The sequence below is a fragment of the Lonchura striata genome, chromosome 9 (assembly GCF_050655825.1).
Source record: "Lonchura striata isolate lonStrDom1 chromosome 9, ASM5065582v1, whole genome shotgun sequence".
In the NCBI taxonomy this organism is placed as follows: Eukaryota; Metazoa; Chordata; class Aves; order Passeriformes; family Estrildidae; genus Lonchura; species Lonchura striata.
In genome coordinates, this window is record NC_140711.1 from 14,619,998 (window position 1) to 14,759,266 (window position 139,269).

A 139,269-nucleotide genomic window follows, 5' to 3' on the forward strand; every position below is an offset into this window, starting at 1 on the left:
ATTTTCCCTGGGAAAGAAAACTCAGCAGTCCAGGTTCCTGATGTCAGTTTGTAGGGCTCCCATGGGTGTATCAGGGCAGCACAAGTTTGAGGTGGGGACAACTTCAGTGTGGGGTCCATCCTTCGATATAAGGATTTTTTGCAGTCAGGGCCAGGGACCCCTGGGCACATCCTTTTTCCATTTTCCCTGGGAAAGAAAACTCAGCAGTCCAGGTTCCTGATGTCACTTTGTAGGGCTCCCTTGGGTCTATCAGGGTAGCACAAGTTTGAGGTTGCAACAACTTCGGTGTGGGGTCCATCCTTCGATATAAGGATTTTTTGTAGTGAGGGCCCTGTCCAGGGCCAGGGGCCCCTGGGCACAACCTTTTTCCATTTTCCCTGGGAAAGAAAACGCAGCAGTCCAGGTTCCTGATGTCAGTTTGTAGGGCTCCCTTGGGTGTATCAGGGCAGCACAAGTTTGAGGTGGGGACAACTTCGGTGTGGGGTGCATCCTTCGATATAAAGATTTTTTGCAGTCAGGGCCAGGGGCCCCTGGGCACATCCTTTTTCCATTTTCCCTGGGAAAGAAAACTCAGCAGTCCAGGTTCCTGATGTCAGTTTGTAGGGCTCCCTTGGGTCTATCAGGGCAGCACAAGATTGAGGTAGGGACAACTTCGGTGTGGGGTCCATCCTTCGATATAAGGATTCTTTGCAGTCAGGCCCCAGCTCCGGGCCAGGGGCCCCTGAGCACATCCTTTTTCCATTTCCCCTGGGAAAGAAAACTCAGCAGTCCAGGTTCCTGATGTCAGTTTGTAGGGCCCCCTTGGGTCTATCAGGGCAGCACAAGTTTGAGGTGGGGACAACTTCGGTGTGGGGTCCATCCTTCGATATAAGGATTCTTTGCAGTCACGGCCAGGGGCGCCTGGGCACATCCTTTTTCCATTTTCCCTGGGAAAGAAAACTCAGCAGTCCAGGTTCCTGATGTCAGTTTGTAGGGCTCCCTTGGGTCTATCAGGGCAGCACAAGTTTGAGGTGGGGACACCTTCAATGTGGGGTCCGTCCTTCGATATAAGGATTCTTTGCAGTCAGGGCCAGGGACCCCCGGGCACACCCTTTGGCCATTTTCCCTGGGAAAGAAAACTCAGCAGTCCAGGTTCCTGATGTCAGTTTGTAGGGCTCCCTTGGGTCTATCAGGGCAGCACAAGTTTGAGATGGGGACAACTTCGGTGTGGGGTCCATCCTTCGATATAAGGATTCTTTGCAGTGAGGTCCCTGTCCAGGGCCAGGGGCCCCTGAGCACATCCTTTTTCCATTTTCCCTGGGAAAGAAAACTCAGCAGTCCAGGTTCCTGATGTCAGTTTGTAGGGCTCCCTTGGGTGTATCAGGGCAGCACAAGTTTGAGGTGGGGACAACTTCGGTGTGGGGTCCATCCTTCGATATAAGGATTTTTTGCAGTCAGGGCCAGCGGCCCCTGGGCACATCCTTTTTCCATTTTCCCTGGGAAAGAAAACTCAGCAGTCCAGGTTCCTGATGTCACTTTGTAGGGCTCCCTTGGGTCTATCAGGGTAGCACAAGTTTGAGGTTGCAACAACTTCGGTGTGGGGTCCATCCTTCGATATGAGGATTTTTTGTAGTGAGGCCACAGTCCAGGGCCAGGGGGCCTGGGCACATCCTTTTTCCATTTTCCCAGGGAAAGAAAACTCAGCAGTCCAGGTCCCTGATGTCAGTTTGTAGGGCTCCCTTGGGTCTATCAGGGTAGCACAAGTTTGAGGTGAGGACAATTTCGGTGTGGGGTCCATCCTTCAATATAAGGATTTCTTGTAGTGAGGCCCCTGCCCAGGGCCACGGGCCCCTGGGCACATCCTTTTTCCATTTTCCCTGGGAAAGAAAACTCAGCAGTCCAGGTTCCTGATGTCAGTTTGTAGGGCTCCCTTGGGTCTATCAGGGCAGCACAAGTTTGAGGTGGGGACAACTTCGGTGTGGGGTCCATCCTTCGATATAAGGATTTTTTGTAGTGAGGTCCCTGTCCAGCCCCAGGGGCCCCTGTGCACATCCTTTTTCCATTTTCCCTGGGAAAGAAAACTCAGCAGTCCAGGTTCCTGATGTCAGTTTGTAGGGCTCCCTTGGGTCTATCAGGGCAGCACAAGTTTGAGATGGGGACAACTTCGGTGTGGGGTCCATCCTTCGATATAAGGATTTTTTGCAGTGAGGTCCCTGTCCAGGGCCAGGGGCCCCTGAGCACATCCTTTTTCCATTTTCCCTGGGAAAGAAAACTCAGCAGTCCAGGTTCCTGATGTCAGTTTGTAGGGCTCCCTTGGGTCTATCAGGGCAGCACAAGTTAGAGGTGGAGACAACTTCGGTGTGGGGTCCATCCTTCGATATAAGGATTCTTTGCAGTCAGGGCCAGGGGCCCCTGAGCACATCCTTTTTCCATTTTCCCTGGGAAAGAAAACTCAGCAGTCCAGGTTCCTGATGTCAGTTTGTAGGGCTCCCTTGGGTCTATCAGGGCAGCACAAGTTTGAGGTGGGGACAACTTCGGTGTGGGGTCCATCCTTCGATATAAGGATTTTTTGTAGTGAGGTCCCTGTCCAGGGCTTGGGGCCCCTGGGCACATCCTTTTTCCATTTTCCCTGGGAAAGAAAACTCAGCAGTCCAGGTTCCTGATGTCAGTTTGTAGGGCTCCCTTGGGTCTATCAGGGTAGCACAAGTTTGAGGTGGGGACAACTTCGGTGTGGGGTCCATCCTTTGATATAAGGATTTTTTGCAGTCAGGGCCAGGGGCCCAGGGCCAGGGGCCCCTGGGCACATCCTTTTTCCATTTTCCCTGGGAAAGAAAACTCAGCAGTCCAGGTTCCTGATGTCAGTTTGTAGGGCTCCCTTGGGTCTATCAGGGCAGCACAAGTTTGAAGAGGGGACAGCTTCGGTGTGGGGTCCATCCTTCAATACAGGTAATTTTTGCAGTCAGGGCCAGGGGCCCCTGGGCACATCCTTTTTCCATTTTCCCTGGGAAAGAAAACTCAGCAGTCCAGGTTCCTGATGTCAGTTTGTAGGGCTCCCTTGGGTCTATCAGGGCAGCACAAGTTTGAGGTGGGGGAAAACTTTGGTGTGGGGTCCGTCCTTCGATATAAGGATTCTTTGCAGTGAGGGCCAGGGGCCCCCGGGCACATCCTTTTTCCATTTTCCCTGGGAAAGAAAACTCAGCAGTCCAGGTTCCTGATGTCAGTTTGTAGGGCTCCCTTGGGTCTATCAGGGCAGCACAAGTTTGAGGTGGGGACAACTTCGGTGTGGGATCCATCCTTCGATATAAGGATTTCTTGTAGTGAGGTTTTTGCCCAAGGCCACGGGACCCTGGGCACATCCTTTTTCCATTTTCCCTGGGAAAGAAAACTCAGCAGTCCAGGTTCCTGATGTCAGTTTGTAGGGCTCCCTTGGGTCTATCAGGGCAGCACAAGTTTGAGGTGGGGACAACTTCGGTGTGGGGTACATCCTTCGATATAAGGATTTTTTGCAGTCAGGGCCAGGGGCCCTTGGGCACATCCTTTTTCCATTTTCCCTGGGAAAGAAAACTCAGCAGTCCAGGTTCCTGATGTCAGTTTGTAGGGCTCCCTTGGTTCTATCAGGGCAGCACAAGTTTGAGGTGGGGACAACTTCGGTGTGGGGTCCATCCTTCGATATAAGGATTCTTTGCAGTCAGGCCCCAGCCCAGGGCCAGGGGTCCCTGTGCACATCCTTTTTCCATTTTCCCTGGGAAAGAAAACTCAGCAGTCCAGGTTCCTGATGTCAGTTTGTAGGGCTCCCTTGGGTCTATCAGGGTAGCACAAGTTTGAGGTGGGGACAACTTCGGTGTGGGGTCCATCCTTCGATATAAGGATTTTTTGCAGTCAGGGCCAGGGGCCCAGGGCCAGGGGCCCCTGGGCACATCCTTTTTCCATTTTCCCTGGGAAAGAAAACTCAGCAGTCCAGGTTCCTGATGTCAGTTTGTAGGGCTCCCTTGGGTCTATCAGGGCAGCACAAGTTTGAAGTGGGGACAGCTTCGGTGTGGGGTCCATCCTTCAATACAAGGAATTTTTGCAGTCAGGGCCAGGGGCCCCTGGGCACATCCTTTTTCCATTTTTCCTGGGAAAGAAAACTCAGCAGTCCCGGTTCCTGATGTCAGTTTGTAGGGCTCCCTTGGGTCTATCAGGGCAGCACAAGTTTGAGGTGGGGACAACTTCGGTGTGGGGTCCATCCTTCGATATAAGGATTCTTTGCAGTCAGGCCCCAGCCCAGGGCCAGTGGCCCCTGTGCACATCCTTTTTCCATTTTCCCTGGGAAAGAAAACTCAGCAGTCCAGGTTCCTGATGTCAGTTTGTAGGGCTCCCTTGGGTCTATCAGGGCAGCACAAGTTTGAGGTGGGGGAAAACTTTGGTGTGGGGTCCGTCCTTCGATATAAGGATTCTTTGCAGTGAGGGCCAGGGGCCCCCGGGCACATCCTTTTTCCATTTTCCCTGGGAAAGAAAACTCAGCAGTCCAGGTTCCTGATGTCAGTTTGTAGGGCTCCCTTGGGTCTATCAGGGCAGCACAAGTTTGAGGTGGGGACAACTTCGGTGTGGGATCCATCCTTTGATATAAGGATTTCTTGTAGTGAGGTTTTTGCCCAAGGCCACGGGACCCTGGGCACATCCTTTTTCCATTTTCCCTGGGAAAGAAAACTCAGCAGTCCAGGTTCCTGATGTCAGTTTGTAGGGCTCCCTTGGGTCTATCAGGGCAGCACAAGTTTGAGGTGGGGACAACTTCGGTGTGGGGTACATCCTTCGATATAAAGATTTTTTGCAGTCAGGGCCAGGGGCCCCTGGGCACATCCTTTTTCCATTTTCCCTGGGAAAGAAAACTCAGCAGTCCAGGTTCCTGATGTCAGTTTGTAGGGCTCCCTTGGTTCTATCAGGGCAGCACAAGTTTGAGGTGGGGACAACTTCGGTGTGGGGTCCATCCTTCGATATAAGGATTCTTTGCAGTCAGGCCCCAGCCCAGGGCCAGGGGTCCCTGTGCACATACTTTTTCCATTTTCCCTGGGAAAGAAAACTCAGCAGTCCAGGTTCCTGATGTCAGTTTGTAGGGCCCCCTTGGGTGTATCAGGGCAGCACAAGTTTGAGGTGGGGACAGCTTCGGTCTGGGGTCCATCCTTCGATATAAGGATTCTTTGCAGTGAGGTCCCTGTACAGGGCCAGGGGCCCCTGAGCGCATCCTTTTTCCATTTTCCCTGGGAAAGAAAACTCAGCAGTCCAGGTTCCTGATGTCAGTTTGTAGGGCTCCCTTGGGTCTATCAGGGCAGTACAAGTTTGAGGTGGGGAAAACTTCGGTGTGGGGTGCGTCCTTCGATATAAAGATTTTTTGCAATCAGGGCCAGGGGCCCCTGGGCACATCCTTTTTCCATTTTCCCTGGGAAAGAAAACTCAGCAGTCCCGGTTCCTGATGTCAGTTTGTAGGGCTCCCTTGGGTCTATCAGGGCAGCACAAGTTTGAGGTGGGGACAACTTCGGTGTGGGGTCCATCCTTCGATATAAGGATTCTTTGCAGTCAGGCCCCAGCCCAGGGCCAGTGGCCTCTGGGCACATCCTTTTTCCATTTTCCCTGGGAAAGAAAACTCAGCAGTCCAGGTTCCTGATGTCAGTTTGTAGGGCTCCCTTGGGTCTATCAGGGCAGCACAAGTTTGAGGTGGGGGAAAACTTTGGTGTGGGGTCCGTCCTTCGATATAAGGATTCTTTGCAGTGAGGGCAAGGGGCCCCCGGGCACATCCTTTTTCCATTTTCCCTGGGAAAGAAAACTCAGCAGTCCAGGTTCCTGATGTCAGTTTGTAGGGCTCCCTTGGGTCTATCAGGGCAGCACAAGTTTGAGGTGGGGACAACTTCGGTGTGGGGTACATCCTTCGATATAAATATTTTTTGCAGTCAGGGCCAGGGGCCCCTGGGCACATCCTTTTCCATTTTCCCTGGGAAAGAAAACTCAGCAGTCCAGGTTCCTGATGTCAGTTTGTAGGGCTCCCTTGGGTCTATCAGGGCAGCACAAGTTTGAGGTGGGGACAACTTCGGTGTGGGGTCCATCCTTCGATATAAGGATTCTTTGCAGTCAGGCCCCAGCCCAGGGCCAGGGGTCCCTGTGCACATCCTTTTTCCATTTTCCCTGGGAAAGAAAACTCAGCAGTCCAGGTTCCTGATGTCAGTTTGTAGGGCTCCCTTGGGTCTATCAGGGCAGCACAAGTTTGAGGTGGGGACAACTTCGGTGTGGGGTCCATCCTTCGATATAAGGATTTTTTGTAGTGAGGTCCCGGTCCAGCGCCAGGGGCCCCTGTGCACATCCTTTTTCCATTTTCCCTGGGAAAGAAAACTCAGCAGTCCAGGTTCCTGATGTCAGTTTGTAGGGCTCCCTTGGGTCTATCAGGGCAGCACAAGTTTGAGGTGGGGACAACTTCGGTGTGGGGTCCATCCTTCGATATAAGGATTTTTTGCAGTCAGGGCCAGGGGCCCCTGGGCACATCCTTTTTCCATTTTCCCTGGGAAAGAAAACTCAGCAGTCCAGGTTCCTGATGTCAGTTTGTAGGACTCCCTTGGGTCTATCAGGGCAGCACAAGTTTGAGGTGGGGACAACTTCGGTGTGGGGTCCATCCTTCGATATAAGGATTTTTTGCAGTGAGGCCACAGTCCAGGGCCAGGGGCCCCTGGGCACATCCTTTTTCCATTTTCCCTGGGAAAGAAAACTCAGCAGTCCAGGTTCCTGATGTCAGTTTGTAGGGCTCCCTTGGGTCTATCAGGGCAGCACAAGTTTGAGGTGGGGACAACTTCGGTGTGGGGTCCATCCTTCGATATAAGGATTTCTTGTAGTGAGGTCCCTGCCAAGGGCCAGGGGCCCCTGGGCACATCCTTTTTTCATTTTCCCTGGGAAAGAAAACTCAGCAGTCCAGGTTCCTGATGTCAGTTTTTAGGGCTCCCTTGGGTGTATCAGGGTAGCACAAGTTTGAGGTGGGGACAACTTCGGTGTGGGGTCCATCCTTCGATATAAGGATTTTTTGTAGTGAGGTCCCTGTCCAGGGCCAGGGGCCCCTGAGCACATCCTTTTTCCATTTCCCCTGGGAAAGAAAACTCAGCAGTCCAGGTTCCTGATGTCAGTTTGTAGGGCTCCCTTGGGTCTATCAGGGCAGCACAAGTTTGAGATGGGGACAATTTCGGTGTGAGGTCCATCCTTCGATATAAGGATTTTTTGCAGTCAGGGCCAGGGGCCCCTGGGCACATCCTTTTTCCATTTTCCCTGGGAAAGAAAACTCAGCAGTCCAGGTCCCTGATGTCAGTTTGTAGGGCTCCCTTGGGTCTATCAGGGCAGCACAAGTTTGAGGTGGGGACAATTTCGGTGTGGGGTCCATCCTTTGATATAAGGATTTTTTGCAGTGAGGTCCCTGCCCAGGGCCAGGGGCCCCTGGCACATCCTTTTTCCATTTTCCCTGGGAAAGAAAACTCAGCAGTCCAGCTTCCTGATGTCAGTTTGTAGGGCTCCCTTGGGTCTATCAGGGCAGCACAAGTTTGAGGTGGGGACAGCTTCGGTGTGGGGTCCATCCTTCGATATAAAGATTTTTTGCAGTCAGGAGAAGGGGCCCCTGGGCACATCCTTTTTCCATTTTCCCTGGGAAAGAAAACTCAGCAGTCCAGGTTCCTGATGTCAGTTTGTAGGGCTCCCTTGGGTCTATCAGGGCAGCACAAGTTTGAGGTGGGGACAACTTCGGTGTGGGGTCCATCCTTCGATATAAGGATTCTTTGCAGTCAGGGCCAGGGGCCCCTGGGCACATCCTTTTTCCATTTTCCCTGGGAAAGAAAACTCAGCAGTCCAGGTTCCTGATGTCAGTTTGTAGGGCTCCCTTGGGTCTATCAGGGTAGCACAAGTTTGAGGTGGGGACAACTTCGGTGTGGGGTCCATCCTTCGATATAAGGATTCTTTGCAGTCAGGGCCAGGGGCCCCTGGGCACACCCTTTTTCCATTTTCCCTGGGAAAGAAAACTCAGCAGTCCAGGTTCCTGATGTCAGTTTGTAGGGCTCCCATGGGTGTATCAGGGCAGCACAAGTTTGAGGTGGGGACAACTTCGGTGTGGGGTCCATCCTTCGATATAAGGATTTTTTGCAGTCAGGGCCAGGGACCCCTGGGCACATCCTTTTTCCATTTTCCCTGGGAAAGAAAACTCAGCAGTCCAGGTTCCTGATGTCACTTTGTAGGGCTCCCTTGGGTCTATCAGGGTAGCACAAGTTTGAGGTTGCAACAACTTCGGTGTGGGGTCCATCCTTCGATATAAGGATTTTTTGTAGTGAGGGCTCTGTCCAGGGCCAGGGGCCCCTGGGCACAACCTTTTTCCATTTTCCCTGGGAAAGAAAACGCAGCAGTCCAGGTTCCTGATGTCAGTTTGTAGGGCTCCCTTGGGTGTATCAGGGCAGCACAAGTTTGAGGTGGGGACAACTTCGGTGTGGGGTGCATCCTTCGATATAAAGATTTTTTGCAGTCAGGGCCAGGGGCCCCTGGGCACATCCTTTTTCCATTTTCCCTGGGAAAGAAAACTCAGCAGTCCAGGTTCCTGATGTCAGTTTGTAGGGCTCCCTTGGGTCTATCAGGGCAGCAGAAGATTGAGGTAGGGACAACTTCGGTGTGGGGTCCATCCTTCGATATAAGGATTCTTTGCAGTCAGGCCCCAGCTCCGGGCCAGGGGCCCCTGTGCACATCCTTTTTCCATTTCCCCTGGGAAAGAAAACTCAGCAGTCCAGGTTCCTGATGTCAGTTTGTAGGGCCCCCTTGGGTCTATCAGGGCAGCACAAGTTTGAGGTGGGGACAACTTCGGTGTGGGGTCCATCCTTCGATATAATGATTCTTTGCAGTCAGGGCCAGGGGCGCCTGGGCACATCCTTTTTCCATTTTCCCTGGGAAAGAAAACTCAGCAGTCCAGGTTCCTGATGTCAGTTTGTAGGGCCCCCTTGGGTCTATCAGGGCAGCACAAGTTTGAGATGGGGACAACTTCGGTGTGGGGTCCATCCTTCGATATAAGGATTCTTTGCAGTGAGGTCCCTGTCCAGGGCCAGGGGCCCCTGAGCACATCCTTTTTCCATTTTCCCTGGGAAAGAAAACTCAGCAGTCCAGGTTCCTGATGTCAGTTTGTAGGGCTCCCTTGGGTGTATCAGGGCAGCCCAAGTTTGAGGTTGCAACAGCTTTGGTGTGGGGTCCATCCTTCGATATAAGGAATCTTTGCAGTCAGGGCCAGCGGCCCCTGGGCACATCCTTTTTCCATTTTCCCTGGGAAAGAAAACTCAGCAGTCCAGGTTCCTGATGTCACTTTGTAGGGCTCCCTTGGGTCTATCAGGGTAGCACAAGTTTGAGGTTGCAACAACTTCGGTGTGGGGTCCATCCTTCGATATAAGGATTTTTTGTAGTGAGGCCACAGTCCAGGGCCAGGGGGCCTGGGCACATCCTTTTTCCATTTTCCCAGGGAAAGAAAACTCAGCAGTCCAGGTCCCTGATGTCAGTTTGTAGGGCTCCCTTGGGTCTATCAGGGCAGCACAAGTTTGAGGTGAGGACAATTTCGGTGTGGGGTCCATCCTTCAATATAAGGATTTCTTGTAGTGAGGCCCCTGCCCAGGGCCACGGGCCCCTGGGCACATCCTTTTTCCATTTTCCCTGGGAAAGAAAACTCAGCAGTCCAGGTTCCTGATGTCAGTTTGTAGGGCTCCCTTGGTTCTATCAGGGCAGCACAAGTTTGAGGTGGGGACAACTTCGGTGTGGGGTCCATCCTTCGATATAAGGATTCTTTGCAGTCAGGCCCCAGCCCAGGGCCAGGGGTCCCTGTGCACATACTTTTTCCATTTTCCCTGGGAAAGAAAACTCAGCAGTCCAGGTTCCTGATGTCAGTTTGTAGGGCCCCCTTGGGTGTATCAGGGCAGCACAAGTTTGAGGTGGGGACAGCTTCGGTCTGGGGTCCATCCTTCGATATAAGGATTCTTTGCAGTGAGGTCCCTGTACAGGGCCAGGGGCCCCTGAGCGCATCCTTTTTCCATTTTCCCTGGGAAAGAAAACTCAGCAGTCCAGGTTCCTGATGTCAGTTTGTAGGGCTCCCTTGGGTCTATCAGGGCAGTACAAGTTTGAGGTGGGGAAAACTTCGGTGTGGGGTGCGTCCTTCGATATAAAGATTTTTTGCAATCAGGGCCAGGGGCCCCTGGGCACATCCTTTTTCCATTTTCCCTGGGAAAGAAAACTCAGCAGTCCCGGTTCCTGATGTCAGTTTGTAGGGCTCCCTTGGGTCTATCAGGGCAGCACAAGTTTGAGGTGGGGACAACTTCGGTGTGGGGTCCATCCTTCGATATAAGGATTCTTTGCAGTCAGGCCCCAGCCCAGGGCCAGTGGCCTCTGGGCACATCCTTTTTCCATTTTCCCTGGGAAAGAAAACTCAGCAGTCCAGGTTCCTGATGTCAGTTTGTAGGGCTCCCTTGGGTCTATCAGGGCAGCACAAGTTTGAGGTGGGGGAAAACTTTGGTGTGGGGTCCGTCCTTCGATATAAGGATTCTTTGCAGTGAGGGCAAGGGGCCCCCGGGCACATCCTTTTTCCATTTTCCCTGGGAAAGAAAACTCAGCAGTCCAGGTTCCTGATGTCAGTTTGTAGGGCTCCCTTGGGTCTATCAGGGCAGCACAAGTTTGAGGTGGGGACAACTTCGGTGTGGGGTACATCCTTCGATATAAATATTTTTTGCAGTCAGGGCCAGGGGCCCCTGGGCACATCCTTTTCCATTTTCCCTGGGAAAGAAAACTCAGCAGTCCAGGTTCCTGATGTCAGTTTGTAGGGCTCCCTTGGGTCTATCAGGGCAGCACAAGTTTGAGGTGGGGACAACTTCGGTGTGGGGTCCATCCTTCGATATAAGGATTCTTTGCAGTCAGGCCCCAGCCCAGGGCCAGGGGTCCCTGTGCACATCCTTTTTCCATTTTCCCTGGGAAAGAAAACTCAGCAGTCCAGGTTCCTGATGTCAGTTTGTAGGGCTCCCTTGGGTCTATCAGGGCAGCACAAGTTTGAGGTGGGGACAACTTCGGTGTGGGGTCCATCCTTCGATATAAGGATTTTTTGTAGTGAGGTCCCGGTCCAGCGCCAGGGGCCCCTGTGCACATCCTTTTTCCATTTTCCCTGGGAAAGAAAACTCAGCAGTCCAGGTTCCTGATGTCAGTTTGTAGGGCTCCCTTGGGTCTATCAGGGCAGCACAAGTTTGAGGTGGGGACAACTTCGGTGTGGGGTCCATCCTTCGATATAAGGATTTTTTGCAGTCAGGGCCAGGGGCCCCTGGGCACATCCTTTTTCCATTTTCCCTGGGAAAGAAAACTCAGCAGTCCAGGTTCCTGATGTCAGTTTGTAGGGCTCCCATGGGTGTATCAGGGCAGCACAAGTTTGAGGTGGGGACAACTTCGGTGTGGGGTCCATCCTTCGATATAAGGATTTTTTGCAGTCAGGGCCAGGGACCCCTGGGCACATCCTTTTTCCATTTTCCCTGGGAAAGAAAACTCAGCAGTCCAGGTTCCTGATGTCACTTTGTAGGGCTCCCTTGGGTCTATCAGGGTAGCACAAGTTTGAGGTTGCAACAACTTCGGTGTGGGGTCCATCCTTCGATATAAGGATTTTTTGTAGTGAGGGCTCTGTCCAGGGCCAGGGGCCCCTGGGCACAACCTTTTTCCATTTTCCCTGGGAAAGAAAACGCAGCAGTCCAGGTTCCTGATGTCAGTTTGTAGGGCTCCCTTGGGTGTATCAGGGCAGCACAAGTTTGAGGTGGGGACAACTTCGGTGTGGGGTGCATCCTTCGATATAAAGATTTTTTGCAGTCAGGGCCAGGGGCCCCTGGGCACATCCTTTTTCCATTTTCCCTGGGAAAGAAAACTCAGCAGTCCAGGTTCCTGATGTCAGTTTGTAGGGCTCCCTTGGGTCTATCAGGGCAGCAGAAGATTGAGGTAGGGACAACTTCGGTGTGGGGTCCATCCTTCGATATAAGGATTCTTTGCAGTCAGGCCCCAGCTCCGGGCCAGGGGCCCCTGTGCACATCCTTTTTCCATTTCCCCTGGGAAAGAAAACTCAGCAGTCCAGGTTCCTGATGTCAGTTTGTAGGGCCCCCTTGGGTCTATCAGGGCAGCACAAGTTTGAGGTGGGGACAACTTCGGTGTGGGGTCCATCCTTCGATATAATGATTCTTTGCAGTCAGGGCCAGGGGCGCCTGGGCACATCCTTTTTCCATTTTCCCTGGGAAAGAAAACTCAGCAGTCCAGGTTCCTGATGTCAGTTTGTAGGGCCCCCTTGGGTCTATCAGGGCAGCACAAGTTTGAGATGGGGACAACTTCGGTGTGGGGTCCATCCTTCGATATAAGGATTCTTTGCAGTGAGGTCCCTGTCCAGGGCCAGGGGCCCCTGAGCACATCCTTTTTCCATTTTCCCTGGGAAAGAAAACTCAGCAGTCCAGGTTCCTGATGTCAGTTTGTAGGGCTCCCTTGGGTGTATCAGGGCAGCCCAAGTTTGAGGTTGCAACAGCTTTGGTGTGGGGTCCATCCTTCGATATAAGGAATCTTTGCAGTCAGGGCCAGCGGCCCCTGGGCACATCCTTTTTCCATTTTCCCTGGGAAAGAAAACTCAGCAGTCCAGGTTCCTGATGTCACTTTGTAGGGCTCCCTTGGGTCTATCAGGGTAGCACAAGTTTGAGGTTGCAACAACTTCGGTGTGGGGTCCATCCTTCGATATAAGGATTTTTTGTAGTGAGGCCACAGTCCAGGGCCAGGGGGCCTGGGCACATCCTTTTTCCATTTTCCCAGGGAAAGAAAACTCAGCAGTCCAGGTCCCTGATGTCAGTTTGTAGGGCTCCCTTGGGTCTATCAGGGCAGCACAAGTTTGAGGTGAGGACAATTTCGGTGTGGGGTCCATCCTTCAATATAAGGATTTCTTGTAGTGAGGCCCCTGCCCAGGGCCACGGGCCCCTGGGCACATCCTTTTTCCATTTTCCCTGGGAAAGAAAACTCAGCAGTCCAGGTTCCTGATGTCAGTTTGTAGGGCTCCCTTGGTTCTATCAGGGCAGCACAAGTTTGAGGTGGGGACAACTTCGGTGTGGGGTCCATCCTTCGATATAAGGATTCTTTGCAGTCAGGCCCCAGCCCAGGGCCAGGGGTCCCTGTGCACATACTTTTTCCATTTTCCCTGGGAAAGAAAACTCAGCAGTCCAGGTTCCTGATGTCAGTTTGTAGGGCCCCCTTGGGTGTATCAGGGCAGCACAAGTTTGAGGTGGGGACAGCTTCGGTCTGGGGTCCATCCTTCGATATAAGGATTCTTTGCAGTGAGGTCCCTGTACAGGGCCAGGGGCCCCTGAGCGCATCCTTTTTCCATTTTCCCTGGGAAAGAAAACTCAGCAGTCCAGGTTCCTGATGTCAGTTTGTAGGGCTCCCTTGGGTCTATCAGGGCAGTACAAGTTTGAGGTGGGGAAAACTTCGGTGTGGGGTGCGTCCTTCGATATAAAGATTTTTTGCAATCAGGGCCAGGGGCCCCTGGGCACATCCTTTTTCCATTTTCCCTGGGAAAGAAAACTCAGCAGTCCCGGTTCCTGATGTCAGTTTGTAGGGCTCCCTTGGGTCTATCAGGGCAGCACAAGTTTGAGGTGGGGACAACTTCGGTGTGGGGTCCATCCTTCGATATAAGGATTCTTTGCAGTCAGGCCCCAGCCCAGGGCCAGTGGCCTCTGGGCACATCCTTTTTCCATTTTCCCTGGGAAAGAAAACTCAGCAGTCCAGGTTCCTGATGTCAGTTTGTAGGGCTCCCTTGGGTCTATCAGGGCAGCACAAGTTTGAGGTGGGGGAAAACTTTGGTGTGGGGTCCGTCCTTCGATATAAGGATTCTTTGCAGTGAGGGCAAGGGGCCCCCGGGCACATCCTTTTTCCATTTTCCCTGGGAAAGAAAACTCAGCAGTCCAGGTTCCTGATGTCAGTTTGTAGGGCTCCCTTGGGTCTATCAGGGCAGCACAAGTTTGAGGTGGGGACAACTTCGGTGTGGGGTACATCCTTCGATATAAATATTTTTTGCAGTCAGGGCCAGGGGCCCCTGGGCACATCCTTTTCCATTTTCCCTGGGAAAGAAAACTCAGCAGTCCAGGTTCCTGATGTCAGTTTGTAGGGCTCCCTTGGGTCTATCAGGGCAGCACAAGTTTGAGGTGGGGACAACTTCGGTGTGGGGTCCATCCTTCGATATAAGGATTCTTTGCAGTCAGGCCCCAGCCCAGGGCCAGGGGTCCCTGTGCACATCCTTTTTCCATTTTCCCTGGGAAAGAAAACTCAGCAGTCCAGGTTCCTGATGTCAGTTTGTAGGGCTCCCTTGGGTCTATCAGGGCAGCACAAGTTTGAGGTGGGGACAACTTCGGTGTGGGGTCCATCCTTCGATATAAGGATTTTTTGTAGTGAGGTCCCGGTCCAGCGCCAGGGGCCCCTGTGCACATCCTTTTTCCATTTTCCCTGGGAAAGAAAACTCAGCAGTCCAGGTTCCTGATGTCAGTTTGTAGGGCTCCCTTGGGTCTATCAGGGCAGCACAAGTTTGAGGTGGGGACAACTTCGGTGTGGGGTCCATCCTTCGATATAAGGATTTTTTGCAGTCAGGGCCAGGGGCCCCTGGGCACATCCTTTTTCCATTTTCCCTGGGAAAGAAAACTCAGCAGTCCAGGTTCCTGATGTCAGTTTGTAGGACTCCCTTGGGTCTATCAGGGCAGCACAAGTTTGAGGTGGGGACAACTTCGGTGTGGGGTCCATCCTTCGATATAAGGATTTTTTGCAGTGAGGCCACAGTCCAGGGCCAGGGGCCCCTGGGCACATCCTTTTTCCATTTTCCCTGGGAAAGAAAACTCAGCAGTCCAGGTTCCTGATGTCAGTTTGTAGGGCTCCCTTGGGTCTATCAGGGCAGCACAAGTTTGAGGTGGGGACAACTTCGGTGTGGGGTCCATCCTTCGATATAAGGATTTCTTGTAGTGAGGTCCCTGCCAAGGGCCAGGGGCCCCTGGGCACATCCTTTTTTCATTTTCCCTGGGAAAGAAAACTCAGCAGTCCAGGTTCCTGATGTCAGTTTTTAGGGCTCCCTTGGGTGTATCAGGGTAGCACAAGTTTGAGGTGGGGACAACTTCGGTGTGGGGTCCATCCTTCGATATAAGGATTTTTTGTAGTGAGGTCCCTGTCCAGGGCCAGGGGCCCCTGAGCACATCCTTTTTCCATTTCCCCTGGGAAAGAAAACTCAGCAGTCCAGGTTCCTGATGTCAGTTTGTAGGGCTCCCTTGGGTCTATCAGGGCAGTACAAGTTTGAGGTGGGGAAAACTTCGGTGTGGGGTGCGTCCTTCGATATAAAGATTTTTTGCAATCAGGGCCAGGGGCCCCTGGGCACATCCTTTTTCCATTTTCCCTGGGAAAGAAAACTCAGCAGTCCCGGTTCCTGATGTCAGTTTGTAGGGCTCCCTTGGGTCTATCAGGGCAGCACAAGTTTGAGGTGGGGACAACTTCGGTGTGGGGTCCATCCTTCGATATAAGGATTCTTTGCAGTCAGGCCCCAGCCCAGGGCCAGTGGCCTCTGGGCACATCCTTTTTCCATTTTCCCTGGGAAAGAAAACTCAGCAGTCCAGGTTCCTGATGTCAGTTTGTAGGGCTCCCTTGGGTCTATCAGGGCAGCACAAGTTTGAGGTGGGGGAAAACTTTGGTGTGGGGTCCGTCCTTCGATATAAGGATTCTTTGCAGTGAGGGCAAGGGGCCCCCGGGCACATCCTTTTTCCATTTTCCCTGGGAAAGAAAACTCAGCAGTCCAGGTTCCTGATGTCAGTTTGTAGGGCTCCCTTGGGTCTATCAGGGCAGCACAAGTTTGAGGTGGGGACAACTTCGGTGTGGGGTACATCCTTCGATATAAATATTTTTTGCAGTCAGGGCCAGGGGCCCCTGGGCACATCCTTTTCCATTTTCCCTGGGAAAGAAAACTCAGCAGTCCAGGTTCCTGATGTCAGTTTGTAGGGCTCCCTTGGGTCTATCAGGGCAGCACAAGTTTGAGGTGGGGACAACTTCGGTGTGGGGTCCATCCTTCGATATAAGGATTCTTTGCAGTCAGGCCCCAGCCCAGGGCCAGGGGTCCCTGTGCACATCCTTTTTCCATTTTCCCTGGGAAAGAAAACTCAGCAGTCCAGGTTCCTGATGTCAGTTTGTAGGGCTCCCTTGGGTCTATCAGGGCAGCACAAGTTTGAGGTGGGGACAACTTCGGTGTGGGGTCCATCCTTCGATATAAGGATTTTTTGTAGTGAGGTCCCGGTCCAGCGCCAGGGGCCCCTGTGCACATCCTTTTTCCATTTTCCCTGGGAAAGAAAACTCAGCAGTCCAGGTTCCTGATGTCAGTTTGTAGGGCTCCCTTGGGTCTATCAGGGCAGCACAAGTTTGAGGTGGGGACAACTTCGGTGTGGGGTCCATCCTTCGATATAAGGATTTTTTGCAGTCAGGGCCAGGGGCCCCTGGGCACATCCTTTTTCCATTTTCCCTGGGAAAGAAAACTCAGCAGTCCAGGTTCCTGATGTCAGTTTGTAGGACTCCCTTGGGTCTATCAGGGCAGCACAAGTTTGAGGTGGGGACAACTTCGGTGTGGGGTCCATCCTTCGATATAAGGATTTTTTGCAGTGAGGCCACAGTCCAGGGCCAGGGGCCCCTGGGCACATCCTTTTTCCATTTTCCCTGGGAAAGAAAACTCAGCAGTCCAGGTTCCTGATGTCAGTTTGTAGGGCTCCCTTGGGTCTATCAGGGCAGCACAAGTTTGAGGTGGGGACAACTTCGGTGTGGGGTCCATCCTTCGATATAAGGATTTCTTGTAGTGAGGTCCCTGCCAAGGGCCAGGGGCCCCTGGGCACATCCTTTTTTCATTTTCCCTGGGAAAGAAAACTCAGCAGTCCAGGTTCCTGATGTCAGTTTTTAGGGCTCCCTTGGGTGTATCAGGGTAGCACAAGTTTGAGGTGGGGACAACTTCGGTGTGGGGTCCATCCTTCGATATAAGGATTTTTTGTAGTGAGGTCCCTGTCCAGGGCCAGGGGCCCCTGAGCACATCCTTTTTCCATTTCCCCTGGGAAAGAAAACTCAGCAGTCCAGGTTCCTGATGTCAGTTTGTAGGGCTCCCTTGGGTCTATCAGGGCAGCACAAGTTTGAGATGGGGACAATTTCGGTGTGAGGTCCATCCTTCGATATAAGGATTTTTTGCAGTCAGGGCCAGGGGCCCCTGGGCACATCCTTTTTCCATTTTCCCTGGGAAAGAAAACTCAGCAGTCCAGGTCCCTGATGTCAGTTTGTAGGGCTCCCTTGGGTCTATCAGGGCAGCACAAGTTTGAGGTGGGGACAATTTCGGTGTGGGGTCCATCCTTTGATATAAGGATTTTTTGCAGTGAGGTCCCTGCCCAGGGCCAGGGGCCCCTGGCACATCCTTTTTCCATTTTCCCTGGGAAAGAAAACTCAGCAGTCCAGCTTCCTGATGTCAGTTTGTAGGGCTCCCTTGGGTCTATCAGGGCAGCACAAGTTTGAGGTGGGGACAGCTTCGGTGTGGGGTCCATCCTTCGATATAAAGATTTTTTGCAGTCAGGAGAAGGGGCCCCTGGGCACATCCTTTTTCCATTTTCCCTGGGAAAGAAAACTCAGCAGTCCAGGTTCCTGATGTCAGTTTGTAGGGCTCCCTTGGGTCTATCAGGGCAGCACAAGTTTGAGGTGGGGACAACTTCGGTGTGGGGTCCATCCTTCGATATAAGGATTCTTTGCAGTCAGGGCCAGGGGCCCCTGGGCACATCCTTTTTCCATTTTCCCTGGGAAAGAAAACTCAGCAGTCCAGGTTCCTGATGTCAGTTTGTAGGGCTCCCTTGGGTCTATCAGGGTAGCACAAGTTTGAGGTGGGGACAACTTCGGTGTGGGGTCCATCCTTCGATATAAGGATTCTTTGCAGTCAGGGCCAGGGGCCCCTGGGCACACCCTTTTTCCATTTTCCCTGGGAAAGAAAACTCAGCAGTCCAGGTTCCTGATGTCAGTTTGTAGGGCTCCCATGGGTGTATCAGGGCAGCACAAGTTTGAGGTGGGGACAACTTCGGTGTGGGGTCCATCCTTCGATATAAGGATTTTTTGCAGTCAGGGCCAGGGACCCCTGGGCACATCCTTTTTCCATTTTCCCTGGGAAAGAAAACTCAGCAGTCCAGGTTCCTGATGTCACTTTGTAGGGCTCCCTTGGGTCTATCAGGGTAGCACAAGTTTGAGGTTGCAACAACTTCGGTGTGGGGTCCATCCTTCGATATAAGGATTTTTTGTAGTGAGGGCTCTGTCCAGGGCCAGGGGCCCCTGGGCACAACCTTTTTCCATTTTCCCTGGGAAAGAAAACGCAGCAGTCCAGGTTCCTGATGTCAGTTTGTAGGGCTCCCTTGGGTGTATCAGGGCAGCACAAGTTTGAGGTGGGGACAACTTCGGTGTGGGGTGCATCCTTCGATATAAAGATTTTTTGCAGTCAGGGCCAGGGGCCCCTGGGCACATCCTTTTTCCATTTTCCCTGGGAAAGAAAACTCAGCAGTCCAGGTTCCTGATGTCAGTTTGTAGGGCTCCCTTGGGTCTATCAGGGCAGCAGAAGATTGAGGTAGGGACAACTTCGGTGTGGGGTCCATCCTTCGATATAAGGATTCTTTGCAGTCAGGCCCCAGCTCCGGGCCAGGGGCCCCTGTGCACATCCTTTTTCCATTTCCCCTGGGAAAGAAAACTCAGCAGTCCAGGTTCCTGATGTCAGTTTGTAGGGCCCCCTTGGGTCTATCAGGGCAGCACAAGTTTGAGGTGGGGACAACTTCGGTGTGGGGTCCATCCTTCGATATAATGATTCTTTGCAGTCAGGGCCAGGGGCGCCTGGGCACATCCTTTTTCCATTTTCCCTGGGAAAGAAAACTCAGCAGTCCAGGTTCCTGATGTCAGTTTGTAGGGCCCCCTTGGGTCTATCAGGGCAGCACAAGTTTGAGATGGGGACAACTTCGGTGTGGGGTCCATCCTTCGATATAAGGATTCTTTGCAGTGAGGTCCCTGTCCAGGGCCAGGGGCCCCTGAGCACATCCTTTTTCCATTTTCCCTGGGAAAGAAAACTCAGCAGTCCAGGTTCCTGATGTCAGTTTGTAGGGCTCCCTTGGGTGTATCAGGGCAGCCCAAGTTTGAGGTTGCAACAGCTTTGGTGTGGGGTCCATCCTTCGATATAAGGAATCTTTGCAGTCAGGGCCAGCGGCCCCTGGGCACATCCTTTTTCCATTTTCCCTGGGAAAGAAAACTCAGCAGTCCAGGTTCCTGATGTCACTTTGTAGGGCTCCCTTGGGTCTATCAGGGTAGCACAAGTTTGAGGTTGCAACAACTTCGGTGTGGGGTCCATCCTTCGATATAAGGATTTTTTGTAGTGAGGCCACAGTCCAGGGCCAGGGGGCCTGGGCACATCCTTTTTCCATTTTCCCAGGGAAAGAAAACTCAGCAGTCCAGGTCCCTGATGTCAGTTTGTAGGGCTCCCTTGGGTCTATCAGGGCAGCACAAGTTTGAGGTGAGGACAATTTCGGTGTGGGGTCCATCCTTCAATATAAGGATTTCTTGTAGTGAGGCCCCTGCCCAGGGCCACGGGCCCCTGGGCACATCCTTTTTCCATTTTCCCTGGGAAAGAAAACTCAGCAGTCCAGGTTCCTGATGTCAGTTTGTAGGGCTCCCTTGGTTCTATCAGGGCAGCACAAGTTTGAGGTGGGGACAACTTCGGTGTGGGGTCCATCCTTCGATATAAGGATTCTTTGCAGTCAGGCCCCAGCCCAGGGCCAGGGGTCCCTGTGCACATACTTTTTCCATTTTCCCTGGGAAAGAAAACTCAGCAGTCCAGGTTCCTGATGTCAGTTTGTAGGGCCCCCTTGGGTGTATCAGGGCAGCACAAGTTTGAGGTGGGGACAGCTTCGGTCTGGGGTCCATCCTTCGATATAAGGATTCTTTGCAGTGAGGTCCCTGTACAGGGCCAGGGGCCCCTGAGCGCATCCTTTTTCCATTTTCCCTGGGAAAGAAAACTCAGCAGTCCAGGTTCCTGATGTCAGTTTGTAGGGCTCCCTTGGGTCTATCAGGGCAGTACAAGTTTGAGGTGGGGAAAACTTCGGTGTGGGGTGCGTCCTTCGATATAAAGATTTTTTGCAATCAGGGCCAGGGGCCCCTGGGCACATCCTTTTTCCATTTTCCCTGGGAAAGAAAACTCAGCAGTCCCGGTTCCTGATGTCAGTTTGTAGGGCTCCCTTGGGTCTATCAGGGCAGCACAAGTTTGAGGTGGGGACAACTTCGGTGTGGGGTCCATCCTTCGATATAAGGATTCTTTGCAGTCAGGCCCCAGCCCAGGGCCAGTGGCCTCTGGGCACATCCTTTTTCCATTTTCCCTGGGAAAGAAAACTCAGCAGTCCAGGTTCCTGATGTCAGTTTGTAGGGCTCCCTTGGGTCTATCAGGGCAGCACAAGTTTGAGGTGGGGGAAAACTTTGGTGTGGGGTCCGTCCTTCGATATAAGGATTCTTTGCAGTGAGGGCAAGGGGCCCCCGGGCACATCCTTTTTCCATTTTCCCTGGGAAAGAAAACTCAGCAGTCCAGGTTCCTGATGTCAGTTTGTAGGGCTCCCTTGGGTCTATCAGGGCAGCACAAGTTTGAGGTGGGGACAACTTCGGTGTGGGGTACATCCTTCGATATAAATATTTTTTGCAGTCAGGGCCAGGGGCCCCTGGGCACATCCTTTTCCATTTTCCCTGGGAAAGAAAACTCAGCAGTCCAGGTTCCTGATGTCAGTTTGTAGGGCTCCCTTGGGTCTATCAGGGCAGCACAAGTTTGAGGTGGGGACAACTTCGGTGTGGGGTCCATCCTTCGATATAAGGATTCTTTGCAGTCAGGCCCCAGCCCAGGGCCAGGGGTCCCTGTGCACATCCTTTTTCCATTTTCCCTGGGAAAGAAAACTCAGCAGTCCAGGTTCCTGATGTCAGTTTGTAGGGCTCCCTTGGGTCTATCAGGGCAGCACAAGTTTGAGGTGGGGACAACTTCGGTGTGGGGTCCATCCTTCGATATAAGGATTTTTTGTAGTGAGGTCCCGGTCCAGCGCCAGGGGCCCCTGTGCACATCCTTTTTCCATTTTCCCTGGGAAAGAAAACTCAGCAGTCCAGGTTCCTGATGTCAGTTTGTAGGGCTCCCTTGGGTCTATCAGGGCAGCACAAGTTTGAGGTGGGGACAACTTCGGTGTGGGGTCCATCCTTCGATATAAGGATTTTTTGCAGTCAGGGCCAGGGGCCCCTGGGCACATCCTTTTTCCATTTTCCCTGGGAAAGAAAACTCAGCAGTCCAGGTTCCTGATGTCAGTTTGTAGGGCTCCCATGGGTGTATCAGGGCAGCACAAGTTTGAGGTGGGGACAACTTCGGTGTGGGGTCCATCCTTCGATATAAGGATTTTTTGCAGTCAGGGCCAGGGACCCCTGGGCACATCCTTTTTCCATTTTCCCTGGGAAAGAAAACTCAGCAGTCCAGGTTCCTGATGTCACTTTGTAGGGCTCCCTTGGGTCTATCAGGGTAGCACAAGTTTGAGGTTGCAACAACTTCGGTGTGGGGTCCATCCTTCGATATAAGGATTTTTTGTAGTGAGGGCTCTGTCCAGGGCCAGGGGCCCCTGGGCACAACCTTTTTCCATTTTCCCTGGGAAAGAAAACGCAGCAGTCCAGGTTCCTGATGTCAGTTTGTAGGGCTCCCTTGGGTGTATCAGGGCAGCACAAGTTTGAGGTGGGGACAACTTCGGTGTGGGGTGCATCCTTCGATATAAAGATTTTTTGCAGTCAGGGCCAGGGGCCCCTGGGCACATCCTTTTTCCATTTTCCCTGGGAAAGAAAACTCAGCAGTCCAGGTTCCTGATGTCAGTTTGTAGGGCTCCCTTGGGTCTATCAGGGCAGCAGAAGATTGAGGTAGGGACAACTTCGGTGTGGGGTCCATCCTTCGATATAAGGATTCTTTGCAGTCAGGCCCCAGCTCCGGGCCAGGGGCCCCTGTGCACATCCTTTTTCCATTTCCCCTGGGAAAGAAAACTCAGCAGTCCAGGTTCCTGATGTCAGTTTGTAGGGCCCCCTTGGGTCTATCAGGGCAGCACAAGTTTGAGGTGGGGACAACTTCGGTGTGGGGTCCATCCTTCGATATAATGATTCTTTGCAGTCAGGGCCAGGGGCGCCTGGGCACATCCTTTTTCCATTTTCCCTGGGAAAGAAAACTCAGCAGTCCAGGTTCCTGATGTCAGTTTGTAGGGCCCCCTTGGGTCTATCAGGGCAGCACAAGTTTGAGATGGGGACAACTTCGGTGTGGGGTCCATCCTTCGATATAAGGATTCTTTGCAGTGAGGTCCCTGTCCAGGGCCAGGGGCCCCTGAGCACATCCTTTTTCCATTTTCCCTGGGAAAGAAAACTCAGCAGTCCAGGTTCCTGATGTCAGTTTGTAGGGCTCCCTTGGGTGTATCAGGGCAGCCCAAGTTTGAGGTTGCAACAGCTTTGGTGTGGGGTCCATCCTTCGATATAAGGAATCTTTGCAGTCAGGGCCAGCGGCCCCTGGGCACATCCTTTTTCCATTTTCCCTGGGAAAGAAAACTCAGCAGTCCAGGTTCCTGATGTCACTTTGTAGGGCTCCCTTGGGTCTATCAGGGTAGCACAAGTTTGAGGTTGCAACAACTTCGGTGTGGGGTCCATCCTTCGATATAAGGATTTTTTGTAGTGAGGCCACAGTCCAGGGCCAGGGGGCCTGGGCACATCCTTTTTCCATTTTCCCAGGGAAAGAAAACTCAGCAGTCCAGGTCCCTGATGTCAGTTTGTAGGGCTCCCTTGGGTCTATCAGGGCAGCACAAGTTTGAGGTGAGGACAATTTCGGTGTGGGGTCCATCCTTCAATATAAGGATTTCTTGTAGTGAGGCCCCTGCCCAGGGCCACGGGCCCCTGGGCACATCCTTTTTCCATTTTCCCTGGGAAAGAAAACTCAGCAGTCCAGGTTCCTGATGTCAGTTTGTAGGGCTCCCTTGGTTCTATCAGGGCAGCACAAGTTTGAGGTGGGGACAACTTCGGTGTGGGGTCCATCCTTCGATATAAGGATTCTTTGCAGTCAGGCCCCAGCCCAGGGCCAGGGGTCCCTGTGCACATACTTTTTCCATTTTCCCTGGGAAAGAAAACTCAGCAGTCCAGGTTCCTGATGTCAGTTTGTAGGGCCCCCTTGGGTGTATCAGGGCAGCACAAGTTTGAGGTGGGGACAGCTTCGGTCTGGGGTCCATCCTTCGATATAAGGATTCTTTGCAGTGAGGTCCCTGTACAGGGCCAGGGGCCCCTGAGCGCATCCTTTTTCCATTTTCCCTGGGAAAGAAAACTCAGCAGTCCAGGTTCCTGATGTCAGTTTGTAGGGCTCCCTTGGGTCTATCAGGGCAGTACAAGTTTGAGGTGGGGAAAACTTCGGTGTGGGGTGCGTCCTTCGATATAAAGATTTTTTGCAATCAGGGCCAGGGGCCCCTGGGCACATCCTTTTTCCATTTTCCCTGGGAAAGAAAACTCAGCAGTCCCGGTTCCTGATGTCAGTTTGTAGGGCTCCCTTGGGTCTATCAGGGCAGCACAAGTTTGAGGTGGGGACAACTTCGGTGTGGGGTCCATCCTTCGATATAAGGATTCTTTGCAGTCAGGCCCCAGCCCAGGGCCAGTGGCCTCTGGGCACATCCTTTTTCCATTTTCCCTGGGAAAGAAAACTCAGCAGTCCAGGTTCCTGATGTCAGTTTGTAGGGCTCCCTTGGGTCTATCAGGGCAGCACAAGTTTGAGGTGGGGGAAAACTTTGGTGTGGGGTCCGTCCTTCGATATAAGGATTCTTTGCAGTGAGGGCAAGGGGCCCCCGGGCACATCCTTTTTCCATTTTCCCTGGGAAAGAAAACTCAGCAGTCCAGGTTCCTGATGTCAGTTTGTAGGGCTCCCTTGGGTCTATCAGGGCAGCACAAGTTTGAGGTGGGGACAACTTCGGTGTGGGGTACATCCTTCGATATAAATATTTTTTGCAGTCAGGGCCAGGGGCCCCTGGGCACATCCTTTTCCATTTTCCCTGGGAAAGAAAACTCAGCAGTCCAGGTTCCTGATGTCAGTTTGTAGGGCTCCCTTGGGTCTATCAGGGCAGCACAAGTTTGAGGTGGGGACAACTTCGGTGTGGGGTCCATCCTTCGATATAAGGATTCTTTGCAGTCAGGCCCCAGCCCAGGGCCAGGGGTCCCTGTGCACATCCTTTTTCCATTTTCCCTGGGAAAGAAAACTCAGCAGTCCAGGTTCCTGATGTCAGTTTGTAGGGCTCCCTTGGGTCTATCAGGGCAGCACAAGTTTGAGGTGGGGACAACTTCGGTGTGGGGTCCATCCTTCGATATAAGGATTTTTTGTAGTGAGGTCCCGGTCCAGCGCCAGGGGCCCCTGTGCACATCCTTTTTCCATTTTCCCTGGGAAAGAAAACTCAGCAGTCCAGGTTCCTGATGTCAGTTTGTAGGGCTCCCTTGGGTCTATCAGGGCAGCACAAGTTTGAGGTGGGGACAACTTCGGTGTGGGGTCCATCCTTCGATATAAGGATTTTTTGCAGTCAGGGCCAGGGGCCCCTGGGCACATCCTTTTTCCATTTTCCCTGGGAAAGAAAACTCAGCAGTCCAGGTTCCTGATGTCAGTTTGTAGGACTCCCTTGGGTCTATCAGGGCAGCACAAGTTTGAGGTGGGGACAACTTCGGTGTGGGGTCCATCCTTCGATATAAGGATTTTTTGCAGTGAGGCCACAGTCCAGGGCCAGGGGCCCCTGGGCACATCCTTTTTCCATTTTCCCTGGGAAAGAAAACTCAGCAGTCCAGGTTCCTGATGTCAGTTTGTAGGGCTCCCTTGGGTCTATCAGGGCAGCACAAGTTTGAGGTGGGGACAACTTCGGTGTGGGGTCCATCCTTCGATATAAGGATTTCTTGTAGTGAGGTCCCTGCCAAGGGCCAGGGGCCCCTGGGCACATCCTTTTTTCATTTTCCCTGGGAAAGAAAACTCAGCAGTCCAGGTTCCTGATGTCAGTTTTTAGGGCTCCCTTGGGTCTATCAGGGTAGCACAAGTTTGAGGTGGGGACAACTTCGGTGTGGGGTCCATCCTTCGATATAAGGATTTTTTGTAGTGAGGTCCCTGTCCAGGGCCAGGGGCCCCTGAGCACATCCTTTTTCCATTTCCCCTGGGAAAGAAAACTCAGCAGTCCAGGTTCCTGATGTCAGTTTGTAGGGCTCCCTTGGGTCTATCAGGGCAGCACAAGTTTGAGATGGGGACAATTTCGGTGTGAGGTCCATCCTTCGATATAAGGATTTTTTGCAGTCAGGGCCAGGGGCCCCTGGGCACATCCTTTTTCCATTTTCCCTGGGAAAGAAAACTCAGCAGTCCAGGTCCCTGATGTCAGTTTGTAGGGCTCCCTTGGGTCTATCAGGGCAGCACAAGTTTGAGGTGGGGACAATTTCGGTGTGGGGTCCATCCTTTGATATAAGGATTTTTTGCAGTGAGGTCCCTGCCCAGGGCCAGGGGCCCCTGGCACATCCTTTTTCCATTTTCCCTGGGAAAGAAAACTCAGCAGTCCAGCTTCCTGATGTCAGTTTGTAGGGCTCCCTTGGGTCTATCAGGGCAGCACAAGTTTGAGGTGGGGACAGCTTCGGTGTGGGGTCCATCCTTCGATATAAAGATTTTTTGCAGTCAGGAGAAGGGGCCCCTGGGCACATCCTTTTTCCATTTTCCCTGGGAAAGAAAACTCAGCAGTCCAGGTTCCTGATGTCAGTTTGTAGGGCTCCCTTGGGTCTATCAGGGCAGCACAAGTTTGAGGTGGGGACAACTTCGGTGTGGGGTCCATCCTTCGATATAAGGATTCTTTGCAGTCAGGGCCAGGGGCCCCTGGGCACATCCTTTTTCCATTTTCCCTGGGAAAGAAAACTCAGCAGTCCAGGTTCCTGATGTCAGTTTGTAGGGCTCCCTTGGGTCTATCAGGGTAGCACAAGTTTGAGGTGGGGACAACTTCGGTGTGGGGTCCATCCTTCGATATAAGGATTCTTTGCAGTCAGGGCCAGGGGCCCCTGGGCACACCCTTTTTCCATTTTCCCTGGGAAAGAAAACTCAGCAGTCCAGGTTCCTGATGTCAGTTTGTAGGGCTCCCATGGGTGTATCAGGGCAGCACAAGTTTGAGGTGGGGACAACTTCGGTGTGGGGTCCATCCTTCGATATAAGGATTTTTTGCAGTCAGGGCCAGGGACCCCTGGGCACATCCTTTTTCCATTTTCCCTGGGAAAGAAAACTCAGCAGTCCAGGTTCCTGATGTCACTTTGTAGGGCTCCCTTGGGTCTATCAGGGTAGCACAAGTTTGAGGTTGCAACAACTTCGGTGTGGGGTCCATCCTTCGATATAAGGATTTTTTGTAGTGAGGGCTCTGTCCAGGGCCAGGGGCCCCTGGGCACAACCTTTTTCCATTTTCCCTGGGAAAGAAAACGCAGCAGTCCAGGTTCCTGATGTCAGTTTGTAGGGCTCCCTTGGGTGTATCAGGGCAGCACAAGTTTGAGGTGGGGACAACTTCGGTGTGGGGTGCATCCTTCGATATAAAGATTTTTTGCAGTCAGGGCCAGGGGCCCCTGGGCACATCCTTTTTCCATTTTCCCTGGGAAAGAAAACTCAGCAGTCCAGGTTCCTGATGTCAGTTTGTAGGGCTCCCTTGGGTCTATCAGGGCAGCAGAAGATTGAGGTAGGGACAACTTCGGTGTGGGGTCCATCCTTCGATATAAGGATTCTTTGCAGTCAGGCCCCAGCTCCGGGCCAGGGGCCCCTGTGCACATCCTTTTTCCATTTCCCCTGGGAAAGAAAACTCAGCAGTCCAGGTTCCTGATGTCAGTTTGTAGGGCCCCCTTGGGTCTATCAGGGCAGCACAAGTTTGAGGTGGGGACAACTTCGGTGTGGGGTCCATCCTTCGATATAATGATTCTTTGCAGTCAGGGCCAGGGGCGCCTGGGCACATCCTTTTTCCATTTTCCCTGGGAAAGAAAACTCAGCAGTCCAGGTTCCTGATGTCAGTTTGTAGGGCCCCCTTGGGTCTATCAGGGCAGCACAAGTTTGAGATGGGGACAACTTCGGTGTGGGGTCCATCCTTCGATATAAGGATTCTTTGCAGTGAGGTCCCTGTCCAGGGCCAGGGGCCCCTGAGCACATCCTTTTTCCATTTTCCCTGGGAAAGAAAACTCAGCAGTCCAGGTTCCTGATGTCAGTTTGTAGGGCTCCCTTGGGTGTATCAGGGCAGCCCAAGTTTGAGGTTGCAACAGCTTTGGTGTGGGGTCCATCCTTCGATATAAGGAATCTTTGCAGTCAGGGCCAGCGGCCCCTGGGCACATCCTTTTTCCATTTTCCCTGGGAAAGAAAACTCAGCAGTCCAGGTTCCTGATGTCACTTTGTAGGGCTCCCTTGGGTCTATCAGGGTAGCACAAGTTTGAGGTTGCAACAACTTCGGTGTGGGGTCCATCCTTCGATATAAGGATTTTTTGTAGTGAGGCCACAGTCCAGGGCCAGGGGGCCTGGGCACATCCTTTTTCCATTTTCCCAGGGAAAGAAAACTCAGCAGTCCAGGTCCCTGATGTCAGTTTGTAGGGCTCCCTTGGGTCTATCAGGGCAGCACAAGTTTGAGGTGAGGACAATTTCGGTGTGGGGTCCATCCTTCAATATAAGGATTTCTTGTAGTGAGGCCCCTGCCCAGGGCCACGGGCCCCTGGGCACATCCTTTTTCCATTTTCCCTGGGAAAGAAAACTCAGCAGTCCAGGTTCCTGATGTCAGTTTGTAGGGCTCCCTTGGGTCTATCAGGGCAGCACAAGTTTGAGGTGGGGACAACTTCGGTGTGGGGTCCATCCTTCGATATAAGGATTTTTTGTAGTGAGGTCCCTGTCCAGGGCTTGGGGCCCCTGGGCACATCCTTTTTCCATTTTCCCTGGGAAAGAAAACTCAGCAGTCCAGGTTCCTGATGTCAGTTTGTAGGGCTCCCTTGGGTCTATCAGGGCAGCACAAGTTTGAGGTGGGGACAACTTCGGTCTGGGGTCCATCCTTCGATATAAGGATTTTTTGTAGTGAGGTCCCTGTCCAGGGCTTGGGGCCCCTGGGCACATCCTTTTTCCATTTTCCCTGGGAAAGAAAACTCAGCAGTCCAGGTTCCTGATGTCAGTTTGTAGGGCTCCCTTGGGTCTATCAGGGTAGCACAAGTTTGAGGTGGGGACAACTTCGGTGTGGGGTCCATCCTTCGATATAAGGATTTTTTGCAGTCAGGGCCAGGGGCCCAGGGCCAGGGGCCCCTGGGCACATCCTTTTTCCATTTTCCCTGGGAAAGAAAACTCAGCAGTCCAGGTTCCTGATGTCAGTTTGTAGGGTTCCCTTGGGTCTATCAGGGCAGCACAAGTTTGAGGTGGGGACGACTTCGGTGTGGGGTCCATCCTTCGATATAAAGATTTTTTGCAGTCAGGAGAAGGGGCCCCTGGGCACATCCTTTTTCCATTTTCCCTGGGAAAGAAAACTCAGCAGTCCAGGTTCCTGATGTCACTTTGTAGGGCTCCCTTGGGTCTATCAGGGTAGCACAAGTTTGAGGTTGCAACAACTTCGGTGTGGGGTCCATCCTTCGATATAAGGATTTTTTGTAGTGAGGCCACAGTCCAGGGCCAGGGGGCCTGGGCACATCCTTTTTCCATTTTCCCAGGGAAAGAAAACTCAGCAGTCCAGGTCCCTGATGTCAGTTTGTAGGGCTCCCTTGGGTCTATCAGGGCAGCACAAGTTTGAGGTGAGGACAATTTCGGTGTGGGGTCCATCCTTCAATATAAGGATTTCTTGTAGTGAGGCCCCTGCCCAGGGCCACGGGCCCCTGGGCACATCCTTTTTCCATTTTCCCTGGGAAAGAAAACTCAGCAGTCCAGGTTCCTGATGTCAGTTTGTAGGGCTCCCTTGGGTCTATCAGGGCAGCACAAGTTTGAGGTGGGGACAACTTCGGTGTGGGGTCCATCCTTCGATATAAGGATTTTTTGTAGTGAGGTCCCTGTCCAGCCCCAGGGGCCCCTGTGCACATCCTTTTTCCATTTTCCCTGGGAAAGAAAACTCAGCAGTCCAGGTTCCTGATGTCAGTTTGTAGGGCTCCCTTGGGTCTATCAGGGCAGCACAAGTTTGAGGTGGGGACAACTTCGGTGTGGGGTCCATCCTTCGATATAAGGATTTTTTGTAGTGAGGTCCCTGTCCAGGGCTTGGGGCCCCTGGGCACATCCTTTTTCCATTTTCCCTGGGAAAGAAAACTCAGCAGTCCAGGTTCCTGATGTCAGTTTGTAGGGCTCCCTTGGGTCTATCAGGGTAGCACAAGTTTGAGGTGGGGACAACTTCGGTGTGGGGTCCATCCTTCGATATAAGGATTTTTTGCAGTCAGGGCCAGGGGCCCAGGGCCAGGGGCCCCTGGGCACATCCTTTTTCCATTTTCCCTGGGAAAGAAAACTCAGCAGTCCAGGTTCCTGATGTCAGTTTGTAGGGTTCCCTTGGGTCTATCAGGGCAGCACAAGTTTGAGGTGGGGACGACTTCGGTGTGGGGTCCATCCTTCGATATAAAGATTTTTTGCAGTCAGGAGAAGGGGCCCCTGGGCACATCCTTTTTCCATTTTCCCTGGGAAAGAAAACTCAGCAGTCCAGGTTCCTGATGTCAGTTTGTAGGGCTCCCTTGGGTCTATCAGGGCAGCACAAGTTTGAGATGGGGACAACTTCGGTGTGGGGTCCATCCTTCGATATAGGGATTCTTTGCAGTCAGGGCCAGGGGCCCCTGGGCACATCCTTTTTCCATTTTCCCTGGGAAAGAAAACTCAGCAGTCCAGGTTCCTGATGTCAGTTTGTAGGGCTCCCTTGGGTCTATCAGGGTAGCACAAGTTTGAGGTGGGGACAACTTCGGTGTGGGGTCCATCCTTCGATATAAGGATTCTTTGCAGTCAGGGCCAGGGGCCCCTGGGCACATCCTTTTTCCATTTTCCCTGGGAAAGAAAACTCAGCAGTCCAGGTTCCTGATGTCAGTTTGTAGGGCTCCCATGGGTGTATCAGGGCAGCACAAGTTTGAGGTGGGGACAACTTCGGTGTGGGGTCCATCCTTCGATATAAGGATTTTTTGCAGTCAGGGCCAGGGACCCCTGGGCACATCCTTTTTCCATTTTCCCTGGGAAAGAAAACTCAGCAGTCCAGGTTCCTGATGTCACTTTGTAGGGCTCCCTTGGGTCTATCAGGGTAGCACAAGTTTGAGGTTGCAACAACTTCGGTGTGGGGTCCATCCTTCGATATAAGGATTTTTTGTAGTGAGGCCACAGTCCAGGGCCAGGGGGCCTGGGCACATCCTTTTTCCATTTTCCCAGGGAAAGAAAACTCAGCAGTCCAGGTCCCTGATGTCAGTTTGTAGGGCTCCCTTGGGTCTATCAGGGCAGCACAAGTTTGAGGTGAGGACAATTTCGGTGTGGGGTCCATCCTTCAATATAAGGATTTCTTGTAGTGAGGCCCCTGCCCAGGGCCACGGGCCCCTGGGCACATCCTTTTTCCATTTTCCCTGGGAAAGAAAACTCAGCAGTCCAGGTTCCTGATGTCAGTTTGTAGGGCTCCCTTGGGTCTATCAGGGCAGCACAAGTTTGAGGTGGGGACAACTTCGGTGTGGGGTCCATCCTTCGATATAAGGATTTTTTGTAGTGAGGTCCCTGTCCAGCCCCAGGGGCCCCTGTGCACATCCTTTTTCCATTTTCCCTGGGAAAGAAAACTCAGCAGTCCAGGTTCCTGATGTCAGTTTGTAGGGCTCCCTTGGGTCTATCAGGGCAGCACAAGTTTGAGATGGGGACAACTTCGGTGTGGGGTCCATCCTTCGATATAAGGATTTTTTGCAGTGAGGTCCCTGTCCAGGGCCAGGGGCCCCGGAGCACATCCTTTTTCCATTTTCCCTGGGAAAGAAAACTCAGCAGTCCAGGTTCCTGATGTCAGTTTGTAGGGCTCCCTTGGGTCTATCAGGGCAGCACAAGTTAGAGGTGGAGACAACTTCGGTGTGGGGTCCATCCTTCGATATAAGGATTCTTTGCAGTCAGGGCCAGGGTCCCCTGAGCACATCCTTTTTCCATTTTCCCTGGGAAAGAAAACTCAGCAGTCCAGGTTCCTGATGTCAGTTTGTAGGGCTCCCTTGGGTCTATCAGGGCAGCACAAGTTTGAGGTGGGGACAACTTCGGTGTGGGGTCCATCCTTCGATATAAGGATTTTTTGTAGTGAGGTCCCTGTCCAGGGCTTGGGGCCCCTGGGCACATCCTTTTTCCATTTTCCCTGGGAAAGAAAACTCAGCAGTCCCGGTTCCTGATGTCAGTTTGTAGGGCTCCCTTGGGTCTATCAGGGCAGCACAAGTTTGAGGTGGGGGAAAACTTTGGTGTGGGGTCCGTCCTTCGATATAAGGATTCTTTGCAGTGAGGGCCAGGGGCCCCCGGGCACATCCTTTTTCCATTTTCCCTGGGAAAGAAAACTCAGCAGTCCAGGTTCCTGATGTCAGTTTGTAGGGCTCCCTTGGGTCTATCAGGGCAGCACAAGTTTGAGGTGGGGACAGCTTCGGTGTGGGGTCCATCCTTCGATATAAAGATTTTTTGCAGTCAGGAGAAGGGGCCCCTGGGCACATCCTTTTTCCATTTTCCCTGGGAAAGAAAACTCAGCAGTCCAGGTTCCTGATGTCAGTTTGTAGGGCTCCCTTGGGTCTATCAGGGCAGCACAAGTTTGAGGTGGGGACAACTTCGGTGTGGGGTCCATCCTTCGATATAAGGATTCTTTGCAGTCAGGGCCAGGGGCCCCTGGGCACATCCTTTTTCCATTTTCCCTGGGAAAGAAAACTCAGCAGTCCAGGTTCCTGATGTCAGTTTGTAGGGCTCCCTTGGGTCTATCAGGGTAGCACAAGTTTGAGGTGGGGACAACTTCGGTGTGGGGTCCATCCTTCGATATAAGGATTCTTTGCAGTCAGGGCCAGGGGCCCCTGGGCACATCCTTTTTCCATTTTCCCTGGGAAAGAAAACTCAGCAGTCCAGGTTCCTGATGTCAGTTTGTAGGGCTCCCATGGGTGTATCAGGGCAGCACAAGTTTGAGGTGGGGACAACTTCGGTGTGGGGTCCATCCTTCGATATAAGGATTTTTTGCAGTCAGGGCCAGGGACCCCTGGGCACATCCTTTTTCCATTTTCCCTGGGAAAGAAAACTCAGCAGTCCAGGTTCCTGATGTCACTTTGTAGGGCTCCCTTGGGTCTATCAGGGTAGCACAAGTTTGAGGTTGCAACAACTTCGGTGTGGGGTCCATCCTTCGATATAAGGATTTCTTGTAGTGAGGGCCCTGTCCAGGGCCAGGGGCCCCTGGGCACAACCTTTTTCCATTTTCCCTGGGAAAGAAAACGCAGCAGTCCAGGTTCCTGATGTCAGTTTGTAGGGCTCCCTTGGGTGTATCAGGGCAGCACAAGTTTGAGGTGGGGACAACTTCGGTGAGGGGTGCATCCTTCGATATAAAGATTTTTTGCAGTCAGGGCCAGGGGCCCCTGGGCACATCCTTTTTCCATTTTCCCTGGGAAAGAAAACTCAGCAGTCCAGGTTCCTGATGTCAGTTTGTAGGGCTCCCTTGGGTCTATCAGGGCAGCACAAGATTGAGGTAGGGACAACTTCGGTGTGGGGTCCATCCTTCGATATAAGGATTCTTTGCAGTCAGGCCCCAGCTCCGGGCCAGGGGCCCCTGTGCACATCCGTTTTCCATTTCCCCTGGGAAAGAAAACTGAGCAGTCCAGGTTCCTGATGTCAGTTTGTAGGGCCCCCTTGGGTCTATCAGGGCAGCACAAGTTTGAGGTGGGGACAACTTCGGTGTGGGGTCCATCCTTCGATATAAGGATTCTTTGCAGTCAGGGCCAGGGGCGCCTGGGCACATCCTTTTTCCATTTTCCCTGGGAAAGAAAACTCAGCAGTCCAGGTTCATGATGTCAGTTTGTAGGGCTCCCTTGGGTGTATCAGGGCAGCACAAGTTTGAGGTGGGGACACCTTCAATGTGGGGTCCGTCCTTCGATATAAGGATTCTTTGCAGTCAGGGCCCGGGACCCCCGGGCACACCCTTTGGCCATTTTCCCTGGGAAAGAAAACTCAGCAGTCCAGGTTCCTGATGTCAGTTTGTAGGGCTCCCTTGGGTCTATCAGGGCAGCACAAGTTTGAGATGGGGACAACTTCGGTGTGGGGTCCATCCTTCGATATAAGGATTCTTTGCAGTGAGGTCCCTGTCCAGGGCCAGGGGCCCCTGAGCACATCCTTTTTCCATTTTCCCTGGGAAAGAAAACTCAGCAGTCCAGGTTCCTGATGTCAGTTTGTAGGGCTCCCTTGGGTGTATCAGGGCAGCACAAGTTTGAGGTTGCAACAGCTTTGGTGTGGGGTCCATCCTTCGATATAAGGAATCTTTGCATTCAGGGCCAAAGGCCCCTGGGCACATCCTTTTTCCATTTTCCCTGGGAAAGAAAACTCAGCAGTCCAGGTTCCTGATGTCAGTTTGTAGGGCTCCCTTGGGTCTATCAGGGCAGCACAAGTTTGAGGTGGGGACAACTTCGGTGTGGGGTCCATCCTTCGATATAAGGATTTTTTGCAGTCAGGGCCAGCGGCCCCTGGGCACATCCTTTTTCCATTTTCCCTGGGAAAGAAAACTCAGCAGTCCAGGTTCCTGATGTCACTTTGTAGGGCTCCCTTGTGTCTATCAGGGTAGCACAAGTTTGAGGTGGGGACAACTTCGGTGTGGGGTCCATCCTTCGATATAAGGATTTTTTGTAGTGAGGCCACAGTCCAGGGCCAGGGGGCCTGGGCACATCCTTTTTCCATTTTCCCAGGGGAAGAAAACTCAGCAGTCCAGGTCCCTGATGTCAGTTTGTAGGGCTCCCTTGGGTCTATCAGGGCAGCACAAGTTTGAGGTGAGGACAATTTCGGTGTGGGGTCCATCCTTCAATATAAGGATTTCTTGTAGTGAGGCCCCTGCCCAGGGCCACGGGCCCCTGGGCACATCCTTTTTCCATTTTCCCTGGGAAAGAAAACTCAGCAGTCCAGGTTCCTGATGTCAGTTTGTAGGGCTCCCTTGGGTCTATCAGGGCAGCACAAGTTTGAGGTGGGGACAACTTCGGTGTGGGGTCCATCCTTCGATATAAGGATTTTTTGTAGTGAGGTCCCTGTCCAGCCCCAGGGGCCCCTGTGCACATCCTTTTTCCATTTTCCCTGGGAAAGAAAACTCAGCAGTCCAGGTTCCTGATGTCAGTTTGTAGGGCTCCCTTGGGTCTATCAGGGCAGCACAAGTTTGAGATGGGGACAACTTCGGTGTGGGGTCCATCCTTCGATATAAGGATTTTTTGCAGTGAGGTCCCTGTCCAGGGCCAGGGGCCCCTGAGCACATCCTTTTTCCATTTTCCCTGGGAAAGAAAACTCAGCAGTCCAGGTTCCTGATGTCAGTTTGTAGGGCTCCCTTGGGTCTATCAGGGCAGCACAAGTTAGAGGTGGAGACAACTTCGGTGTGGGGTCCATCCTTCGATATAAGGATTCTTTGCAGTCAGGGCCAGGGGCCCCTGAGCACATCCTTTTTCCATTTTCCCTGGGAAAGAAAACTCAGCAGTCCAGGTTCCTGATGTCAGTTTGTAGGGCTCCCTTGGGTCTATCAGGGCAGCACAAGTTTGAGGTGGGGACAACTTCGGTGTGGGGTCCATCCTTCGATATAAGGATTTTTTGTAGTGAGGTCCCTGTCCAGGGCTTGGGGCCCCTGGGCACATCCTTTTTCCATTTTCCCTGGGAAAGAAAACTCAGCAGTCCAGGTACCTGATGTCAGTTTGTAGGGCTCCCTTGGGTCTATCAGGGTAGCACAAGTTTGAGGTGGGGACAACTTCGGTGTGGGGTCCATCCTTCGATATAAGGATTTTTTGCAGTCAGGGCCAGGGGCCCAGGGCCACGGGCCCCTGGGCACATCCTTTTTCCATTTTCCCTGGGAAAGAAAACTCAGCAGTCCAGGTTCCTGATGTCAGTTTGTAGGGCTCCCTTGGGTCTATCAGGGCAGCACAAGTTTGAGGTGGGGACAGCTTCGGTGTGGGGTCCATCCTTCAATAGAAGGAATTTTTGCAGTCAGGGCCAGGGGCCCCTGGGCACATCCTTTTTCCATTTTCCCTGGGAAAGAAAACTCAGCAGTCCCGGTTCCTGATGTCAGTTTGTAGGGCTCCCTTGGGTCTATCAGGGCAGCACAAGTTTGAGGTGGGGACAACTTCGGTGTGGGGTGCATCCTTCGATATAAAGATTTTTTGCAGTCAGGGCCAGGGGCCCCTGGGCACATCCTTTTTCCATTTTCCCTGGGAAAGAAAACTCAGCAGTCCAGGTTCCTGATGTCAGTTTGTAGGGCTCCCTTGGGTCTATCAGGGCAGCACAAGACTGAGGTAGGGACAACTTCGGTGTGGGGTCCATCCTTCGATATAAGGATTCTTTGCAGTCAGGCCCCAGCTCCGGGCCAGGGGCCCCTGTGCACATCCTTTTTCCATTTCCCCTGGGAAAGAAAACTCAGCAGTCCAGGTTCCTGATGTCAGTTTGTAGGGCCCCCTTGGGTCTATCAGGGCAGCACAAGTTTGAGGTGGGGACAACTTCGGTGTGGGGTCCATCCTTCGATATAAGGATTTTTTGCAGTCAGGGCCAGGGGCGCCTGGGCACATCCTTTTTCCATTTTCCCTGGGAAAGAAAACTCAGCAGTCCAGGTTCCTGATGTCAGTTTGTAGGGCTCCCTTGGGTCTATCAGGGCAGCACAAGTTTGAGGTGGGGACACCTTCAATGTGGGGTCCGTCCTTCGATATAAGGATTCTTTGCAGTCAGGGCCAGGGACCCCCGGGCACACCCTTTGGCCATTTTCCCTGGGAAAGAAAACTCAGCAGTCCAGGTTCCTGATGTCAGTTTGTAGGGCTCCCTTGGGTCTATCAGGGCAGCACAAGTTTGAGATGGGGACAACTTCGGTGTGGGGTCCATCCTTCGATATAAGGATTCTTTGCAGTGAGGTCCCTGTCCAGGGCCAGGGGCCCCTGAGCACATCCTTTTTCCATTTTCCCTGGGAAAGAAAACTCAGCAGTCCAGGTTCCTGATGTCAGTTTGTAGGGCTCCCTTGGGTGTATCAGGGCAGCACAAGTTTGAGGTTGCAACAGCTTTGGTGTGGGGTCCATCCTTCGATATAAGGAATCTTTGCATTCAGGGCCAAAGGCCCCTGGGCACATCCTTTTTCCATTTTCCCTGGGAAAGAAAACTCAGCAGTCCAGGTTCCTGATGTCAGTTTGTAGGGCTCCCTTGGGTCTATCAGGGCAGCACAAGTTTGAGGTGGGGACAACTTCGGTGTGGGGTCCATCCTTCGATATAAGGATTTTTTGCAGTCAGGGCCAGCGGCCCCTGGGCACATCCTTTTTCCATTTTCCCTGGGAAAGAAAACTCAGCAGTCCAGGTCCCTGATGTCAGTTTGTAGGGCTCCCTTGGGTCTATCAGGGCAGCACAAGTTTGAGGTGAGGACAATTTCGGTGTGGGGTCCATCCTTCAATATAAGGATTTCTTGTAGTGAGGCCCCTGCCCAGGGCCACGGGCCCCTGGGCACATCCTTTTTCCATTTTCCCTGGGAAAGAAAACTCAGCAGTCCAGGTTCCTGATGTCAGTTTGTAGGGCTCCCTTGGGTCTATCAGGGCAGCACAAGTTTGAGGTGGGGACAACTTCGGTGTGGGGTCCATCCTTCGATATAAGGATTTTTTGTAGTGAGGTCCCTGTCCAGCCCCAGGGGCCCCTGTGCACATCCTTTTTCCATTTTCCCTGGGAAAGAAAACTCAGCAGTCCAGGTTCCTGATGTCAGTTTGTAGGGCTCCCTTGGGTCTATCAGGGCAGCACAAGTTTGAGATGGGGACAACTTCAGTGTGGGGTCCATCCTTCGATATAAGGATTTTTTGCAGTGAGGTCCCTGTCCAGGGCCAGGGGCCCCTGAGCACATCCTTTTTCCATTTTCCCTGGGAAAGAAAACTCAGCAGTCCAGGTTCCTGATGTCAGTTTGTAGGGCTCCCTTGGGTCTATCAGGGCAGCACAAGTTAGAGGTGGAGACAACTTCGGTGTGGCGTCCATCCTTCGATATAAGGATTCTTTGCAGTCAGGGCCAGGGGCCCCTGGGCACATCCTTTTTCCATTTTCCCTGGGAAAGAAAACTCAGCAGTCCAGGTTCCTGATGTCAGTTTGTAGGGCTCCCTTGGGTCTATCAGGGCAGCACAAGTTTGAGGTGGGGACAACTTCGGTGTGGGGTCCATCCTTCGATATAAGGATTTTTTGTAGTGAGGTCCCTGTCCAGGGCTTGGGGCCCCTGGGCACATCCTTTTTCCATTTTCCCTGGGAAAGAAAACTCAGCAGTCCAGGTTCCTGATGTCAGTTTGTAGGGCTCCCTTGGGTCTATCAGGGCAGCACAAGTTTGAGGTGGGGGAAAACTTTGGTGTGGGGTCCGTCCTTCGATATAAGGATTCTTTGCAGTGAGGGCCAGGGGCCCCCGGGCACATCCTTTTTCCATTTTCCCTGGGAAAGAAAACTCAGCAGTCCAGGTTCCTGATGTCAGTTTGTAGGGCTCCCTTGGGTCTATCAGGGCAGCACAAGTTTGAGGTGGGGACAACTTCGTTGTGGGGTCCATCCTTCGATATAAGGATTTTTTGCAGTCAGGGCCAGGGACCCCTGGGCACATCCTTTTTCCATTTTCCCTGGGAAAGAAAACTCAGCAGTCCAGGTTCCTGATGTCACTTTGTAGGGCTCCCTTGGGTCTATCAGGGTAGCACAAGTTTGAGGTTGCAACAACTTCGGTGTGGGGTCCATCCTTCGATATAAGGATTTTTTGTAGTGAGGCCACAGTCCAGGGCCAGGGGGCCTGGGCACATCCTTTTTCCATTTTCCCAGGGAAAGAAAACTCAGCAGTCCAGGTCCCTGATGTCAGTTTGTAGGGCTCCCTTGGGTCTATCAGGGCAGCACAAGTTTGAGGTGAGGACAATTTCGGTGTGGGGTCCATCCTTCAATATAAGGATTTCTTGTAGTGAGGCCCCTGCCCAGGGCCACGGGCCCCTGGGCACATCCTTTTTCCATTTTCCCTGGGAAAGAAAACTCAGCAGTCCAGGTTCCTGATGTCAGTTTGTAGGGCTCCCTTGGGTCTATCAGGGCAGCACAAGTTTGAGGCGGGGACAACTTCGGTGTGGGGTCCATCCTTCGATATAAGGATTTTTTGTAGTGAGGTCCCTGTCTAGCCCCAGGGGCCCCTGTGCACATCCTTTTTCCATTTTCCCTGGGAAAGAAAACTCAGCAGTCCAGGTTCCTTATGTCAGTTTGTAGGGCTCCCTTGGGTCTATCAGGGCAGCACAAGTTTGAGATGGGGACAACTTCGGTGTGGGGTCCATCCTTCGATATAAGGATTTTTTGCAGTGAGGTCCCTGTCCAGGGCCAGGGGCCCCTGAGCACATCCTTTTTCCATTTTCCCTGGGAAAGAAAACTCAGCAGTCCAGGTTCCTGATGTCAGTTTGTAGGGCTCCCTAGGGTCTATCAGGGCAGCACAAGTTAGAGGTGGAGACAACTTCGGTGTGGGGTCCATCCTTCGATATAAGGATTCTTTGCAGTCAGGGCCAGGGGCCCAGGGCCAGGGGCCCCTGGGCACATCCTTTTTCCATTTTCCCTGGGAAAGAAAACTCAGCAGTCCAGGTTCCTGATGTCAGTTTGTAGGGCTCCCTTGGGTCTATCAGGGCAGCACAAGTTTGAAGTGGGGACAGCTTCGGTGTGGGGTCCATCCTTCAATACAAGGAATTTTTGCAGTCAGGGCCAGGGGCCCCTGGGCACATCCTTTTTCCATTTTCCCTGGGAAAGAAAACTCAGCAGTCCCGGTTCCTGATGTCAGTTTGTAGGGCTCCCTTGGGTCTATCAGGGCAGCACAAGTTTGAGGTGGGGACAACTTCGGTGTGGGGTCCATCCTTCGATATAAGGATTCTTTGCAGTCAGGCCCCAGCCCAGGGCCAGTGGCCCCTGTGCACATCCTTTTTCCATTTTCCCTGGGAAAGAAAACTCAGCAGTCCAGGTTCCTGATGTCAGTTTTTAGGGCTCCCTTGGGTCTATCAGGGCAGCACAAGTTTGAAGTGGGGGAAAACTTTGGTGTGGGGTCCGTCCTTCGATATAAGGATTCTTTGCAGTGAGGTCCCTGTCCAGGGCCAGGGGGCCTGTGCACATCCTTTTTCCATTTTCCCTGGGAAAGAAAACTCAGCAGTCCAGGTTCCTGATGTCACTTTGTAGGGCTCCCTTGGGTCTATCAGGGTAGCACAAGTTTGAGGTTGCAACAACTTCGGTGTGGGGTCCATCCTTCGATATAAGGATTTTTTGTAGTGAGGCCACAGTCCAGGGCCAGGGGGCCTGGGCACATCCTTTTTCCATTTTCCCAGGGAAAGAAAACTCAGCAGTCCAGGTCCCTGATGTCAGTTTGTAGGGCTCCCTTGGGTCTATCAGGGCAGCACAAGTTTGAGGTGAGGACAATTTCAGTGTGGGGTCCATCCTTCAATATAAGGATTTCTTGTAGTGAGGCCCCTGCCCAGGGCCACGGGCCCCTGGGCACATCCTTTTTCCATTTTCCCTGGGAAAGAAAACTCAGCAGTCCAGGTTCCTGATGTCAGTTTGTAGGGCTCCCTTGGGTCTATCAGGGCAGCACAAGTTTGAGGTGGGGACAACTTCGGTGTGGGGTCCATCCTTCGATATAAGGATTTTTTGTAGTGAGGTCCCTGTCTAGCCCCAGGGGCCCCTGTGCACATCCTTTTTCCATTTTCCCTGGGAAAGAAAACTCAGCAGTCCAGGTTCCTTATGTCAGTTTGTAGGGCTCCCTTGGGTCTATCAGGGCAGCACAAGTTTGAGATGGGGACAACTTCGGTGTGGGGTCCATCCTTCGATATAAGGATTTTTTGCAGTGAGGTCCCTGTCCAGGGCCAGGGGCCCCTGAGCACATCCTTTTTCCATTTTCCCTGGGAAAGAAAACTCAGCAGTCCAGGTTCCTGATGTCAGTTTGTAGGGCTCCCTTGGGTCTATCAGGGCAGCACAAGTTAGAGGTGGAGACAACTTCGGTGTGGGGTCCATCCTTCGATATAAGGATTCTTTGCAGTCAGGGCCAGGGGCCCAGGGCCAGGGGCCCCTGGGCACATCCTTTTTCCATTTTCCCTGGGAAAGAAAACTCAGCAGTCCAGGTTCCTGATGTCAGTTTGTAGGGCTCCCTTGGGTCTATCAGGGCAGCACAAGTTTGAAGTGGGGACAGCTTCGGTGTGGGGTCCATCCTTCAATACAAGGAATTTTTGCAGTCAGGGCCAGGGGCCCCTGGGCACATCCTTTTTCCATTTTCCCTGGGAAAGAAAACTCAGCAGTCCAGGTTCCTGATGTCAGTTTGTAGGGCTCCCTTGGGTCTATCAGGGCAGCACAAGTTTGAGGTGGGGACAACTTCGGTGTGGGGTCCATCCTTCGATATAAGGATTCTTTGCAGTCAGGCCCCAGCCCAGGGCCAGTGGCCCCTGTGCACATCCTTTTTCCATTTTCCCTGGGAAAGAAAACTCAGCAGTCCAGGTTCCTGATGTCAGTTTTTAGGGCTCCCTTGGGTCTATCAGGGCAGCACAAGTTTGAAGTGGGGGAAAACTTTGGTGTGGGGTCCGTCCTTCGATATAAGGATTCTTTGCAGTGAGGGCCAGGGGCCCCCGGGCACATCCTTTTTCCATTTTCCCTGGGAAAGAAAACTCAGCAGTCCAGGTTCCTGATGTCAGTTTGTAGGGCTCCCTTGGGTCTATCAGGGCAGCACAAGTTTGAGGTGGGGACAGCTTCGGTGTGGGGTCCATCCTTCGATATAAAGATTTTTTGCAGTCAGGGCCAGGGGCCCCTGGGCACATCCTTTTTCCATTTTCCCTGGGAAAGAAAACTCAGCAGTCCAGGTTCCTGATGTCAGTTTGTAGGGCTCCCTTGGGTCTATCAGGGCAGCACAAGTTTGAGGTGGGGACAACTTCGGTGTGGGGTCCATCCTTCGATATAAGGATTCTTTGCAGTCAGGGCCAGGGGCCCCTGGGCACATCCTTTTTCCATTTTCCCTGGGAAAGAAAACTCAGCAGTCCAGGTTCCTGATGTCAGTTTGTAGGGCTCCCTTGGGTCTATCAGGGTAGCACAAGTTTGAGGTGGGGACAACTTCGGTGTGGGGTCCATCCTTCGATATAAGGATTCTTTGCAGTCAGGGCCAGGGGCCCCTGGGCACATCCTTTTTCCATTTTCCCTGGGAAAGAAAACTCAGCAGTCCAGGTTCCTGATGTCAGTTTGTAGGGCTCCCATGGGTGTATCAGGGCAGCACAAGTTTGAGGTGGGGACAACTTCGGTGTGGGGTCCATCCTTCGATATAAGGATTTTTTGCAGTCAGGGCCAGGGACCCCTGGGCACATCCTTTTTCCATTTTCCCTGGGAAAGAAAACTCAGCAGTCCAGGTTCCTGATGTCAGTTTGTAGGGCTCCCTTGGGTGTATCAGGGCAGCACAAGTTTGAGGTGGGGACAACTTCGGTGTGGGGTGCATCCTTCGATATAAAGATTTTTTGCAGTCAGGGCCAGGGGCCCCTGGGCACATCCTTTTTCCATTTTCCCTGGGAAAGAAAACTCAGCAGTCCAGGTTCCTGATGTCAGTTTGTAGGGCTCCCTTGGGTCTATCAGGGCAGCACAAGATTGAGGTAGGGACAACTTCGGTGTGGGGTCCATCCTTCGATATAAGGATTCTTTGCAGTCAGGCCCCAGCTCCGGGCCAGGGGCCCCTGTGCACATCCTTTTTCCATTTCCCCTGGGAAAGAAAACTCAGCAGTCCAGGTTCCTGATGTCAGTTTGTAGGGCCCCCTTGGGTCTATCAGGGCAGCACAAGTTTGAGGTGGGGACAACTTCGGTGTGGGGTCCATCCTTCGATATAAGGATTCTTTGCAGTCAGGGCCAGGGGCGCCTGGGCACATCCTTTTTCCATTTTCCCTGGGAAAGAAAACTCAGCAGTCCAGGTTCCTGATGTCAGTTTGTAGGGCTCCCTTGGGTGTATCAGGGCAGCACAAGTTTGAGGTGGGGACACCTTCAATGTGGGGTCCGTCCTTCGATATAAGGATTCTTTGCAGTCAGGGCCAGGGACCCCCGGGCACAACCTTTGGCCATTTTCCCTGGGAAAGAAAACTCAGCAGTCCAGGATCCTGATGTCAGTTTGTAGGGCTCCCTTGGGTCTATCAGGGCAGCACAAGTTTGAGATGGGGACAACTTCGGTGTGGGGTCCATCCTTCGATATAAGGATTCTTTGCAGTGAGGTCCCTGTCCAGGGCCAGGGGCCCCTGAGCACATCCTTTTTCCATTTTCCCTGGGAAAGAAAACTCAGCAGTCCAGGTTCCTGATGTCAGTTTGTAGGGCTCCCTTGGGTGTATCAGGGCAGCACAAGTTTGAGGTGGGGACACCTTCAATGTGGGGTCCGTCCTTCGATATAAGGATTCTTTGCAGTCAGGGCCAGGGACCCCCGGGCACAACCTTTGGCCATTTTCCCTGGGAAAGAAAACTCAGCAGTCCAGGATCCTGATGTCAGTTTGTAGGGCTCCCTTGGGTCTATCAGGGCAGCACAAGTTTGAGATGGGGACAACTTCGGTGTGGGGTCCATCCTTCGATATAAGGATTCTTTGCAGTGAGGTCCCTGTCCAGGGCCAGGGGCCCCTGAGCACATCCTTTTTCCATTTTCCCTGGGAAAGAAAACTCAGCAGTCCAGGTTCCTGATGTCAGTTTGTAGGGCTCCCTTGGGTCTATCAGGGCAGCACAAGTTTGAGGTGGGGACAACTTCGGTGTGGGGTCCATCCTTCGATATAAGGATTCTTTGCAGTCAGGGCCAGGGGCCCCTGGGCACATCCTTTTTCCATTTTCCCTGGGAAAGAAAACTCAGCAGTCCAGGTTCCTGATGTCAGTTTGTAGGGCTCCCTTGGGTCTATCAGGGTAGCACAAGTTTGAGGTGGGGACAACTTCGGTGTGGGGTCCATCCTTCGATATAAGGATTCTTTGCAGTCAGGGCCAGGGGCCCCTGGGCACATCCTTTTTCCATTTTCCCTGGGAAAGAAAACTCAGCAGTCCAGGTTCCTGATGTCAGTTTGTAGGGCTCCCATGGGTGTATCAGGGCAGCACAAGTTTGAGGTGGGGACAACTTCGGTGTGGGGTCCATCCTTCGATATAAGGATTTTTTGAAGTCAGGGCCAGGGACCCCTGGGCACATCCTTTTTCCATTTTCCCTGGGAAAGAAAACTCAGCAGTCCAGGTTCCTGATGTCAGTTTGTAGGGCTCCCTTGGGTGTATCAGGGCAGCACAAGTTTGAGGTGGGGACAACTTCGGTGTGGGGTGCATCCTTCGATATAAAGATTTTTTGCAGTCAGGGCCAGGGGCCCCTGGGCACATCCTTTTTCCATTTTCCCTGGGAAAGAAAACTCAGCAGTCCAGGTTCCTGATGTCAGTTTGTAGGGCTCCCTTGGGTCTATCAGGGCAGCACAAGATTGAGGTAGGGACAACTTCGGTGTGGGGTCCATCCTTCGATATAAGGATTCTTTGCAGTCAGGCCCCAGCTCCGGGCCAGGGGCCCCTGTGCACATCCTTTTTCCATTTCCCCTGGGAAAGAAAACTCAGCAGTCCAGGTTCCTGATGTCAGTTTGTAGGGCCCCCTTGGGTCTATCAGGGCAGCACAAGTTTGAGGTGGGGACAACTTCGGTGTGGGGTCCATCCTTCGATATAAGGATTCTTTGCAGTCAGGGCCAGGGGCGCCTGGGCACATCCTTTTTCCATTTTCCCTGGGAAAGAAAACTCAGCAGTCCAGGTTCCTGATGTCAGTTTGTAGGGCTCCCTTGGGTGTATCAGGGCAGCACAAGTTTGAGGTGGGGACACCTTCAATGTGGGGTCCGTCCTTCGATATAAGGATTCTTTGCAGTCAGGGCCAGGGACCCCCGGGCACAACCTTTGGCCATTTTCCCTGGGAAAGAAAACTCAGCAGTCCAGGATCCTGATGTCAGTTTGTAGGGCTCCCTTGGGTCTATCAGGGCAGCACAAGTTTGAGATGGGGACAACTTCGGTGTGGGGTCCATCCTTCGATATTAGGATTCTTTGCAGTGAGGTCCCTGTCCAGGGCCAGGGGCCCCTGAGCACATCCTTTTTCCATTTTCCCTGGGAAAGAAAACTCAGCAGTCCAGGTTCCTGATGTCAGTTTGTAGGGCTCCCTTGGGTCTATCAGGGCAGCACAAGTTTGAAGTGGGGACAGCTTTGGTGTGGGGTTCATCCTTCAATACAAGGAATTTTTGCAGTCAGGGCCAGGGGCCCCTGGGCACATCCTTTTTCCATTTTCCCTGGGAAAGAAAACTCAGCAGTCCCGGTTCCTGATGTCAGTTTGTAGGGCTCCCTTGGGTCTATCAGGGCAGCACAAGTTTGAGGTGGGGACAACTTCGGTGTGAGGTCCATCCCCCGATATAAGGATTCTTTGCAGTCAGGCCCCAGCCCAGGGCCAGTGGCCCCTGTGCACATCCTTTTTCCATTTTCCCTGGGAAAGAAAACTCAGCAGTCCAGGTTCCTGATGTCAGTTTGTAGGGCTCCCTTGGGTCTATCAGGGCAGCACAAGTTTGAGGTGGGGGAAAACTTTGGTGTGGGGTCCGTCCTTCGATATAAGGATTCTTTGCAGTGAGGGCAAGGGGCCCCCGGGCACATCCTTTTTCCATTTTCCCTGGGAAAGAAAACTCAGCAGTCCAGGTTCCTGATGTCACTTTGTAGGGCTCCCTTGGGTCTATCAGGGCAGCACAAGTTTGAGGTGGGGACAACTTCGGTGTGGGATCCATCCTTCGATATAAGGATTTCTTGTAGTGAGGTTTTTGCCCAAGGCCACGGGACCCTGGGCACATCCTTTTTCCATTTTCCCTGGGAAAGAAAACTCAGCAGTCCAGGTTCCTGATGTCAGTTTGTAGGGCCCCCTTGGGTCTATCAGGGCAGCACAAGTTTGAGGTGGGGACAACTTCGGTGTGGGGTCCATCCTTCGATATAAGGATTCTTTGCAGTCAGGCCCCAGCCCAGGGCCAGTGGCCCCTGTGCACATCCTTTTTCCATTTTCCCTGGGAAAGAAAACTCAGCAGTCCAGGTTCCTGATGTCAGTTTGTAGGGCTCCCTTGGGTCTATCAGGGCAGCACAAGTTTGAGGTGGGGACAACTTCGGTGTGGGGTCCATCCTTCGATATAAGGATTCTTTGCAGTCAGGCCCCAGCCCAGGGCCAGGGGTCCCTGTGCACATCCTTTTTCCATTTTCCCTGGGAAAGAAAACTCAGCAGTCCAGGTTCCTGATGTCAGTTTGTAGGGCTCCCTTGGGTCTATCAGGGCAGCACAAGTTTGAGGTGGGGACAACTTCGGTGTGGGGTCCATCCTTCGATATAAGGATTTTTTGTAGTGAGGTCCCGGTCCAGCGCCAGGGGCCCCTGTGCACAACCTTTTTCCATTTTCCCTGGGAAAGAAAACTCAGCAGTCCAGGTTCCTGATGTCAGTTTGTAGGGCTCCCTTGGGTCTATCAGGGCAGCACAAGTTTGAGGTGGGGACAACTTCGGTGTGGGGTCCATCCTTCGATATAAGGATTTTTTGCAGTCAGGGCCAGGGGCCCCTGGGCACATCCTTTTTCCATTTTCCCTGGGAAAGAAAACTCAGCAGTCCAGGTTCCTGATGTCAGTTTGTAGGACTCCCTTGGGTCTATCAGGGCAGCACAAGTTTGAGGTGGGGACAACTTCGGTGTGGGGTCCATCCTTCGATATAAGGATTTTTTGCAGTGAGGCCACAGTGCAGGGCCAGGGGCCCCTGGGCACATCCTTTTTCCATTTTCCCTGGGAAAGAAAACTCAGCAGTCCAGGTTCCTGATGTCAGTTTGTAGGGCTCCCTTGGGTCTATCAGGGCAGCACAAGTTTGAGGTGGGGACAACTTCGGTGTGGGGTCCATCCTTCGATATAAGGATTTCTTGTAGTGAGGTCCCTGCCAAGGGCCAGGGGCCCCTGGGCACATCCTTTTTTCATTTTCCCTGGGAAAGAAAACTCAGCAGTCCAGGTTCCTGATGTCAGTTTTTAGGGCTCCCTTGGGTGTATCAGGGTAGCACAAGTTTGAGGTGGGGACAACTTCGGTGTGGGGTCCATCCTTCGATATAAGGATTTTTTGTAGTGAGGTCCCTGTCCAGGGCCAGGGGCCGCTGGGCACATCCTTTTTCCATTTTCCCTGGGAAAGAAAACTCAGCAGTCCAGGTTCCTGATGTCAGTTTGTAGGGCTCCCTTGGGTCTATCAGGGCAGCACAAGATTGAGGTGGGGACAATTTCGGTGTGAGGTCCATCCTTCGATATAAGGATTTTTTGCAGTCAGGGCCAGGGGCCCCTGGGCACATCCTTTTTCCATTTTCCCTGGGAAAGAAAACTCAGCAGTCCAGGTTCCTGATGTCAGTTTGTAGGGCTCCCTTGGGTCTATCAGGGCAGCACAAGTTTGAGGTGGGGACAACTTCGGTGTGGGGTCCATCCTTCGATATAAGGATTTTTTGCAGTGAGGCCCAGCCCAGGGCCAGGGGCCCCTGGGCACATCCTTTTTCCATTTTCCCTGGGAAAGAAAACTCAGCAGTCCAGGTTCCTGATGTCAGTTTGTAGGGCTCCCTTGGGTCTATCAGGGCAGCACAAGTTTGAGGTGGGGACAACTTCAGTGTGGGGTCCATCCTTCGATATAAGGATTTTTTGCAGTCAGGGCCAGGGGCCCCTGGGCACATCCTTTTTCCATTTTCCCTGGGAAAGAAAACTCAGCAGTCCAGGTTCCTGATGTCAGTTTGTAGGGCTCCCTTGGGTCTATCAGAGTAGGACAAGTATGAGGTGGGGACAACACTGGTGTGGGGTCCATCCTTCGATATAAGGATTTTTTGTAGTGAGGTCCAGGGCCAGTGGCCCCTGGGCACATCCTTTTTCCATTTTCCCAGGGAAAGAAAACTCAGCAGTCCAGGTTCCTGATGTCAGTTTGTAGGGCTCCCTTGGGTCTATCAGGGCAGCACAAGTTTGAGGTGGGGACAACTTCGGTGTGGGATCCATCCTTCGATATAAGGATTTCTTGTAGTGAGGTTTTTGCCCAAGGCCACGGGACCCTGGGCACATCCTTTTTCCATTTTCCCTGGGAAAGAAAACTCAGCAGTCCAGGTTCCTGATGTCAGTTTGTAGGGCTCCCTTGGGTCTATCAGGGTAGCACAAGTTTGAGGTGGGGACAACTTCGGTGTGGGGTCCATCCTTCGATATAAGGATTCTTTGCAGTCAGGGCCAGGGGCCCCTGGGCACATCCTTTTTCCATTTTCCCTGGGAAAGAAAACTCAGCAGTCCAGGTTCCTGATGTCACTTTGTAGGGCTCCCTTGGGTCTATCAGGGCAGCACAAGTTTGAGGTGGGGACAACTTTGGTGTGGGGTCCATCCTTCGATATAAGGATTTTTTGCAGTCAGGGCCAGGGACCCCTGGGCACATCCTTTTTCCATTTTCCCTGGGAAAGAAAACTCAGCAGTCCAGGTTCCTGATGTCAGTTTGTAGGGCTCCCTTGGGTGTATCAGGGCAGCACAAGTTTGAGGTGGGGACAACTTCGGTGTGGGGTGCATCCTTCGATATAAAGATTTTTTGCAGTCAGGGCCAGGGGCCCCTGGGCACATCCTTTTTCCATTTTCCCTGGGAAAGAAAACTCAGCAGTCCAGGTTCCTGATGTCAGTTTGTAGGGCTCCCTTGGGTCTATCAGGGCAGCACAAGATTGAGGTAGGGACAACTTCGGTGTGGGGTCCATCCTTCGATATAAGGATTCTTTGCAGTCAGGCCCCAGCTCCGGGCCAGGGGCCCCTGTGCACATCCTTTTTCCATTTCCCCTGGGAAAGAAAACTCAGCAGTCCAGGTTCCTGATGTCAGTTTGTAGGGCTCCCTTGGGTCTATCAGGGCAGCACAAGTTTGAGGTGGGGACAACTTCGGTGTGGGGTCCATCCTTCGATATAAGGATTCTTTGCAGTCAGGGCCAGGGGCGCCTGGGCACATCCTTTTTCCATTTTCCCTGGGAAAGAAAACTCAGCAGTCCAGGTTCCTGATGTCAGTTTGTAGGGCTCCCTTGGGTGTATCAGGGCAGCACAAGTTTGAGGTGGGGACAACTTCAATGTGGGGTCCGTCCTTCGATATAAGGATTCTTTGCAGTCAGGGCCAGGGACCCCCGGGCACAACCTTTGGCCATTTTCCCTGGGAAAGAAAACTCAGCAGTCCAGGATCCTGATGTCAGTTTGTAGGGCTCCCTTGGGTCTATCAGGGCAGCACAAGTTTGAGATGGGGACAACTTCGGTGTGGGGTCCATCCTTCGATATAAGGATTCTTTGCAGTGAGGTCCCTGTCCAGGGCCAGGGGCCCCTGAGCACATCCTTTTTCCATTTTCCCTGGGAAAGAAAACTCAGCAGTCCAGGTTCCTGATGTCAGTTTGTAGGGCTCCCTTGGGTCTATCAGGGCAGCACAAGTTTGAAGTGGGGACAGCTTCGGTGTGGGGTTCATCCTTCAATACAAGGAATTTTTGCAGTCAGGGCCAGGGGCCCCTGGGCACATCCTTTTTCCATTTTCCCTGGGAAAGAAAACTCAGCAGTCCCGGTTCCTGATGTCAGTTTGTAGGGCTCCCTTGGGTCTATCAGGGCAGCACAAGTTTGAGGTGGGGACAACTTCGGTGTGGGGTCCATCCCCCGATATAAGGATTCTTTGCAGTCAGGCCCCAGCCCAGGGCCAGTGGCCCCTGTGCACATCCTTTTTCCATTTTCCCTGGGAAAGAAAACTCAGCAGTCCAGGTTCCTGATGTCAGTTTGTAGGGCTCCCTTGGGTCTATCAGGGCAGCACAAGTTTGAGGTGGGGGAAAACTTTGGTGTGGGGTCCGTCCTTCGATATAAGGATTCTTTGCAGTGAGGGCAAGGGGCCCCCGGGCACATCCTTTTTCCATTTTCCCTGGGAAAGAAAACTCAGCAGTCCAGGTTCCTGATGTCACTTTGTAGGGCTCCCTTGGGTCTATCAGGGCAGCACAAGTTTGAGGTGGGGACAACTTCGGTGTGGGATCCATCCTTCGATATAAGGATTTCTTGTAGTGAGGTTTTTGCCCAAGGCCACGGGACCCTGGGCACATCCTTTTTCCATTTTCCCTGGGAAAGAAAACTCAGCAGTCCAGGTTCCTGATGTCAGTTTGTAGGGCTCCCTTGGGTCTATCAGGGCAGCACAAGTTTGAGGTGGGGACAACTTCGGTGTGGGGTCCATCCTTCGATATAAGGATTCTTTGCAGTCAGGCCCCAGCCCAGGGCCAGTGGCCCCTGTGCACATCCTTTTTCCATTTTCCCTGGGAAAGAAAACTCAGCAGTCCAGGTTCCTGATGTCAGTTTGTAGGGCTCCCTTGGGTCTATCAGGGCAGCACAAGTTTGAGGTGGGGACAACTTCGGTGTGGGGTCCATCCTTCGATATAAGGATTCTTTGCAGTCAGGCCCCAGCCCAGGGCCAGGGGTCCCTGTGCACATCCTTTTTCCATTTTCCCTGGGAAAGAAAACTCAGCAGTCCAGGTTCCTGATGTCAGTTTGTAGGGCTCCCTTGGGTCTATCAGGGCAGCACAAGTTTGAGGTGGGGACAACTTCGGTGTGGGGTCCATCCTTCGATATAAGGATTTTTTGTAGTGAGGTCCCGGTCCAGCGCCAGGGGCCCCTGTGCACATCCTTTTTCCATTTTCCCTGGGAAAGAAAACTCAGCAGTCCAGGTTCCTGATGTCAGTTTGTAGGGCTCCCTTGGGTCTATCAGGGCAGCACAAGTTTGAGGTGGGGACAACTTCGGTGTGGGGTCCATCCTTCGATATAAGGATTTTTTGCAGTCAGGGCCAGGGGCCCCTGGGCACATCCTTTTTCCATTTTCCCTGGGAAAGAAAACTCAGCAGTCCAGGTTCCTGATGTCAGTTTGTAGGACTCCCTTGGGTCTATCAGGGCAGCACAAGTTTGAGGTGGGGACAACTTCGGTGTGGGGTCCATCCTTCGATATAAGGATTTTTTGCAGTGAGGCCACAGTCCAGGGCCAGGGGCCCCTGGGCACATCCTTTTTCCATTTTCCCTGGGAAAGAAAACTCAGCAGTCCAGGTTCCTGATGTCAGTTTGTAGGGCTCCCTTGGGTCTATCAGGGCAGCACAAGTTTGAGGTGGGGACAACTTCGGTGTGGGGTCCATCCTTCGATATAAGGATTTCTTGTAGTGAGGTCCCTGCCAAGGGCCAGGGGCCGCTGGGCACATCCTTTTTTCATTTTCCCTGGGAAAGAAAACTCAGCAGTCCAGGTTCCTGATGTCAGTTTGTAGGGCTCCCTTGGGTCTATCAGGGTAGCACAAGTTTGAGGTGGGGACAACTTCGGTGTGGGGTCCATCCTTCGATATAAGGATTTTTTGTAGTGAGGTCCCTGTCCAGGGCCAGGGGCCGCTGGGCACATCCTTTTTCCATTTTCCCTGGGAAAGAAAACTCAGCAGTCCAGGTTCCTGATGTCAGTTTGTAGGGCTCCCTTGGGTCTATCAGGGCAGCACAAGATTGAGGTGGGGACAATTTCGGTGTGAGGTCCATCCTTCGATATAAGGATTTTTTGCAGTCAGGGCCAGGGGCCCTTGGGCACATCCTTTTTCCATTTTCCCTGGGAAAGAAAACTCAGCAGTCCAGGTTCCTGATGTCAGTTTGTAGGGCTCCCTTGGGTCTATCAGGGCAGCACAAGTTTGAGGTGGGGACAACTTCGGTGTGGGGTCCATCCTTCGATATAAGGATTTTTTGCAGTGAGGCCCAGCCCAGGGCCAGGGGCCCCTGGGCACATCCTTTTTCCATTTTCCCTGGGAAAGAAAACTCAGCAGTCCAGGTTCCTGATGTCAGTTTGTAGGGCTCCCTTGGGTCTATCAGGGCAGCACAAGTTTGAGGTGGGGACAACTTCAGTGTGGGGTCCATCCTTCGATATAAGGATTTTTTGCAGTCAGGGCCAGGGGCCCCTGGGCACATCCTTTTTCCATTTTCCCTGGGAAAGAAAACTCAGCAGTCCAGGTTCCTGATGTCAGTTTGTAGGGCTCCCTTGGGTCTATCAGAGTAGGACAAGTATGAGGTGGGGACAACAGTGGTGTGGGGTCCATCCTTCGATATAAGGATTTTTTGTAGTGAGGTCCAGGGCCAGTGGCCCCTGGGCACATCCTTTTTCCATTTTCCCAGGGAAAGAAAACTCAGCAGTCCAGGTTCCTGATGTCAGTTTGTAGGGCTCCCTTGGGTCTATCAGGGCAGCACAAGTTTGAGGTGGGGACAACTTCGGTGTGGGATCCATCCTTCGATATAAGGATTTCTTGTAGTGAGGTTTTTGCCCAAGGCCACGGGACCCTGGGCACATCCTTTTTCCATTTTCCCTGGGAAAGAAAACTCAGCAGTCCAGGTTCCTGATGTCAGTTTGTAGGGCTCCCTTGGGTCTATCAGGGCAGCACAAGTTTGAGGTGGGCACAACTTCGGTGTGGGGTACATCCTTCGATATAAAGATTTTTTGCAGTCAGGGCCAGGGGCCCCTGGACACATCCTTTTTCCATTTTCCCTGGGAAAGAAAACTCAGCAGTCCAGGTTCCTGATGTCAGTTTGTAGGGCTCCCTTGGTTCTATCAGGGCAGCACAAGTTTGAGGTGGGGACAACTTCGGTGTGGGGTCCATCCTTCGATATAAGGATTCTTTGCAGTCAGGCCCCAGCCCACGGCCAGGGGTCCCTGTGCACATCCTTTTTCCATTTTCCCTGGGAAAGAAAACTCAGCAGTCCAGGTTCCTGATGTCAGTTTGTAGGGCCCCCTTGGGTGTATCAGGGCAGCACAAGTTTGAGGTGGGGACAACTTCGGTCTGGGGTCCATCCTTCGATATAAGGATTTTTTGTAGTGAGGTCCCGGTCCAGCGCCAGGGGCCACTGTGCACATCCTTTATCCATTTTCCCTGGGAAAGAAAACTCAGCAGTCCAGGTTCCTGATGTCAGTTTGTAGGGCTCCCTTGGGTCTATCAGGGCAGCACAAGTTTGAGGTGGGGACAACTTCGGTGTGGGGTCCATCCTTCGATATTAGGATTTTTGTAGTGAGGTCCCTGCCAAGGGCCAGGGGCCGCTGGGCACATCCTTTTTCCATTTTCCCTGGGAAAGAAAACTCAGCAGTCCAGGTTCCTGATGTCAGTTTGTAGGGCTCCCTTGGGTCTATCAGGGCAGCACAAGTTTGAGGTGGGGACAACTTCGGTGTGGGGTCCATCCTTCGATATAAGGATTCTTTGCAGTCAGGCCCCAGCCCAGGGCCAGTGGCCCCTGTGCACATCCTTTTTCCATTTTCCCTGGGAAAGAAAACTCAGCAGTCCAGGTTCCTGATGTCAGTTTGTAGGGCTCCCTTGGGTCTATCAGGGCAGCACAAGTTTGAGGTGGGGACAACTTCGGTGTGGGGTCCATCCTTCGATATAAGGATTCTTTGCAGTCAGGCCCCAGCCCAGGGCCAGGGGTCCCTGTGCACATCCTTTTTCCATTTTCCCTGGGAAAGAAAACTCAGCAGTCCAGGTTCCTGATGTCAGTTTGTAGGGCTCCCTTGGGTCTATCAGGGCAGCACAAGTTTGAGGTGGGGACAACTTCGGTGTGGGGTCCATCCTTCGATATAAGGATTTTTTGTAGTGAGGTCCCGGTCCAGCGCCAGGGGCCCCTGTGCACATCCTTTTTCCATTTTCCCTGGGAAAGAAAACTCAGCAGTCCAGGTTCCTGATGTCAGTTTGTAGGGCTCCCTTGGGTCTATCAGGGCAGCACAAGTTTGAGGTGGGGACAACTTCGGTGTGGGGTCCATCCTTCGATATAAGGATTTTTTGCAGTCAGGGCCAGGGGCCCCTGGGCACATCCTTTTTCCATTTTCCCTGGGAAAGAAAACTCAGCAGTCCAGGTTCCTGATGTCAGTTTGTAGGACTCCCTTGGGTCTATCAGGGCAGCACAAGTTTGAGGTGGGGACAACTTCTGTGTGGGGTCCATCCTTCGATATAAGGATTTTTTGCAGTGAGGCCACAGTCCAGGGCCAGGGGCCCCTGGGCACATCCTTTTTCCATTTTCCCTGGGAAAGAAAACTCAGCAGTCCAGGTTCCTGATGTCAGTTTGTAGGGCTCCCTTGGGTCTATCAGGGCAGCACAAGTTTGAGGTGGGGACAACTTCAGTGTGGGGTCCATCCTTCGATATAAGGATTTTTTGCAGTCAGGGCCAGGGGCCCCTGGGCACATCCTTTTTCCATTTTCCCTGGGAAAGAAAACTCAGCAGTCCAGGTTCCTGATGTCAGTTTGTAGGGCTCCCTTGGGTCTATCAGAGTAGGACAAGTATGAGGTGGGGACAACACTGGTGTGGGGTCCATCCTTCGATATAAGGATTTTTTGTAGTGAGGTCCAGGGCCAGTGGCCCCTGGGCACATCCTTTTTCCATTTTCCCAGGGAAAGAAAACTCAGCAGTCCAGGTTCCTGATGTCAGTTTGTAGGGCTCCCTTGGGTCTATCAGGGCAGCACAAGTGTGAGGTGGGGACAACTTCGGTGTGGGATCCATCCTTCGATATAAGGATTTCTTGTAGTGAGGTTTTTGCCCAAGGCCACGGGACCCTGGGCACATCCTTTTTCCATTTTCCCTGGGAAAGAAAACTCAGCAGTCCAGGTTCCTGATGTCAGTTTGTAGGGCTCCCTTGGGTCTATCAGGGCAGCACAAGTTTGAGGTGGGGACAACTTCGGTGTGGGGTACATCCTTCGATATAAAGATTTTTTGCAGTCAGGGCCAGGGGCCCCTGGACACATCCTTTTTCCATTTTCCCTGGGAAAGAAAACTCAGCAGTCCAGGTTCCTGATGTCAGTTTGTAGGGCTCCCTTGGTTCTATCAGGGCAGCACAAGTTTGAGGTGGGGACAACTTCGGTGTGGGGTCCATCCTTCGATATAAGGATTCTTTGCAGTCAGGCCCCAGCCCACGGCCAGGGGTCCCTGTGCACATCCTTTTTCCATTTTCCCTGGGAAAGAAAACTCAGCAGTCCAGGTTCCTGATGTCAGTTTGTAGGGCCCCCTTGTGTGTATCAGGGCAGCACAAGTTTGAGGTGGGGACAACTTCGGTCTGGGGTCCATCCTTCGATATAAGGATTTTTTGCAGTGAGGCCCAGCCCAGGGCCAGGGGCCCCTGGGCACATCCTTTTTCCATTTTCCCTGGGAAAGAAAACTCAGCAGTCCAGGTTCCTGATGTCAGTTTGTAGGGCTCCCTTGGGTCTATCAGGGCAGCACAAGTTTGAGGTGGGGACAACTTCAGTGTGGGGTCCATCCTTCGATATAAGGATTTTTTGCAGTCAGGGCCAGGGGCCCCTGGGCACATCCTTTTTCCATTTTCCCTGGGAAAGAAAACTCAGCAGTCCAGGTTCCTGATGTCAGTTTGTAGGGCTCCCTTGGGTCTATCAGGGCAGCACAAGTTTGAGGTGGGGACAACTTCGGTGTGGGGTCCATCCTTCGATATAAGGATTTTTTGCAGTGAGGCCCAGCCCAGGGCCAGGGGCCCCTGGGCACATCCTTTTTCCATTTTCCCTGGGAAAGAAAACTCAGCAGTCCAGGTTCCTGATGTCAGTTTGTAGGGCTCCCTTGGTTCTATCAGGGCAGCACAAGTTTGAGGTGGGGACAACTTCGGTGTGGGGTCCATCCTTCGATATAAGGATTCTTTGCAGTCAGGCCCCAGCCCACGGCCAGGGGTCCCTGTGCACATCCTTTTTCCATTTTCCCTGGGAAAGAAAACTCAGCAGTCCAGGTTCCTGATGTCAGTTTGTAGGGCCCCCTTGTGTGTATCAGGGCAGCACAAGTTTGAGGTGGGGACAACTTCGGTCTGGGGTCCATCCTTCGATATAAGGATTTTTTGCAGTGAGGCCCAGCCCAGGGCCAGGGGCCCCTGGGCACATCCTTTTTCCATTTTCCCTGGGAAAGAAAACTCAGCAGTCCAGGTTCCTGATGTCAGTTTGTAGGGCTCCCTTGGGTCTATCAGGGCAGCACAAGTTTGAGGTGGGGACAACTTCAGTGTGGGGTCCATCCTTCGATATAAGGATTTTTTGCAGTCAGGGCCAGGGGCCCCTGGGCACATCCTTTTTCCATTTTCCCTGGGAAAGAAAACTCAGCAGTCCAGGTTCCTGATGTCAGTTTGTAGGGCTCCCTTGGGTCTATCAGAGTAGGACAAGTATGAGGTGGGGACAACACTGGTGTGGGGTCCATCCTTCGATATAAGGATTTTTTGTAGTGAGGTCCAGGGCCAGTGGCCCCTGGGCACATCCTTTTTCCATTTTCCCAGGGAAAGAAAACTCAGCAGTCCAGGTTCCTGATGTCAGTTTGTAGGGCTCCCTTGGGTCTATCAGGGCAGCACAAGTTTGAGGTGGGGACAACTTCGGTGTGGGATCCATCCTTCGATATAAGGATTTCTTGTAGTGAGGTTTTTGCCCAAGGCCACGGGACCCTGGGCACATCCTTTTTCCATTTTCCCTGGGAAAGAAAACTCAGCAGTCCAGGTTCCTGATGTCAGTTTGTAGGGCTCCCTTGGGTCTATCAGGGCAGCACAAGTTTGAGGTGGGCACAACTTCGGTGTGGGGTACATCCTTCGATATAAAGATTTTTTGCAGTCAGGGCCAGGGGCCCCTGGACACATCCTTTTTCCATTTTCCCTGGGAAAGAAAACTCAGCAGTCCAGGTTCCTGATGTCAGTTTGTAGGGCTCCCTTGGTTCTATCAGGGCAGCACAAGTTTGAGGTGGGGACAACTTCGGTGTGGGGTCCATCCTTCGATATAAGGATTCTTTGCAGTCAGGCCCCAGCCCACGGCCAGGGGTCCCTGTGCACATCCTTTTTCCATTTTCCCTGGGAAAGAAAACTCAGCAGTCCAGGTTCCTGATGTCAGTTTGTAGGGCCCCCTTGGGTGTATCAGGGCAGCACAAGTTTGAGGTGGGGACAACTTCGGTCTGGGGTCCATCCTTCGATATAAGGATTTTTTGTAGTGAGGTCCCGGTCCAGCGCCAGGGGCCACTGTGCACATCCTTTATCCATTTTCCCTGGGAAAGAAAACTCAGCAGTCCAGGTTCCTGATGTCAGTTTGTAGGGCTCCCTTGGGTCTATCAGGGCAGCACAAGTTTGAGGTGGGGACAACTTCGGTGTGGGGTCCATCCTTCGATATTAGGATTTTTGTAGTGAGGTCCCTGCCAAGGGCCAGGGGCCGCTGGGCACATCCTTTTTCCATTTTCCCTGGGAAAGAAAACTCAGCAGTCCAGGTTCCTGATGTCAGTTTGTAGGGCTCCCTTGGGTCTATCAGGGCAGCACAAGTTTGAGGTGGGGACAACTTCGGTGTGGGGTCCATCCTTCGATATAAGGATTCTTTGCAGTCAGGCCCCAGCCCAGGGCCAGTGGCCCCTGTGCACATCCTTTTTCCATTTTCCCTGGGAAAGAAAACTCAGCAGTCCAGGTTCCTGATGTCAGTTTGTAGGGCTCCCTTGGGTCTATCAGGGCAGCACAAGTTTGAGGTGGGGACAACTTCGGTGTGGGGTCCATCCTTCGATATAAGGATTCTTTGCAGTCAGGCCCCAGCCCAGGGCCAGGGGTCCCTGTGCACATCCTTTTTCCATTTTCCCTGGGAAAGAAAACTCAGCAGTCCAGGTTCCTGATGTCAGTTTGTAGGGCTCCCTTGGGTCTATCAGGGCAGCACAAGTTTGAGGTGGGGACAACTTCGGTGTGGGGTCCATCCTTCGATATAAGGATTTTTTGTAGTGAGGTCCCGGTCCAGCGCCAGGGGCCCCTGTGCACATCCTTTTTCCATTTTCCCTGGGAAAGAAAACTCAGCAGTCCAGGTTCCTGATGTCAGTTTGTAGGGCTCCCTTGGGTCTATCAGGGCAGCACAAGTTTGAGGTGGGGACAACTTCGGTGTGGGGTCCATCCTTCGATATAAGGATTTTTTGCACTCAGGGCCAGGGGCCCCTGGGCACATCCTTTTTCCATTTTCCCTGGGAAAGAAAACTCAGCAGTCCAGGTTCCTGATGTCAGTTTGTAGGACTCCCTTGGGTCTATCAGGGCAGCACAAGTTTGAGGTGGGGACAACTTCTGTGTGGGGTCCATCCTTCGATATAAGGATTTTTTGCAGTGAGGCCACAGTCCAGGGCCAGGGGCCCCTGGACACATCCTTTTTCCATTTTCCCTGGGAAAGAAAACTCAGCAGTCCAGGTTCCTGATGTCAGTTTGTAGGGCTCCCTTGGGTCTATCAGGGCAGCACAAGTTTGAGGTGGGGACAACTTCGGTGTGGGGTCCATCCTTCGATATAAGGATTTCTTGTAGTGAGGTCCCTGCCAAGGGCCAGGGGCCCCTGGGCACATCCTTTTTTTCATTTTCCCTGGGAAAGAAAACTCAGCAGTCCAGGTTCCTGATGTCAGTTTTTAGGGCTCCCTTGGGTGTATCAGGGTAGCACAAGTTTGAGGTGGGGACAACTTCGGTGTGGGGTCCATCCTTCGATATAAGGATTTTTTGTAGTGATTTCCCTGTCCAGGGCCAGGGGCCGCTGGGCACATCCTTTTTCCATTTTCCCTGGGAAAGAAAACTCAGCAGTCCAGGTTCCTGATGTCAGTTTGTAGGGCTCCCTTGGGTCTATCAGGGCAGCACAAGATTGAGGTGGGGACAATTTCGGTGTGAGGTCCATCCTTCGATATAAGGATTTTTTGCAGTCAGGGCCAGGGGCCCCTGGGCACATCCTTTTTCCATTTTCCCTGGGAAAGAAAACTCAGCAGTCCAGGTTCCTGATGTCAGTTTGTAGGGCTCCCTTGGGTCTATCAGGGCAGCACAAGTTTGAGGTGGGGACAACTTCGGTGTGGGGTCCATCCTTCGATATAAGGATTTTTTGCAGTGAGGCCCAGCCCAGGGCCAGGGGCCCCTGGGCACATCCTTTTTCCATTTTCCCTGGGAAAGAAAACTCAGCAGTCCAGGTTCCTGATGTCACTTTGTAGGGCTCCCTTGGGTCTATCAGGGCAGCACAAGTTTGAGGTGGGGACAACTTCAGTGTGGGGTCCATCCTTCGATATAAGGATTTTTTGCAGTCAGGGCCAGGGGCCCTTGGGCACATCCTTTTTCCATTTTCCCTGGGAAAGAAAACTCAGCAGTCCAGGTTCCTGATGTCAGTTTGTAGGGCTCCCTTGGGTCTATCAGAGTAGGACAAGTATGAGGTGGGGACAACACTGGTGTGGGGTCCATCCTTCGATATAAGGATTTTTTGTAGTGAGGTCCAGGGCCAGTGGCCCCTGGGCACATCCTTTTTCCATTTTCCCAGGGAAAGAAAACTCAGCAGTCCAGGTTCCTGATGTCAGTTTGTAGGGCTCCCTTGGGTCTATCAGGGCAGCACAAGTTTGAGGTGGGGACAACTTCGGTGTGGGATCCATCCTTCGATATAAGGATTTCTTGTAGTGAGGTTTTTGCCCAAGGCCACGGGACCCTGGGCACATCCTTTTTCCATTTTCCCTGGGAAAGAAAACTCAGCAGTCCAGGTTCCTGATGTCAGTTTGTAGGGCTCCCTTGGGTCTATCAGGGCAGCACAAGTTTGAGGTGGGGACAACTTCGGTGTGGGGTACATCCTTCGATATAAAGATTTTTTGCAGTCAGGGCCAGGGGCCCCTGGACACATCCTTTTTCCATTTTCCCTGGGAAAGAAAACTCAGCAGTCCAGGTTCCTGATGTCAGTTTGTAGGGCTCCCTTGGTTCTATCAGGGCAGCACAAGTTTGAGGTGGGGACAACTTCGGTGTGGGGTCCATCCTTCGATATAAGGATTCTTTGCAGTCAGGCCCCAGCCCACGGCCAGGGGTCCCTGTGCACATCCTTTTTCCATTTTCCCTGGGAAAGAAAACTCAGCAGTCCAGGTTCCTGATGTCAGTTTGTAGGGCCCCCTTGTGTGTATCAGGGCAGCACAAGTTTGAGGTGGGGACAACTTCGGTCTGGGGTCCATCCTTCGATATAAGGATTTTTTGTAGTGAGGTCCCGGTCCAGCGCCAGGGGCCACTGTGCACATCCTTTATCCATTTTCCCTGGGAAAGAAAACTCAGCAGTCCAGGTTCCTGATGTCAGTTTGTAGGGCTCCCTTGGGTCTATCAGGGCAGCACAAGTTTGAGGTGGGGACAACTTCGGTGTGGGGTCCATCCTTCGATATTAGGATTTTTGTAGTGAGGTCCCTGCCAAGGGCCAGGGGCCGCTGGGCACATCCTTTTTCCATTTTCCCTGGGAAAGAAAACTCAGCAGTCCAGGTTCCTGATGTCAGTTTGTAGGGCCCCCTTGGGTCTATCAGGGCAGCACAAGTTTGAGGTGGGGACAGCTTCGGTGTGGGGTCCATCCTTCGATATATGGATTCTTTGCAGTGAGGTCGTTGTCCAGGGCCAGGGGCCCCTGAGCGCATCCTTTTTCCATTTTCCCTGGGAAAGAAAACTCAGCAGTCCAGGTTCCTGATGTCAGTTTGTAGGGCTCCCTTGGGTCTATCAGGGCAGCACAAGTTTGAGGTGGGGGAAAACTTTGGTGTGGGGTCCGTCCTTCGATATAAGGATTCTTTGCAGTGAGGGCAAGGGGCCCCCGGGCACATCCTTTTTCCATTTTCCCTGGGAAAGAAAACTCAGCAGTCCAGGTTCCTGATGTCAGTTTGTAGGGCTCCCTTGGGTCTATCAGGGCAGCACAAGTTTGAGGTGGGGACAACTTCGGTGTGGGATCCATCCTTCGATATAAGGATTTCTTGTAGTGAGGTTTTTGCCCAAGGCCACGGGACCCTGGGCACATCCTTTTTCCATTTTCCCTGGGAAAGAAAACTCAGCAGTCCAGGTTCCTGATGTCAGTTTGTAGGGCTCCCTTGGGTCTATCAGGGCAGCACAAGTTTGAGGTGGGGACAACTTCGGTGTGGGGTACATCCTTCGATATAAAGATTTTTTGCAGTCAGGGCCAGGGGCCCCTGGGCACATCCTTTTTCCATTTTCCCTGGGAAAGAAAACTCAGCAGTCCAGGTTCCTGATGTCAGTTTGTAGGGCTCCCTTGGGTCTATCAGGGCAGCACAAGTTTGAGGTGGGGACAACTTCGGTGTGGGGTCCATCCTTCGATATAAGGATTCTTTGCAGTCAGGGCCCAGCCCAGGGCCAGGGGTCCCTGTGCACATCCTTTTTCCATTTTCCCTGGGAAAGAAAACTCAGCAGTCCAGGTTCCTGATGTCAGTTTGTAGGGCTCCCTTGGGTGTATCAGGGCAGCACAAGTTTGAGGTGGGGACAACTTCGGTGTGGGGTCCATCCTTCGATATAAGGATTTTTTGTAGTGAGGTCCCGGTCCAGCGCCAGTGGCCCCTGTGCACATCCTTTTTCCATTTTCCCTGGGAAAGAAAACTCAGCAGTCCAGGTTCCTGATGTCAGTTTGTAGGGCTCCCTTGGGTCTATCAGGGCAGCACAAGTTTGAGGTGGGGACAACTTCGGTGTGGGGTCCATCCTTCGATATAAGGATTCTTTGCAGTCAGGCCCCAGCCCAGGGCCAGGGGTCCCTGTGCACATCCTTTTTCCATTTTCCCTGGGAAAGAAAACTCAGCAGTCCAGGTTCCTGATGTCAGTTTGTAGGGCTCCCTTGGGTCTATCAGGGCAGCACAAGTTTGAGGTGGGGACAACTTCGGTGTGGGGTCCATCCTTCGATATAAGGATTTTTTGTAGTGAGGTCCCGGTCCAGCGCCAGGGGCCCCTGTGCACATCCTTTTTCCATTTTCCCTGGGAAAGAAAACTCAGCAGTCCAGGTTCCTGATGTCAGTTTGTAGGGCTCCCTTGGGTCTATCAGGGCAGCACAAGTTTGAGGTGGGGACAACTTCGGTGTGGGGTCCATCCTTCGATATAAGGATTTTTTGCACTCAGGGCCAGGGGCCCCTGGGCACATCCTTTTTCCATTTTCCCTGGGAAAGAAAACTCAGCAGTCCAGGTTCCTGATGTCAGTTTGTAGGACTCCCTTGGGTCTATCAGGGCAGCACAAGTTTGAGGTGGGGACAACTTCTGTGTGGGGTCCATCCTTCGATATAAGGATTTTTTGCAGTGAGGCCACAGTCCAGGGCCAGGGGCCCCTGGACACATCCTTTTTCCATTTTCCCTGGGAAAGAAAACTCAGCAGTCCAGGTTCCTGATGTCAGTTTGTAGGGCTCCCTTGGGTCTATCAGGGCAGCACAAGTTTGAGGTGGGGACAACTTCGGTGTGGGGTCCATCCTTCGATATAAGGATTTCTTGTAGTGAGGTCCCTGCCAAGGGCCAGGGGCCCCTGGGCACATCCTTTTTTCATTTTCCCTGGGAAAGAAAACTCAGCAGTCCAGGTTCCTGATGTCAGTTTGTAGGGCTCCCTTGGGTGTATCAGGGTAGCACAAGTTTGAGGTGGGGACAACTTCGGTGTGGGGTCCATCCTTCGATATAAGGATTTTTTTTAGTGATTTCCCTGTCCAGGGCCAGGGGCCGCTGGGCACATCCTTTTTCCATTTTCCCTGGGAAAGAAAACTCAGCAGTCCAGGTTCCTGATGTCAGTTTGTAGGGCTCCCTTGGGTCTATCAGGGCAGCACAAGATTGAGGTGGGGACAATTTCGGTGTGAGGTCCATCCTTCGATATAAGGATTTTTTGCAGTCAGGGCCAGGGGCCCCTGGGCACATCCTTTTTCCATTTTCCCTGGGAAAGAAAACTCAGCAGTCCAGGTTCCTGATGTCAGTTTGTAGGGCTCCCTTGGGTCTATCAGGGCAGCACAAGTTTGAGGTGGGGACAACTTCGGTGTGGGGTCCATCCTTCGATATAAGGATTTTTTGCAGTGAGGCCCAGCCCAGGGCCAGGGGCCCCTGGGCACATCCTTTTTCCATTTTCCCTGGGAAAGAAAACTCAGCAGTCCAGGTTCCTGATGTCAGTTTGTAGGGCTCCCTTGGGTCTATCAGGGCAGCACAAGTTTGAGGTGGGGACAACTTCAGTGTGGGGTCCATCCTTCGATATAAGGATTTTTTGCAGTCAGGGCCAGGGGCCCCTGGGCACATCCTTTTTCCATTTTCCCTGGGAAAGAAAACTCAGCAGTCCAGGTTCCTGATGTCAGTTTGTAGGGCTCCCTTGGGTGTATCAGGGCAGCACAAGTTTGAGGTGGGGACAACTTCGGTGTGGGGTCCATCCTTCGATATAAGGATTTTTTGTAGTGAGGTCCCGGTCCAGCGCCAGTGGCCCCTGTGCACATCCTTTTTCCATTTTCCCTGGGAAAGAAAACTCAGCAGTCCAGGTTCCTGATGTCAGTTTGTAGGGCTCCCTTGGGTCTATCAGGGCAGCACAAGTTTGAGGTGGGGACAACTTCGGTGTGGGGTCCATCCTTCGATATAAGGATTCTTTGCAGTCAGGCCCCAGCCCAGGGCCAGGGGTCCCTGTGCACATCCTTTTTCCATTTTCCCTGGGAAAGAAAACTCAGCAGTCCAGGTTCCTGATGTCAGTTTGTAGGGCTCCCTTGGGTCTATCAGGGCAGCACAAGTTTGAGGTGGGGACAACTTCGGTGTGGGGTCCATCCTTCGATATAAGGATTTTTTGTAGTGAGGTCCCGGTCCAGCGCCAGGGGCCCCTGTGCACATCCTTTTTCCATTTTCCCTGGGAAAGAAAACTCAGCAGTCCAGGTTCCTGATGTCAGTTTGTAGGGCTCCCTTGGGTCTATCAGGGCAGCACAAGTTTGAGGTGGGGACAACTTCGGTGTGGGGTCCATCCTTCGATATAAGGATTTTTTGCACTCAGGGCCAGGGGCCCCTGGGCACATCCTTTTTCCATTTTCCCTGGGAAAGAAAACTCAGCAGTCCAGGTTCCTGATGTCAGTTTGTAGGACTCCCTTGGGTCTATCAGGGCAGCACAAGTTTGAGGTGGGGACAACTTCTGTGTGGGGTCCATCCTTCGATATAAGGATTTTTTGCAGTGAGGCCACAGTCCAGGGCCAGGGGCCCCTGGACACATCCTTTTTCCATTTTCCCTGGGAAAGAAAACTCAGCAGTCCAGGTTCCTGATGTCAGTTTGTAGGGCTCCCTTGGGTCTATCAGGGCAGCACAAGTTTGAGGTGGGGACAACTTCGGTGTGGGGTCCATCCTTCGATATAAGGATTTCTTGTAGTGAGGTCCCTGCCAAGGGCCAGGGGCCCCTGGGCACATCCTTTTTTCATTTTCCCTGGGAAAGAAAACTCAGCAGTCCAGGTTCCTGATGTCAGTTTTTAGGGCTCCCTTGGGTGTATCAGGGTAGCACAAGTTTGAGGTGGGGACAACTTCGGTGTGGGGTCCATCCTTCGATATAAGGATTTTTTGTAGTGATTTCCCTGTCCAGGGCCAGGGGCCGCTGGGCACATCCTTTTTCCATTTTCCCTGGGAAAGAAAACTCAGCAGTCCAGGTTCCTGATGTCAGTTTGTAGGGCTCCCTTGGGTCTATCAGGGCAGCACAAGATTGAGGTGGGGACAATTTCGGTGTGAGGTCCATCCTTCGATATAAGGATTTTTTGCAGTCAGGGCCAGGGGCCCCTGGGCACATCCTTTTTCCATTTTCCCTGGGAAAGAAAACTCAGCAGTCCAGGTTCCTGATGTCAGTTTGTAGGGCTCCCTTGGGTCTATCAGGGCAGCACAAGTTTGAGGTGGGGACAACTTCGGTGTGGGGTCCATCCTTCGATATAAGGATTTTTTGCAGTGAGGCCCAGCCCAGGGCCAGGGGCCCCTGGGCACATCCTTTTTCCATTTTCCCTGGGAAAGAAAACTCAGCAGTCCAGGTTCCTGATGTCAGTTTGTAGGGCTCCCTTGGGTCTATCAGGGCAGCACAAGTTTGAGGTGGGGACAACTTCAGTGTGGGGTCCATCCTTCGATATAAGGATTTTTTGCAGTCAGGGCCAGGGGCCCCTGGGCACATCCTTTTTCCATTTTCCCTGGGAAAGAAAACTCAGCAGTCCAGGTTCCTGATGTCAGTTTGTAGGGCTCCCTTGGGTCTATCAGAGTAGGACAAGTATGAGGTGGGGACAACACTGGTGTGGGGTCCATCCTTCGATATAAGGATTTTTTGTAGTGAGGTCCAGGGCCAGTGGCCCCTGGGCACATCCTTTTTCCATTTTCCCAGGGAAAGAAAACTCAGCAGTCCAGGTTCCTGATGTCAGTTTGTAGGGCTCCCTTGGGTCTATCAGGGCAGCACAAGTTTGAGGTGGGGACAACTTCGGTGTGGGATCCATCCTTCGATATAAGGATTTCTTGTAGTGAGGTTTTTGCCCAAGGCCACGGGACCCTGGGCACATCCTTTTTCCATTTTCCCTGGGAAAGAAAACTCAGCAGTCCAGGTTCCTGATGTCAGTTTGTAGGGCTCCCTTGGGTCTATCAGGGCAGCACAAGTTTGAGGTGGGGACAACTTCGGTGTGGGGTACATCCTTCGATATAAAGATTTTTTGCAGTCAGGGCCAGGGGCCCCTGGACACATCCTTTTTCCATTTTCCCTGGGAAAGAAAACTCAGCAGTCCAGGTTCCTGATGTCAGTTTGTAGGGCTCCCTTGGTTCTATCAGGGCAGCACAAGTTTGAGGTGGGGACAACTTCGGTGTGAGGTCCATCCTTCGATATAAGGATTCTTTGCAGTCAGGCCCCAGCCCACGGCCAGGGGTCCCTGTGCACATCCTTTTTCCATTTTCCCTGGGAAAGAAAACTCAGCAGTCCAGGTTCCTGATGTCAGTTTGTAGGGCCCCCTTGTGTGTATCAGGGCAGCACAAGTTTGAGGTGGGGACAACTTCGGTCTGGGGTCCATCCTTCGATATAAGGATTTTTTGTAGTGAGGTCCCGGTCCAGCGCCAGGGGCCACTGTGCACATCCTTTATCCATTTTCCCTGGGAAAGAAAACTCAGCAGTCCAGGTTCCTGATGTCAGTTTGTAGGGCTCCCTTGGGTCTATCAGGGCAGCACAAGTTTGAGGTGGGGACAACTTCGGTGTGGGGTCCATCCTTCGATATTAGGATTTTTGTAGTGAGGTCCCTGCCAAGGGCCAGGGGCCGCTGGGCACATCCTTTTTCCATTTTCCCTGGGAAAGAAAACTCAGCAGTCCAGGTTCCTGATGTCAGTTTGTAGGGCCCCCTTGGGTCTATCAGGGCAGCACAAGTTTGAGGTGGGGACAGCTTCGGTGTGGGGTCCATCCTTCGATATAAGGATTCTTTGCAGTGAGGTCCCTGTCCAGGGCCAGGGGCCCCTGAGCGCATCCTTTTTCCATTTTCCCTGGGAAAGAAAACTCAGCAGTCCAGGTTCCTGATGTCAGTTTGTAGGGCTCCCTTGGGTCTATCAGGGCAGTACAAGTTTGAGGTGGGGAAAACTTCGGTGTGGGGTGCGTCCTTCGATATAAAGATTTTTTGCAATCAGGGCCAGGGGCCCCTGGGCACATCCTTTTTCCATTTTCCCTGGGAAAGAAAACTCAGCAGTCCAGGTTCCTGATGTCAGTTTGTAGGGCTCCCTTGGGTCTATCAGGGCAGCACAAGTTTGAGGTGGGGGAAAACTTTGGTGTGGGGTCCGTCCTTCGATATAAGGATTCTTTGCAGTGAGGGCAAGGGGCCCCCGGGCACATCCTTTTTCCATTTTCCCTGGGAAAGAAAACTCAGCAGTCCAGGTTCCTGATGTCAGTTTGTAGGGCTCCCTTGGGTCTATCAGGGCAGCACAAGTTTGAGGTGGGGACAACTTCGGTGTGGGATCCATCCTTCGATATAAGGATTTCTTGTAGTGAGGTTTTTGCCCAAGGCCACGGGACCCTGGGCACATCCTTTTTCCATTTTCCCTGGGAAAGAAAACTCAGCAGTCCAGGTTCCTGATGTCAGTTTGTAGGGCTCCCTTGGGTCTATCAGGGCAGCACAAGTTTGAGGTGGGGACAACTTCGGTGTGGGGTACATCCTTCGATATAAAGATTTTTTGCAGTCAGGGCCAGGGGCCCCTGGGCACATCCTTTTTCCATTTTCCCTGGGAAAGAAAACTCAGCAGTCCAGGTTCCTGATGTCAGTTTGTAGGGCTCCCTTGGGTCTATCAGGGCAGCACAAGTTTGAGGTGGGGACAACTTCGGTGTGGGGTCCATCCTTCGATATAAGGATTCTTTGCAGTCAGGCCCCAGCCCAGGGCCAGGGGTCCCTGTGCACATCCTTTTTCCATTTTCCCTGGGAAAGAAAACTCAGCAGTCCAGGTTCCTGATGTCAGTTTGTAGGGCTCCCTTGGGTGTATCAGGGCAGCACAAGTTTGAGGTGGGGACAACTTCGGTGTGGGGTCCATCCTTCGATATAAGGATTTTTTGTAGTGAGGTCCCGGTCCAGCGCCAGGGGCCCCTGTGCACATCCTTTTTCCATTTTCCCTGGGAAAGAAAACTCAGCAGTCCAGGTTCCTGATGTCAGTTTGTAGGGCTCCCTTGGGTCTATCAGGGCAGCACAAGATTGAGGTGGGGACAATATCGGTGTGAGGTCCATCCTTCGATATAAGGATTTTTTGCAGTCAGGGCCAGGGGCCCCTGGGCACATCCTTTTTCCATTTTCCCTGGGAAAGAAAACTCAGCAGTCCAGGTTCCTGATGTCAGTTTGTAGGGCTCCCTTGGGTCTATCAGGGCAGCACAAGTTTGAGGTGGGGACAACTTCGGTGTGGGGTCCATCCTTCGATATAAGGATTTTTTGCAGTGAGGCCCAGCCCAGGGCCAGGGGCCCCTGGGCACATCCTTTTTCCATTTTCCCTGGGAAAGAAAACTCAGCAGTCCAGGTTCCTGATGTCAGTTTGTAGGGCTCCCTTGGGTCTATCAGGGCAGCACAAGTTTGAGGTGGGGACAACTTCAGTGTGGGGTCCATCCTTCGATATAAGGATTTTTTGCAGTCAGGGCCAGGGGCCACTGTGCACATCCTTTATCCATTTTCCCTGGGAAAGAAAACTCAGCAGTCCAGGTTCCTGATGTCAGTTTGTAGGGCTCCCTTGGGTCTATCAGGGCAGCACAAGTTTGAGGTGGGGAAAACTTCGGTGTGGGGTCCATCCTTCGATATTAGGATTTTTGTAGTGAGGTCCCTGCCAAGGGCCAGGGGCCGCTGGGCACATCCTTTTTCCATTTTCCCTGGGAAAGAAAACTCAGCAGTCCAGGTTCCTGATGTCAGTTTGTAGGGCTCCCTTGGGTCTATCAGGGCAGTACAAGTTTGAGGTGGGGAAAACTTCGGTGTGGGGTGCGTCCTTCGATATAAAGATTTTTTGCACTCAGGGCCAGGGGCCCCTGGGCACATCCTTTTTCCATTTTCCCTGGGAAAGAAAACTCAGCAGTCCCGGTTCCTGATGTCAGTTTGTAGGGATCCCTTGGGTCTATCAGGGCAGCACAAGTTTGAGGTGGGGACAACTTCGGTGTGGGGTCCATCCTTCGATATAAGGATTCTTTGCAGTCAGGCCCCAGCCCAGGGCCAGTGGCCCCTGTGCACATCCTTTTTCCATTTTCCCTGGGAAAGAAAACTCAGCAGTCCAGGTTCCTGATGTCAGTTTGTAGGGCTCCCTTGGGTCTATCAGGGCAGCACAAGTTTGAGGTGGGGGAAAACTTTGGTGTGGGGTCCGTCCTTCGATATAAGGATTCTTTGCAGTGAGGGCAAGGGGCCCCCGGGCACAACCTTTTTCCATTTTCCCTGGGAAAGAAAACTCAGCAGTCCAGGTTCCTGATGTCAGTTTGTAGGGCTCCCTTGGGTCTATCAGGGCAGCACAAGTTTGAGGTGGGGACAACTTCGGTGTGGGATCCATCCTTCGATATAAGGATTTCTTGTAGTGAGGTTTTTGCCCAAGGCCACGGGACCCTGGGCACATCCTTTTTCCATTTTCCCTGGGAAAGAAAACTCAGCAGTCCAGGTTCCTGATGTCAGTTTGTAGGGCTCCCTTGGGTCTATCAGGGCAGCACAAGTTTGAGGTGGGGACAACTTCGGTGTGGGGTACATCCTTCGATATAAAGATTTTTTGCAGTCAGGGCCAGGGGCCCCTGGACACATTCTTTTTCCATTTTCCCTGGGAAAGAAAACTCAGCAGTCCAGGTTCCTGATGTCAGTTTGTAGGGCTCCCTTGGGTCTATCAGGGCAGCACAAGTTTGAGGTGGGGACAACTTCGGTGTGGGGTCCATCCTTCGATATAAGGATTCTTTGCAGTCAGGCCCCAGCCCAGGGCCAGTGGCCCCTGTGCACATCCTTTTTCCATTTTCCCTGGGAAAGAAAACTCAGCAGTCCAGGTTCCTGATGTCAGTTTGTAGGGCTCCCTTGGGTGTATCAGGGCAGCACAAGTTTGAGGTGGGGACAACTTCGGTGTGGGGTCCATCCTTCGATATAAGGATTCTTTGCAGTCAGGCCCCAGCCCAGGGCCAGGGGTCCCTGTGCACATCCTTTTTCCATTTTCCCTGGGAAAGAAAACTCAGCAGTCCAGGTTCCTGATGTCAGTTTGTAGGGCTCCCTTGGGTGTATCAGGGCAGCACAAGTTTGAGGTGGGGACAACTTCGGTGTGGGGTCCATCCTTCGATATAAGGATTTTTTGTAGTGAGGTCCCGGTCCAGCGCCAGGGGCCCCTGTGCACATCCTTTTTCCATTTTCCCTGGGAAAGAAAACTCAGCAGTCCAGGTTCCTGATGTCAGTTTGTAGGGCTCCCTTGGGTCTATCAGGGCAGCACAAGTTTGAGGTGGGGACAACTTCGGTGTGGGGTCCATCCTTCGATATAAGGATTTTTTGCAGTCAGGGCCAGGGGCCCCTGGGCACATCCTTTTTCCATTTTCCCTGGGAAAGAAAACTCAGCAGTCCAGGTTCCTGATGTCAGTTTGTAGGACTCCCTTGGGTCTATCAGGGCAGCACAAGTTTGAGGTGGGGACAACTTCGGTGTGGGGTCCATCCTTCGATATAAGGATTTTTTGCAGTGAGGCCACAGTCCAGGGCCAGGGGCCCCTGGGCACATCCTTTTTCCATTTTCCCTGGGAAAGAAAACTCAGCAGTCCAGGTTCCTGATGTCAGTTTGTAGGGCTCCCTTGGGTCTATCAGGGCAGCACAAGTTTGAGGTGGGGACAACTTCGGTGTGGGGTCCATCCTTCGATATAAGGATTTCTTGTAGTGAGGTCCCTGCCAAGGGCCAGGGGCCCCTGGGCACATCCTTTTTTCATTTTCCCTGGGAAAGAAAACTCAGCAGTCCAGGTTCCTGATGTCAGTTTTTAGGGCTCCCTTGGGTGTATCAGGGTAGCACAAGTTTGAGGTGGGGACAACTTCGGTGTGGGGTCCATCCTTCGATATAAGGATTTTTTGTAGTGAGGTCCCTGTCCAGGGCCAGGGGCCGCTGGGCACATCCTTTTTCCATTTTCCCTGGGAAAGAAAACTCAGCAGTCCAGGTTCCTGATGTCAGTTTGTAGGGCTCCCTTGGGTCTATCAGGGCAGCACAAGATTGAGGTGGGGACAATTTCGGTGTGAGGTCCATCCTTCGATATAAGGATTTTTTGCAGTCAGGGCCAGGGGCCCCTGGGCACATCCTTTTTCCATTTTCCCTGGGAAAGAAAACTCAGCAGTCCAGGTTCCTGATGTCAGTTTGTAGGGCTCCCTTGGGTCTATCAGGGCAGCACAAGTTTGAGGTGGGGACAACTTCGGTGTGGGGTCCATCCTTCGATATAAGGATTTTTTGCAGTGAGGCCCAGCCCAGGGCCAGGGGCCCCTGGGCACATCCTTTTTCCATTTTCCCTGGGAAAGAAAACTCAGCAGTCCAGGTTCCTGATGTCAGTTTGTAGGGCTCCCTTGGGTCTATCAGGGCAGCACAAGTTTGAGGTGGGGACAACTTCGGTGTGGGGTCCATCCTTCGATATAAGGATTCTTTGCAGTCAGGCCCCAGCCCAGGGCCAGTGGCCCCTGTGCACATCCTTTTTCCATTTTCCCTGGGAAAGAAAACTCAGCAGTCCAGGTTCCTGATGTCAGTTTGTAGGGCTCCCTTGGGTCTATCAGGGCAGCACAAGTTTGAGGTGGGGGAAAACTTTGGTGTGGGGTCCGTCCTTCGATATAAGGATTCTTTGCAGTGAGGGCAAGGGGCCCCCGGGCACATCCTTTTTCCATTTTCCCTGGGAAAGAAAACTCAGCAGTCCAGGTTCCTGATGTCAGTTTGTAGGGCTCCCTTGGGTCTATCAGGGCAGCACAAGTTTGAGGTGGGGACAACTTCGGTGTGGGATCCATCCTTCGATATAAGGATTTCTTGTAGTGAGGTTTTTGCCCAAGGCCACGGGACCCTGGGCACATCCTTTTTCCATTTTCCCTGGGAAAGAAAACTCAGCAGTCCAGGTTCCTGATGTCAGTTTGTAGGGCTCCCTTGGGTCTATCAGGGCAGCACAAGTTTGAGGTGGGGACAACTTCGGTGTGGGGTACATCCTTCGATATATAGATTTTTTGCAGTCAGGGCCAGGGGCCCCTGGACACATCCTTTTTCCATTTTCCCTGGGAAAGAAAACTCAGCAGTCCAGGTTCCTGATGTCAGTTTGTAGGGCTCCCTTGGGTCTATCAGGGCAGCACAAGTTTGAGGTGGGGACAACTTCGGTGTGGGGTCCATCCTTCGATATAAGGATTCTTGGCAGTCAGGCCCCAGCCCAGGGCCAGTGGCCCCTGTGCACATCCTTTTTCCATTTTCCCTGGGAAAGAAAACTCAGCAGTCCAGGTTCCTGATGTCAGTTTGTAGGGCTCCCTTGGGTGTATCAGGGCAGCACAAGTTTGAGGTGGGGACAACTTCGGTGTGGGGTCCATCCTTCGATATAAGGATTCTTTGCAGTCAGGCCCCAGCCCAGGGCCAGGGGTCCCTGTGCACATCCTTTTTCCATTTTCCCTGGGAAAGAAAACTCAGCAGTCCAGGTTCCTGATGTCAGTTTGTAGGGCTCCCTTGGGTGTATCAGGGCAGCACAAGTTTGAGGTGGGGACAACTTCGGTGTGGGGTCCATCCTTCGATATAAGGATTTTTTGTAGTGAGGTCCCGGTCCAGCGCCAGGGGCCCCTGTGCACATCCTTTTTCCATTTTCCCTGGGAAAGAAAACTCAGCAGTCCAGGTTCCTGATGTCAGTTTGTAGGGCTCCCTTGGGTCTATCAGGGCAGCACAAGTTTGAGGTGGGGACAACTTCGGTGTGGGGTCCATCCTTCGATATAAGGATTTTTTGCAGTCAGGGCCAGGGGCCCCTGGGCACATCCTTTTTCCATTTTCCCTGGGAAAGAAAACTCAGCAGTCCAGGTTCCTGATGTCAGTTTGTAGGACTCCCTTGGGTCTATCAGGGCAGCACAAGTTTGAGGTGGGGACAACTTCGGTGTGGGGTCCATCCTTCGATATAAGGATTTTTTGCAGTGAGGCCACAGTCCAGGGCCAGGGGCCCCTGGGCACATCCTTTTTCCATTTTCCCTGGGAAAGAAAACTCAGCAGTCCAGGTTCCTGATGTCAGTTTGTAGGGCTCCCTTGGGTCTATCAGGGCAGCACAAGTTTGAGGTGGGGACAACTTCGGTGTGGGGTCCATCCTTCGATATAAGGATTTCTTGTAGTGAGGTCCCTGCCAAGGGCCAGGGGCCCCTGGGCACATCCTTTTTTCATTTTCCCTGGGAAAGAAAACTCAGCAGTCCAGGTTCCTGATGTCAGTTTTTAGGGCTCCCTTGGGTGTATCTGGGTAGCACAAGTTTGAGGTGGGGACAACTTCGGTGTGGGGTCCATCCTTCGATATACGGATTTTTTGTAGTGAGGTCCCTGTCCAGGGCCAGGGGCCGCTGGGCACATCCTTTTTCCATTTTCCCTGGGAAAGAAAACTCAGCAGTCCAGGTTCCTGATGTCAGTTTGTAGGGCTCCCTTGGGTCTATCAGGGCAGCACAAGATTGAGGTGGGGACAATTTCGGTGTGAGGTCCATCCTTCGATATAAGGATTTTTTGCAGTCAGGGCCAGGGGCCCCTGGGCACATCCTTTTTCCATTTTCCCTGGGAAAGAAAACTCAGCAGTCCAGGTTCCTGATGTCAGTTTGTAGGGCTCCCTTGGGTCTATCAGGGCAGCACAAGTTTGAGGTGGGGACAACTTCGGTGTGGGGTCCATCCTTCGATATAAGGATTTTTTGCAGTGAGGCCCAGCCCAGGGCCAGGGGCCCCTGGGCACATCCTTTTTCCATTTTCCCTGGGAAAGAAAACTCAGCAGTCCAGGTTCCTGATGTCAGTTTGTAGGGCTCCCTTGGGTCTATCAGGGCAGCACAAGATTGAGGTGGGGACAATTTCGGTGTGAGGTCCATCCTTCGATATAAGGATTTTTTGCAGTCAGGGCCAGGGGCCCCTGTGCACATCCTTTTTCCATTTTCCCTGGGAAAGAAAACTCAGCAGTCCAGGTTCCTGATGTCAGTTTGTAGGGCTCCCTTGGGTCTATCAGGGCAGCACAAGTTTGAGGTGGGGACAACTTCGGTGTGGGGTCCATCCTTCGATATAAGGATTTTTTGCAGTGAGGCCCAGCCCAGGGCCAGGGGCCCCTGGGCACATCCTTTTTCCATTTTCCCTGGGAAAGAAAACTCAGCAGTCCAGGTTCCTGATGTCAGTTTGTAGGGCTCCCTTGGGTCTATCAGGGCAGCACAAGTTTGAGGTGGGGACAACTTCAGTGTGGGGTCCATCCTTCGATATAAGGATTTTTTGCAGTCAGGGCCAGGGGCCCCTGGGCACATCCTTTTTCCATTTTCCCTGGGAAAGAAAACTCAGCAGTCCAGGTTCCTGATGTCAGTTTGTAGGGCTCCCTTGGGTCTATCAGGGTAGGACAAGTATGAGGTGGGGACAACACTGGTGTGGGGTCCATCCTTCGATATAAGGATTTTTTGTAGTGAGGTCCAGGGCCAGTGGCCCCTGGGCACATCCTTTTTCCATTTTCCCAGGGAAAGAAAACTCAGCAGTCCAGGTTCCTGATGTCAGTTTGTAGGGCTCCCTTGGGTCTATCAGGGCAGCACAAGTTTGAGGTGGGGACAACTTCGGTGTGGGATCCATCCTTCGATATAAGGATTTCTTGTAGTGAGGTTTTTGCCCAAGGCCACGGGACCCTGGGCACATCCTTTTTCCATTTTCCCTGGGAAAGAAAACTCAGCAGTCCAGGTTCCTGATGTCAGTTTGTAGGGCTCCCTTGGGTCTATCAGGGCAGCACAAGTTTGAGGTGGGGACAACTTCGGTGTGGGGTACATCCTTCGATATAAAGATTTTTTGCAGTCAGGGCCAGGGGCCCCTGGACACATCCTTTTTCCATTTTCCCTGGGAAAGAAAACTCAGCAGTCCAGGTTCCTGATGTCAGTTTGTAGGGCTCCCTTGGTTCTATCAGGGCAGCACAAGTTTGAGGTGGGGACAACTTCGGTGTGGGGTCCATCCTTCGATATAAGGATTCTTTGCAGTCAGGCCCCAGCCCAGGGCCAGGGGTCCCTGTGCACATCCTTTTTCCATTTTCCCTGGGAAAGAAAACTCAGCAGTCCAGGTTCCTGATGTCAGTTTGTAGGGCCCCCTTGGGTGTATCAGGGCAGCACAAGTTTGAGGTGGGGACAACTTCGGTCTGGGGTCCATCCTTCGATATAAGGATTTTTTGTAGTGAGGTCCCGGTCCAGCGCCAGGGGCCACTGTGCACATCCTTTATCCATTTTCCCTGGGAAAGAAAACTCAGCAGTCCAGGTTCCTGATGTCAGTTTGTAGGGCTCCCTTGGGTCTATCAGGGCAGCACAAGTTTGAGGTGGGGACAACTTCGGTGTGGGGTCCATCCTTCGATATTAGGATTTTTGTAGTGAGGTCCCTGCCAAGGGCCAGGGGCCGCTGGGCACATCCTTTTTCCATTTTCCCTGGGAAAGAAAACTCAGCAGTCCAGGTTCCTGATGTCAGTTTGTAGGGCCCCCTTGGGTCTATCAGGGCAGCACAAGTTTGAGGTGGGGACAGCTTCGGTGTGGGGTCCATCCTTCGATATAAGGATTCTTTGCAGTGAGGTCCCTGTCCAGGGCCAGGGGCCCCTGAGCGCATCCTTTTTCCATTTTCCCTGGGAAAGAAAACTCAGCAGTCCAGGTTCCTGATGTCAGTTTGTAGGGCTCCCTTGGGTCTATCAGGGCAGTACAAGTTTGAGGTGGGGAAAACTTCGGTGTGGGGTGCGTCCTTCGATATAAAGATTTTTTGCAATCAGGGCCAGGGGCCCCTGGGCACATCCTTTTTCCATTTTCCCTGGGAAAGAAAACTCAGCAGTCCAGGTTCCTGATGTCAGTTTGTAGGGCTCCCTTGGGTCTATCAGGGCAGCACAAGTTTGAGGTGGGGGAAAACTTTGGTGTGGGGTCCGTCCTTCGATATAAGGATTTTTTGCAGTCAGGGCAAGGGGCCCCTGGGCACATCCTTTTTCCATTTTCCCTGGGAAAGAAAACTCAGCAGTCCAGGTTCCTGATGTCAGTTTGTAGGGCTCCCTTGGGTCTATCAGGGCAGCACAAGTTTGAGGTGGGGACAACTTCGGTGTGGGATCCATCCTTCGATATAAGGATTTCTTGTAGTGAGGTTTTTGCCCAAGGCCACGGGACCCTGGGCACATCCTTTTTCCATTTTCCCTGGGAAAGAAAACTCAGCAGTCCAGGTTCCTGATGTCAGTTTGTAGGGCTCCCTTGGGTCTATCAGGGCAGCACAAGTTTGAGGTGGGGACAACTTCGGTGTGGGGTACATCCTTCGATATAAAGATTTTTTGCAGTCAGGGCCAGGGGCCCCTGGGCACATCCTTTTTCCATTTTCCCTGGGAAAGAAAACTCAGCAGTCCAGGTTCCTGATGTCAGTTTGTAGGGCTCCCTTGGGTCTATCAGGGCAGCACAAGTTTGAGGTGGGGACAACTTCGGTGTGGGGTCCATCCTTCGATATAAGGATTCTTTGCAGTCAGGCCCCAGCCCAGGGCCAGGGGTCCCTGTGCACATCCTTTTTCCATTTTCCCTGGGAAAGAAAACTCAGCAGTCCAGGTTCCTGATGTCAGTTTGTAGGGCTCCCTTGGGTGTATCAGGGCAGCACAAGTTTGAGGTGGGGACAACTTCGGTGTGGGGTCCATCCTTCGATATAAGGATTTTTTGTAGTGAGGTCCCGGTCCAGCGCCAGGGGCCCCTGTGCACATCCTTTTTCCATTTTCCCTGGGAAAGAAAACTCAGCAGTCCAGCTTCCTGATGTCAGTTTGTAGGGCTCCCTTGGGTCTATCAGGGCAGCACAAGTTTGAGGTGGGGACAACTTCGGTGTGGGGTCCATCCTTCGATATAAGGATTTCTTGTAGTGAGGTCCCTGCCAAGGGCCAGGGGCCCCTGGGCACATCCTTTTTCCATTTTCCCTGGGAAAGAAAACTCAGCAGTCCAGGTTCCTGATGTCAGTTTTTAGGGCTCCCTTGGGTGTATCAGGGTAGCACAAGTTTGAGGTGGGGACAACTTCGGTGTGGGGTCCATCCTTCGATATAAGGATTTTTTGTAGTGAGGTCCCTGCCCAGGGCCAGGGGCCGCTGGGCACATCCTTTTTCCATTTTCCCTGGGAAAGAAAACTCAGCAGTCCAGGTTCCTGATGTCAGTTTGTAGGGCTCCCTTGGGTCTATCAGGGCAGCACAAGATTGAGGTGGGGACAATATCGGTGTGAGGTCCATCCTTCGATATAAGGATTTTTTGCAGTCAGGGCCAGGGGCCCCTGGTCACATCCTTTTTCCATTTTCCCTGGGAAAGAAAACTCAGCAGTCCAGGTTCCTGATGTCAGTTTGTAGGGCTCCCTTGGGTCTATCAGGGCAGCACAAGTTTGAGGTGGGGACAACTTCGGTGTGGGGTCCATCCTTCGATATAAGGATTTTTTGCAGTGAGGCCCAGCCCAGGGCCAGGGGCCCCTGGGCACATCCTTTTTCCATTTTCCCTGGGAAAGAAAACTCAGCAGTCCAGGTTCCTGATGTCAGTTTGTAGGGCTCCCTTGGGTCTATCAGGGCAGCACAAGTTTGAGGTGGGGACAACTTCAGTGTGGGGTCCATCCTTCGATATAAGGATTTTTTGCAGTCAGGGCCAGGGGCCCCTGGGCACATCCTTTTTCCATTTTCCCTGGGAAAGAAAACTCAGCAGTCCAGGTTCCTGATGTCAGTTTGTAGGGCTCCCTTGGGTCTATCAGGGCAGCACAAGTATGAGGTGGGGACAACACTGGTGTGGGGTCCATCCTTCGATATAAGGATTTTTTGTAGTGAGGTCTAGGGCCAGTGGCCCCTGGGCACATCCTTTTTCCATTTTCCCAGGGAAAGAAAACTCAGCAGTCCAGGTTCCTGATGTCAGTTTGTAGGGCTCCCTTGGGTCTATCAGGGCAGTACAAGGTTGAGGTGGGGGCAACTTTGGTGTGGCGTCCATCCTTCGATATAAGGAGTTTTTGCAGTCAGGGCCAGGGGCCCTGGGCACATCCTTTTTCCATTTTCCCTGGGAAAGAAAACTCAGCAGTCCAGGTTCCTTATGTCAGTTTGTAGGGCTCCCGTGGGTCTATCAGGATAGCACAAGTATGAGGTGGGGACAACTTCGGTGTGGGGTCCATCCTTTGATATAAGGATTTCGTGTAGTGAGGTCCCGGTCCAGCGCTAGGGGCCCCTGGGCACATCCTTTTTCCATTTTCCCTGGGAAAGAAAACTCAGCAGTCCAGGTTCCTGATGTCAGTTTGTAGGGCTCCCTTGGGTGTATTAGGGCAGCACAAGTTAGACGTGGGGACAACTTCGGTGTGGCGTCCATCCTTCGATATAAGGATTTTTTGCAGTCAGGGCCAGGGGCCCCTGGGCACATCCTTTTTCCATTTTCCCTGGGAAAGAAAACTCAGCAGTCCAGGTTCCTGATGTCAGTTTGTAGGGCTCCCTTGGGTCTATCAGGGCAGCACAAGTTTGAGGTGGGGACAACTTCGGTGTGGGGTCCATCCTTCGATATTAGGATTTCTTGTAGTGAGGTCCCTGCCAAGGGCCAGGGGCCGCTGGGAACATCCTTTTTCCATTTTCCCAGGGAAAGAAAACTCAGCAGTCCAGGTTCCTGATGTCAGTTTGTAGGGCTCCCTTGGGTCTATCAGGGCAGTACAAGGTTGAGGTGGGGGCAACTTTGGTGTGGCGTCCATCCTTCGATATAAGGAGTTTTTGCAGTCAGGGCCAGGGGCCCCTGGGCACATCCTTTTTCCATTTTCCCTGGGAAAGAAAACTCAGCAGTCCAGGTTCCTGATGTCAGTTTGTAGGGCTCCCTTGGGTCTATCAGGATAGCACAAGTATGAGGTGGGGACAACTTCGGTGTGGGGTCCATCCTTTGATATAAGGATTTCGTGTAGTGAGGTCCCGGTCCAGCGCTAGGGGCCCCTGGGCACATCCTTTTTCCATTTTCCCTGGGAAAGAAAACTCAGCAGTCCAGGTTCCTGATGTCAGTTTGTAGGGCTCCCTTGGGTGTATTAGGGCAGCACAAGTTAGACGTGGGGACAACTTCGGTGTGGCGTCCATCCTTCGATATAAGGATTTTTTGCAGTCAGGGCCAGGGGCCCCTGGGCACATCCTTTTTCCATTTTCCCTGGGAAAGAAAACTCAGCAGTCCAGGTTCCTGATGTCAGTTTGTAGGGCTCCCTTGGGTCTATCAGGGCAGCACAAGTTTGAGGTGGGGACAACTTCGGTGTGGGGTCCATCCTTCGATATTAGGATTTCTTGTAGTGAGGTCCCTGCCAAGGGCCAGGGGCCGCTGGGAACATCCTTTTTCCATTTTCCCTGGGAAAGAAAACTCAGCAGTCCAGGTTCCTGATGTCAGTTTGTAGGGCTCCCTTGGGTCTATCAGGGCAGTACAAGTTTGAGGTGGGGTCAACTTTGGTGTGGCGTCCATCCTTCGATATAAGGAGTTTTTGCAGTCAGGGCCAGGGTCCCCTGGGCACATCCTTTTTCCATTTTCCCTGGGAAAGAAAACTCAGCAGTCCAGGTTCCTGATGTCAGTTTGTAGGGCTCCCTTGGGTCTATCAGGATAGCACAGGTATGAGGTGGGGACAACTTCCGTGTGGGGTCCATCCTTTGATATAAGGATTTCGTGTAGTGAGGTCCCGGTCCAGCGCTAGGGGCCCCTGGGCACATCCTTTTTCCATTTTCCCTGGGAAAGAAAACTCAGCAGTCCAGGTTCCTGATGTCAGTTTGTAGGGCTCCCTTGGGTCTATCAGGGCAGCACAAGTTTGAGGTGGGGACAACTTCGGTGTGGGGTCCATCCTTCGATATTAGGATTTCTTGTAGTGAGGTCCCTGCCAAGGGCCAGGGGCCGCTGGGCACATCCTTTTTCCATTTTCCCTGGGAAAGAAAACTCAGCAGTCCAGGTTCCTGATGTCAGTTTGTAGGGCCCCCTTGGGTCTATCAGGGCAGCACAACTTTGAGGTGGGGACAACTTCGGTGTGGGGTCCATCCTTCGATATAAGGATTTTTTGCAGTCAGGGCCAGGGGCGCCTGGGCACATCCTTTTTCCATTTTCCCTGGGAAAGAAAACTCAGCAGTCCAGGTTCCTGATGTCAGTTTGTAGGACTCCCTTGGGTCTATCAGGGCAGCACAAGTTTGAGGTGGGGACAACTTCGGTGTGGGGTCCATCCTTCGATATAAGGATTCTTTGCAGTGAGGTCCCTGTCCAGGGCCAGGGGCCCCTGAGCACATCCTTTTTCCATTTTCCCTGGGAAAGAAAACTCAGCAGTCCAGGTTCCTGATGTCAGTTTGTAGGGCTCCCTTGGGTCTATCAGGGCAGCACAAGTTTGAGGTGGGGAGAACTTCGGTGTTGGGTCCATCCTTCGATATAAGGATTTCTTGTAGTGAGGTCCCTGCCAAGGGCCAGGGGCCCCTGTGCACATCCTTTTTCCATTTTCCCTGGGAAAGAAAACTCAGCAGTCCAGGTTCCTGATGTCAGTTTGTAGGGCTCCCTTGGGTCTATCAGGGCAGCACAAGTTTGAGGTTGCAACAACTTCGGTGTGGGGTCCATCCTTGGGTATAAGGATTTTTTGTAGTGGGGTACCTGTCCAGGGCCAGGGGCCCTGGGCACATCCTTTTTCCATTTTCCCTGGGAAAGAAAACTCAGCAGTCCAGGTTCCTGATGTCAGTTTGTAGGGCTCCCTTGGGTCTATCAGGGCAGCACAAGATTGAGGTGGGGACAATTTCGGTGTGGGGTCCATCCTTCGATATAAGGATTTTTTGCAGTCAGGGCCAGGGGCCCCTGGGCACATCCTTTGGCCATTTTCCTTGGGAAAGAAAACTCAGCAGTCCAGGTTCCTGATGTCAGTTTGTAGGGCTCCCTTGGGTCTATCAGGGCAGCACAAGTTTGAGGTGGGGACAACTTCGGTGTGGGGTCCATCCTTCGATATAAAGATTTTTTGCAGTCAGGTCCAGGGGCCCCTGGGCACATCCTTTTTCCATTTTCCCTGGGAAAGAAAACTCAGCAGTCCAGGTTCCTGATGTCAGTTTGTAGGGCTCCCTTGGGTCTATCAGGGCAGCACAAGTTTGAGGTGGGGACAACTTCGGTGTGGGGTCCATCCTTCGATATAAGGATTTTTTGCAGTCAGGGCCAGGGGCCCCTGGGCACATCCTTTTTCCATTTTCCCTGGGAAAGAAAACTCAGCAGTCCAGGTTCCTGATGTCAGTTTGTAGGGCTCCCTTGGGTCTATCAGGGCAGCACAAGTTTGAGGTGGGGACAACTTCGGTGTGGGGTCCATCCTTCGATATAAGGATTTTTTGTAGTGAGGTCCCTGTCCAGCCCCAGGGGCTCCTGTGCACATCCTTTTTCCATTTTCCCTGGGAAAGAAAACTCAGCAGTCCAGGTTCCTGATGTCAGTTTGTAGGGCTCCCTTGGGTCTATCAGGGCAGCACAAGTTTGAGATGGGGACAACTTCGGTGTGGGGTCCATCCTTCGATATAAGGATTTTTTGTAGTGAGGCCCCTGTCCAGGGCCAGGGGCCCCTGAGCACATCCTTTTTCCATTTTCCCTGGGAAAGAAAACTCAGCAGTCCAGGTTCCTGATGTCAGTTTGTAGGGCTCCCTTGGGTCTATCAGGGCAGCACAAGTTTGAGGTGGGGACAACTTCGGTGTGGGGTCCATCGTTCGATATAAGGATTCTTTGCAGTCAGGGCCAGGGGCCCCTGAGCACATCCTTTTTCCATTTTCCCTGGGAAAGAAAACTCAGCAGTCCAGGTTCCTGATGTCAGTTTGTAGGGCTCCCTTGGGTCTATCAGGGCAGCACAAGTTTGAGGTGGGGACAACTTCGGTGTGGGGTCCATCCTTCGATATAAAGATTTTTTGTAGTGAGGTCCCTGTCCAGGGCTTGGGGCCCCTGGGCACATCCTTTTTCCATTTTCCCTGGGAAAGAAAACTCACCAGTCCAGGTTCCTGATGTCAGTTTGTAGGGCTCCCTTGGGTCTATCAGGGTAGCACAAGTTTGAGGTGGGGACAACTTCGGTGTGGGGTCCATCCTTCGATATAAGGATTTTTTGCAGTCAGGGCAAGGGGCCCAGGGCCAGGGGCCCCTGGGCACATCCTTTTTCCATTTTCCCTGGGAAAGAAAACTCAGCAGTCCAGGTTCCTGATGTCAGTTTGTAGGGCTCCCTTGGGTCTATCAGGGCAGCACAAGTTTGAAGTGGGGACAGCTTCGGTGTGGGGTCCATCCTTCAATACAAGGAATTTTTGCAGTCAGGGCCAGGGGCCCCTGGGCACATCCTTTTTCCATTTTCCCTGGGAAAGAAAACTCAGCAGTCCAGGTTCCTGATGTCAGTTTGTAGGGCTCCCTTGGGTCTATCAGGGCAGCACAAGTTTGAGGTGGGGACAGCTTCGGTGTGGGGTCCATCCTTCGATATAAGGATTTTTTGCAGTCAGGGCCAGGGGCCCCTGGGCACATCCTTTTTCCATTTTCCCTGGGAAAGAAAACTCAGCAGTCCAGGTTCCTGATGTCAGTTTGTAGGGCTCCCTTGGGTCTATCAGGGTAGCACAAGTTTGAGGTGGGGACAGCTTCGGTGTGGGGTCCATCCTTCGATATAAGGATTCTTTGCAGTGAGGTCCCTGTCCAGGGCCAGGGACCCCTGAGCGCATCCTTTTTCCATTTTCCCTGGGAAAGAAAACTCAGCAGTCCAGGTTCCTGATGTCAGTTTGTAGGGCTCCCTTGGTTCTATCAGGGCAGCACAAGTTTGAGGTGGGGACAACTTCGGTGTGGGGTCCATCCTTCGATATAAGGATTCTTTGCAGTCAGGCCCCAGCCCAGGGCCAGGGGTCCCTGTGCACATCCTTTTTCCATTTTCCCTGGGAAAGAAAACTCAGCAGTCCAGGTTCCTGATGTCAGTTTGTAGGGCCCCCTTGGGTGTATCAGGGCAGCACAAGTTTGAGGTGGGGACAACTTCGGTGTGGGGTCCATCCTTCGATATAAGGATTTTTTGTAGTGAGGTACCGGTCCAGCGCCAGGGGCCACTGTGCACATCCTTTATCCATTTTCCCTGGGAAAGAAAACTCAGCAGTCCAGGTTCCTGATGTCAGTTTGTAGGGCTCCCTTGGGTCTATCAGGGCAGCACAAGTTTGAGGTGGGGACAACTTCGGTGTGGGGTCCATCCTTCGATATTAGTATTTCTTGTAGTGAGGTCCCTGCCAAGGGCCAGGGGCCGCTGGGCACATCCTTTTTCCATTTTCCCTGGGAAAGAAAACTCAGCAGTCCAGGTTCCTGATGTCAGTTTGTAGGGCCCCCTTGGGTCTATCAGGGCAGCACAAGTTTGAGGTGGGGACAGCTTCGGTGTGGGGTCCATCCTTCGATATAAGGATTCTTTGCAGTGAGGTCCCTGTCCAGGGCCAGGGGCCCCTGAGCGCATCCTTTTTCCATTTTCCCTGGGAAAGAAAACTCAGCAGTCCAGGTTCCTGATGTCAGTTTGTAGGGCTCCCTTGGGTCTATCAGGGCAGTACAAGTTTGAGGTGGGGAAAACTTCGGTGTGGGGTGCGTCCTTCGATATAAAGATTTTTTGCAATCAGGGCCAGGGGCCCCTGGGCACATCCTTTTTCCATTTTCCCTGGGAAAGAAAACTCAGCAGTCCAGGTTCCTGATGTCAGTTTGTAGGGCCCCCTTGGGTCTATCAGGGCAGCACAAGTTTGAGGTGGGGACAGCTTCGGTGTGGGGTCCATCCTTCGATATAAGGATTCTTTGCAGTGAGGTCCCTGTCCAGGGCCAGGGGCCCCTGAGCGCATCCTTTTTCCATTTTCCCTGGGAAAGAAAACTCAGCAGTCCAGGTTCCTGATGTCAGTTTGTAGGGCTCCCTTGGGTCTATCAGGGCAGCACAAGTTTGAGGTGGGGACAACTTCGGTGTGGGGTCCATCCTTCGATATAAGGATTTTTTGTAGTGAGGTCCCTGTCCAGCCCCAGGGGCCCCTGTGCACATCCTTTTTCCATTTTCCCTGGGAAAGAAAACTCAGCAGTCCAGGTTCCTGATGTCAGTTTGTAGGGCTCCCTTGGGTCTATCAGGGCAGCACAAGTTTGAGATGGGGACAACTTCGGTGTGGGGTCCATCCTTCGATATAAGGATTTTTTGTAGTGAGGCCCCTGTCCAGGGCCAGGGGCCCCTGAGCACATCCTTTTTCCATTTTCCCTGGGAAAGAAAACTCAGCAGTCCAGGTTCCTGATGTCAGTTTGTAGGGCTCCCTTGGGTCTATCAGGGCAGCACAAGTTTGAGGTGGGGACAACTTCGGTGTGGGGTCCATCGTTCGATATAAGGATTCTTTGCAGTCAGGGCCAGGGGCCCCTGAGCACATCCTTTTTCCATTTTCCCTGGGAAAGAAAACTCAGCAGTCCAGGTTCCTGATGTCAGTTTGTAGGGCTCCCTTGGGTCTATCAGGGCAGCACAAGTTTGAGGTGGGGACAACTTCGGTGTGGGGTCCATCCTTCGATATAAGGATTTTTTGTAGTGAGGTCCCTGTCCAGGGCTTGGGGCCCCTGGGCACATCCTTTTTCCATTTTCCCTGGGAAAGAAAACTCACCAGTCCAGGTTCCTGATGTCAGTTTGTAGGGCTCCCTTGGGTCTATCAGGGTAGCACAAGTTTGAGGTGGGGACAACTTCGGTGTGGGGTCCATCCTTCGATATAAGGATTTTTTGCAGTCAGGGCAAGGGGCCCAGGGCCAGGGGCCCCTGGGCACATCCTTTTTCCATTTTCCCTGGGAAAGAAAACTCAGCAGTCCAGGTTCCTGATGTCAGTTTGTAGGGCTCCCTTGGGTCTATCAGGGCAGCACAAGTTTGAAGTGGGGACAGCTTCGGTGTGGGGTCCATCCTTCAATACAAGGAATTTTTGCAGTCAGGGCCAGGGGCCCCTGGGCACATCCTTTTTCCATTTTCCCTGGGAAAGAAAACTCAGCAGTCCAGGTTCCTGATGTCAGTTTGTAGGGCTCCCTTGGGTCTATCAGGGCAGCACAAGTTTGAGGTGGGGACAGCTTCGGTGTGGGGTCCATCCTTCGATATAAGGATTTTTTGCAGTCAGGGCCAGGGGCCCCTGGGCACATCCTTTTTCCATTTTCCCTGGGAAAGAAAACTCAGCAGTCCAGGTTCCTGATGTCAGTTTGTAGGGCTCCCTTGGGTCTATCAGGGTAGCACAAGTTTGAGGTGGGGACAGCTTCGGTGTGGGGTCCATCCTTCGATATAAGGATTCTTTGCAGTGAGGTCCCTGTCCAGGGCCAGGGACCCCTGAGCGCATCCTTTTTCCATTTTCCCTGGGAAAGAAAACTCAGCAGTCCAGGTTCCTGATGTCAGTTTGTAGGGCTCCCTTGGTTCTATCAGGGCAGCACAAGTTTGAGGTGGGGACAACTTCGGTGTGGGGTCCATCCTTCGATATAAGGATTCTTTGCAGTCAGGCCCCAGCCCAGGGCCAGGGGTCCCTGTGCACATCCTTTTTCCATTTTCCCTGGGAAAGAAAACTCAGCAGTCCAGGTTCCTGATGTCAGTTTGTAGGGCCCCCTTGGGTGTATCAGGGCAGCACAAGTTTGAGGTGGGGACAACTTCGGTGTGGGGTCCATCCTTCGATATAAGGATTTTTTGTAGTGAGGTCCCGGTCCAGCGCCAGGGGCCACTGTGCACATCCTTTATCCATTTTCCCTGGGAAAGAAAACTCAGCAGTCCAGGTTCCTGATGTCAGTTTGTAGGGCTCCCTTGGGTCTATCAGGGCAGCACAAGTTTGAGGTGGGGACAACTTCGGTGTGGGGTCCATCCTTCGATATTAGGATTTCTTGTAGTGAGGTCCCTGCCAAGGGCCAGGGGCCGCTGGGCACATCCTTTTTCCATTTTCCCTGGGAAAGAAAACTCAGCAGTCCAGGTTCCTGATGTCAGTTTGTAGGGCCCCCTTGGGTCTATCAGGGCAGCACAAGTTTGAGGTGGGGACAGCTTCGGTGTGGGGTCCATCCTTCGATATAAGGATTCTTTGCAGTGAGGTCCCTGTCCAGGGCCAGGGGCCCCTGAGCGCATCCTTTTTCCATTTTCCCTGGGAAAGAAAACTCAGCAGTCCAGGTTCCTGATGTCAGTTTGTAGGGCTCCCTTGGGTCTATCAGGGCAGTACAAGTTTGAGGTGGGGAAAACTTCGGTGTGGGGTGCGTCCTTCGATATAAAGATTTTTTGCAATCAGGGCCAGGGGCCCCTGGGCACATCCTTTTTCCATTTTCCCTGGGAAAGAAAACTCAGCAGTCCAGGTTCCTGATGTCAGTTTGTAGGGCCCCCTTGGGTCTATCAGGGCAGCACAAGTTTGAGGTGGGGACAGCTTCGGTGTGGGGTCCATCCTTCGATATAAGGATTCTTTGCAGTGAGGTCCCTGTCCAGGGCCAGGGGCCCCTGAGCGCATCCTTTTTCCATTTTCCCTGGGAAAGAAAACTCAGCAGTCCAGGTTCCTGATGTCAGTTTGTAGGGCTCCCTTGGGTCTATCAGGGCAGCACAAGTTTGAGGTGGGGGAAAACTTTGGTGTGGGGTCCGTCCTTCGATATAAGGATTCTTTGCAGTGAGGGCAAGGGGCCCCCGGGCACATCCTTTTTCCATTTTCCCTGGGAAAGAAAACTCAGCAGTCCAGGTTCCTGATGTCAGTTTGTAGGGCTCCCTTGGGTCTATCAGGGCAGCACAAGTTTGAGGTGGGGACAACTTCGGTGTGGGATCCATCCTTCGATATAAGGATTTTTTGTAGTGAGGTTTTTGCCCAAGGCCACGGGACCCTGGGCACATCCTTTTTCCATTTTCCCTGGGAAAGAAAACTCAGCAGTCCAGGTTCCTGATGTCAGTTTGTAGGGCTCCCTTGGGTCTATCAGGGCAGCACAAGTTTGAGGTGGGGACAACTTCGGTGTGGGGTACATCCTTCGATATAAAGATTTTTTGCAGTCAGGGCCAGGGGCCCCTGGGCACATCCTTTTTCCATTTTCCCTGGGAAAGAAAACTCAGCAGTCCAGGTTCCTGATGTCAGTTTGTAGGGCTCCCTTGGTTCTATCAGGGCAGCACAAGTTTGAGGTGGGGACAACTTCGGTGTGGGGTCCATCCTTCGATATAAGGATTCTTTGCAGTCAGGCACCAGCCCAGGGCCAGGGGTCCCTGTGCACATCCTTTTTCCATTTTCCCTGGGAAAGAAAACTCAGCAGTCCAGGTTCCTGATGTCAGTTTGTAGGGCTCCCTTGGGTGTATCAGGGCAGCACAAGTTTGAGGTGGGGACAACTTCGGTGTGGGGTCCATCCTTCGATATAAGGATTTTTTGTAGTGAGGTCCCGGTCCAGCGCCAGGGGCCCCTGTGCACATCCTTTTTCCATTTTCCCTGGGAAAGAAAACTCAGCAGTCCAGGTTCCTGATGTCAGTTTGTAGGGCTCCCTTGGGTCTATCAGGGCAGCACAAGTTTGAGGTGGGGACAACTTCGGTGTGGGGTCCATCCTTCGATTTAAGGATTTTTGTAGTGAGGTCCCTGCCAAGGGCCAGGGGCCGCTGGGCACATCCTTTTTCCATTTTCCCTGGGAAAGAAAACTCAGCAGTCCAGGTTCCTGATGTCAGTTCGTAGGGCCCCCTTGGGTCTATCAGGGCAGCACAAGTTTGAGGTGGGGACAACTTCGGTGTGGGGTCCATCCTTCGATATAAGGATTTTTTGCAGTCAGGGCCAGGGGCCCCTGGGCACATCCTTTTTCCATTTTCCCTGGGAAAGAAAACTCAGCAGTCCAGGTTCCTGATGTCAGTTTGTAGGGCTCCCTTGGGTGTATCAGGGCAGCACAAGTTTGAGGTGGGGACAACTTCGGTGTGGGGTCCATCCTTCGATATAAGGATTTCTTGTAGTGAGGTCCCTGCCAAGGGCCAGGGGCCCCTGGGCACATCCTTTTTTCATTTTCCCTGGGAAAGAAAACTCAGCAGTCCAGGTTCCTGATGTCAGTTTTTAGGGCTCCCTTGGGTGTATCAGGGTAGCACAAGTTTGAGGTGGGGACAACTTCGGTGTGGGGTCCATCCTTCGATATAAGGATTTTTTGTAGTGAGGTCCCTGTCCAGGGCCAGGGGCCGCTGGGCACATCCTTTTTCCATTTTCCCTGGGAAAGAAAACTCAGCAGTCCAGGTTCCTGATGTCAGTTTGTAGGGCTCCCTTGGGTCTATCAGGGCAGCACAAGATTGAGGTGGGGACAATTTCGGTGTGAGGTCCATCCTTCGATATAAGGATTTTTTGCAGTCAGGGCCAGGGGCCCCTGGGCACATCCTTTTTCCATTTTCCCTGGGAAAGAAAACTCAGCAGTCCAGGTTCCTGATGTCAGTTTGTAGGGCTCCCTTGGGTCTATCAGGGCAGCACAAGTTTGAGGTGGGGACAACTTCGGTGTGGGGTCCATCCTTCGATATAAGGATTTTTAGCAGTGAGGCCCAGCCCAGGGCCAGGGGCCCCTGGGCACATCCTTTTTCCATTTTCCCTGGGAAAGAAAACTCAGCAGTCCAGGTTCCTGATGTCAGTTTGTAGGGCTCCCTTGGGTCTATCAGGGCAGTACAAGTTTGAGGTGGGGACAACTTCAGTGTGGGGTCCATCCTTCGATATAAGGATTTTTTGCAGTCAGGGCCAGGGGCCCCTGTGCACATCCTTTTTCCATTTTCCCTGGGAAAGAAAACTCAGCAGTCCAGGTTCCTGATGTCAGTTTGTAGGGCTCCCTTGGGTCTATCAGGGTAGGACAAGTATGAGGTGGGGACAACACTGGTGTGGGGTCCATCCTTCGATATAAGGATTTTTTGTAGTGAGGTCCAGGGCCAGGTGTCCCTGGGCACATCCTTTTTCCATTTTCCTAGGGCAAGAAAACTCAGCAGTCCAGGTTCCTGATGTCAGTTTGTAGGGCTCCCTTGGGTCTATCAGGGCAGTACAAGTTTGAGGTGGGGGCAACTTTGGTGTGGCGTCCATCCTTCGATATAAGGAGTTTTTGCAGTCAGGGCCAGGGGCCCCTGGGCACATCCTTTTTCCATTTTCCCTGGGAAAGAAAACTCAGCACTCCAGGTTCCTGATGTCAGTTTGTAGGGCTCCCTTGGGTCTATCAGGATAGCACAAGTATGAGGTGGGGACAACTTCGGTGTGGGGTCCATCCTTTGATATAAGGATTTCGTGTCGTGAGGTCCCGGTCCAGCGCTAGGGGCCCCTGGGCACATCCTTTTTCCATTTTCCCTGGGAAAGAAAACTCAGCAGTCCAGGTTCCTGATGTCAGTTTGTAGGGCTCCCTTGGGTGTATTAGGGCAGCACAAGTTAGACGTGGGGACAACTTCGGTGTGGCGTCCATCCTTCGATATAAGGATTTTTTGCAGTCAGGGCCAGGGGCCCCTGGGCACATCCTTTTTCCATTTTCCCTGGGAAAGAAAACTCAGCAGTCCAGGTTCCTGATGTCAGTTTGTAGGGCTCCCTTGGGTCTATCAGGGCAGCACAACTTTGAGGTGGGGACAACTTCGGTGTGGGGTCCATCCTTCGATATAAGGATTTTTTGCAGTCAGGGACAGGGGCCCCTGGGCACATCCTTTTTCCATTTTCCCTGGGAAAGAAAACTCAGCAGTCCAGGTTCCTGATGTCAGTTTGTAGGGCTCCCTTGGGTCTATCAGGGTAGGACAAGTATGAGGTGGGGACAACATCGGTGTGGGGTCCATCCTTCGATATAAGGATTTTTTGTAGTGAGGTCCAGGGCCAGGGGCACCTGGGCACATCCTTTTTCCATTTTCCCAGGGAAAGAAAACTCAGCAGTCCAGGTTCCTGATGTCAGTTTGTAGGGCTCCCTTGGGTCTATCAGGGCAGTACAATTTTGAGGTGGGGGCAACATTGGTGTGGCGTCCATCCTTCGATATAAGGAGTTTTTGCAGTCAGGGCCAGGGGCCCCTGGGCACATCCTTTTTCCATTTTCCCTGGGAAAGAAAACTCAGCAGTCCAGGTTCCTGATGTCAGTTTGTAGGGCTCCCTTGGGTCTATCAGGATAGCACAAGTATGAGGTGGGGACAACTTCGGTGTGGGGTCCATCCTTTGATATAAGGATTTCGTGTAGTGAGGTCTCGGTCCAGCGCTAGGGGCCCCTGGGCACATCCTTTTTCCATTTTCCCTGGGAAAGAAAACTCAGCAGTCCAGGTTCCTGATGTCAGTTTGTAGGGCTCCCTTGGGTCTATCAGGGCAGCACAAGTTTGAGGTGGGGACAACTTCGGTGTGGGGTCCATCCTTCGATATTAGGATTTCTTGTAGTGAGGTCCCTGCCAAGGGCCAGGGGCCGCTGGGCACATCCTTTTTCCATTTTCCCTGGGAAAGAAAACTCAGCAGTCCAGGTTCCTGATGTCAGTTTGTAGGGCCCCCTTGGGTCTATCAGGGCAGCACAAGTTTGAGGTGGGGACAACTTCGGTGTGGGGTCCATCCTTCGATATAAGGATTTTTTGCAGTCAGGGCCAGGGGCCCCTGGGCACATCCTTTTTCCATTTTCCCTGGGAAAGAAAACTCAGCAGTCCAGGTTCCTGATGTCAGTTTGTAGGACTCCCTTGGGTCTATCAGGGCAGCACAAGTTTGAGGTGGGGACAACTTCGGTGTGGGGTCCATCCTTCGATATAAGGATTCTTTGCAGTGAGGTCCCTGTCCAGGGCCAGGGGCCCCTGGGCACATCCTTTTTCCATTTTCCCTGGGAAAGAAAACTCAGCAGTCCAGGTTCCTGATGTCAGTTTGTAGGGCTCCCTTGGGTCTATGAGGGCAGCACAAGTTTGAGGTGGGGAGAACTTCGGTGTGGGGTCCATCCTTCGATATAAGGATTTCTTGTAGTGAGGTCCCTGCCAAGGGCCAGGGGCCCCTGGGCACATCCTTTTTCCATTTTCCCTGGGAAAGAAAACTCAGCAGTCCAGGTTCCTGATGTCAGTTTGTAGGGCTCCCTTGGGTCTATCAGGGCAGCACAAGTTTGAGGTTGCAACAACTTCGGTGTGGGGTCCATCCTTGGGTATAAGGATTTTTTGTAGTGAGGTACCTGTCCAGGGCCAGGGGGCCCTGGGCACATCCTTTTTCCATTTTCCCTGGGAAAGAAAACTCAGCAGTCCAGGTTCCTGATGTCAGTTTGTAGGGCTCCCTTGGGTCTATCAGGGCAGCACAAGTTTGAGGTGGGGACAATTTCGGTGTAGGGTCCATCCTTCGATATAAGGATTTTTTGCAGTCAAGGCCAGGGGCCACTGGGCACATCCTTTGGCCATTTTCCTTGGGAAAGAAAATTCAGCAGTCCAGGTTCCTGATGTCAGTTTGTAGGGCTCCCTTGGTTCTATCAGGGCAGTACAAGTTTGAGGTGGGGAGAATTTCGGTTTGGGGTCCATCCTTCGATATAAGGAGTTTTTGCAGTCAGGGCCAGGGGCCCCTGGGCACATCCTTTTTCCATTTTCCCTGGGAAAGAAAACTCAGCAGTCCAGGTTCCTGATGTCAGTTTGTAGGGCTCCCTTGGGTCTATCAGGGTAGCACAAGTTTGAGGTGGGGACAACTTCGGTGTGGGGTCCATCCTTCGATATAAGGATTTTTTGTAGTGAGGTTCCTGTCCAGGGCCAGGGGCCCCTGTGCACATCCTTTTTCCATTTTCCCTGGGAAAGAAAACTCAGCAGTCCAGGTTCCTGATGTCAGTTTGTAGGGCTCCCTTGGGTCTATCAGGGCAGCACAAGTTTGAGGTTTCAACAACTTCGGTGTGGGGTCCATCCTTTGATATAAGGATTTCTTGTAGTGAGTGTTTTGCCCAGGGCCACGGGCCCCTGGGCACATCCTTTTTCCATTTTCCCTGGGAAAGAAAACTCAGCAGTCCAGGTTCCTGATGTCAGTTTGTAGGGCTCCCTTGAGTCTATCAGGGCAGCACAAGTTTGAGGTGGGGAAAACTTCGGTGTGAGGTCCATCCTTCGATATAAGGATTTTTTGCAGTCAGGGCCAGGGGCCCCTGGGCACATCCTTTTTCCATTTTCCCTGGGAAAGAAAACTCAGCAGTCCAGGTTCCTGATGTCAGTTTGTAGGGCTCCCTTGGGTCTATCAGGGCAGCACAAGTTTGAGGTGGGGACAACTTCGGTGTGGGGTCCATCCTTCGATATAAGGATTTTTTGTAGTGAGGTTCCTGTCCAGGGCCAGGGGCCGCTGGGCACATCCTTTTTCCATTTTCCCTGGGAAAGAAAACTCAGCAGTCCAGGTTCCTGATGTCAGTTTGTAGGGCTCCCTTGGGTCTATCAGGGCAGCACAAGATTGAGGTGGGGACAATTTCGGTGTGAGGTCCATCCTTCGATATAAGGATTTTTTGCAGTCAGGGCCAGGGGCCCCTGGGCACATCCTTTTTCCATTTTCCCTGGGAAAGAAAACTCAGCAGTCCAGGTTCCTGATGTCAGTTTGTAGGGCTCCCTTGGGTCTATCAGGGCAGCACAAGTTTGAGGTGGGGACAACTTCGGTGTGGGGTCCATCCTTCGATATAAGGATTTCTTGTAGTGAGGTTTTTGCCCGGGGTCAAGGGCCCCTGGGCACATCCTTTTTCCATTTTCCCTGGGAAAGAAAACTCAGCAGTCCAGGTTCCTGATGTCAGTTTGTAGGGCTCCCTTGGGTGTATCAGGGCAGCACAAGTTTGAGGTGGGGACAACTTCGGTGTGGGGTGCATCCTTCGATATAAAGATTTTTTGCAGTCAGGGCCAGGGGCCCCTGTGCACATCCTTTTTCCATTTTCCCTGGGAAAGAAAACTCAGCAGTCCAGGTTCCTGATGTCAGTTTGTAGGGCTCCCTTGGGTCTATCAGGGCAGCACAAGTTTGAGGTGGGGACAACTTCGGTGTGGGGTCCATCCTTCGATATAAGGATTTTTTCCAGTCAGGGGCAGGGGCCCCTGGGCACATCCTTTTTCCATTTTCCCTGGGAAAGAAAACTCAGCAGTCCAGGTTCCTGATGTCAGTTTGTAGGGCTCCCTTGGGTCTATCAGGGCAGCACAAGTTTGAGGTGGGGACAACTTCGGTGTGGGGTCCATCCTTCGATATAAAGATTTTTTGCAGTCAGGGCCAGGGGCCCCTGGGCACATCCTTTTTCCATTTTCCCTGGGAAAGAAAACTCAGCAGTCCAGGTTCCTGATGTCAGTTTGTAGGGCTCCCTTGGGTCTATCAGGGCAGCACAAGTTTGAGGTTGCAACAGCTTAGGTGTGGGGTCCATCCTTCGATATATGGATTTTTTGTAGTGAGTTCCCTGTCCAGGTCCAGGGGACCCTGTGCACATCCTTTTTCCATTTTCCCTGGGAAAGAAAACTCAGCAGTCCAGGTTCCTGATGTCAGTTTTTAGGGCTCCCTTGGGTCTATCAGGGCAGCACAAGTTTGAGATGGGGACAACTTCGGTGTGGGGTCCATCCTTCGATATAAGGATTTTTTGCAGTCAGGGCCCAGCCAAGTCCAGGGGCCTCTGGGCACATCCTTTTTCCATTTTCCCTGGGAAAGAAAACTCAGCAGTCCAGGTTCCTGATGTCAGTTTGTAGGGCTCCCTTGGGTCTATCAGGGCAGCAGAAGTTTGAGGTGGGGACAACTTCGGTGTGGGGTCCATCCTTCGATATAAGGATTTTTTGCAGTCAGGGCCAGGGGCCCCTGGGCACATCCTTTTTCCATTTTCCCTGGGAAAGAAATCTCAGCAGTCCAGGTTCCTGATGTCAGTTTGTAGGGCTCCCTTGGGTCTATCAGGGCAGCACAAGTTTGAGGTGGGGACAACTTCGGTGTGGGGTCCATCCTTCGATATAAGGATTTCTTGTAGTGAGGTTTTTGCCCGGGGTCACGGGCCCCTGGGCACATCCTTTTTCCATTTTCCCTGGGAAAGAAAACTCAGCAGTCCAGGTTCCTGATGTCAGTTTGTAGGGCTCCCTTGGGTCTATCAGGATAGCACAAGTATGAGGTGGGGACAACTTCGGTGTGGGGTCCATCCTTTGATATAAGGATTTCGTGTAGTGAGGTCCCGGTCCAGCGCTAGGGGCCCCTGGGCACATCCTTTTTCCATTTTCCCTGGGAAAGAAAACTCAGCAGTCCAGGTTCCTGATGTCAGTTTGTAGGGCTCCCTTGGGTGTATTAGGGCAGCACAAGTTAGACGTGGGGACAACTTCGGTGTGGCGTCCATCCTTCGATATAAGGATTTTTTGGAGTCAGGGCCAGGGGCCCCTGGGCACATCCTTTTTCCATTTTCCCTGGGAAAGAAAACTCAGCAGTCCAGGTTCCTGATGTCAGTTTGTAGGGCTCCCTTGGGTCTATCAGGGCAGCACAAGTTTGAGGTGGGGACAACTTCGGTGTGGGGTCCATCCTTCGATATTAGGATTTCTTGTAGTGAGGTCCCTGCCAAGGGCCAGGGGCCGCTGGGCACATCCTTTTTCCATTTTCCCTGGGAAAGAAAACTCAGCAGTCCAGGTTCCTGATGTCAGTTTGTAGGGCCCCCTTGGGTCTATCAGGGCAGCACAACTTTGAGGTGGGGACAACTTCAGTGTGGGGTCCATCCTTCGATATAAGGATTTTTTGCAGTCAGGGCCAGGGGCCCCTGGGCACATCCTTTTTCCATTTTCCCTGGGAAAGAAAACTCAGCAGTCCAGGTTCCTGATGTCAGTTTGTAGGGCTCCCTTGGGTCTATCAGGGTAGGACAAGTATGAGGTGGGGACAACATCGGTGTGGGGTCCATCCTTCGATATAAGGATTTTTTGTAGTGAGGTCCAGGGCCAGGGGCCCCTGGGCACATCCTTTTTCCATTTTCCCAGGGAAAGAAAACTCAGCAGTCCAGGTTCCTGATGTCAGTTTGTAGGGCTCCCTTGGGTCTATCAGGGCAGTACAATTTTGAGGTGGGGGCAACATTGGTGTGGCGTCCATCCTTCGATATAAGGAGTTTTTGCAGTCAGGGCCAGGGGCCCCTGGGCACATCCTTTTTCCATTTTCCCTGGGAAAGAAAACTCAGCAGTCCAGGTTCCTGATGTCAGTTTGTAGGGCTCCCTTGGGTCTATCAGGATAGCACAAGTATGAGGTGGGGACAACTTCGGTGTGGGGTCCATCCTTTGATAAAAGGATTTCGTGTAGTGAGGTCTCGGTCCAGCGCTAGGGGCCCCTGGGCACATCCTTTTTCCATTTTCCCTGGGAAAGAAAACTCAGCAGTCCAGGTTCCTGATGTCAGTTTGTAGGGCTCCCTTGGGTCTATCAGGGCAGCACAAGTTTGAGGTGGGGACAACTTCGGTGTGGGGTCCATCCTTCGATATTAGGATTTCTTGTAGTGAGGTCCCTGCCAAGGGCCAGGGGCCGCTGGGCACATCCTTTTTCCATTTTCCCTGGGAAAGAAAACTCAGCAGTCCAGGTTCCTGATGTCAGTTTGTAGGGCCCCCTTGGGTCTATCAGGGCAGCACAAGTTTGAGGTGGGGACAACTTCGGTGTGGGGTCCATCCTTCGATATAAGGATTTTTTGCAGTCAGGGCCAGGGGCCCCTGGGCACATCCTTTTTCCATTTTCCCTGGGAAAGAAAACTCAGCAGTCCAGGTTCCTGATGTCAGTTTGTAGGACTCCCTTGGGTCTATCAGGGCAGCAGAAGTTTGATGTGGGGACAACTTCGGTGTGGGGTCCATCCTTCGATATAAGGATTCTTTGCAGTGAGGTCCCTGTCCAGGGCCAGGGGCCCCTGGGCACATCCTTTTTCCATTTTCCCTGGGAAAGAAAACTCAGCAGTCCAGGTTCCTGATGTCAGTTTGTAGGGCTCCCTTGGGTCTATGAGGGCAGCACAAGTTTGAGGTGGGGAGAACTTCGGTGTGGGGTCCATCCTTCGATATAAGGATTTCTTGTAGTGAGGTCCCTGCCAAGGGCCAGGGGCCCCTGGGCACATCCTTTTTCCATTTTCCCTGGGAAAGAAAACTCAGCAGTCCAGGTTCCTGATGTCAGTTTGTAGGGCTCCCTTGGGTCTATCAGGGCAGCACAAGTTTGAGGTTGCAACAAATTCGGTGTGGGGTCCATCCTTCGATATAAGGATTCTTTGCAGTGAGGTCCCTGTCCAGGGCCAGGGGCCCCTGGGCACATCCTTTTTCCATTTTCCCTGGGAAAGAAAACTCAGCAGTCCAGGTTCCTGATGTCAGTTTGTAGGGCTCCCTTGGGTCTATGAGGGCAGCACAAGTTTGAGGTGGGGAGAACTTCGGTGTGGGGTCCATCCTTCGATATAAGGATTTCTTGTAGTGAGGTCCCTGCCAAGGGCCAGGGGCCCCTGGGCACATCCTTTTTCCATTTTCCCTGGGAAAGAAAACTCAGCAGTCCAGGTTCCTGATGTCAGTTTGTAGGGCTCCCTTGGGTCTATCAGGGCAGCACAAGTTTGAGGTTGCAACAACTTCGGTGTGGGGTCCATCCTTGGGTATAAGGATTTTTTGTAGTGAGGTACCTGTCCAGGGCCAGGGGGCCCTGGGCACATCCTTTTTCCATTTTCCCTGGGAAAGAAAACTCAGCAGTCCAGGTTCCTGATGTCAGTTTGTAGGGCTCCCTTGGGTCTATCAGGGCAGCACAAGATTGAGGTGGGGACAATTTCGGTGTAGGGTCCATCCTTCGATATAAGGATTTTTTGCAGTCAGGGCCAGGGGCCCCTGGGCACATCCTTTGGCCATTTTCCTTGGGAAAGAAAACTCAGCAGTCCAGGTTCCTGATGTCAGTTTGTAGGGCTCCCTTGGTTCTATCAGGGCAGCACAAGTTTGAGGTGGGGAGAATTTCGGTTTGGGGTCCATCCTTCGATATAAGGAGTTTTTGCAGTCAGGGCCAGGGGCCCCTGGGCACATCCTTTTTCCATTTTCCCTGGCAAAGAAAACTCAGCAGTCCAGGTTCCTGATGTCAGTTTGTAGGGCTCCCTTGGGTCTATCAGGGTAGCACAAGTTTGAGGTGGGGACAACTTCGGTGTGGGGTCCATCCTTCGATATAAGGATTTTTTGTAGTGAGGTTCCTGTCCAGGGCCAGGGGCCCCTGTGCACATCCTTTTTCCATTTTCCCTGGGAAAGAAAACTCAGCAGTCCAGGTTCCTGATGTCAGTTTGTAGGGCTCCCTTGGGTCTATCAGGGCAGCACAAGTTTGAGGTTTCAACAACTTCGGTGTGGGGTCCATCCTTTGATATAAGGATTTCTTGTAGTGAGGGTTTTGCCCAGGGCCACGGGCCCCTGGGCACATCCTTTTTCCATTTTCCCTGGGAAAGAAAACTCAGCAGTCCAGGTTCCTGATGTCAGTTTGTAGGGCTCCCTTGGGTCTATCAGGGCAGCACAAGTTTGAGGTGGGGAGAACTTCGGTGTGGGGTGTATCCTTCGATATAAAGATTTTTTGCAGTGAGGTCCCTGTCCAGGGCCAGGGACCCCTGGGCCCATCCTTTTTCCATTTTCCCTGGGAAAGAAAACTCAGCAGTCCAGGTTCCTGATGTCAGTTTGTAGGGCTCCCTTGAGTCTATCAGGGCAGCACAAGTTTGAGGTGGGGAAAACTTCGGTGTGGGGTCCATCCTTCGATATAAGGATTTTTTGCAGTCAGGGCCAGCGGCACCTGGGCACATCCTTTTTCCATTTTCCCTGGGAAAGAAAACTCAGCAGTCCAGGTTCCTGATGTCAGTTTGTAGGGCTCCCTTGGGTCTATCAGGGCAGCACAAGTTTGAGGTGGGGACAACTTCGGTGTGGGGTCCATCCTTCGATATAAGGATTTTTTGTAGTGAGGTTCCTGTCCAGGGCCAGGGGCCGCTGGGCACATCCTTTTTCCATTTTCCCTGGGAAAGAAAACTCACCAGTCCAGGTTCCTGATGTCAGTTTGTAGGGCTCCCTTGGGTCTATCAGGGCAGCACAAGTTTGAGGTGGGGAGAACTTCGGTGTGGGGTGTATCCTTCGATATAAAGATTTTTTGCAGTGAGGTCCCTGTCCAGGGCCAGGGACCCCTGGGCACATCCTTTTTCCATTTTCCCTGGGAAAGAAAACTCAGCAGTCCAGGTTCCTGATGTCAGTTTGTAGGGCTCCCTTGAGTCTATCAGGGCAGCACAAGTTTGAGGTGGGGAAAACTTCGGTGTGGGGTCCATCCTTCGATATAAGGATTTTTTGCAGTCAGGGCCAGCGGCACCTGGGCACATCCTTTTTCCATTTTCCCTGGGAAAGAAAACTCAGCAGTCCAGGTTCCTGATGTCAGTTTGTAGGGCTCCCTTGGGTCTATCAGGGCAGCACAAGTTTGAGGTGGGGACAACTTCGGTGTGGGGTCCATCCTTCGATATAAGGATTTTTTGTAGTGAGGTTCCTGTCCAGGGCCAGGGGCCGCTGGGCACATCCTTTTTCCATTTTCCCTGGGAAAGAAAACTCAGCAGTCCAGGTTCCTGATGTCAGTTTGTAGGGCTCCCTTGGGTCTATCAGGGCAGCACAAGATTGAGGTGGGGACAATTTCGGTGTGAGGTCCATCCTTCGATATAAGGATTTTTTGCAGTCAGGGCCAGGGGCCCCTGGGCACATCCTTTTTCCATTTTCCCTGGGAAAGAAAACTCAGCAGTCCAGGTTCCTGATGTCAGTTTGTAGGGCTCCCTTGGGTCTATCAGGGCAGCACAAGTTTGAGGTGGGGACAACTTCGGTGTGAGGTCCATCCTTCGATATAAGGATTTCTTGTAGTGAGGTTTTTGCCCGGGGTCAAGGGCCCCTGGGCACATCCTTTTTCCATTTTCCCTGGGAAAGAAAACTCAGCAGTCCAGGTTCCTGATGTCAGTTTGTAGGGCTCCCTTGGGTGTATCAGGGCAGCACAAGTTTGAGGTGGGGACAACTTCGGTGTGGGGTGCATCCTTCGATATAAAGATTTTTTGCAGTCAGGGCCAGGGGCCCCTGTGCACATCCTTTTTCCATTTTCCCTGGGAAAGAAAACTCAGCAGTCCAGGTTCCTGATGTCAGTTTGTAGGGCTCCCTTGGGTCTATCAGGGCAGCACAAGTTTGAGGTGGGGACAACTTCGGTGTGGGGTCCATCCTTCGATATAAAGATTTTTTGGAGTCAGGTCCAGGGGCCCCTGGGCACATCCTTTTTCCATTTTCCCTGGGAAAGAAAACTCAGCAGTCCAGGTTCCTGATGTCAGTTTGTAGGGCTCCCTTGGGTCTATCAGGGCAGCACAAGTTTGAGGTTGCAACAGCTTTGGTGTGGGGTCCATCCTTCGATATATGGATTTTTTGTAGTGAGTTCCCTGTCCAGGTCCAGGGGACCCTGTGCACATCCTTTTTCCATTTTCCCTGGGAAAGAAAACTCAGCAGTCCAGGTTCCTGATGTCAGTTTGTAGGGCTCCCTTGGGTCTATCAGGGCAGCACAAGTTTGAGGTGGGGACAACTTCGGTGTGGGGTCCATCCTTCGATATAAGGATTTTTTGCAGTCAGGGCCAGGGGCCCCTGTGCACATCCTTTTTCCATTTTCCCTGGGAAAGAAAACTCAGCAGTCCAGGTTCCTGATGTCAGTTTGTAGGGCTCCCTTGGGTCTATCAGGGCAGCACAAGTTTGAGGTGGGGACAATTTCGGTGTGGGGTCCATCCTTCGATATAAGGATTTTTTGCAGTCAGGGCCAGGGGCCCCTGGGCACATCCTTTTTCCATTTTCCCTGGGAAAGAAAACTCAGCAGTCCAGGTTCCTGATGTCAGTTTGTAGGGCTCCCTTGGGTGTATCAGGGCAGCACAAGTTTGAGGTTGCAACAACTTCGGTGTGGGGTCCATCCTTCGATATAAGGATTTCTTGTAGTGAGTTTTTGCCCAGGGCCACGGGCCCCTGGGCACATCCTTTTTCCATTTTCCCTGGGAAAGAAAACTCAGCAGTCCAGGTTCCTGATGTCAGTTTGTAGGGCTCCCTTGGGTGTATCAGGGCAGCACAAGTTTGAGGTGGGGACAACTTCGGTGTGGGGTGCATCCTTCGATATAAGGATTTTTTGCAGTCAGGGGCAGGGGCCCCTGGGCACATCCTTTTTCCATTTTCCCTGGGAAAGAAAACTCAGCAGTCCAGGTTCCTGATGTCAGTTTGTAGGGCTCCCTTGGGTCTATCAGGGCAGCACAAGTTTGAGGTGGGGACAACTTCGGTGTGGGGTCCATCCTTCGATATAAGGATTTCTTGTAGTGAGGTTCCTGCCCAGCGCCACGGGCCCCCGGGCACATCCTTTTTCCATTTTCCCTGGGAAAGAAAACTCAGCAGTCCAGCTTCCTGATGTCAGTTTGTAGGGCTCCCTTGGGTCTATCAGGGTAGCACAAGTTTGAGGTGGGGACAACTTCGGTGTGGGGTCCATCCTTCGATATAAGGATTTTTTGTAGTGAGGTCCCTGTCCAGGGCCAGGGGCCGCTGGGCACATCCTTTTTCCATTTTCCCTGGGAAAGAAAACTCAGCAGTCCAGGTTCCTGATGTCAGTTTGTAGGGCTCCCTTGGGTCTATCAGGGCAGCACAAGATTGAGGTGGGGACAATTTCGGTGTGAGGTCCATCCTTCGATATAAGGATTTTTTGCAGTCAGGGCCAGGGGCCCCTGGGCACATCCTTTTTCCATTTACCCTGGGAAAGAAAACTCAGCAGTCCAGGTTCCTGATGTCAGTTTGTAGGGCTCCCTTGGGTCTATCAGGGCAGCACAAGTTTGAGGTGGGGACAACTTCGGTGTGGGGTCCATCCTTCGATATAAGGATTTCTTGTAGTGAGGTTTTTGCCCGGGGTCACGGGCCCCTGGGCACATCCTTTTTCCATTTTCCCTGGGAAAGAAAACTCAGCAGTCCAGGTTCCTGATGTCAGTTTGTAGGGCTCCCTTGGGTCTATCAGGGCAGCACAAGTTTGAGGTGGGGACAACTTCGGTGTGGGGTGCATCCTTCGATATAAAGATTTTTGCAGTCAGGGCCAGGGGCCCCTGTGCACATCCTTTTTCCATTTTCCCTGGGAAAGAAAACTCAGCAGTCCAGGTTCCTGATGTCAGTTTGTAGGGCTCCCTTGGGTCTATCAGGGCAGCAGAAGTTTGAGGTGGGGACAACTTCGGTGTGGGGTCCATCCTTCGATATAAGGATTTTTTGCAGTCAGGGCCAGGGGCCCCTGGGCACATCCTTTTTCCATTTTCCCTGGGAAAGAAAACTCAGCAGTCCAGGTTCCTGATGTCAGTTTGTAGGGCTCCCTTGGGTCTATCAGGGCAGCACAAGTTTGAGGTGGGGACAATTTCGGTGTGGGGTCCATCCTTCGATATAAGGATTTTTTGCAGTCAGGGCCAGGGGCCCCTGGGCACATCCTTTTTCCATTTTCCCTGGGAAAGAAAACTCAGCAGTCCAGGTTCCTGATGTCAGTTTGTAGGGCTCCCTTGGGTGTATCAGGGCAGCACAAGTTTGAGGTTGCAACAACTTCGGTGTGGGGTCCATCCTTCGATATAAGGAATTCTTGTAGTGAGTTTTTGCCCAGGGCCACGGGCCCCTGGGCACATCCTTTTTCCATTTTCCCTGGGAAAGAAAACTCAGCAGTCCAGGTTCCTGATGTCAGTTTGTAGGGCTCCCTTGGGTGTATCAGGGCAGCACAAGTTTGAGGTGGGGACAACTTCGGTGTGGGGTGCATCCTTCGATATAAGGATTTTTTGCAGTCAGGGGCAGGGGCCCCTGGGCACATCCTTTTTCCATTTTCCCTGGGAAAGAAAACTCAGCAGTCCAGGTTCCTGATGTCAGTTTGTAGGGCTCCCTTGGGTCTATCAGGGCAGCACAAGTTTGAGGTGGGTACAACTTCGGTGTGGGGTCCATCCTTCGATATAAGGATTTCTTGTAGTGAGGTTCCTGCCCAGCGCCACGGGCCCCTGGGCACATCCTTTTTCCATTTTCCCTGGGAAAGAAAACTCAGCAGTCCAGCTTCCTGATGTCAGTTTGTAGGGCTCCCTTGGGTCTATCAGGGTAGCACAAGTTTGAGGTGGGGACAACTTCGGTGTGGGGTCCATCCTTCGATATAAGGATTTTTTGTAGTTAGGTACCTGTCCAGGGCCAGGGGCCGCTGGGCACATCCTTTTTCCATTTTCCCTGGGAAAGAAAACTCAGCAGTCCAGGTTCCTGATGTCAGTTTGTAGGGCTCCCTTGGGTCTATCAGGGCAGCACAAGATTGAGGTGGGGACAATTTCGGTGTGAGGTCCATCCTTCGATATAAGGATTTTTTGCAGTCAGGGCCAGGGGCCCCTGGGCACATCCTTTTTCCATTTACCCTGGGAAAGAAAACTCAGCAGTCCAGGTTCCTGATGTCAGTTTGTAGGGCTCCCTTGGGTCTATCAGGGCAGCACAAGTTTGAGGTGGGGACAACTTCGGTGTGGGGTCCATCCTTCGATATAAGGATTTCTTGTAGTGAGGTTTTTGCCCGGGGTCACGGGCCCCTGGGCACATCCTTTTTCCATTTTCCCTGGGAAAGAAAACTCAGCAGTCCAGGTTCCTGATGTCAGTTTGTAGGGCTCCCTTGGGTCTATCAGGGCAGCACAAGTTTGAGGTGGGGACAACTTCGGTGTGGGGTGCATCCTTCGATATAAAGATTTTTGCAGTCAGGGCCAGGGGCCCCTGTGCACATCCTTTTTCCATTTTCCCTGGGAAAGAAAACTCAGCAGTCCAGGTTCCTGATGTCAGTTTGTAGGGCTCCCTTGGGTCTATCAGGGCAGCACAAGTTTGAGGTGGGGACAACTTCGGTGTGGGGTCCATCCTTCGATATAAGGATTTTTTCCAGTCAGGGGCAGGGGCCCCTGGGCACATCCTTTTTCCATTTTCCCTGGGAAAGAAAACTCAGCAGTCCAGGTTCCTGATGTCAGTTTGTAGGGCTCCCTTGGGTCTATCAGGACAGCACAAGTTTGAGGTGGGGACAACTTCGGTGTGGGGTGCATCCTTCGATATAAAGATTTTTTGCAGTCAGGGCCAGGGGCCCCTGGGCACATCCTTTTTCCATTTTCCCTGGGAAAGAAAACTCAGCAGTCCAGGTTCCTGATGTCAGTTTGTAGGGCTCCCTTGGGTCTATCAGGGCAGCACAAGTTTGAGGTGGGGACAACTTCGGTGTGGGGTCCATCCTTCGATATAAGGATTTTTTGCAGTCAGGGGCAGGGGCCCCTGGGCACATCCTTTTTCCATTTTCCCTGGGAAAGAAAACTCAGCAGTCCAGGTTCCTGATGTCAGTTTGTAGGGCTCCCTTGGGTCTATCAGGGCAGCACAAGTTTGAGGTTGAAACAACTTCGGTGTGGGGTCCATCCTTCGATATAAGGATTTCTTGTAGTGAGGTTTTTGCCCAGGGCCACGGGCCCCTGGGCACATCCTTTTTCCATTTTCCCTGGGAAAGAAAACTCAGCAGTCCAGGTTCCTGATGTCAGTTTGTAGGGCTCCCTTGGGTGTATCAGGGCAGCACAAGTTTGAGGTGGGGACAACTTCGGTGTGGGGTGCATCCTTCGATATAAAGATTTTTTGCAGTCTGGGGCAGGGGCCCCTGGGCACATCCTTTTTCCATTTTCCCTGGGAAAGAAAACTCAGCAGTCCAGGTTCCTGATGTCAGTTTGTAGGGCTCCCTTGGGTGTATCAGGGCAGCACAAGTTTGAGGTGGGGACAACTTCGGTGTGGGTTCCATCCTTCGATATAAGGATTTCTTGTAGTGAGGTTCCTGCCCAGGGCCACGGGCCCCTGGGCACATCCTTTTTCCATTTTCCCTGGGAAAGAAAACTCAGCAGTCCAGGTTCCTGATGTCAGTTTGTAGGGCTCCCTTGGGTCTATCAGGGCAGCACAAGTTTGAGGTGGGGAAAACTTCGGTGTGGGGTCCATCCTTCGATATAAGGATTTTTTGCAGTCAGGGCCAGGGGCCCCTGGGCACATCCTTTTTCCATTTTCCCTGGGAAAGAAAACTCAGCAGTCCAGGTTCCTGATGTCAGTTTGTAGGGCTCCCTTGGGTCTATCAGGGCAGCACAAGTTTGAGGTGGGGACAACTTCGGTGTGGGGTGTATCCTTCGATATAAAGATTTTTTGCAGTCAGGGGCAGGGGCCCCTGGGCACATCCTTTTTCCATTTTCCCTGGGAAAGAAAACTCAGCAGTCCAGGTTCCTGATGTCAGTTTGTAGGGCTCCCTTGGGTCTATCAGGGCAGCACAAGTTTGAGGTGGGGACAACTTCAGTGTGGGGTGCATCCTTCGATATAAAGATTTTTTGCAGTCAGGGCCAGGGGCCCCTGGGCACATCCTTTTTCCATTTTCCCTGGGAAAGAAAACTCAGCAGTCCAGGTTCCTGATGTCAGTTTGTAGGGCTCCCTTGGGTCTATCAGGGCAGCACAAGTTTGAGGTGGGGACAACTTCGGTGTGGGGCCCCTCCTTTGATATAAGGATTTCTTGTAGTGAGGTCCCGGTCCAGCGCCAGAGGCCCCTGTGCACATCGTTTATCCATTTTCCCTGGGAAAGAAAACTCAGCAGTCCAGGTTCCTGATGTCAGTTTGTAGGGCTCCCTTGGGTCTATCAGGGCAGCACAAGTTTGAGGTGGGGACAACTTCGGTGTGGGGTGCATCCTTCGATATAAAGATTTTTTGCAGTCAGGGGCAGGGGCCCCTGGGCACATCCTTTTTCCATTTTCCCTGGGAAAGAAAACTCAGCAGTCCAGGTTCCTGATGTCAGTTTGTAGGGCTCCCTTGGGTCTATCAGGGCAGCACAAGTTTGAGGTTTCAACAACTTCGATGTGGGGTCCATCCTTTGATATAAGGATTTCTTGTAGTGAGGTCCCTGTCCAGGGCCAGGGGCCCCTGGGCACATCCTTTTTCCATTTTCCCTGGGAAAGAAAACTCAGCAGTCCAGGTTCCTGATGTCAGTTTGTAGGGCTCCCTTGGGTCTATCAGGGCAGCACAAGTTTGAGGTGGGGACAACTTCGGTGTGGGGTGTATCCTTCGATATAAAGATTTATTGCAGTCAGGGGCAGGTGCCCCTGGGCACATCCTTTTTCCATTTTCCCTGGGAAAGAAAACTCAGCAGTCCAGGTTCCTGATGTCAGTTTGTAGGGCTCCCATGGGTCTATCAGGGCAGCACAAGTTCGAGGTGGGGACAACTTCGGTGTGGGGTCCATCCTTCGATATAAGGATTCTTTGCAGTCAGGCCCCAGCCCAGGGCCAGGGGCCCCTGAGCACATCCTTTTTCCATTTACCCTGGGAAAGAAAACTCAGCAGTCCAGGTTCCTGATGTCAGTTTGTAGGGCTCCCTTGGGTCTATCAGGGCAGCACAAGTTTGAGGTGGGGACAACTTCGGTGTGGGGTGCATCCTTTGATATAAGGATTTCTTGTAGTGAGGTCCCGGTCAAGCGCCAGGGGCCCCTGTGCACATCCTTTATCCATTTTCCCTGGGAAAGAAAACTCAGCAGTCCAGGTTCCTGATGTCAGTTTGTAGGGCTCCCTTGGGTCTATCAGGGCAGCACAAGTTTGAGGTTGCAACAACATTTGTGTGGGGTCCATCCTTCGGTATAAGGATTTCTTGTAGTGAGGTCCCTGTCCAGGGCCAGGGGCCGCTGGGTACATCCTTTTTCCATTTTCCCTGGGAAAGAAAACTCAGCAGTCCAGGTTCCTGATGTCAGTTTGTAGGGCTCCCTTGGGTCTATCAGGACAGCACAAGTTTGAGGTGGGGACAACTTCGGTGTGGGGTGCATCCTTCGATATAAAGATTTTTTGCAGTCAGGGCCAGGGGCCCCTGGGCACATCCTTTTTCCATTTTCCCTGGGAAAGAAAACTCAGCAGTCCAGGTTCCTGATGTCAGTTTGTAGGGCTCCCTTGGGTCTATCAGGGCAGCACAAGTTTGAGGTGGGGACAACTTCGGTGTGGGGTCCATCCTTCGATATAAGGATTTTTTGCAGTCAGGGGCAGGGGCCCCTGGGCACATCCTTTTTCCATTTTCCCTGGGAAAGAAAACTCAGCAGTCCAGGTTCCTGATGTCAGTTTGTAGGGCTCCCTTGGGTCTATCAGGGCAGCACAAGTTTGAGGTTGAAACAACTTCGGTGTGGGGTCCATCCTTCGATATAAGGATTTCTTGTAGTGAGGTTTTTGCCCAGGGCCACGGGCCCCTGGGCACATCCTTTTTCCATTTTCCCTGGGAAAGAAAACTCAGCAGTCCAGGTTCCTGATGTCAGTTTGTAGGGCTCCCTTGGGTGTATCAGGGCAGCACAAGTTTGAGGTGGGGACAACTTCGGTGTGGGGTGCATCCTTCGATATAAAGATTTTTTGCAGTCTGGGGCAGGGGCCCCTGGGCACATCCTTTTTCCATTTTCCCTGGGAAAGAAAACTCAGCAGTCCAGGTTCCTGATGTCAGTTTGTAGGGCTCCCTTGGGTGTATCAGGGCAGCACAAGTTTGAGGTGGGGACAACTTCGGTGTGGGTTCCATCCTTCGATATAAGGATTTCTTGTAGTGAGGTTCCTGCCCAGGGCCACGGGCCCCTGGGCACATCCTTTTTCCATTTTCCCTGGGAAAGAAAACTCAGCAGTCCAGGTTCCTGATGTCAGTTTGTAGGGCTCCCTTGGGTCTATCAGGGCAGCACAAGTTTGAGGTGGGGAAAACTTCGGTGTGGGGTCCATCCTTCGATATAAGGATTTTTTGCAGTCAGGGCCAGGGGCCCCTGGGCACATCCTTTTTCCATTTTCCCTGGGAAAGAAAACTCAGCAGTCCAGGTTCCTGATGTCAGTTTGTAGGGCTCCCTTGGGTCTATCAGGGCAGCACAAGTTTGAGGTGGGGACAACTTCGGTGTGGGGTGTATCCTTCGATATAAAGATTTTTTGCAGTCAGGGGCAGGGGCCCCTGGGCACATCCTTTTTCCATTTTCCCTGGGAAAGAAAACTCAGCAGTCCAGGTTCCTGATGTCAGTTTGTAGGGCTCCCTTGGGTCTATCAGGGCAGCACAAGTTTGAGGTGGGGACAACTTCAGTGTGGGGTGCATCCTTCGATATAAAGATTTTTTGCAGTCAGGGCCAGGGGCCCCTGGGCACATCCTTTTTCCATTTTCCCTGGGAAAGAAAACTCAGCAGTCCAGGTTCCTGATGTCAGTTTGTAGGGCTCCCTTGGGTCTATCAGGGCAGCACAAGTTTGAGGTGGGGACAACTTCGGTGTGGGGCCCCTCCTTTGATATAAGGATTTCTTGTAGTGAGGTCCCGGTCCAGCGCCAGAGGCCCCTGTGCACATCGTTTATCCATTTTCCCTGGGAAAGAAAACTCAGCAGTCCAGGTTCCTGATGTCAGTTTGTAGGGCTCCCTTGGGTCTATCAGGGCAGCACAAGTTTGAGGTGGGGACAACTTCGGTGTGGGGTGCATCCTTCGATATAAAGATTTTTTGCAGTCAGGGGCAGGGGCCCCTGGGCACATCCTTTTTCCATTTTCCCTGGGAAAGAAAACTCAGCAGTCCAGGTTCCTGATGTCAGTTTGTAGGGCTCCCTTGGGTCTATCAGGGCAGCACAAGTTTGAGGTTTCAACAACTTCGATGTGGGGTCCATCCTTTGATATAAGGATTTCTTGTAGTGAGGTCCCTGTCCAGGGCCAGGGGCCCCTGGGCACATCCTTTTTCCATTTTCCCTGGGAAAGAAAACTCAGCAGTCCAGGTTCCTGATGTCAGTTTGTAGGGCTCCCTTGGGTCTATCAGGGCAGCACAAGTTTGAGGTGGGGACAACTTCGGTGTGGGGTGTATCCTTCGATATAAAGATTTATTGCAGTCAGGGGCAGGTGCCCCTGGGCACATCCTTTTTCCATTTTCCCTGGGAAAGAAAACTCAGCAGTCCAGGTTCCTGATGTCAGTTTGTAGGGCTCCCATGGGTCTATCAGGGCAGCACAAGTTCGAGGTGGGGACAACTTCGGTGTGGGGTCCATCCTTCGATATAAGGATTCTTTGCAGTCAGGCCCCAGCCCAGGGCCAGGGGCCCCTGAGCACATCCTTTTTCCATTTACCCTGGGAAAGAAAACTCAGCAGTCCAGGTTCCTGATGTCAGTTTGTAGGGCTCCCTTGGGTCTATCAGGGCAGCACAAGTTTGAGGTGGGGACAACTTCGGTGTGGGGTGCATCCTTTGATATAAGGATTTCTTGTAGTGAGGTCCCGGTCAAGCGCCAGGGGCCCCTGTGCACATCCTTTATCCATTTTCCCTGGGAAAGAAAACTCAGCAGTCCAGGTTCCTGATGTCAGTTTGTAGGGCTCCCTTGGGTCTATCAGGGCAGCACAAGTTTGAGGTTGCAACAACATTTGTGTGGGGTCCATCCTTCGGTATAAGGATTTCTTGTAGTGAGGTCCCTGTCCAGGGCCAGGGGCCGCTGGGTACATCCTTTTTCCATTTTCCCTGGGAAAGAAAACTCAGCAGTCCAGGTTCCTGATGTCAGTTTGTAGGGCTCCCTTGGGTCTATCAGGGCAGCACAAGTTTGAGGTGGGGACAACTTCGGTGTGGGGTGCATCCTTTGATATAAAGATTTTTTGCAGTCAGGGCCAGGGGCCCCTGGGCACATCCGTTTTCCATTTACCCTGGGAAAGAAAACTCAGCAGTCCAGGTTCCTGATGTCAGTTTGTAGGGCTCCCTTGGGTCTATCAGGGCAGCACAAGTTTGAGGTGGGGACAACTTCGGTGTGGGGTCCATCCTTTGATATAACGATTTCTTGTAGTGCGCTCCCGGTCCAGCGCCAGGGGCCCCTGTGCACATCCTTTATCCATTTTCCCTGGGAAAGTAAACTCAGCAGTCCAGGTTCCTGATGTCAGTTTGTAGGGCTCCCTTGGGTCTATCAGGGCAGCACAAGTTTGAGGTGGGGAGAACTTCGGTGTGGGGTGCATCCTTCGATATAAAGATTTTTTGCAGTCAGGGCCAGGGGCCCCTGGGCGCATCCTTTTTCCATTTTCCCTGGGAAAGAAAACTCAGCAGTCCAGGTTCCTGATGTCAGTTTGTAGGGCTCCCTTGGGTCTATCAAGGCAGCACAAGTTTGAGATGGGGACAACTTCGGTGTGGGGTCCATCCTTCGATATAATGATTTTTTGCAGTGAGGTCCCTGTCCAGGGCCAGGGGCCCCTGAGCACATCCTTTTTCCATTTTCCCTGGGAAAGAAAACTCAGCAGTCCAGGTTCCTGATGTCAGTTTGTAGGGCTCCCTTGGGTCTATCAGGGCAGCACAAGTTTGAGTTGGGGAAAACTTCGGTGTGGGGTCCATCCTTCGATATAAGGAATTTTTGCAGTCAGGGGCAGGGGCCCCTGGGCACATCCTTTTTCCATTTTCCCTGGGAAAGAAAACTCAGCACTCCAGGTTCCTGATGTCAGTTTGTAGGGCTCCCTTGGGTCTATCAGGGCAGCACAAGTTTGAGGTTGCAACAACTTTTGTGTGGGGTCCATCCTTCGGTATAAGGATTTCTTGTAGTGAGGTCCCTGTCCAGGGCCAGGGGCCCCTGGACACATCCTTTTTCCATTTTCCCTGGGAAAGAAAACTCAGCAGTCCAGTTTCCTGATGTCAGTTTGTAGGGCTCCCTTGGGTCTATCAGGGCAGCACAAGTATGAGGTGGGGACAACTTCGGTGTGGGGTCCATCCTTCGATATAAGGATTTCTTGTAGTGAGGTTCCTGCCCAGGGCCACGGGCCCCTGGGCACATCCTTTTTCCATTTTCCCTGGGAAAGAAAACTCAGCAGTCCAGGTTCCTGATGTCAGTTTGTAGGGCTCCCTTGGGTCTATCAGGGCAGCACAAGTTTGAGGTGGGGACAACTTCGGTGTGGGGTGTATCCTTCGATATAAAGATTTTTTGCAGTCAGGGGCAGGGGCCCCTGGGCACACCCTTTTTCCATTTTCCCTGGGAAAGAAAACTCAGCAGTCCAGGTTCCTGATGTCAGTTTGTAGGGCTCCCTTGGGTCTATCAGGGCAGCACAAGTTTGAGGTGGGGACAACTTCGGTGTGGGGTGCATCCTTCGATATAAAGATTTTTTGCAGTCAGGGCCAGGGGCCCCTGGGCACATCCTTTTTCCATTTTCCCTGGGAAAGAAAACTCAGCAGTCCAGGTTCCTGATGTCAGTTTGTAGGGCTCCCTTGGGTGTATCAGGGCAGCACAAGTTTGAGGTGGGGACAACTTCGGTGTGGGGTCCATCCTTCAATATAAGGAGTTTTTGCAGTCAGGGCCAGGGGCCCCTGGGCACATCCTTTTTCCATTTTCCCTGGGAAAGAAAACTCAGCAGTCCAGGTTCCTGATGTCAGTTTGTAGAGCTCCCTTGGGTGTATCAGGGCAGCACAAGTTTGAGGTGGGGACAACTTCGGTGTGGGGTCCATCCTTCGATATAAGGATTTTTTGCAGTGAGGCCCCTGTCCAGGGCCAGGGACCCCTGGGCACATCCTTTTTCCATTTTCCCTGGGAAAGAAAACGCAGCAGTCCAGGTTCCTGATGTCAGTTTGTAGGGCTCCCTTGGGTCTATCAGGGCAGCACAAGTTTGAGGTGGGGACAACTTCGGTGTGGGGTCCATCCTTCGATATAAGGATTTTTTGCAGTCAGGGGCAGGGGCCCCTGGGCACATCCTTTTTCCATTTTCCCTGGGAAAGAAAACTCAGCAGTCCAGGTTCCTGATGTCAGTTTGTAGGGCTCCCTTGGGTCTATCAGGGCAGCACAAGTTTGAGGTTGCAACAACTTTTGTGTGGGGTCCATCCTTCGGTATAAGGATTTCTTGTAGTGAGGTCCCTGTCCAGGGCCAGGGGCCCCTGGACACATCCTTTTTCCATTTTCCCTGGGAAAGAAAACTCAGCAGTCCAGGTTCCTGATGTCAGTTTGTAGGGCTCCCTTGGGTCTATCAGGGCAGCACAAGTATGAGGTGGGGACAACTTCGGTGTGGGGTCCATCCTTCGATATAAGGATTTCTTGTAGTGAGGTTCCTGCCCAGGGCCACGGGCCCCTGGGCACATCCTTTTTCCATTTTCCCTGGGAAAGAAAACTCAGCAGTCCAGGTTCCTGATGTCAGTTTGTAGGGCTCCCTTGGGTCTATCAGGGCAGCACAAGTTTGAGGTGGGGACAACTTCGGTGTGGGGTGTATCCTTCGATATAATGATTTTTTGCAGTCAGGGGCAGGGGCCCCTGGGCACACCCTTTTTCCATTTTCCCTGGGAAAGAAAACTCAGCAGTCCAGGTTCCTGATGTCAGTTTGTAGGGCTCCCTTGGGTCTATCAGGGCAGCACAAGTTTGAGGTGGGGACAACTTCGGTGTGGGGTGCATCCTTCGATATAAATATTTTTTGCAGTCAGGGCCAGGGGCCCCTGGGCACATCCTTTTTCCATTTTCCCTGGGAAAGAAAACTCAGCAGTCCAGGTTCCTCATGTCAGTTTGTAGGGCTCCCTTGGGTGTATCAGGGCAGCACAAGTTTGAGGTGGGGACAACTTCGGTGTGGGGTCCATCCTTCGATATAAGGAGTTTTTGCAGTCAGGGGCAGGGGCCCCTGGGCACATCCTTTTTCCATTTTCCCTGGGAAAGAAAACTCAGCAGTCCAGGTTCCTGATGTCAGTTTGTAGAGCTCCCTTGGGTGTATCAGGGCAGCACAAGTTTGAGGTGGGGACAACTTCGGTGTGGGGTCCATCCTTCGATATAAGGATTTTTTGCAGTGAGGCCCCTGTCCAGGGCCAGGAACCCCTGGGCACATCCTTTTTCCATTTTCCCTGGGAAAGAAAACTCAGCAGTCCAGGTTCCTGATGTCAGTTTGTAGGGCTCCCTTGGGTCTATCAGGGCAGCACAAGTTTGAGGTGGGGAAAACTTCGGTGTGGGGTCCATCCTTCGATATAAGGATTTTTTGCAGTCAGGGCCAGCGGCCCCTGGGCACATCCTTTTTCCATTTTCCCTGGGAAAGAAAACTCAGCAGTCCAGGTTCCTGATGTCAGTTTGTAGAGCTCCCTTGGGTGTATCAGGGCAGCACAAGTTTGAGGTGGGGACAACTTCGGTGTGGGGTCCATCCTTCGATATAAGGATTTTTTGCAGTGAGGCCCCTGTCCAGGGCCAGGGACCCCTGGGCACATCCTTTTTCCATTTTCCCTGGGAAAGAAAACTCAGCAGTCCAGGTTCCTGATGTCAGTTTGTAGGGCTCCCTTGGGTCTATCAGGGCAGCACAAGTTTGAGGTTGCAACAACTTTTGTGTGAGGTCCATCCTTCGATATAAGGATTTCTTGTAGTGAGGTTCCTGTCCAGGGCCAGGGGCCCCTGGGCACATCCTTTTTCCATTTTCCCTGGGAAAGAAAACTCAGCAGTCCAGGTTCCTGATGTCAGTTTGTAGGGCTCCCTTGGGTCTATCAAGGCAGCACAAGTTTGAGATGGGGACAACTTCGGTGTGGGGTCCATCCTTCGATATAATGATTTTTTGCAGTGAGTTTCCTGTCCAGGGCCAGGGGCCCCTGAGCACATCCTTTTTCCATTTTCCCTGGGAAATAAAACTCAGCAGTCCAGGTTCCTGATGTCAGTTTGTAGGGCTCCCTTGGGTCTATCAGGGCAGCACAAGTTTGAGGTGGGGAAAACTTCGGTGTGGGGTCCATCCTTCGATATAAGGATTTTTTGCAGTCAGGGCCAGGGGCCCCTGGGCACATCCTTTTTCCATTTTCCCTGGGAAAGAAAACTCAGCAGTCCTGGTTCTTGATGTCAGTTTGTAGGGCTCCCTTGGGTCTATCAGGGCAGCACATGTTTGAGGTTGCAACAACTTTTGTGTGGGGTCCATCCTTCGGTATAAGGATTTCTTGTAGTGAGGTCCCTGTCCAGGGCCAGGGGCCCCTGGGCACAACCTTTTTCCATTTTCCCTGGGAAAGAAAACTCAGCAGTCCAGGTTCCTGATGTCAGTTTGTAGGGCTCCCTTGGGTCTATCAGAGCAGCACAAGTTTGAGGTTGCAACAACTTCGGTGTGGGGTCCATCCTTCGATATAAGGATTTCTTGTAGTGAGGTTCCTGCCCAGGGCCACGGGCCCCTGGGCACATCCTTTTTCCATTTTCCCAGGGAAAGAAAACTCAGCAGTCCAGGTTCCTGATGTCAGTTTGTAGGGCTCCCTTGGGTGTATCAGGGCAGCACAAGTTTGAGGTGGGGACAACTTCGGTGTGGGGTGTATCCTTCGATAAAAATATTTTTTGCAGTCAGGGGCAGGGGCCCCTGGGCACATCCTTTTTCCATTTTCCCTGGGAAAGAAAACTCAGCAGTCCAGGTTCCTGATGTCAGTTTGTAGGGCTCCCTTGGGTCTATCAGGGCAGCACAAGTTTGAGGTGGGGACAACTTCGGTGTGGGGTGCATCCTTCGATATAAAGATTTTTTGCAGTCAGGGCCAGGGGCCCCTGGGCACATCCTTTTTCCATTTTCCCTGGGAAAGAAAACTCAGCAGTCCAGGTTCCTGATGTCAGTTTGTAGGGCTCCCTTGGGTGTATCAGGGCAGCACAAGTTTGAGGTGGGGACAACTTCGGTGTGGGGTCCATCCTTTGATATAAGGATTTCTTGTAGTGAGGTCCCGGTCCAGCGCCAGGGGCCCCTGTGCACATCCTTTATCCATTTTCCCTGGAAAGAAAACTCAGCAGTCCAGGTTCCTGATGTCAGTTTGTAGGGCTCCCTTGGGTCTATCAGGGCAGCACAAGTTTGAGGTGGGGACAACTTCGGTGTGGGGTGCATCCTTCGATATAAAGATTTTTTGCAGTCAGGGGCAGGGGCCCCTGGGCACATCCTTTTTCCATTTTCCCTGGGAAAGAAAACTCAGCAGTCCAGGTTCCTGATGTCAGTTTGTAGGGCTCCCTTGGGTCTATCAGGGCAGCACAAGTTTGAGGTGGGGACAACTTCGGTGTGGGGTACATCCTTCGATATAAGGATTTCTTGTAGTGAGGTCCCTGTCCAGGGCCAGGGGCCCCTGGGCACATCCTTTTTCCATTTTCCCTGGGAAAGAAAACTCAGCAGTCCAGGTTCCTGATGTCAGTTTGTAGGGCTCCCTTGAGTCTATCAGGGCAGCACAAGTTTGAGGTGGGGACAACTTCGGTGTGGGGTCCATCCTTCGATATAAGGATTTTTTGCAGTCAGGGCCAGCGGCACCTGGGCACATCCTTTTTCCATTTTCCCTGGGAAAGAAAACTCAGCAGTCCAGGTTCCTGATGTCAGTATGTAGGGCTCCCTTGGGTCTATCAGGGCAGCACAAGTTTGAGGTTGCAACAACTTTTGTGTGGGGTCCATCCTTCGGTATAAGGATTTCTTGTAGTGAGGTCCCTGTCCAGGGCCAGGGGCCCCTGGGCACATCCTTTTTCCATTTTCCCTGGGAAAGAAAACTCAGCAGTCCAGGTTCCTGATGTCAGTTTGTAGGGCTCTCTTGGGTCTATCAGGGCAGCACAAGTTTGAGGTGGGGACAACTTCGGTGTGGGGTGCATCCTTCGATATAAAGATTTTTTGCAGTCAGGGCCAGGGGCCCCTGGGCACATCCGTTTTCCATTTACCCTGGGAAAGAAAACTCAGCAGTCCAGGTTCCTGATGTCAATTTGTAGGGCTCCCTTGGGTGTATCAGGGCAGCACAAGTTTGAGGTGGGGACAACTTCGGTGTGGGGTCCATCCTTTGATATAAGGATTTTTTGCAGTCAGGCCCAGGGGCCCCTGGGCACATCCTTTTTCCATTTTCCCTGGGAAAGAAAACTCAGCAGTCCAGGTTCCTGATGTCAGTTTGTAGGGCTCCCTTGGGTCTATCAGGGCAGCACAAGTTTGAGGTTGCAACAACTTTTGTGTGGGGTCCATCCTTCGGTATAAGGATTTCTTGTAGTGAGGTCCCTGTCCAGGGCCAGGGGCCCCTGGGCACATCCTTTTTCCATTTTCCCTGGGAAAGAAAACTCAGCAGTCCAGGTTCCTGATGTCAGTTTGTAGGGCTCCCTTGGGTCTATCAGAGCAGCACAAGTTTGAGGTTGCAACAACTTTGGTGTGGGGTCCATCCTTCGATATAAGGATTTCTTGTAGTGAGGTTCCTGCCCAGGGCCACGGGCCCCTGGGCACATCCTTTTTCCATTTTCCCAGGGAAAGAAAACTCAGCAGTCCAGGTTCCTGATGTCAGTTTGTAGGGCTCCCTTGGGTCTATCAGGGCAGCACAAGTTTGAGGTGGGGACAACTTCGGTGTGGGGTCCATCCTTCGATATAAAGATTTTTTGCAGTCAGGGGCAGGGGCCCCTGGGCACATCCTTTTTCCATTTACCCTGGGAAAGAAAACTCAGCAGTCCAGGTTCCTGATGTCAGTTTGTAGGGCTCCCTTGGGTCTATCAGGGCAGCACAAGTTTGAGGTGGGGACAACTTCGGTGTGGGGTGCATCCTTTGATATAAAGATTTTTTGCAGTCAGGGCCAGGGGCCCCTGGGCACATCCGTTTTCCATTTACCCTGGGAAAGAAAACTCAGCAGTCCAGGTTCATGATGTCAGTTTGTAGGGCTCCCTTGGGTCTATCAAGGCAGCACAAGTTTGAGATGGGGACAACTTCGGTGTGGGGTCCATCCTTCGATATAATGATTTTTTGCAGTGAGTTTCCTGTCCAGGGCCAGGGGCCCCTGAGCACATCCTTTTTCCATTTTCCCTGGGAAAGAAAACTCAGCAGTCCAGGTTCCTGATGTCAGTTTGTAGGGCTCCCTTGGGTCTATCAGGGCAGCACAAGTTTGAGGTGGGGAAAACTTCGGTGTGGGGTCCATCCTTCGATATAAGGATTTTTTGCAGTCAGGGGCAGGGGCCCCTGGGCACATCCTTTTTCCATTTTCCCTGGGAAAGAAAACTCAGCAGTCCAGGTTCCTGATGTCAGTTTGTAGGGCTCCCTTGGGTCTATCAGGGCAGCACAAGTTTGAGGTGGGGACAACTTCGGTGTGGGGTGCATCCTGCGATATAAAGATTTTTTGCAGTCAGGGCCAGGGGCCCCTGGGCACATCCTTTTTCCATTTTCCCTGGGAAAGAAAACTCAGCAGTCCAGGTTCCTGATGTCAGTTTGTAGGGCTCCCTTGGGTCTATCAGGGCAGCACAAGTTTGATGTGGGGACAACTTCGGTGTGGGGTCCATCCTTTGATATAAGGATTTCTTGTAGTGAGGTCCCGGTCCAGCGCCAGCGGCCCCTGTGCACATCCTTTATCCATTTTCCCTGGGAAAGAAAACTCAGCAGTCCAGGTTCCTGATGTCAGTTTGTAGGGCTCCCTTGGGTCTATCAGGGCAGCACAAGTTTGAGGTGGGGACAACTTCGGTGGGGGGTGCATCCTTCGATATAAAGATTTTTTGCAGTCAGGGGCAGGGGCCCCTGGGCACATCCTTTTTCCATTTTCCCTGGGAAAGAAAACTCAGCAGTCCAGGTTCCTGATGTCAGTTTGTAGGGCTCCCTTGGGTCTATCAGGGCAGCACAAGTTTGAGGTTGCAACGACTTTTGTGTGAGGTCCATCCTTCGATATAAGGTTTTCTTGTAGTGAGGTCCCTGTCCTGGGCCAGGGGCCCCTGGGCACATCCTTTTTCCATTTTCCCTGGGAAAGAAAACTCAGCAGTCCAGGTTCCTGATGTCAGTTGGTAGGGCTCCCTTGGGTCTATCAGGGCAGCACAAGTTTGAGGTGGGGACAACTTTGGTGTGGGGTCCATCCTTCGATATAAGGAGTTTTTGCAGTCAGGGCCAGGGGCCCCTGGGCACATCCTTTTTCCATTTTCCCTGGGAAAGAAAACTCAGCAGTCCAGGTTCCTGATGTCAGTTTGTAGGGCTCCCTTGGGTCTATCAGGATAGCAGAAGTATGTGGTGGGGACAACTTCGGTGTGGGGTCCATCCTTTGATATAAGGATTTCTTGTAGTGAGGTCCCGGTCCAGCGCCAGGGGCCCCTGGGCACATCCTTTATCCATTTTCCCTGGGAAAGAAAACTCAGCAGTCCAGGTTCCTGATGTCAGTTTGTAGGGCTCCCTTGCGTCTATCAGGGCAGCACAAGTTTGAGGTGGGGACAACTTCGGTGTTGGGTGCATCCTTCGATATAAAGATTTTTTGCAGTCAGGGCCAGGGGCCCCTGGGCACATCCTTTTTCCATTTTCCCTGGGAAAGAAAACTCAGCAGTCCAGGTTCCTGATGTCAGTTTGTAGGGCTCCCTTGGGTCGATCAGGGCAGCACAAGTTTGAGATGGGGACAACTTCGGTGTGGGGTCCATCCTTCTATATAATGATTTTTTGCAGTGAGTTCCCTGTCCAGGGCCAGGGGCCCCTGAGCACATCCTTTTTCCATTTTCCCTGGGAAAGAAAACTCAGCAGTCCAGGTTCCTGATGTCAGTTTGTAGGGCTCCCTTGGGTCTATCAGGGAGGCACAACTTTGAGGTGGGGACAACTTCGGTGTGGGGTGCATCCTTCGATATAAAGATTTTTTGCAGTCAGGGGCAGGGGCCCCTGGGCACATCCTTTTTCCATTTTCCCTGGGAAAGAAAACTCAGCAGTCCAGGTTCCTGATGTCAGTTTGTAGGGCTCCCTTGGGTCTATCAGGGCAGCACAAGTTTGAGGTGGGGACAACTTCGGTGTGGGGTCCATCCTTCGATATAAGGATTTCTTGTAGTGAGGTTCCTGCCCAGGGCCAGGGGCCCCTGGGCACATCCTTTTTCCATTTTCCCTGGGAAAGAAAACTCAGCAGTCCAGGTTCCTGATGTCAGTTTGTAGGGCTCCCTTGGGTGTATCAGGGCAGCACAAGTTTGAGGTGGGGACAACATCGGTGTGGGGTCCATCTTTCGATATAAGGATTCTTTGCAGTCAGGGCCCTGCCAAGGGCCAGGGGCCCCTGGGAACATCCATTGGCCATTTTCCCTGGGAAAGAAAACTCAGCAGTCCAGGTTCCTGATGTCAGTTTGTAGGGCTCCCTTGGGTTTATCAGGGCAGCACAAGTTTGAGGTGGGGACAACTTCGGTGTGGGGTCCATCCTTCGATATAAGGATTCTTTGCAGTCAGGGCCAGGGGCCCCTGGGCACATCCTTTTTCCATTTTCCCTGGGAAAGAAAACTCAGCAGTCCAGGTTCCTGATGTCAGTTTGTAGGGCTCCCTTGGGTCTATCAGGATAGCAGAAGTATGAGGTGGGGACAACTTCGGTGTGGGGTCCATCCTTTGATATAAGGATTTCTTGTAGTGAGGTCCCGGTCCAGCGCCAGGGGCCCCTGGGCACATCCTTTATCCATTTTCCCTGGGAAAGAAAACTCAGCAGTCCAGGTTCCTGATGTCAGTTTGTAGGGCTCCCTTGGGTCTATCAGGGCAGCACAAGTTTGAGGTGGGGACAACTTCGGTGTGGGGTCCATCCTTCGATATAAGGATTTTTTGCAGTCAGGGCCAGGGGCCCCTGGGCACATCCTTTTTCCATTTTCCCTGGGAAAGAAAACTCAGCAGTCCAGGTTCCTGATGTCAGTTTGTAGGGCTCCCTTGGGTCTATCAGGGCAGCACAAGTTTGAGGTTGCAACAACTTCGGTGTGGGGTCCATCCTTCGATATAAGGATTTCTTGTAGTGAGGTTCCTGCCCAGGGCCAGGGGCCCCTGGGCACATCCTTTTTCCATTTTCCCTGGGAAAGAAAACTCAGCAGTCCAGGTTCCTGATGTCAGTTTGTAGGGCTCCCTTGGGTCTATCAGGGCAGCACAAGTTTGAGGTGGGGAAAATTTCGGTGTGGGGTCCATCCTTCGATATAAGGATTTTTTGTAGTGAGGTACCTATCCAGGGCCAGGGGCCCCTGTGCACATCCTTTTTCCATTTTCCCTAGGAAAGAAAACTCAGCAGTCCAGGTTCCTGATGTCAGTTTGTAGGGCTCCCTTGGGTCTATCAGGGCAGCACAAGTTTGAGGTGGGGACAACATCGGTGTGGGGTCCATCTTTCGATATAAGGATTCTTTGCAGTCAGGGCCCTGCCAAGGGCCAGGGGCCCCTGGGAACATCCATTGGCCATTTTCCCTGGGAAAGAAAACTCAGCAGTCCAGGTTCCTGATGTCAGTTTGTAGGGCTCCCTTGGGTTTATCAGGGCAGCACAAGTTTGAGGTGGGGACAACTTCGGTGTGGGGTCCATCCTTCGATATAAGGATTCTTTGCAGTCAGGGCCAGGGGCCCCTGGGCACATCCTTTTTCCATTTTCCCTGGGAAAGAAAACTCAGCAGTCCAGGTTCCTGATGTCAGTTTGTAGGGCTCCCTTGGGTCTATCAGGATAGCAGAAGTATGAGGTGGGGACAACTTCGGTGTGGGGTCCATCCTTTGATATAAGGATTTCTTGTAGTGAGGTCCCGGTCCAGCGCCAGGGGCCCCTGGGCACATCCTTTATCCATTTTCCCTGGGAAAGAAAACTCAGCAGTCCAGGTTCCTGATGTCAGTTTGTAGGGCTCCCTTGGGTGTATCAGGGCAGCACAAGTTTGAGGTGGGGACAACTTCGGTGTGGGGTCCATCCTTCGATATAAGGATTTTTTGCAGTCAGGGCCAGGGGCCCCTGGGCACATCCTTTTTCCATTTTCCCTGGGAAAGAAAACTCAGCAGTCCAGGTTCCTGATGTCAGTTTGTAGGGCTCCCTTGGGTCTATCAGGGCAGCACAAGTTTGAGGTTGCAACAACTTTTGTGTGGGGTCCATCCTTCGGTATAAGGATTTTTTGTAGTGAGGTCCCTGTCCAGGGCCAGGGGCCCCTGGGCACATCCTTTTTCCATTTTCCCTGGGAAAGAAAACTCAGCAGTCCAGGTTCCTGATGTCAGTTTGTAGGGCTCCCTTGGGTCTATCAGGGCAGCACAAGTTTGAGGTGGGGACAACTTCGGTGTGGGGTCCATCCTTCGATATAAGGATTTCTTGTAGTGAGGTACCTGTCCAGGGCCACGGGCCCCTGGGCACATCCTTTTTCCATTTTCCCTGGGAAAGAAAACTCAGCAGTCCAGGTTCCTGATGTCAGTTTGTAGGGCTCCCTTGGGTGTATCAGGGCAGCACAAGTTTGAGGTGGGGACAACTTCGGTGTGAGGTATATCCTTCGATATAAAGATTTTTTGCAGTCAGGGCCAGGGGCCCCTGGGCACATCCTTTTTCCATTTTCCCTGGGAAAGAAAACTCAGCAGTCCAGGTTCCTGATGTCAGTTTGTAGGGCTCCCTTGGGTCTATCAGGGCAGCACAAGTTCGAGGTGGGGACAACTTCGGTGTAAGGTCCATCCTTCGATATAAGGATTCTTTGCAGTGAGGCCCTGTCCAGGGCCAGGGGCCCCTGTGCACATCCTTTTTCCATTTTCCCTGGGAAAGAAAACTCAGCAGTCCAGGTTCCTGATGTCAGTTTGTAGGGCTCCCTTGGGTCTATCAGGGCAGCACAAGTTTGAGGTGGGGACAACTTCGGTGTGGGGTGCATCCTTCGATATAAAGATTTTTTGCAGTCAGGGCCAGGGACCCCTGGGCACATCCTTTTTCCATTTTCCCTGGGAAAGAAAACTCAGCAGTCCAGGTTCCTGATGTCAGTTTGTAGGGCTCCCTTGGGTCTATCAAGGCAGCACAAGTTTGAGATGGGGACAACTTCGGTGTGGGGTCCATCCTTCGGTATAAGGATTTCTTGTAGTGAGGTCCCTGTCCAGGGCCAGGGGCCCCTGGGCACATCCTTTTTCCATTTTCCCTGGGAAAGAAAACTCAGCAGTCCAGGTTCCTGATGTCAGTTTGTAGGGCTCCCTTGGGTCTATCAAGGCAGCACAAGTTTGAGATGGGGACAACTTCGGTGTGGGGTCCATCCTTCGATATAATGATTTTTTGCAGTGAGTTTCCTGTCCAGGGCCAGGGGCCCCTGAGCACATCCTTTTTCCATTTTCCCTGGGAAAGAAAACTCAGCAGTCCAGGTTCCTGATGTCAGTTTGTAGGGCTCCCTTGGGTCTATCAGGGCAGCACAAGTTTGAGGTGGGGAAAACTTCGGTGTGGGGTCCATCCTTCGATATAAGGATTTTTTGCAGTCAGGGCCAAGGGCCCCTGGGCACATCCTTTTTCCATTTTCCCTGGGAAAGAAAACTCAGCAGTCCAGGTTCCTGATGTCAGTTTGTAGGGCTCCCTTGGGTCTATCAGGGCAGCACAAGTTTGAGGTTGCAACAACTTTTGTGTGGGGTCCATCCTTCGGTATAAGGATTTCTTGTAGTGAGGTCCCTGTCCAGGGCCAGGGTCCCTTGGACACATCCTTTTTCCATTTTCCCTGGGACAGAAAACTCAGCAGTCCAGGTTCCTGATGTCAGTTTGTAGGGCTCCCTTGGGTCTATCAGGGCAGCACAAGTATGAGGTGGGGACAACTTCGGTGTGGGGTCCATCCGTCGATATAAGGATTTCTTGTAGTGAGGTTCCTGCCCAGGGCCACGGGCCCCTGGGCACATCCTTTTTCCATTTTCCCTGGGAAAGAAAACTCAGCAGTCCAGGTTCCTGATGTCAGTTTGTAGGGCTCCCTTGGGTGTATCAGGGCAGCACAAGTTTGAGGTGGGGACAACTTCGGTGTGGGGTGTATCCTTCGATATAAAGATTTTTTGCAGTCAGGGGCAGGGGCCCCTGGGCACATCCTTTTTCCATTTTCCCTGGGAAAGAAAACTCAGCAGTCCAGGTTCCTGATGTCAGTTTGTAGGGCTCCCTTGGGTCTATCAGGGCAGCACAAGTTTGAGGTGGGGACAACTTCGGTGTGGGGTCCATCCTTTGATATAAGGATTTCTTGTAGTGAGGTCCCGGTCCAGCGCCAGGGGCCCCTGTGCACATCCTTTATCCATTTTCCCTGGGAAAGAAAACTCAGCAGTCCAGGTTCCTGATGTCAGTTTGTAGGGCTCCCTTGGGTCTATCAGGGCAGCACAAGTTTGAGGTGGGGACAACTTCGGTGTGGGGTGCATCCTTCGATATAAAGATTTTTTGCAGTCAGGGGCAGGGGCCCCTGGGCACATCCTTTTTCCATTTTCCCTGGGAAAGAAAACTCAGCAGTCCAGGTTCCTGATGTCAGTTTGTAGGGCTCCCTTGGGTCTATCAGGGCAGCACAAGTTTGAGGTTGCAACGACTTTTGTGTGAGGTCCATCCTTCGATATAAGGATTTCTTGTAGTGAGGTCCCTGTCCAGGGCCAGGGGCCCCTGGGCACATCCTTTTTCCATTTTCCCTGGGAAAGAAAACTCAGCAGTCCAGGTTCCTGATGTCAGTTGGTAGGGCTCCCTTGGGTCTATCAGGGCAGCACAAGTTTGAGGTTGAAACAACTTCGGTGTTGGGTGCATCCTTCGATATAAAGATTTTTTGCAGTCAGGGCCAGGGGCCCCTGGGCACATCCTTTTTCCATTTTCCCTGGGAAAGAAAACTCAGCAGTCCAGGTTCCTGATGTCAGTTTGTAGGGCTCCCTTGGGTCGATCAGGGCAGCACAAGTTTGAGATGGGGACAACTTCGGTGTGGGGTCCATCCTTCTATATAATGATTTTTTGCAGTGAGTTCCCTGTCCAGGGCCAGGCGCCCCTGAGCACATCCTTTTTCCATTTTCCCTGGGAAAGAAAACTCAGCAGTCCAGGTTCCTGATGTCAGTTTGTAGGGCTCCCTTGGGTCTATCAGGGAGGCACAAGTTTGAGGTGGGGACAACTTCGGTGTGGGGTGCATCCTTCGATATAAAGATTTTTTGCAGTCAGGGCCAGGGGCCCCTGGGCACATCCTTTTTCCATTTTCCCTGGGAAAGAAAACTCAGCAGTCCAGGTTCCTGATGTCAGTTTGTAGGGCTCCCTTGGGTCTATCAGGGCAGCACAAGTTTGAGGTGGGGACAACTTCGGTGTGGGGTCCGTCCTTCGGTATAAGGATTTCTTGTAGTGAGGTTCCTGCCCAGGGCCAGGGGCCCCTGGGCACATCCTTTTTCCATTTTCCCTGGGAAAGAAAACTCAGCAGTCCAGGTTCCTGATGTCAGTTTGTAGGGCTCCCTTGGGTCTATCAGGGCAGCACAAGTTTGAGGTGGGGAAAACTTCGGTGTGGGGTCCATCCTTCGATATAAGGATTTTTTGCAGTCAGGGCCAGGGGCCCCTGGGCACATCCTTTTTCCATTTTCCCTGGGAAAGAAAACTCAGCAGTCCAGGTTCCTGATGTCAGTTTGTAGGGCTCCCTTGGGTCTATCAGGGCAGCACATGTTTGAGGTTGCAACAACTTTTGTGTGGGGTCCATCCTTCGGTATAAGGATTTCTTGTAGTGAGGTCCCTGTCCAGGGCCAGGGGCCCTTGGACACATCCTTTTTCCATTTTCCCTGGGACAGAAAACTCAGCAGTCCAGGTTCCTGATGTCAGTTTGTAGGGCTCCCTTGGGTCTATCAGGGCAGCACAAGTATGAGGTGGGGACAACTTCGGTGTGGGGTCCATCCTTCGATATAAGGATTTCTTGTAGTGAGGTTCCTGCCCAGGGCCACGGGCCCCTGGGCACATCCTTTTTCCATTTTCCCTGGGAAAGAAAACTCAGCAGTCCAGGTTCCTGATGTCAGTTTGTAGGGCTCCCTTGGGTCTATCAGGGCAGCACAAGTTTGAGGTGGGGACAACTTCGGTGTGGGGTGTATCCTTCGATATAAAGATTTTTTGCAGTCAGGGGCAGGGGCCCCTGGGCACATCCTTTTTCCATTTTCCCTGGGAAAGAAAACTCAGCAGTCCAGGTTCCTGATGTCAGTTTGTAGGGCTCCCTTGGGTCTATCAGGGCAGCACAAGTTTCAGGTGGGGACAACTTCGGTGTGGAGTGCATCCTTCGATATAAAGATTTTTTGCAGTCAGGGCCAGGGGCCCCTGGGCACATCCTTTTTCCATTTTCCCTGGGAAAGAAAACTCAGCAGTCCAGGTTCCTGATGTCACTTTGTAGGGCTCCCTTGGGTCTATCAGGGCAGCACAAGTTTGAGGTGGGGACAACTTCGGTGTGGGGTCCATCCTTTGATATAAGGATTTCTTGTAGTGAGGTCCCGGTCCAGCGCCAGCGGCCCCTGTGCACATCCTTTATCCATTTTCCCTGGGAAAGAAAACTCAGCAGTCCAGGTTCCTGATGTCAGTTTGTAGGGCTCCCTTGGGTCTATCAGGGCAGCACAAGTTTGAGGTGGGGACAACTTCGGTGTGGGGCCCATCCTTCGATATAAGGATTTTTTGCAGTCAGGGCCAGGGGCCCCTGGGCACATCCTTTTTCCATTTTCCCTGGGAAAGAAAACTCAGCAGTCCAGGTTCCTGATGTCAGTTTGTAGGGCTCCCTTGGGTCTATCAGGGCAGCACAAGTTTGAGGTTGCAACGACTTTTGTGTGAGGTCCATCCTTCGATATAAGGATTTCTTGTAGTGAGGTCCCTGTCCAGGGCCAGGGGCCCCTGGGCACATCCTTTTTCCATTTTCCCTGGGAAAGAAAACTCAGCAGTCCAGGTTCCTGATGTCAGTTGGTAGGGCTCCCTTGGGTCTATCAGGGCAGCACAAGTTTGAGGTGGGGACAACTTTGGTGTGGGGTCCATCCTTCGATATAAGGAGTTTTTGCAGTCAGGGCCAGGGGCCCCTGGGCACATCCTTTTTCCATTTTCCCTGGGAAAGAAAACTCAGCAGTCCAGGTTCCTGATGTCAGTTTGTAGGGCTCCCTTGGGTCTATCAGGATAGCAGAAGTATGAGGTGGGGACAACTTCGGTGTGGGGTCCATCCTTTGATATAAGGATTTCTTGTAGTGAGGTCCCGGTCCAGCGCCAGGGGCCCCTGGGCACATCCTTTATCCATTTTCCCTGGGAAAGAAAACTCAGCAGTCCAGGTTCCTGATGTCAGTTTGTAGGGCTCCCTTGGGTCTATCAGGGCAGCACAAGTTTGAGGTGGGGACAACTTCGGTGTTGGGTGCATCCTTCGATATAAAGATTTTTTGCAGTCAGGGCCAGGGGCCCCTGGGCACATCCTTTTTCCATTTTCCCTGGGAAAGAAAACTCAGCAGTCCAGGTTCCTGATGTCAGTTTGTAGGGCTCCCTTGGGTCGATCAGGGCAGCACAAGTTTGAGATGGGGACAACTTCGGTGTGGGGTCCATCCTTCTATATAATGATTTTTTGCAGTGAGTTCCCTGTCCAGGGCCAGGGGCCCCTGAGCACATCCTTTTTCCATTTTCCCTGGGAAAGAAAACTCAGCAGTCCAGGTTCCTGATGTCAGTTTGTAGGGCTCCCTTGGGTCTATCAGGGAGGCACAAGTTTGAGGTGGGGACAACTTCGGTGTGGGGTGCATCCTTCGATATAAAGATTTTTTGCAGTCAGGGGCAGGGGCCCCTGGGCACATCCTTTTTCCATTTTCCCTGGGAAAGAAAACTCAGCAGTCCAGGTTCCTGATGTCAGTTTGTAGGGCTCCCTTGGGTCTATCAGGGCAGCACAAGTTTGAGGTGGGGACAACTTCGGTGTGGGGTCCATCCTTCGATATAAGGATTTCTTGTAGTGAGGTTCCTGCCCAGGGCCAGGGGCCCCTGGGCACATCCTTTTTCCATTTTCCCTGGGAAAGAAAACTCAGCAGTCCAGGTTCCTGATGTCAGTTTGTAGGGCTCCCTTGGGTCTATCAGGGCAGCACAAGTTTGAGGTGGGGAAAACTTCGGTGTGGGGTCCATCCTTCGATATAAGGATTTTTTGTAGTGAGGTACCTATCCAGGGCCAGGGGCCCCTGTGCACATCCTTTTTCCATTTTCCCTAGGAAAGAAAACTCAGCAGTCCAGGTTCCTGATGTCAGTTTGTAGGGCTCCCTTGGGTGTATCAGGGCAGCACAAGTTTGAGGTGGGGACAACATCGGTGTGGGGTCCATCTTTCGATATAAGGATTCTTTGCAGTCAGGGCCCTGCCAAGGGCCAGGGGCCCCTGGGAACATCCATTGGCCATTTTCCCTGGGAAAGAAAACTCAGCAGTCCAGGTTCCTGATGTCAGTTTGTAGGGCTCCCTTGGGTTTATCAGGGCAGCACAAGTTTGAGGTGGGGACAACTTCGGTGTGGGGTCCATCCTTCGATATAAGGATTCTTTGCAGTCAGGGCCAGGGGCCCCTGGGCACATCCTTTATCCATTTTCCCTGGGAAAGAAAACTCAGCAGTCCAGGTTCCTGATGTCAGTTTGTAGGGCTCCCTTGGGTCTATCAGGGCAGCACAAGTTTGAGGTGGGGACAACTTCGGTGTGGGGTCCATCCTTCGATATAAGGATTTTTTGCAGTCAGGGCCAGGGGCCCCTGGGCACATCCTTTTTCCATTTTCCCTGGGAAAGAAAACTCAGCAGTCCAGGTTCCTGATGTCAGTTTGTAGGGCTCCCTTGGGTCTATCAGGGCAGCACAAGTTTGAGGTTGCAACAACTTCGGTGTGGGGTCCATCCTTCGGTATAAGGATTTCTTGTAGTGAGGTTCCTGCCCAGGGCCAGGGGCCCCTGGGCACATCCTTTTTCCATTTTCCCTGGGAAAGAAAACTCAGCAGTCCAGGTTCCTGATGTCAGTTTGTAGGGCTCCCTTGGGTCTATCAGGGCAGCACAAGTTTGAGGTGGGGAAAATTTCGGTGTGGGGTCCATCCTTCGATATAAGGATTTTTTGTAGTGAGGTACCTATCCAGGGCCAGGGGCCCCTGTGCACATCCTTTTTCCATTTTCCCTAGGAAAGAAAACTCAGCAGTCCAGGTTCCTGATGTCAGTTTGTAGGGCTCCCTTGGGTGTATCAGGGCAGCACAAGTTTGAGGTGGGGACAACATCGGTGTGGGGTCCATCTTTCGATATAAGGATTCTTTGCAGTCAGGGCCCTGCCAAGGGCCAGGGGCCCCTGGGAACATCCATTGGCCATTTTCCCTGGGAAAGAAAACTCAGCAGTCCAGGTTCCTGATGTCAGTTTGTAGGGCTCTCTTGGGTTTATCAGGGCAGCACAAGTTTGAGGTGGGGACAACTTCGGTGTGGGGTCCATCCTTCGATATAAGGATTCTTTGCAGTCAGGGCCAGGGGCCCCTGGGCACATCCTTTTTCCATTTTCCCTGGGAAAGAAAACTCAGCAGTCCAGGTTCCTGATGTCAGTTTGTAGGGCTCCCTTGGGTCTATCAGGATAGCAGAAGTATGAGGTGGGGACAACTTCGGTGTGGGGTCCATCCTTTGATATAAGGATTTCTTGTAGTGAGGTCCCGGTCCAGCGCCAGGGGCCCCTGGGCACATCCTTTATCCATTTTCCCTGGGAAAGAAAACTCAGCAGTCCAGGTTCCTGATGTCAGTTTGTAGGGCTCCCTTGGGTCTATCAGGGCAGCACAAGTTTGAGGTGGGGACAACTTCGGTGTGGGGTCCATCCTTCGATATAAGGATTTTTTGCAGTCAGGGCCAGGGGCCCCTGGGCACATCCTTTTTCCATTTTCCCTGGGAAAGAAAACTCAGCAGTCCAGGTTCCTGATGTCAGTTTGTAGGGCTCCCTTGGGTCTATCAGGGCAGCACAAGTTTGAGGTTGCAACAACTTTTGTGTGGGGTCCATCCTTCGGTATAAGGATTTCTTGTAGTGAGGTCCCTGTCCAGGGCCAGGGGCCCCTGGGCACATCCTTTTTCCATTTTCCCTGGGAAAGAAAACTCAGCAGTCCAGGTTCCTGATGTGAGTTTGTAGGGCTCCCTTGGGTCTATCAGGGCAGCACAAGTTCGAGGTGGGGACAACTTCGGTGTAAGGTCCATCCTTCGATATAAGGATTCTTTGCAGTGAGGCCCTGTCCAGGGCCAGGGGCCCCTGTGCACATCCTTTTTCCATTTTCCCTGGGAAAGAAAACTCAGCAGTCCAGGTTCCTGATGTCAGTTTGTAGGGCTCCCTTGGGTCTATCAGGGCAGCACAAGTTTGAGGTGGGGACAACTTCGGTGTGGGGTGCATCCTTCGATATAAAGATTTTTTCCAGTCAGGGCCAGGGACCCCTGGGCACATCCTTTTTCCATTTTCCCTGGGAAAGAAAACTCAGCAGTCCAGGTTCCTGATGTCAGTTTGTAGGGCTCCCTTGGGTCTATCAAGGCAGCACAAGTTTGAGATGGGGACAACTTCGGTGTGGGGTCCATCCTTCGATATAATGATTTTTTGCAGTGAGGTCCCTGTCCAGGGCCAGGGGCCCCTGAGCACATCCTTTTTCCATTTTCCCTGGGAAAGAAAACTCAGCAGTCCAGGTTCCTGATGTCAGTTTGTAGGGCTCCCTTGGGTCTATCAGGGCAGCACAAGTTTGAGGTGGGGACAATTTCGGTGTGGGGTCCATCCTTCGATATAAGGATTTTTGCAGTCAGGGCCAGTGGCCCCTGGGCACATCCTTTTTCCATTTTCCCTGGGAAAGAAAACTCAGCCGTCCAGGTTCCTGATGTCACTTTGTAGGGCTCCCTTGGGTCTATCAAGGCAGCACAAGTTTGAGATGGGGACAACTTTTGTGTGGGGTCCATCCTTCGGTATAAGGATTTCTTGTAGTGAGGTCCCTGTCCAGGGCCAGGGGCCCCTGGGCACATCCTTTTTCCATTTTCCCTGGGAAAGAAAACTCAGCAGTCCAGGTTCCTGATGTCAGTTTGTAGGGCTCCCTTGGGTCTATCAGGGCAGCACAAGTTTGAGGTGGGGACAACTTCGGTGTGGGGTCCATCCTTCGATATACTGATTTCTTGTAGTGAGGTTCCTGTCCAGGGCCACGGGCCCCTGGGCACATCCTTTTTCCATTTTCCCTGGGAAAGAAAACTCAGCAGTCCAGGTTCCTGATGTCAGTTTGTAGGGCTCCCTTGGGTGTATCAGGGCAGCACAAGTTTGAGGTGGGGACAACTTCGGTGTGGGGTGTATCCTTCGATATAAATATCTTTTGCAGTCAGGGGCAGGGGCCCCTGGGCACATCCTTTTTCCATTTTCCCTGGGAAAGAAAACTCAGCAGTCCAGGTTCCTGATGTCAGTTTGTAGGGCTCCCTTGGGTCTATCAGGGCAGCACAAGTTCGAGGTGGGGACAACTTCGGTGTAAGGTCCATCCTTCGATATAAGGATTCTTTGCAGTGAGGCCCTGTCCAGGGCCAGGGGCCCCTGTGCACATCCTTTTTCCATTTTCCCTGGGAAAGAAAACTCAGCAGTCCAGGTTCCTGATGTCAGTTTGTAGGGCTCCCTTGGGTCTATCAGGGCAGCACAAGTTTGAGGTGGGGACAACTTCGGTGTGGGGTGCATCCTTCGATATAAAGATTTTTTGCAGTCAGGGCCAGGGACCCCTGGGCACATCCTTTTTCCATTTTCCCTGGGAAAGAAAACTCAGCAGTCCAGGTTCCTGATGTCAGTTTGTAGGGCTCCCTTGGATCTACCAAGGCAGCACAAGTTTGAGATGGGGACAACTTCGGTGTGGGGTCCATCCTTCGATATAATGATTTTTTGCAGTGAGTTCCCTGTCCAGGGCCAGGGGCCCCTGAGCACATCCTTTTTCCATTTTCCCTGGGAAAGAAAACTCAGCAGTCCAGGTTCCTGATGTCAGTTTGTAGGGCTCCCTTGGGTCTATCAGGGCAGCACAAGTGTGAGGTGGGGACAACTTCGGTGTGGGGTCCATCTTTCGATATAAGGATTCTTTGCAGTCAGGGCCCTGCCAAGGGCCAGGGGCCCCTGGGAACACCCATTGGCCATTTTCCCTGGGAAAGAAAACTCAGCAGTCCAGGTTCCTGATGTCAGTTTGTAGGGCTCCCTTGGGTCTATCAGGGCAGCACAAGTTTGAGGTGGGGACAACTTCGGTGTGGGGTCCATCCTTCGATATAAAGATTTTTTGCAGTCAGGGCCAGGGGCCCCTGGGCACATCCTTTTTCCATTTACCCTGGGAAAGAAAACTCAGCAGTCCAGGTTCCTGATGTCAGTTTGTAGGGCTCCCTTGGGTCTATCAGGGCAGCACAAGTTTGAGGTGGGGACAACTTCGGTGTGGGGTCCATCCTTTGATATAAGGATTTCTTGTAGTGAGGTCCCGGTCCAGCGCCAGGGGCCCCTGTGCACATCCTTTATCCATTTTCCCTGGGAAAGAAAACTCAGCAGTCCAGGTTCCTGATGTCAGTTTGTAGGGCTCCCTTGGGTCTATCAGGGCAGCACAAGTTTGAGGTGGGGACAACTTCGGTGTGGGGTGCATCCTTCGATATAAATATTTTTTGCAGTCAGGGGCAGGGGCCCCTGGGCACATCCTTTTTCCATTTTCCCTGGGAAAGAAAACTCAGCAGTCCAGGTTCCTGATGTCAGTTTGTAGGGCTCCCTTGGGTCTATCAGGGCAGCACAAGTTTGAGGTTGCAACAACTTTTGTGTGAGGTCCATCCTTCAATATAAGGATTTCTTGTAGTGAGGTCCCTGTCCAGGGCCAGGGGCCCCTGGGCACATCCTTTTTCCATTTTCCCTGGGAAAGAAAACTCAGCAGTCCAGGTTCCTGATGTCAGTTTGTAGGGCTCCCTTGGGTCTATCAGGGCAGCACAAGTTTGAGGTGGGGACAACTTTGGTGTGCGGTCCATCCTTCGATATAAGGAGTTTTTGCAGTCAGGGCCAGGGGCCCCTGGGCACATCCTTTTTCCATTTTCCCTGGGAAAGAAAACTCAGCAGTCCAGGTTCCTGATGTCAGTTTGTAGGGCTCCCTTGGGTCTATCAAGATAGCAGAAGTATGAGGTGGGGACAACTTCGGTGTGGGGTCCATCCTTTGATATAAGGATTTCTTGTAGTGAGGTCCCGGTCCAGCGCCAGGGGCCCCTGGGCACATCCTTTATCCATTTTCCCTGGGAAAGAAAACTCAGCAGTCCAGGTTCCTGATGTCAGTTTGTAGGGCTCCCTTGGGTCTATCAGGGCAGCACAAGTTTGAGGTGGGGACAACTTCGGTGTGGGGTGTATCCTTCGATATAAAGATTTTTTGCAGTCAGGGCCAGGGGCCCCTGGGCACATCCTTTTTCCATTTTCCCTGGGAAAGAAAACTCAGCAGTCCAGGTTCCTGATGTCAGTTTGTAGGGCTCCCTTGGGTCGATCAGGGCAGCACAAGTTTGAGATGGGGACAACTTCGGTGTGGGGTCCATCCTTCTATATAATGATTTTTTGCAGTGAGGTCCCTGTCCAGGGCCAGGGGCCCCTGAGCACATCCTTTTTCCATTTTCCCTGGGAAAGAAAACTCAGCAGTCCAGGTTCCTGATGTCAGTTTGTAGGGCTCCCTTGGGTCTATCAGGGCAGCACAAGTTTGAGGTGGGGACAACTTCGGTGTGGGGTGCATCCTTCGATAAAAAGATTTTTTGCAGTCAGGGGCAGGGGCCCCTGGGCACATCCTTTTTCCATTTTCCCTGGGAAAGAAAACTCAGCAGTCCAGGTTCCTGATGTCAGTTTGTAGGGCTCCCTTGGGTCTATCAGGGCAGCACAAGTTTGAGGTGGGGACAACTTCGGTGTGGGGTCCATCCTTCGATATAAGGATTTCTTGTAATGAGGTTCCTGCCCAGGGCCAGGGGCCCCTGGGCACATCCTTTTTCCATTTTCCCTGGGAAAGAAAACTCAGCAGTCCAGGTTCCTGATGTCAGTTTGTAGCGCTCCCTTGGGTCTATCAGGGCAGCACAAGTTTGAGGTGGGGACAACTTCGGTGTGGGGTCCATCCTTCGATATAAGGATTCTTTGCAGTCAGGGCCAGGGGCCCCTGGGCACATCCTTTTTCCATTTTCCCTGGGAAAGAAAACTCAGCAGTCCAGGTTCCTGATGTCAGTTTGTAGAGCTCCCTTGGGTGTATCAGGGCAGCACAAGTTTGAGGTGGGGACAACTTCGGTGTGGGGTCCATCCTTCGATATAAGGATTTTTTGCAGTGAGGCCCCTGTCCAGGGCCAGGGGCCCCTGGGCACATCCTTTTTCCATTTTCCCTGGGAAAGAAAACTCAGCAGTCCAGGTTCCTGATGTCAGTTTGTAGGGCTCCCTTGGGTCTATCAGGGCAGCACAAGTTTGAGGTGGGGAAAACTTCGGTGTGGGGTCCATCCTTCGATATAAGGATTTTTTGCAGTCAGGGCCAGCGGCCCCTGGGCACATCCTTTTTCCATTTTCCCTGGGAAAGAAAACTCAGCAGTCCAGGTTCCTGATGTCAGTTTGTAGGGCTCCCTTGGGTCTATCAGGGCAGCACAAGTTTGAGGTTGCAACAACTTTTGTCTGAGGTCCATCCTTCGATATAAGGATTTCTTGTAGTGAGGTTCCTGTCCAGGGCCAGGGGCCCCTGGGCACATCCTTTTTCCATTTTCCCTGGGAAAGAAAACTCAGCAGTCCAGGTTCCTGATGTCAGTTTGTAGGGCTCCCTTGGGTCTATCAGGGCAGCACAAGTTTGAGGTGGGGACAACTTCGGTGTGGGGTCCATCCTTCGATATAAGGAGTTTTTGCAGTCAGGGCCAGGGGCCCCTGGGCACATCCTTTTTCCATTTTCCCTGGGAAAGAAAACTCAGCAGTCCAGGTTCCTGATGTCACTTTGTAGGGCTCCCTTGGGTCTATCAGGGCAGCACAAATTTGAGGTGGGGACAACTTCGGTGTGGGGTCCATCCTTCGATATAAGGATTTTTTGTAGTGAGGTACCTGTCCAGGGCCAGGGGCCCCTGTGCACATCCTTTTTCCATTTTCCCTAGGAAAGAAAACTCAGCAGTCCAGGTTCCTGATGTCAGTTTGTAGGGCTCCCTTGGGTGTATCAGGGCAGCACAAGTTTGAGGTGGGGACAACATCGGTGTGGGGTCCATCTTTCGATATAAGGATTCTTTGCAGTCAGGGCCCTGCCAAGGGCCAGGGGCCCCTGGGCACATCCATTGGCCATTTTCCCTGGGAAAGAAAACTCAGCAGTCCAGGTTCCTGATGTCAGTTTGTAGGGCTCCCTTGGGTTTATCAGGGCAGCACAAGATTGAGGTGGGGACAACTTCGGTGTGGGGTCCATCCTTCGATATAAGGATTCTTTGCAGTCAGGGCCAGAGGCCCCTGGGCACATCCTTTTTCCATTTTCCCTGGGAAAGAAAACTCAGCAGTCCAGGATCCTGATGTCAGTTTGTAGAGCTCCCTTGGGTGTATCAGGGCAGCACAAGTTTGAGGTGGGGAAAACTTCGGTGTGGGGTCCATCCTTCGATATAAGGATTTTTTGCAGTCAGGGCCAGGGGCCCCTGGGCACATCCTTTTTCCATTTTCCCTGGGAAAGAAAACTCAGCAGTCCAGGTTCCTGATGTCAGTTTGTAGGACTCCCTTGGGTCTATCAGGGCAGCACAAGTTTGAGGTTGCAACAACTTTTGTGTGGGGTCCATCCTTCGGTATAAGGATTTCTTGTAGTGAGGTCCCTGTCCAGGGCCAGGGGCCCCTGGGCACATCCTTTTTCCATTTTCCCTGGGAAAGAAAACTCAGCAGTCCAGGTTCCTGATGTCAGTTTGTAGGGCTCCCTTGGGTCTATCAGGGCAGCACAAGTTTGAGGTGGGGACAACTTCGGTGTGGGGTCCATCCTTCGATATAAGGATTTCTTGTAGTGAGGTTCCTGTCCAGGGCCACGGGCCCCTGGGCACATCCTTTTTCCATTTTCCCTGGGAAAGAAAACTCAGCAGTCCAGGTTCCTGATGTCAGTTTGTAGGGCTCCCTTGGGTGTATCAGGGCAGCACAAGTTTGAGGTGGGGACAACTTCGGTGTGGGGTGTATCCTTCGATATAAAGATTTTTTGCAGTCAGGGCCAGGGGCCCCTGGGCACATCCTTTTTCCATTTTCCCTGGGAAAGAAAACTCAGCAGTCCAGGTTCCTGATGTCAGTTTGTAGAGCTCCCTTGGGTGTATCAGGGCAGCACAAGTTTGAGGTGGGGACAACTTCGGTGTGGGGTCCATCCTTCGATATAAGGATTTCTTGTAGTGAGGTTCCTGCCCAGGGCCAGGGGCCCCTGGGCACATCCTTTTTCCATTTTCCCTGGGAAAGAAAACTCAGCAGTCCAGGTTCCTGATGTCAGTTTGTAGGGCTCCCTTGGGTCTATCAGGGCAGCACAAGTTTGAGGTGGGGACAACTTCGGTGTGGGGTCCATCCTTCGATATAAGGATTCTTTGCAGTCAGGGCCAGGGGCCCCTGGGCACATCCTTTTTCCATTTTCCCTGGGAAAGAAAACTCAGCAGTCCAGGTTCCTGATGTCAGTTTGTAGAGCTCCCTTGGGTGTATCAGGGCAGCACAAGTTTGAGGTGGGGAAAACTTCGGTGTGGGGTCCATCCTTCGATATAAGGATTTTTTGCAGTGAGGCCCCTGTCCAGGGCCAGGGGCCCCTGGGCACATCATTTTTCCATTTTCCCTGGGAAAGAAAACTCAGCAGTCCAGGTTCCTGATGTCAGTTTGTAGGGCTCCCTTGGGTCTATCAGGGCAGCACAAGTTTGAGGTGGGGAAAACTTCGGTGTGGGGTCCATCCTTCGATATAAGGATTTTTTGCAGTCAGGGCCAGGGGCCCCTGTGCACATCCTTTTTCCATTTTCCCTGGGAAAGAAAACTCAGCAGTCCAGGTTCCTGATGTCAGTTTGTAGGGCTCCCTTGGGTCTATCAGGGCAGCACAAGTTTGAGGTTGCAACCACTTTTGTCTGAGGTCCATCCTTCGATATAAGGATTTCTTGTAGTTAGGTTCCTGCCCAGGGCCAGGGGCCCCTGGGCACATCCTTTTTCCATTTTCCCTGGGAAAGAAAACTCAGCAGTCCAGGTTCCTGATGTCAGTTTGTAGGGCTCCCTTGGGTCTATCAGGGCAGCACAAGTTTGAGGTGGGGACAACTTCGGTGTGGGGTCCATCCTTCGATATAAGGATTCTTTGCAGTCAGGGCCAGAGGCCCCTGGGCACATCCTTTTTCCATTTTCCCTGGGAAAGAAAACTCAGCAGTCCAGGTTCCTGATGTCAGTTTGTAGGACTCCCTTGGGTCTATCAGGGCAGCACAAGTTTGAGGTTGCAACAACTTTTGTGTGGGGTCCATCCTTCGGTATAAGGATTTCTTGTAGTGAGGTCCCTGTCCAGGGCCAGGGGCCCCTGGGCACATCCTTTTTCCATTTTCCCTGGGAAAGAAAACTCAGCAGTCCAGGTTCCTGATGTCAGTTTGTAGGGCTCCCTTGGGTCTATCAGGGCAGCACAAGTTTGAGGTGGGGACAACTTCGGTGTGGGGTCCATCCTTCGATATAAGGATTTCTTGTAGTGAGGTTCCTGTCCAGGGCCACGGGCCCCTGGGCACATCCTTTTTCCATTTTCCCTGGGAAAGAAAACTCAGCAGTCCAGGTTCCTGATGTCAGTTTGTAGGGCTCCCTTGGGTGTATCAGGGCAGCACAAGTTTGAGGTGGGGACAACTTCGGTGTGGGGTGTATCCTTCGATATAAAGATTTTTTGCAGTCAGGGGCAGGGGCCCCTGGGCACATCCTTTTTCCATTTTCCCTGGGAAAGAAAACTCAGCAGTCCAGGTTCCTGATGTCAGTTTGTAGAGCTCCCTTGGGTGTATCAGGGCAGCACAAGTTTGAGGTGGGGACAACTTCGGTGTGGGGTCCATCCTTCGATATAAGGATTTCTTGTAGTGAGGTTCCTGCCCAGGGCCAGGGGCCCCTGGGCACATCCTTTTTCCATTTTCCCTGGGAAAGAAAACTCAGCAGTCCAGGTTCCTGATGTCAGTTTGTAGGGCTCCCTTGGGTCTATCAGGGCAGCACAAGTTTGAGGTGGGGACAACTTCGGTGTGGGGTCCATCCTTCGATATAAGGATTCTTTGCAGTCAGGGCCAGGGGCCCCTGGGCACATCCTTTTTCCATTTTCCCTGGGAAAGAAAACTCAGCAGTCCAGGTTCCTGATGTCAGTTTGTAGAGCTCCCTTGGGTGTATCAGGGCAGCACAAGTTTGAGGTGGGGACAACTTCGGTGTGGGGTCCATCCTTCGATATAAGGATTTTTTGCAGTGAGGCCCCTGTCCAGGGCCAGGGGCCCCTGGGCACATCATTTTTCCATTTTCCCTGGGAAAGAAAACTCAGCAGTCCAGGTTCCTGATGTCAGTTTGTAGGGCTCCCTTGGGTCTATCAGGGCAGCACAAGTTTGAGGTGGGGAAAACTTCGGTGTGGGGTCCATCCTTCGATATAAGGATTTTTTGCAGTCAGGGCCAGCGGCCCCTGGGCACATCCTTTTTCCATTTTCCCTGGGAAAGAAAACTCAGCAGTCCAGGTTCCTGATGTCAGTTTGTAGGGCTCCCTTGGGTCTATCAGGGCAGCACAAGTTTGAGGTTGCAACCACTTTTGTCTGAGGTCCATCCTTCGATATAAGGATTTCTTGTAGTTAGGTTCCTGCCCAGGGCCAGGGGCCCCTGGGCACATCCTTTTTCCATTTTCCCTGGGAAAGAAAACTCAGCAGTCCAGGTTCCTGATGTCACTTTGTAGGGCTCCCTTGGGTCTATCAGGGCAGCACAAGTTTGAGGTGGGGACAACTTCGGTGTGGGGTCCATCCTTCGATATAAGGATTCTTTGCAGTCAGGGCCAGGGGCCCCTGGGCACATCCTTTTTCCATTTTCCCTGGGAAAGAAAACTCAGCAGTCCAGGTTCCTGATGTCAGTTTGTAGAGCTCCCTTGGGTGTATCAGGGCAGCACAAGTTTGAGGTGGGGACAACTTCGGTGTGGGGTCCATCCTTCGATATAAGGATTTTTTGCAGTGAGGCCCCTGTCCAGGGCCAGGGGCCCCTGGGCACATCCTTTTTCCATTTTCCCTGGGAAAGAAAACTCAGCAGTCCAGGTTCCTGATGTCAGTTTGTAGGGCTCCCTTGGGTCTATCAGGGCAGCACAAGTTTGAGGTGGGGAAAACTTCGGTGTGGGGTCCATCCTTCGATATAAGGATTTTTTGCAGTCAGGGCCAGCGGCCCCTGGGCACATCCTTTTTCCATTTTCCCTGGGAAAGAAAACTCAGCAGTCCAGGTTCCTGATGTCAGTTTGTAGGGCTCCCTTGGGTCTATCAGGGCAGCACAAGTTTGAGGTTGCAACAACTTTTGTCTGAGGTCCATCCTTCGATATAAGGATTTCTTGTAGTTAGGTTCCTGTCCAGGGCCAGGGGCCCCTGGGCACATCCTTTTTCCATTTTCCCTGGGAAAGAAAACTCAGCACTCCAGGTTCCTGATGTCAGTTTGTAGGGCTCCCTTGGGTCTATCAGGGCAGCACAAGTTTGAGGTGGGGACAACTTCGGTGTGGGGTCCATCCTTCGATATAAGGAGTTTTTGCAGTCAGGGCCATGGGCCCCTGGGCACATCCTTTTTCCATTTTCCCTGGGAAAGAAAACTCAGCAGTCCAGGTTCCTGATGTCAGTTTGTAGGGCTCCCTTGGGTGTATCAGGGCAGCACAAATTTGAGGTGGGGACAACTTCGGTGTGGGGTCCATCCTTCGATATAAGGATTTTTTGTAGTGAGGTACCTGTCCAGGGCCAGGGGCCCCTGTGCACATTCTTTTTCCATTTTCCCTAGGAAAGAAAACTCAGCAGTCCAGGTTCCTGATGTCAGTTTGTAGGGCTCCCTTGGGTGTATCAGGGCAGCACAAGTTTGAGGTGGGGACAACAGCGGTGTGGGGTCCATCTCTCGATATAAGGATTCTTTGCAGTCAGGGCCCTGCCAAGGGCCAGGGGCCCCTGGGAACATCCATTGGCCATTTTCCCTGGGAAAGAAAACTCAGCAGTCCAGGTTCCTGATGTCAGTTTGTAGGGCTCCCTTGGGTTTATCAGGGCAGCACAAGTTTGAGGTGGGGACAACTTCGGTGTGGGGTCCATCCTTCGATATAAGGATTCTTTGCAGTCAGGGCCAGAGGCCCCTGGGCACATCCTTTTTCCATTTTCCCTGGGAAAGAAAACTCAGCAGTCCAGGTTCCTGATGTCAGTTTGTAGAGCTCCCTTGGGTGTATCAGGGCAGCACAAGTTTGAGGTGGGGAAAACTTCGGTGTGGGGTCCATCCTTCGATATAAGGATTTTTTGCAGTCAGGGCCAGGGGCCCCTGGGCACATCCTTTTTCCATTTTCCCTGGGAAAGAAAACTCAGCAGTCCAGGTTCCTGATGTCAGTTTGTAGGACTCCCTTGGGTCTATCAGGGCAGCACAAGTTTGAGGTTGCAACAACTTTTGTGTGGGGTCCATCCTTCGGTATAAGGATTTCTTGTAGTGAGGTCCCTGTCCAGGGCCAGGGGCCCCTGGGCACATCCTTTTTCCATTTTCCCTGGGAAAGAACACTCAGCAGTCCAGGTTCCTGATGTCAGTTTGTAGGGCTCCCTTGGGTCTATCAGGGCAGCACAAGTTTGAGGTGGGGACAACTTCGGTGTGGGGTCCATCCTTCGATATAAGGATTTCTTGTAGTGAGGTTCCTGTCCAGGGCCACGGGCCCCTGGGCACATCCTTTTTCCATTTTCCCTGGGAAAGAAAACTCAGCAGTCCAGGTTCCTGATGTCAGTTTGTAGGGCTCCCTTGGGTCTATCAGGGCAGCACAAGTTTGAGGTGGGGACAACTTCGGTGTGGGGTGTATCCTTCGATATAAAGATTTTTTGCAGTCAGGGGCAGGGGCCCCTGGGCACATCCTTTTTCCATTTTCCCTGGGAAAGAAAACTCAGCAGTCCAGGTTCCTGATGTCAGTTTGTAGGGCTCCCTTGGGTCTATCAGGGCAGCACAAGTTTGAGGTTGCAACAACTTTTGTCTGAGGTCCATCCTTCGATATAAGGATTTCTTGTAGTTAGGTTCCTGTCCAGGGCCAGGGGCCCCTGGGCACATCCTTTTTCCATTTTCCCTGGGAAAGAAAACTCAGCACTCCAGGTTCCTGATGTCAGTTTGTAGGGCTCCCTTGGGTCTATCAGGGCAGCACAAGTTTGAGGTGGGGACAACTTCGGTGTGGGGTCCATCCTTCGATATAAGGAGTTTTTGCAGTCAGGGCCATGGGCCCCTGGGCACATCCTTTTTCCATTTTCCCTGGGAAAGAAAACTCAGCAGTCCAGGTTCCTGATGTCAGTTTGTAGGGCTCCCTTGGGTGTATCAGGGCAGCACAAATTTGAGGTGGGGACAACTTCGGTGTGGGGTCCATCCTTCGATATAAGGATTTTTTGTAGTGAGGTACCTGTCCAGGGCCAGGGGCCCCTGTGCACATTCTTTTTCCATTTTCCCTAGGAAAGAAAACTCAGCAGTCCAGGTTCCTGATGTCAGTTTGTAGGGCTCCCTTGGGTGTATCAGGGCAGCACAAGTTTGAGGTGGGGACAACAGCGGTGTGGGGTCCATCTCTCGATATAAGGATTCTTTGCAGTCAGGGCCCTGCCAAGGGCCAGGGGCCCCTGGGAACATCCATTGGCCATTTTCCCTGGGAAAGAAAACTCAGCAGTCCAGGTTCCTGATGTCAGTTTGTAGGGCTCCCTTGGGTTTATCAGGGCAGCACAAGTTTGAGGTGGGGACAACTTCGGTGTGGGGTCCATCCTTCGATATAAGGATTCTTTGCAGTCAGGGCCAGAGGCCCCTGGGCACATCCTTTTTCCATTTTCCCTGGGAAAGAAAACTCAGCAGTCCAGGTTCCTGATGTCAGTTTGTAGAGCTCCCTTGGGTGTATCAGGGCAGCACAAGTTTGAGGTGGGGAAAACTTCGGTGTGGGGTCCATCCTTCGATATAAGGATTTTTTGCAGTCAGGGCCAGGGGCCCCTGGGCACATCCTTTTTCCATTTTCCCTGGGAAAGAAAACTCAGCAGTCCAGGTTCCTGATGTCAGTTTGTAGGACTCCCTTGGGTCTATCAGGGCAGCACAAGTTTGAGGTTGCAACAACTTTTGTGTGGGGTCCATCCTTCGGTATAAGGATTTCTTGTAGTGAGGTCCCTGTCCAGGGCCAGGGGCCCCTGGGCACATCCTTTTTCCATTTTCCCTGGGAAAGAACACTCAGCAGTCCAGGTTCCTGATGTCAGTTTGTAGGGCTCCCTTGGGTCTATCAGGGCAGCACAAGTTTGAGGTGGGGACAACTTCGGTGTGGGGTCCATCCTTCGATATAAGGATTTCTTGTAGTGAGGTTCCTGTCCAGGGCCACGGGCCCCTGGGCACATCCTTTTTCCATTTTCCCTGGGAAAGAAAACTCAGCAGTCCAGGTTCCTGATGTCAGTTTGTAGGGCTCCCTTGGGTCTATCAGGGCAGCACAAGTTTGAGGTGGGGACAACTTCGGTGTGGGGTGTATCCTTCGATATAAAGATTTTTTGCAGTCAGGGGCAGGGGCCCCTGGGCACATCCTTTTTCCATTTTCCCTGGGAAAGAAAACTCAGCAGTCCAGGTTCCTGATGTCAGTTTGTAGGGCTCCCTTGGGTCTATCAGGGCAGCACAAGTTCGAGGTGGGGACAACTTCGGTGTAAGGTCCATCCTTCGATATAAGGATTCTTTGCAGTGAGGCCCTGTCCAGGGCCAGGGGCCCCTGTGCACATCCTTTTTCCATTTTCCCTGGGAAAGAAAACTCAGCAGTCCAGGTTCCTGATGTCAGTTTGTAGGGCTCCCTTGGGTCTATCAGGGCAGCACAAGTTTGAGGTGGGGACAACTTCGGTGTGGGGTGCATCCTTCGATATAAAGATTTTTTGCAGTCAGGGCCAGGGACCCCTGGGCACATCCTTTTTCCATTTTCCCTGGGAAAGAAAACTCAGCAGTCCAGGTTCCTGATGTCAGTTTGTAGGGCTCCCTTGGGTCTATCAGGGCAGCACAAGTTCGAGGTGGGGACAACTTCGGTGTGGGGTCCATCCTTCGATATAAAGATTTTTGCAGTCAGGGCCAGGGGCCCCTGGGCACATCCTTTTTCCATTTTCCCTGGGAAAGAAAACTCAGCAGTCCAGGTTCCTGATGTCAGTTTGTAGGGCTCCCTTGGGTCTATCAAGGCAGCACAAGTTTGAAATGGGGACAACATTTGTGTGGGGTCCATCCTTCGGTATAAGGATTTCTTGTAGTGAGGTCCCTGTC